At 41.8% G+C, this 116,329-nt stretch overlaps 2 protein-coding genes and 2 long non-coding RNA genes across 15 annotated transcripts; 3 read left to right on the top strand and 1 right to left on the bottom strand.

Moving 5' to 3' along the window:
• The first annotated feature begins 20,637 nt into the window (after positions 1-20,637).
• LOC117550724 (ankyrin repeat and SOCS box protein 12-like) lies at positions 20,638-40,470 on the top strand. The gene is given in 7 exon segments (XM_034223246.1): positions 20,638-20,803; positions 21,141-21,266; positions 21,268-21,334; positions 21,336-21,452; positions 21,454-21,474; positions 39,062-39,590; positions 39,673-40,470. Coding segments are annotated over 6 exon segments (936 nt in total). The 5' UTR covers positions 20,638-20,803; positions 21,141-21,210; the 3' UTR covers positions 39,819-40,470.
• Positions 40,471-40,569: 99 nt separating this feature from the next.
• LOC117550722 (rho guanine nucleotide exchange factor 9) lies at positions 40,570-112,944 on the bottom strand. 12 transcript variants are annotated; one of them, XM_034223233.1, is made up of 15 exons: positions 112,646-112,944; positions 109,773-111,434; positions 108,385-108,723; positions 106,593-106,719; positions 106,397-106,506; positions 70,468-70,647; positions 68,372-68,494; positions 67,208-67,408; positions 53,895-54,074; positions 52,836-53,068; positions 51,467-51,596; positions 50,146-50,277; positions 48,454-48,697; positions 47,684-47,752; positions 40,570-44,721 (listed from the first exon to the last, which is right to left on the bottom strand). In XM_034223233.1, exons 2-15 carry the CDS (start codon positions 111,360-111,362, stop codon positions 44,546-44,548), a joined length of 3,834 nt encoding a protein of 1,277 aa, XP_034079124.1. In that variant the 5' UTR covers positions 111,363-111,434; positions 112,646-112,944; the 3' UTR covers positions 40,570-44,545. The 12 variants fall into 12 exon arrangements, with proteins under 12 accessions (XP_034079124.1, XP_034079127.1, XP_034079125.1 ...); XM_034223236.1 differs by lacking the exon at positions 108,385-108,723; XM_034223234.1 differs by lacking the exons at positions 108,385-108,723; positions 109,773-111,434; positions 112,646-112,944 and having other exon boundaries at positions 68,372-68,461.
• On the top strand, positions 78,830-82,962 carry LOC117550727. The gene is made up of 3 exons (XR_004569693.1): positions 78,830-78,959; positions 80,140-80,285; positions 82,093-82,962. It is a non-coding gene; the product is annotated as an uncharacterized LOC117550727 (long non-coding RNA).
• Positions 83,023-84,015, top strand: LOC117550728. Its single transcript, XR_004569694.1, has 2 exons — positions 83,023-83,205; positions 83,465-84,015. It is a non-coding gene; the product is annotated as an uncharacterized LOC117550728 (long non-coding RNA).
• Positions 112,945-116,329: the final 3,385 nt, after the last annotated feature.

Here is a 116,329-nt window from a genome sequence, read left to right as displayed (position 1 = left end):
AGCAATATGACTTTGTCAGCTTTCTAATTTAATGTATTGAAGGCAAAGATATTTAACACATAGTGAGAACTGCTACTATTTATCTCTCAATATTGTCTGAAAAAACGTGGTAAAAGTTATTCTTTCAGTGAGACAACAGAGCAAGCTTCTACAGTTGCACTACGTTTTGATAACAGTTACATATTATTTTGATAATAACATATATTTCAATGTTGATGAACTTCATACTGTTCATTCATAATCTGATTGTCTTTGTAGCTCATTGTTGAAATAAAAAAAAAACATTACAATTACAAAATAATTATATCTACAGCCCCTAAACACACAAACACACCGCTTTCATAAATAACACACTTGTTCTGCAATAATGTTTTATGTTTCCTGTCATTTTTGTTAGGAAAGGACATGCCTGAAAGACATGACATTTTCTCCTTCTCTGAGGGTCAAGAAGAACATCCAAGAGGAACATTAAAAGCTGATGTTATGAGATTTTAAGACCAGTACAGGACATTCACTAAGAAACTACTTTTATTGTAAAAACAGTCAGCTGATCGAATGCAGCTATTTCCACATCTACACTCCATCAGCTGATTATTTCTATTTGCCTCACTTTATGAGCTTCACAACATGTACCTTGTTTTGCAACGTCACAAATAAATGGGGCCAATCTTCAGTCAGATGTGAATGTGTAATCTAACATTTTCAGTAAGAATAATGGACAAAAGGAGTGCAAATACAAATACAATTTATTGAAATGTGAACCAAAAGCACATATGGACAGAAGGTGTAAACCTATTAAATGTATAAGTAAACACATTTAGTCAAATAAAGTGACAGACTAGGCCTGTGCAGTTGGTATCAGCTTTGCCCAGCATGTGCTCCTTCATCAGCCCTGGTCCTCCTCGCAGAGGAAAGACCCTCAGTCCTCCTCGCAGAGGAAAGACCCTCAGTCCTCTCCAAACCAACAGACCATCACACGGAGGTTTCTCCCTGAAGTCTCTGCAGCTCTCTGGACACCATGCTGTCTCAATCCGTCCACACTGAATATGAGATTGGGAAAATGAAAATAATAAATGCTTTAGACAATAAGAAACATAAAGTTGACTTTTGAGTTGCTCAGTTTTTTTAGATTGTCAATACTATTACTGTATAACTAATATCTCAGGTTAAGAGGCACATTCAAATAAAGATTGGTCTTTAAATACATTTTATCTTTTGAATTGTTTGTCTAAAGTCAAGGATCTAGAACTGGTACTTAGTTTTAATGATATAGTCTGGTTATTATGCTGTTTGGAGGAGGCCTCACAGGTAAGAGCACTAACTAGCTACCATCACATGTACCTTAGCTTGACTTAATTGTATTAAACGTATAGTTAAGTGATATCAAAATATAAATAACTAATGTCATGCAAACATTAATATTTGCTTGATTCCAGTGTTGAATTTAGCACAATTGCATACAAACGTTAAGGGGTTTTAAGATTCTGAAGTATTATGCTAAAAACTCAATAACTTAGATTATTATTTATAGTTTCATGTCCGCTTACCTTAGAAACGTAAAATGCGACGGCAGCGTGCAGATGGGGAGCATGTTAGCTTAGCTTGGTAGCTTCAGCTAGCTCTGGAACTTTCAGCTCGGTGGCAGCAGGTCCCGCCTCGGCTCCGCCTCTTTGCCTTATTTGGAGCGGGCTGGAACAGGCGGGAGTTGAACTCTGACGTCACTGTCGAGCCGTTAGTGGCCGACTCCGCCTACTAAGGGCTTCACGGCAACTCTGCAGAATCCTATGGGTGACGTCACGGACCCTACGTCCATTTATATATACAGTCTATGGTTAGGACGCAGGAGGAGGTCGCAGCGCGGCGCAGCCGCAGCGCAGACGCTCCTGGTGCGATTAGGGGGTCAGTGTGATGATTATGACTGATTTTAGTAAGTAACGAAGTAACGCGTGTCGGGGCAATGTTAGTAACTGTAGTGTGATTACTGAATTATAAAAGTAGCGCGTTACACTACTCCGTTACCGACAAAAGTAATATTATTACAGTAACGCGTTACTTTGTAAGGCGCAGTGGCGTTTCTAGGTGTACAAAACTGGGGGGGCAGAAAGAGGTCGGGGGAGAGAGAGAGAGAGAGAGGGGGGGGACAGAGAGAGGGAGGAGAGAGAGAGGGGGGACAGAGAGGGGGGGAGGAGAGAGAGAGGGGGAGTGTCAAATTACATACTGAAGACCACAGGAGCAACACTGTGAGCGCATACATTTACGTACACAGCGTGGGGATGTCATAGTAATGCACCTTCATACATGGAGTAAAGGTCACCATCACAAAGTAATTCTTAACAATAACAACAACCGTAATGCTTTAGCATTAAAACACCATAGACTGTAATATAAGGAAAACACAGACACTCATCATCGAGGTCACAATATCAATCGATCCAGCAGAGGCAAAACACAGAAGATCAACAAAATATATGACATAAATGAACTTACCAAAGCTGAAGGCTCACTTGAAAAGAAAAGCGGCACGGCGGTCCTTCCTCTGACAGAATGTGTCTATCACTTTGGGGATGAAGTCCTGTAGTTGCTGGATCAACTGGCTTTCAATTGAAAGCATGGCCAATGCGTTAAGTCGCGGCTGTCCCATGGTATTGCGAGTGAAAGTCTTTATCCTTTTGAGGGTGGAAAAGTTCCTCTCTGACTCGGATGTCGTCATCGGAGTTGTCACTATTATTTTGACCAAAATAACAGTCTCAGCAAACGTTTCCTCCAAGTTGTTCTCGTGAATGGATTTCAACAGAGACAGGGCAGTGTTTCCAGTGTGAAGCTCACTGTGGCGGTAGAGCGTGGTCAGCTCAGACTTCAACTTCTCCTTGTTTCCCAACGCAGGCCACAGTTTCACGGCGCAGTCAAGCTCAGGTGTAGGAAATGACAGGACATGCTGTGGGAAGAATGAGCTGTCAACGAGCTTTGCAGCGATCAAATGGTCACTCTGTGAGAACCTCTGTTCCACCTGTGAGATGACTGTGTCACAAGCCTCCTTCATCACCGGCGCTGTGCTGCTGACTCGTCGGCCTGGCTCGTCTGTTCCATCATGAGCAGTGGCGGCCAATGCATCAGTTTTCTGCCTCATTTTCTGAACATTTTCCTTGAAACGGCAGAGCGCGCTGTTGATCCCAGGTGCATCGATGCTTCGTTTTTGCAGAGTGTTGTATAGAACATCCACTTCTGGCATAAGCAACGAAAAAAACTCCAGGAGCTGCATAAATGCTCGGTCCCGCAGTTTATTTGACAGGCCGTATGCCTCACTTATGGTGACCGCATCCCATCCTGGTTGTGCGCGTATATGCTTCATACACTGAAGTAGTGCATCTCGGGTCTCCCAAACCGCGTTCACAGTTCTGCTTTTAAAGTTCCATCTCACAGCCGGTGGCCGTGGGATGCGTCTCTGTGTTGCCTCTGCAAGAGCTGCAACACGTTTTGGAGCACCGGAGAAAAAAGTGGAAAAAGCAGTTAGATCTGCAAAAAACACCTTCAGGATGCTCATCCTTGCTGAACACAGTTGCTGCAGGGTCAGGTTCAGTTGGTGGGCGTAGCAGTGAACAAACTGAGCGTTTGGGTACGTCTCCTTCATCACCGTCTGTACCCCGCGCACGTTACCGCTCATGACGGCCGCCCCGTCATAGGTCTGAGCGATTAGCTTTTCTTTCAGCTTCAGGGGTTCCAGAACAGCCTTGATGCTGTTAGAGAGACCTACACCAGTTTTGTCCTTTACTTCCACAAACTCCAAAAAACGCTCTGTAACTGTGAGGTCAGGCATAATGTATCGCAGCACAATCACCATTTGCGATTTACAGGAGACATCGGTTGTCTCGTCGGCCTGAACGGCAACAAATGATGTGTTGTCCACTTGCTTGGCTATTTCCTCCCTGTACACATCATACATGCAGTCCAAGAGTTCATTCTGTATGGTGCTTGATGTCCCTTTGAAAACAAGCTGAGCTTCGTAGTGCCGTTGAAGCCTGGAATCGCCCTCACACATTGTCTCGAAAATTGACCTGAATATCCCTGGATTCAGAGAGTCCACCGACTCGTTGTGGCCCCGCAGTGCTGTCTCACATTTCCCACACAGTTTAATACAGGTGATGATCCGACCAAGCACGTACCTGTTTTCTTCCACCTTCCTATTATGAGAATCAATGCCGCGTCTGTAGGCGCTGTCAATCTGAGCTGCAACATTCACCCTTCCAAGTAATCCCAATTTTACGGCATTTTCCAAATGACTGTTGCTGCTCTCATGCTTCATTGTCCTCTCCGAAAGATGCTTTAAGTCCTTGTAACCTGTCCTCGACCAAGTACCTTGATCTTCACCAAAAAGCAGGCAAGGAAAGCAAAAGAGGGAATTCTTCTGGATGCTCGCCGTTAGCCATTTCTTTTTAGTAAACCACTCAGCGTTAAACCCACGTTTAACTTTGCCCGCAGTCTGGACCATTTGGAAATCCGGTGGATGGTGGGCACCGAGGCGCTTTACCTCCAGTTTCTCTCCGAGACTAAGTGTCTCAAATGTGTGCTCCAGTAAATGGTCAACTTCATTCATTTTCTTTCAGTTTTTTACTTCTTTTAATCGCTGGTGATGTTAGCTATATGCTGCTCTCTCGTCTCCTCTTCAAACTACACGTGACGTTTCGCAGCACTGCACACGTGAGTACTTACAGCCAATCAATTCTGAATTATGTGAGATGACGTATGGTGGGGATGGGAGCACTATGCCCCTACGGTCATTATTTTTTTGCCACACACATTAAATAGAAAAATACTCTGAGCATGCGCAGTGTAGTTTTTACAATCACCGTTCACTTAGACTGTGAGAGGGAGGGGCAGGATCGGGTTTTGTCCCACATGGCTCTAAACAGCTCAAAACGGCACTCTAGACACTAATTAGAAGAACACAGACTAAAACAGAAATGTACAGACGAATCAGATTATTAAACATGACCTTAAAATATATTTTATATGTTTTTTTATTTATTTTTAAGTATTTTTTTGTAATCATTATTTGTAATACTTTCTTCTGACACTAGGTGGGGCTGTGCCCCACCTGCCCCTAATGACCCGCCGCCACTGGTAAGGCGTTACACCCAACTCTGGTCTTGCTCGTTCTTTCGCTTCCCGTCTGATGGAAGGACCAGGAGTGGCTGGATCAAGTTAGCTACCTAGCTAGTTGCTAGCACGTTAGTTAGCATTACAGCCTTGTCATTTTTATTAGCCTTAATATGAAGTAACATTAAGTAACCCAAAATGTTAAACAGTAAGAGTAGTAGTCATATTTCGTGAACCCTTTGAAGAGTACTGTCTCCGGTGTGATCATTCTATAATACACAATTTAAGCCCGGGGGAGAAATGCTAACGCTAGCATCGGCGATCTTTTCTACTTCATGCTAATGAATGGTTGACATTAAACATTAAAAAGACCAGGCAGTTCAGAGAGAATCAAAGGAAGGCAGGCAGGCAGCTTTGCATGACATTCTTCTGGACGTGTTTCATTGTGGTGATAGTGGGTAGTCAATCGTTTTGTTGACAAGCATGGATGTATAATAAGAACAAGACAGTAGTGACGGCCATCTTGGTGACGTGTGTTGTTCTGTGAGACCAGAGATGTAGTTAATTGAGCGTTCCACACAAACAAATGTGTTACTTCACAGTTTTAAGACACATGTTTTTTTTTTGACTTGCAAAATTATCTTTTAAATTGACAAACATCATATGTGTAATTCATGGCACAATTCAAACGGGATCGAAAGATAATCTTTCTCTCTCTCCATTGACTTCAATACATAATTTTTTCGAAATAAGGTCCCATGGAGGTCCACCGGAAGGGGAGGGACTTCGCCACTCTATTGAAGTCAATGGAGAGAGAAAGATTACCTTTCGATCCCGTTTGAATTGTGCCATTCAATTGAGCCGCAAAACATATTTCATAGCTTGATAGCTTATAAAGTTGTATTTATTGTTATATCAGACAATTTGCATTTATTAGGCTATTTATTACATTATATAAAACTGTTAACCTCTAATAAGAAACAAAGAACTCTTATAAGGAGAATTAAAAATAATACACAGGCCTACTTTAAAATAAATTAAACACAGCACTTGGGGAGTCCTCTGCACATTTGAAGGGAAAACAATATAATTAAAATGGGCCCACTTTGAAATAAATAAAACATATAGCTGCACCCTAAAAACAGTTAAAGGTAGGGTAGTAGGGTAGATAAGAATGGAGAAACCAGCTCGAGTGCGCTAGAATTTGAAAATATATAACGGGAAAAAATCGGCCTCTTCCTTCAGCAGTGGCGGTTCTAGACCAATTTGACTGGGGGGGCCAGGCTGGGGCCAGTTATTTTCTGAGGGGGGCACAATAAATGCAGGACGAAAAAGACAAAGACAGTATGAAGTAATTGCACGTACACCTAAGAAAACAATGCAATACAGTTATTGGTATTTTTTTCCTTACACATTATTATATGCTAACCTTTGTGTGCTGTTTGGGTCTGTGGGATCCGTTTTCAGTGTTTACTAAAAGAAAATGTATGCAATTTAATTATTTGAACCTGCTTTATTTGGTGGTGGACCTAACCTTCTCTAGGGGGGTCCGGGGCATGTAGCCCCGGGAAGATTTTTTTTTAAATGTTGAAGTTAAATGCATCAATCTGGTGCACTTTGTACGGTGGCCGGCTGGTGCAAACGCGGAACAACGGCCCAAAACGCATTAGCAGGAAACAGCTGCAAATCCTGAAATGAAAAACAAAAAAACCTGAAAACAAATACAACAGAAAAACGCTGCATTTACAGAAATGATGCAAACTAAAAACGCTGCACGATATGCAAACTCCAAAGCACGTATAAATCCCAAAACACATACAAAAAAAAAACATTCCGGAAGTGCTCCAGGCCTTTAGGGGGCGCGCTACGTGGAACAGATTGATGTCTGACCAGACATAGAGAGAACGAACAAGAGTGATGGAAATTGGGAGGAAATAAAGTTCATTTAAGTGGAGAAGGTAAGTTTTGTTTTGTTTTACTTTTTATACATAGAGCGTCATATTTATATAGCTAGCGTTAGCGTGCCTAACTACTACACCAGCTGAGGAGAGCAGAGCTTCACGTGAAGAGAAGATAAAGTGAGGGAAGAACATTGTTAAAAGAGATGACAAATCAAGTGCAGGCAAATAAAACCGGCCATAGTGAGTACCGCGGAAAAAAGACATTTGAATTCTTAGCAGTTTGTTTATATGTATGTATTTGTGTATAGATGTTGCAACTATACAGAGCTTTAGCAATTGCCTGTAACTATGGTCATGCTAATAAAGCTATTGAATTGAATTAAGAGAGAAAGAGAAGTGACAACATGTGAAGAGGGACAAAGTAATGACAGGATAGTAGTGTGCATTAGACATGCTCAAGAACAAATATAGAGAAGACATTCAAGGAGAGAGAGAGACAAAATACAAATTCAACGGTAAACATGATGTATCTTTCTATTTATTTAGCTAACCACTATTTAGACGGTGTGTTTTTGATTGACTTGATTAAATGGATTTACTACATCAATGTATGTCTTTTCAGGCTGCCATGTTTTGTCCTTTCTGTGGCCAACATCTGGGGACAGTTCAAGTGTTCTGTGGCTCCTGTGGCAAACATGTACAGTTTTTGGCAGAAGTTGAACACAACAGTAAGTTCACTTTTTTTTATTATATCTGTTTCAAATGCAAGAAATAAGGATTCAACACACTACTCTGTTTAGAATACTAATTGGCAGATGCATACTGGGTTGGGAGCAGGGTGGGAATTTCACGACGGCCACGACGGCCATGGCCGTCGTTGCCCCGCACTTTGGCCGTGATGCCCTGTGAAAAAAAATGCAATTCACGGCCAAAGTGGCCTTGGTGCCCCTGTCAAAAGTTCCAGTGTAAACAACGCTAGTAAAGTCATATTAGTGCGCGCAGTAGGATAGTCCCGGGCGATGCCTGTGCCCTGTGGATCAGAGCGATTGCTCTGCTGTGATTGTTCCGTCAGAAATGCCTGTAGGGGCCCGACAGCCTCCTCCTCAGCCGCGGGAGCAAGACAAGCACAGGTAAGCAAGCGGACCAAGCTGTTTTGATATGATTTAACTGAAGTATGTGGTAGTATTTGAAAGGACTTAACATTTACGTGTTTATAGAAAGTACTATTGATAGGTAATTACCATTGTATTAGCCTATTTAAAGTTGACTCGTTACATTTTGTCATGAAAACTAGCGATAGCTAGCTAGTTTTGGATAGCGCTAACGTCTTCCCTTCAAGGGGTCTACACAGGGGCGGACTGGCCATCGGGAATACCGGGAGTTTCCCCGGTGGGCCGGTGCTGTGCGTGGGCCGGAGGGCCAAAACAATAAATACATTTAAAAAAAAAAAAAGTTTTGCCTAAATCCTACCGGCCCACATTTGTAAGTATACCGGCCACTCCCTTTTTTTTTTTGCTTAACTAAATCCTACCGGCCCACATTTGTAAGTGCCCACATTTGTAAGTGTTCCGGGCCGGCCACTCCCCATCAGGCCCGTAGCGGCTGTCACTGCGCAGTGAAAGATCAGGAGTGAGTTACTGATGGATAAACAAGCTCCAAAGCGTAAAGGAGGTGCACAAAAACTTAGGGATAAAAAAATGAAAGCACTTGAGGAAGGTTCAGCTAAATCAAAAAAAATTACAGACTTTTCGTTTGGTCCTGCAGCTGGTTCTAGTTGTAGTACAACCACCACCGGAGAAGCTGATGTAACGTTAGCCGACACAGCGGCCATTCCCAGTGGCAGTGAGTCCAGCAATGAAACTGACACAGCACAGCGGCATCTAGAGCCCAGTACTGATATGATGGTAAGTTAATGTTATGATTGATGCTGAAAGTGAAAATCCTCATTTGGCTAATGCTAGCTTGCTTTTTAATGTAGCAGATGAGGTAATATTAGCTAGCTAGCCTATTTCTAGCTAGCTAGGCTATTGCCTACAGTACATTGTGTGTTCACAGGGACAGCTAATGCATTAGCTAGCTAGCCTATTGCCTACAGTACATTGTGTGTTCACAGGGACAGGGTAAAATTAACACCATTCACTGACCAAATTCTGGTGAAATATGCAAGCTGCTGGTAGATTTGCTTCACTCATTGACAACGGTAATCTATTTGAACATTATAGCCACTTGACTTGGGCTGGTGAATCAATGAGACTACTATGATTGCTTATACTGTCTTTTGTTTGATTAGCTTAGACGTTAGGTTACCTTATTAATACTATAAATAATAAAGGGTCCATTATTTGTCAACCTGCAACTAAAGTTACTGTCTGGTGGAAATTAGCCTGTTACTGTCTTTAAGACTTTACTTGGTTTACATACATAATAATAACATGGTGGTAACATAATAACGTAACATACTAATCAATAATAATCATTTTTGTAGGCTGAAGATGATCCTGCTGCTGACACTGACAGAGTTAGTCAAGGCCAGGATGTCAGTGCCACCCCAGTTGATTATTTCACCAGGCCGATGTCAGGCACATTAGACCTATTCTTCCGTTTTCACCCCCAGCAGAAGGCAGACAAGGCTGTAGTGCAGAGTAGGGCTGTGCGATTATGGCAAAAATCATAATCACGATTATTTGGTCAATAATTGATATCACGATTATTTTGACGATTATTCATTGACCATTTATTGAACTTTAAAACAATAATATTTTACCAATAAACAAGATCAACAAATATGTTGGAGCGCACTTCCAAAACCATACTAAACATATATTATTAATATGATAAATAAAAATAAATTAGACCAAAATAAATGAAATCAAATATGTTGCAGTGCACTGTCACAACCTACTGAAAACTCCTTAACATATAGCCAACATTTTGGTAAACATATTCAACATATTCCACTCAGTTAAACGTTGAAGGCTGGCCAACCGTCATGGTCCAGAAGTAACAGGAAATAAATGTTGAACTACAATTTAAGACCAAATAAAAATGTTAGGCCACCATGGCAAATGCTGGTAGGGCTGCTCGTGTCATCTCTTAAAGATGTTTTGCAAGAAACACCAGCCTGTTGACATGGTCTAGTTTCAGAGATGAGCGCAGGCAGGTGACAATATTGCCACCTGTACTGAAGACCCTCAGCCACGCCCCGACACATGGGGTGACGCCGGCCAATCACAAAGCTTTGATGCGTTCAAGTGCATTTTTCTGGCACAGGAAGATTATGTTACAGGACATTAACGATAAAACAGAATATTGTTGTTCTATTTTTAGACACATCTCGCGATCGACTGGTTGGGCACCCCTGGGCTAGACCATAGGTCTGTTGTGGTAGCAAAGTAGTCAGCTGAAGCCACATCTCTCTCAACTTCCCCACGGCATTTGTCATATAGTGCAGGCAGCGCAGACCTGCTGAAATAATACCGAGACGGCATCGCGTAACGCTTGTCCAACGTGTTGACAAGTTGCTTAAAGCCCTGGTTGCTAACAGTGCTAACTGGGCACATATCTTTAGCGATGTGACATGGCTACTTGCAAATAGTGGAAATAGTTTGACCCTTCTTTTTAACGAGTTGCTGCTCTTGTTCTGACATCTTCGCTCGCGCTGAACACTCACAACACATGTCACTCCCACGTGGCCGAGTGGCTTTTAGGGAGGGGCGAAAGCGCACCCAGCAAAATAATCGTATTTAGTCAATTATGCTGTTTTCATAATCGTCGCAAGCCATAATCGTAATCGCGATTAAAATACGATTAATTGCACAGCCCTAGTGCAGAGGGCTTTTTTTTGCAAAGACGGCACAAACAGGAAATGGCTATCATACAGTGAAGCCAGAGAAGTACTCTTCTGCTCCCTTTGTATGGCTTTTGCTAATCCTAGAGATAGCAACTCCTTCATCACTGGCATGACCAACTTCACACACATACATCAGAGAGTCGAGGAGCATGAGCAGAGCCATGCTCACAGAGGTTGCGCTGAGGCATATTTCCTCAGATTCTCAAAAAACACAATTCAGGACCTTCTCATGGGACCTCAGATGTCACGTCACAGATAGGAAGTCCGCAGGAAGCGTCAAGTGTTGGAGCGCATCATAGATGTGTTGAAGCTCATTGGTCAAAGGGGTTTGAGCTACAGGGGCACGCAGGCGGAGGCATTATATACACTAGATGATGACACCATTGATCATGGTAAACTTTTTAGAGATGATTGTTTTGCTGGGAAAATATGATGTGTGTCCTCAAGGAACACCTCACTCTCTGTATAGAAAAGAGCATGCTAATACACCAGTCTGGTTAAGACAAGGTAGAGGTTCCCTTGTCACTCTCCTATCCAAAACAACCACCAACTACATCATCACCACCATCCAACGCCTAATGAAGGGCACCATCGCCACTGAAGTCCGGGAATCTGGCATGTATTCTGTCCAGATTGACACCCACACAGGACATCACAGCCCAAGATCAGTGCTCTGTTGTCATACGATATGTGACAGACATTGTTCATGAGCGACTTGTTGCTGTGATTAATGTGAGGCATCCACTGGGCAGTACTTGCACGACTTTTGTGAATGAAGTACTGGAGACCATGAAACTGGATGTGAGGCAGTGTATTGGAAATTCCACCGATGGGGCCTCCAATATGCAAGGCCAATATAAAGGCTTCTCTGCACTGCTTGCCAAAATGTCCCCCACCCATGTCCATGTATGGTGCTACGCACACGTCCTGAACCTCGTCCTGGCAGACACAACACAATGTGTATTGGCAAGTGGGTCTCTTTTTTCCCTGTTGAACAACATCGCTGTCTTCATCAGAGAGTCCTACCAGAGGATGAACATCTGGGAGAAGGAGAGCAAAGACCCAAGACACAGACGTCTCGCCCCGATTGGAGAGACACGCTGGTGGTCCAAAGACGTTGCTGTGACTAAGGTATTTGGCTCTTTTGGAAAGCCAGATAATGCCCTGTATGTTGATGTCCTTCATACCCTCTCCGCCATTCAACATGGACAGACCATCAACGCCACTGCACGGGTCAATGCACGTGGATACATCACCCAGCTTCTGAGGTATGAAACAATACTTACAGCTCAGATCTTCCTGAGAATTTTCCAGGTCACCTCACCAGTCTCAAAATACCTTCAGAAAAGTGGAATGGACATCCTGACAGCTCATCGGATGAGTGTGGCTGCAGAAACACAGCTGAAAGATATGACCAGAGAATTCGAGAAAGTCAAGATGGCAGCCGCCACATTCGTCCAGTGGGCCAACAATCAAACAGAGGAGCAGAGTGAGGAGACTGAGCTGGAGGTTGAGGCCGCTCTGCCACAGAAACGGGGTAGAAAGAAGAAAACCATGCCTGGAGAGATGTCCAAGGATGAGGCTGTGACTGATGCTGAAACATCATACAAGATTGATGTCCATAATCAAATCATGGACACAGTCACAGGAAGCATGCACCAGCGCTTCCTCAAAAATGGCACTTTGTATGCTGATTTGGCACTTCTGGACCCAAAAAGATTCAGCCAGGTAACATCTTATGCCGGTGGTTTCCCAGAGGCAGCACTCCAAGAATTAAGCAAGTGCTTGCTGCCATTTGATGACAGAGCAACGGTGGCCAAATTACAGAGTGAGCTCATCAGTCTGGCAGGACAGTGGAATAGGTTGAAGACATCTGTATTTGAGGAATACAAACAAGACAACATAGGGCTGGGCCCAGAGGATGCTGAAGATGAAGCGGAGATGGTATATAAAAAGTGCTCATCTTGAAAGGACTGCCCATTGTGTTGGTTGCTTATCCGTAATCCTTAAGCAGTAACAACCTCCTGAACAGATGCATACCACATCATTGGCTTGCATACAGGTTTCCTGCTTACCCTGTCTGTCACGACAGGTAGCATGCGAGCAAGCTTTTCAACACTAAAATTCATCAAAAACAGGCTCAGGAGCTCGCTCTCTCAACAGAACCTGAGTCCTTATGCTCATGGCTAATCAACCAGATGTTTTGAACGATGCTGGATAGTGACCAAATTATAGATGGTGTTGCAGAGAAAAGTGAGCTGCTGCAGAAACTACTAATTCAGTGAGGTAATAATACATTTACATTATTACTATGTTACTTCCCAATCTTGACACTAATAAATTAGTGATTATTGCAGACTATTAAAACAAATTAAACATGACATTTGTTCTAATGAAGGCTTCCAGGTGGATGTCAGTATCTCTTCTTATGTGTACATAACATGCATATAGTTTTGTCTCTCACCCATGGCCACCCTATTTTTTCCAGAGTGGACTGACTTCTACAACCTTGCTCCCAATGTCAAAATCAACCACTTCAAACCCAGCCTCCTCCTTTTAAAAGCAACACATGGATTAGCTCACTTATAGACCCAAAAGGGTAGAGAGGGAAGTATTGACAGGGCTTATTGTTTATAAGTATGTTGCCCTGCCCTCTAGTGTTTTTTTTGTTGTTGTGTATGTGTATACATATGTAGCGAGCCTGGGTTCAGAGGGAGGGGCTTGCATAGAGGAGGGGGGGGGGGGGGGGAAACGGGGTTCAGGGGGAGTGGCTGCACCCGTAGGATAGAAAAGGGGGAAGTGACGTCTGAACTCAGAGGTCGCACGGCTGTGGAGAAGAACGTTCATTCAGAACCCACATTCTGTTTACTGAGTTTAGGCTAGTTAGCTAGCAGGTTTATTGTTCTGGGTGCAGTCACTTTTGCCTCCACTTGCTGTTCAAATAAATATTGAAAGAAAAAGTAAATCTGTTTACAGTTCTGTTTCATATTGGTGTTGAGAGATGTATCCATAGATTTAGTCCCTAATTTTGCTCTCAAAATGCACCAGATTGATGCATTTAACTTCAACATTTTTCAACTCAAGGGCTCAGGTAATGTGATGACTATATGAATAATGGTCCAAAATAACATAAAATGCATAGGGTTTTTTGTTAAGTAACATACTTTCTTCGCCGGCCGGCCGATACATGCCGCGCATTAAGTGGGCCTGTCTGTCAATTAATCCCCGGGCCACTTTTTCCCCCAGTCCGCCCCTGGGTCTACATCTAGTGTTTGCTTCTACAAGCTAGCAGATAGCTGTCACCCGTTTCAATCTAGTATTTTTCTTGCCAAGCGGTTTTGATATAATACATGACTGACTTATGTGGTTTATGGCTGAACTTAACGTATACGTTAAAGAAACACTATTGCTATTCAGCCATTTGTAAAACGACTGGTGTTGACGTTAGTGCTACACTTTTCAGTCATGTTGATTGACCAGCAGTAATTTAACCAAACGGCCTTTGTGCCCTGTCATGTGGCCTTGTGCCCTTGAAAAAAATGTGAACGGGAAGGCAAATGGCCTTGCCCCTAAAATGACGAAATTCCAAGCCTGGTTGGGAGGGTTACTTTGTAAATGTAATCAGTTACTGATTACTGATTACATGGCTCTGAAAGTAATCCGAATACAGTTACAGTTACGTGTCTTAAAAAAGTAACGTAATCAGATTACTTTTGGATTACTTTCTTTTTCCATCACAGATGGGGTATGTTTTGGTGTACAGAAGACACAAAAAAGTAAAAGGAATGTGGTTTTGTACTGTTTTAATGGCTTATCAAGAGCACAACTGAAACACAACATCTGAAACGATGTAACAACAGATTAACTTTTGGGGATGCAGTTTGGGATGTGAGGAGTGAGGGACACGGCTTAGAACGAGCGTGTCGCCTTCTGTCCTGCCAGTGTTGGCAGGACATGAATTAAATGTCAAACTCGGACTTCATTTTAAGGACTTACGGCCAGGGGTGTAGAGCTATATTATGTTTAAGCCCGGATTGGCAAACAGGGAGAGTGTGTGCACCAGTCTGCCTTGATCTATGAATTCATGTCCGTGACTCTCACAGTATCTGCTGCCCGCAGCTGTTTTATAGAAGGAACACCTCCTTCACTTCATGAAATCTCTGCAGCACCAGGAGGCAGCGGGAGGGTTAACTCAGCCTCTGAGAAGACGAGCACGCAGTGCCTTTCACGCACCGCCTTCACCGTGTTTACCTTCAGAAATAATCATTAGTAAGGCTAAAGAAAGAGCGACCGCAGGCTGATGTGTTTTAAACCACACACACGCGATTTAAACGCAGACTTGTGTTCCTCCATGTTTCGTTGTTATTGTTTCACTGAGCGGACGCCGCGATTTTTTTTCAAACGCTTTTTTGGTCCATCTGCGGCGGTAATAGGTTTTTGTGGGCTGTGATGATTCGGCTGTATACCTTTAGTAATGAATATTAAATGTTGTGAGGAAATCTTTCCACCAATAATTCCAATAAGTAATCCAAAATGTATTCACTTCAGGTTTACGAAAGTAACTGTAATCAGATTACTCGTTTTTCAAATGTAACGCGAGCTGAATAGTTACTTGATTTTTGTATTCTGATTACGTAACGCCGTTACATGTATTCCGTTACAACCCAACCCTGTGCATACACTAGTTATCAGCATGAAGGACACATTTTTTCATTGTCTGTTTATGTGAAATATGTAGAAGCCATCATTAAATTGTAGACCAATGCATGATTAAATACACAAAACATGTGTATTATATTATACATTCATAATTGTGTATTAGTTCTATCTTTATAGAGAACATTATACATTTAGAATCAGGTTTTGAGACAGTGAGCGGCTGGGAAAGTCACACCGCCATAGGGCACAAGACAGTTGCTGACATGATGTTTCTCTTCGCATTCTCAGGCATTCCATAAGGAGGGTCAGGAACTCACGCTTGGGACCACCAGTGTCCACTCCATCCTCAGTTTGTCCCTCATCATCAGTGAACTTAACTGACATCTCATGAGAGGGGGGTCGAATGAGGCACCTTTGAAAGCCGCGGATTGCTCCATCCCACCATTGGCTCTATTCATATTGAACCTGCTGCAAGATGTATTTGTTATTTTTGCAGAGAGTTCTGCAACAATGTGTGGCCGCAGTCAGGTATTCTGTGCTGGGAAAGACAAAGTGATGTATTTTAATATTAAATGATGAAGCTAGTAATAAGATTTACAGTATAGAATAGAAAAATTAAGTGGTAATAGTAACAATTAATAATTACTATAATTGCTCCATTTTGTCTTCTGGCTCAGACTGGCTATCAATAATGATAAGTGCATACACATTTGTGTAGTTGCTGTAGTGAGAAGACAGTTGAATAATTATTTTAAAATACATAATATATGCATGACAGTCATATTTACAAAAGGATGTCGATCCTCTTCCTGTTTTTTTTTCAATACATTGGGTTTCTAAAACTGACAACAGCAACTTTGTCATACTCCCGCACAATCCTTGTAAACATTTGAAATGGATGCCAAGAAACAATATCTGATCTTTGAAAAATATTTGTGGGTGTTTTTTGTAACGTCTTCACTAAGATGTTGTGGGTGTCATTTGGAAATGTATGAAAGTATAATTGTTCTGCTTCCTGGCAATGTTACCCACTGTGATTGGAGGCTATAGCCTACAAACAAACAAATGTAAAAATAAAAGATACACACCACACAACTGTGTCACGATGCAACTGTCAACATCGTTTACCTATAGAAGTTGTTCTGACCCGGGGCAGACTGGACCTCTTCCTGGAATGGGGTTGGTGCTGCATCCTATTTTTACCGAGGAAATAAGTGCACACAAAGGTATTTATTGATTTCATGTTCACAAATTCAAACCTACATGGTATGATTATATTTTAATTAGTCTTACCCAGAGGCGGATTTAGGAATTGTTAGGAGATCCGGAGCTTAGCCCAGGAGTCGTTGGGTTGGGGGGGGGGGGGGGTGCAGGGGTACAGTGCTATTTTTTACAAGTGGGGGGTGGACCGAACATCTTTAGGGGGGTCCGTCGCCTCCTCTCGGGGGGTCCGGGGGCATGCTCCCCCGGGAAGATTTTTTTTAAATATTGAAGTTGAAAGCATCAATCTGGTGCACTTTGAGAGCAACATTAACCCTACCTTAATAACACCTTAAAGCGGACAAAAGACACTGGAGAACACTTATTCATTAACACCCTTTAATGAAGCAAACTAATGCCTTAACTCACTCAAATAGTCGTTTACTTATTAAGGTGTAACGAATGTGCGTAGAGTTTTAAAAGGATGGCGGATAGTCCTCACCTTGATTCTGGCGCATTGCTTATCGTTTTATAGATCTATTCTCATCCACCATCTTTGTTTGTGACGTAAAGAGTGTAAGAGTCACGTTTCTGAATCGGGACACTCTGAGTGGATGCAGTCACAGCCAATCGGAGTCTGATTCAGAGGGTTGCCTGTCAGTTCTGTTGTTATGTGTACTGAAACGAGAGCCGGTATAATTCCACGTGTGAAAACAAAATAAAAATTGGAATACGTTATTTTAGTGGTCTTAAAAGTAGACTGAGTTATGAAGGGTTAACGTTACATCTTAGGATAATTTTTAGTCATGTTCTGTTTTCATACTAACATATAAGGGTATACTTAGTGTGGTTACTACCATGTTTACTAGCTATAACATTAACGTTACACAGCACTCTTTTTCACTTCTTACTCAGTCAGCCAGAGTGCAGATATCACCATTAGATTCACAAACCTGAAACATCATCCATTTCTTGACTGCTGGTGATGACATTGTTGTCAGCTGCTGATACTGCTGCTGCTGCAGCTTGTGGCCTGCTTCGATGACAATAACTTTCTAATATCCATAACTGTATAGGCTATTAGCTTAAAAACTCGTCAGGCACTAGGAAGGATCACTTCTTCTTCAGGGCAGGCTACGCAGTACGCAGGCTAATGTCCCACAGTGGCTGCCTCTCTGGTGGACTCCGGTACTGCACATTACTCCCGAGACGTTATAAAAAAAAAAAAAAATGTAAAATCTTTTTTTTTTTTTAAGTGAAACATCCGGGGCTTTTCAGAAAACATCCGGGGCTTGAGCCCAAGTAGCCACCCCCTAGCGCCACCACTGGTCTTACCTGATCAGACGCTGGTTGTGGGTGCCTGAGAGGTCTGAAAGGTAACCAACAAATATTCAAACTACTGTACTGTTAAAACATTCCTGCTTCTTGTGGTACAAAATAATATCAGTGATGCAAATTAGTCGCTTTTCGGCGGCTTCCCGCTTTTTTAACGCTGATTTGGGTGACTTGTGTAATTCGTGGAGAACCGAAGAGTTTTCGTTTGGGGGGAAGGGGGGGGGGGGGGGGGTCCGTCCGACTGACGGACAACTTCTCACTTCAAAAAAGAAGAAGAAATTTAGATGGCAAAATAATAAAAAAAGCGAGTGCCTGTTTTTCCATGGCCAAGGACAGGTTCATTGAACACAACACGAGCGTAACCACAAACGTGGTATATGTCTTGTCTGAAAGGAGTGTAGACTCCAGTGCTGACGGAGAGCACCGGAACGCCGCTCCAGCTCTTCAAATATTGCAGTACCCATAAGAGCCGTACACATGCCGCAGTGTTTGCGTGGCTGTGTCTTTAGTTGTAAGCACAGGTGGCGATCTGTTGTTATTAGCATCTGGTTATGCTAGCTATGCTAACGAATTTAAAGAGCTTTTCTACAACCAGTGGAAGAGAGCTCTCTCATGAGAGGCTCAAATAACCTCAGCTCAGTGAGGTTAAGGCACACCTTGATCCTTATAGTTATTAATGAGACATTAGAGACTAAATGATTTGACTTTTCAATAATCAAAAAATCTTTAGAATATGATCACAACCAATAACAAATAATTTAAACTAGTTTATTCTTATCTTATGTTACCTATAGTTAGTATTCTTTATTTTTATTTATGCATATTTTACTAATCACTCCCCTTTCAAACAGTTTTTTGTTTCACTGTCCTATAGTACACATTGGAATGACTTCTCGATTTTTTACAACACATTAGTAGATAAAGGTGTGCTCTCTCTAGCTCTCTATCTCTCTGTCTCGGCTCGCATCACAGAGGCTGTGTGCTCCTCCGTGGCGATGAAACGGCTTGCGTAAAAATAAAAAAAAACATATTTGTAAAGTGGGGGGCTATTGAAGGCTTGCGAGATACCGGTAGCTCGTGATCGACGTGTTGGAGAACCCTGCTCTAATGGGTCCGACTAGAATGACACATAATCGTTACTTCCGCTATTCTTCATCAGCCAAGAAATTGTTTAATCATAAACCTTTTATTTTCATAGGGGTGGCCAGACAGGGAACTGGCCAACCATGCAAGAAAATATAAATAGTCCTTCAAATACTTTTATTTTATTTCCTTCTTATTTTGTCTAAGCTCAAGGGGAGCCAGAGCAGAGCTTAAAGGGGCCGCATGCGGCTTCGAGGGCTGTCGGGTTGCCCGACCCCTGGCCTAGTAAAAAATGCAGGGGGTGTGGCTAAAAGACCAGGCTTATTTTGTTAAATAGTTTTTCTTGTCGTGGGGACCGCACTTTGTACTAATTCGGGTAGAATGCCCCATATACATATGTATATATTTTTATTCTTTGGGACGGGGAGAAACAGTATTTCGATCTCCCTGTTTGAATCAAAGTCAACTTTATTGTCAATTGAGAAATTGACAATAAAGTTGACTTTGAATACATAGTCAAAAGTTTATTTGACTATGTATTAGTGACGACATAAAAGTTGCACAAAAAACTGCACAACAAAAAAGTGCGTTCTGCCTTTTTTACATCCTCATACTCAACTTTTTAAACAATGTGATGTGTTGGATAACACATCAAACCTGATGTGATACATTTCACAGTCAGTGCTGCCTTGAATGATAATATATTCTGAAATATGTAAAAAAAAGAATGTGGGATTAGTATTATACAAGGAGGGTCAAAGATGCAGTTTAATTGTAGTATTTTTAATTTGTGATGCAATTTAAATGGGCCTTTACAGAACAGGGGCATGATTGAATCATACGTGACATTCTTATTGTGTTGCCATGGCTCCTTGTGTCAGAATTCATGAAGAGGGGCATTAAAAGGCAATTGTTCTTTGCTTAGCTCTTCAAATATAAAAATAAATTGCCCTTGTGTATTATACAAATGATAGGAATCTGGACTCTTGTGCCAACTGCTGAAAGAATGTGGTGTCTCTCTCCTCTAAACATGGGACATTATAAAGACATGGAGGGGGGGGTTTGGCAGGGCAACAGCTGACTGGCTGCTCCGTCGGAAGTCACATAGCTGACACTGAAAATGGCTGCTTTGGTGTGAGAAGGGGAACAGGGTGATAACAGGGGCACATACTGGCAAACTATTGGTCTGTAGTATTGGTTATTAGGAGCTTATCCTTACACTGATAAACCCAACAATGCATTTGGGCTGTTGTGTCTTTAATATGTAATTAGGCTTCTCCATGCCTGTATACACTGACGTCTCCATTTCATTTTTGTTTTTTACTCAGGACACACTCCCAAATCACTGTCTGAGTGTCACTCCTGTTTTCTAATTATAAACCTGAGCAGGGACTCTCCAAGAATGGAAGATGGGCCAGGCCCCATCTGTGTGCCTAAATTTAGAGCCCCCACACCCCCAGAAAGTGAGCTGTGATCCCCTCTGTCAGTTAACACACACACACACACATACACAAACGCCAAACTGCGCTTTTCACAGCTCCTGTGGAAGCATCACACACTCCTCAGAGGACCTTTCTTCCCTTCTCTTGTCCACGTGACTTATTCGGAAGTTCTGAAAGTCTTTAAATTCTCAATTTTTCTCACGGTCGTTGGAAACAACATCAGCAATAAACTAATCGAGGGTAAGTGTCTCGTTGCTGCTATTGACACTGTTACTTTGTTCTACTAAACACATTCTTGTCGACCTTAGTGGCAAACTATTCAATTATTATATTTTTGTCTAAAATGCACTCATGTATGGCCTTGATTTAGATTGCATTACTGTAATTTGAGTTATATGAAGTAGCTTTTTTCATATAAACAAACTGCACTGTCCTTATACTGTGTGTTCATGAAAGACAGATGTCGAAATGTGTTATATATTGGAATGAAAATCAAGTCCAACAAAAATAACTCTAATGTCAAACGCTGTGTGTGTTTCGGGTTGTATTACCATCTTCCTATGACATTTCTGCCAGTGCAGATGGAAGGGCTCTGACTTGCACCGGCCTGGGGGTAACATTATGGTTCTGGGCCAAAGCTGTCAACATGAGTTTGATGGACATTTCCAAGATCTTCTCCCTGCTGCAGCCTAAGGAGGAGGATTGAAGACAACGAGCAGTGTCATGCCCTGCACAACGCCGTGAGCAGCGACGACAGACCGCTGCTCTCCCCAGCTCCTGTCTCAGGAGTCCTACAGGAAGTCTATCAATGCTCGGAGTGGGTGGGGGGTCCCGGTCACCCCCCTGCGTACTGCTGCTGCTCTGGGACACCTGAGGTGCTTGGAGCTGCGTGCTGGAGCACGGTGCCGAGGTGAGGGGGAGCATTCTGTTGTTTGGAGGATAGGTGAGATGGATTCTTTGAGAGTGGGTGCTGCTGGTGGGTGTAATGTTTATAAATATCCTGATTAATAACCCAAACTCACACATTTAATTTAAAAGCCTAATAATGTTCGCGGCAGATATTTTTCACCCATAAAAAATTACGAGTTAGAAACTAGATTTCTTAACCTAAAGGCAAGGCAAGGCAAGTTTATTTATATAGCACTTTTCAACACAAGGCAATTCAAAGTGCTTTACAAAAAATGAAAGACATTAAGAAAATGGCATTTAAAATCAGTCATTAAAAAGAAAAGCTAATAAAATAAACATTAAAAGAAAAAATACATGGATAAAAGTTACAGTGCAGTCTAAGATATGAATAGTTCAATTTAACATTAAAAGAAAAAGTACATGGATAAAAGTTACAGTGCAGTCCTAAGATATGAATAGTTCAATTAAAAGCAGCGACAAAAAGAAAAAGTCTTCAGCCTGGATTTAAAAGTAGTCAGAGTTGCAGCAGACCTGCAGGTTTCTGGGAGTTTGTTCCAGATATTTGGAGCATAATAACTGAATGCTGCTTCTCCATGTTTAGTTCTGACTCTGGGGACAGAAAGCTGACCAGTCCCCTGAAGACCTGAGAGATCTGGATGGTTCATAATTTAGCAGGAGGTCAGAAATGTATTTTGGGCCTAAACCATTCAGTGCTTTATAAACCAGCAGCAGTATTTTGAAATCTATTCTTTGACACACAGGAAGCCAGTGTAAAGACTTCAGAACAGGAGTGATGTGATCCACTTCTTAGTGTTAGTGAGGACTCGAGCAGCAGCGTTCTGAATCAGCTGCAGCTTCCTAATAGATTTTTTAGTGAGACCTGTGAAGACACCATTGCAGTAGTCGAGTCTACTGAAGATAAAAGCATGGACCAAGTTTTTCCAAATCCTGCTGTGACATTAGTCTTTAATCCTAGATATATTCTTTAGGTGATAGTAGGCTGATTTGTAACTGTTTTAATCTGACTGTTGAAACTCAGGTCAGAGTCCATGACTACACCTAGATTTCTGGCTTTATCTGTTGTTTTGAACATTGCAGACTGAAGCTCAGCGCTAATTTTATACGTTCTGACTTGGCTCCAAAAACCATTACCTCAGTTTTATCTTTGTTTAATTGGAGAAAGTTCTGACACATCCAGTCATTGATTTGTTCAATGCACTTACTCAGTGTTTGAATTGGAGCATAGTCTCCTGGTGAAATTGTTACGTAAATTTGTGTGTCATCTGCATAGCTATGGTAACTTATTTTGTTGTTTTTTCATTATCTGAGCCAGTGGTAGCATGTAGATGTTAAAGAGAAGAGGCCCCAAGATGGAGCCTTGAGGAACCCCACATGTCATATTTGTCAACTCAGATGTGTATTTACTAGGGCTGTCAAGTTAACGCGTTAATAACTAAAAAAAATTAACGCCACTAATTATTTTAACGCGATTAACGCATGCGTATTTTTTGTCCTCGGTCGCCCCGTAGTTTCAGAGCGCATCGAATTTAAAATACCATCTACAAGCTGATGCTGACAGCCCCGCTCCTGCCGCCCGCTTGTGGCAGACCACACTTCCACGCTCACCGGCAGGCACCGACTGGCTGTTGGGAGGACCGGGAGGGTGTGTGTATGTGTGGCCCGAGCGAGCGAGAGAGAGACCTTACGTACATTGTTGTTGTTAGCATCTGGTGCTAGCTAGCTGCGCTAACGGATATGGAGCTGTTTAAATGAAAACAGAGGAGCGACATTTGAACACAACTGCGCCGAGCACTTGACTTTATGCAGGAAGCCAGACAGTGGGACATTGTACGAAAAGTCAGCACACTCAGCACGGATAGTGCGCAACATGATTGCAGCGTCCAGGCAGCTCCCGTTAGAGCATATGCCTTGAGTTGCACATAGCTCCAACGATCCATCACACCCACACACACACACACACACACACACACACACACACACACACACACACACACACACACAGCACACACACACACACACCACACACAACACACACACACACACACACACACACACACACACACACACACCACACACACCACGCACACACACACCACACACACACACGTATTGTATTATTGTATGAGAGAGGTTCCAGGTTGAATTGAGGCGAATATTTGTAATGTTCAGAGGTTGTTGTGTTTAATATTCATGAGAATATTTGTCATTGTTCAAATGATAATAAACATTAGCATAAAACATATTTGTCCACTCATATGTTGATAAGAGTATTAAAAAATATTCCTCTAAGGTACATTTAGAACAGATAAAAAATGTGCGATTAATTTGCGATTAATCGCGATTAACTATGGACAATCATGAGATTAATCGCGATTAAATATTTTAATCGACTGACAGCCCTAGTATTTACCTATAGAAACAAAGTTGTTTCTGTCCTTTAAGTAGGATTCAAACCAATTTAGAACTGTTTCCGAAAGTCCCACCCAGTTTTCCAGTCGGTCTAGTAATATGCTGTGGTCAACAGTGTCAAACGCAGCACTGAGATCTAATAATACTAACACTGAAGTTCTGCCACTGTCTGTGTTTAAGTGGATGTCATTAAAGACCTTTACAAGAGCAGTCTCAGTGCTGTGGTTTGGACGAAAGCCTGACTGGAACACATCGAAACAGTTATTTAAATGCAAGAAATTACTCAACTGTTGAAAAACAACTTTTTCAATGATTTTACCTAGAAATGGGAGGTTTGATATGGGCCTGTAATTGTTCATTACTGAAGCATCTAGATTATTCTTTTTTAAGAGCGGTTTAATGACTGCAGTTTTCAGGGCCTGTGGAAAAATACCTGAGTGAAGAGATTTGTTTACTATATGAAGTAGATCTGAGGCCATGCAAGGCAAAACATCTTTAAAAAATCCTGTTGGAATAATATCAAGGCAGCAGGAGGAGGATTTCAGAAGTTGTATAATGTCCTCTAGGTTTTTATCATTAATCTGATGGAATTGTGTCATGGTGTTTGAATTGATGTTAAGTGGACACAGAGACAACACATTTGCTGTTCCTGATGCAGAGGCACTGACTGCTTGTCTGATTTTCTGAATTTTGTCAGTGAAAAAGGAGGCAAAATCATTGCACGCCCTGGTGGATAGAAATTCAGAGGCTACTGACACTGGGGGGTTAGTTAGTCTGTCGACGGTAGCAAACAAGGCACGTGCATTGTTTTTTGTTTTTGGTAATGATGTCAGAGAAGAACGATTGTCGTGCGTTTTTCAATTCCAAATTATAAAGGCCAAGTCTCTCTTTATAGATTTCAAAGTGAACCTGGAGATTTGTTTTTCGCCACCTGCGTTCAGCTTTTCGACATTCTCTTTTTTCTGTTTTCACGGTCATGGCCTTTCTCCATGGAGATATTTTCTTGCCAGACACTTCCTTTACCTTAGTTGGAGTAATGGCATCTATAACATTTTTTATTAAAATGATCTACTAGCTCATTTACTGAGATGTTAGCAGGGGCAAGTGTGGAAGAAAAATTCTGAGTAAACATTTCCCTAGTATTTTCAGTTAAATATCGCTTTGTGGTTACCTCTTTTGAACATTTTTGTGAACAGAAATAGAGCTCCTCAAAGAAAACACAGGAATGGTCAGAGAGTGCAACATCAGTCACCACAACCTTAGAGATATTCAGACCCTTTGAGATAATTAAGTCCAGAGTGTGCCCCTAATTGTGCGTGGGCTCCGTCACATGCTGAGTCAGTCCATAGCTATCAAGAACACAAAACAGTTATTTTGCCCCTCTGTCCTGGGGGTTGTCAACATGGATGTTAAAATCACCAACAATGACTAGACGGTCAAAGTCAATACACACTATAGACAGCAGTTCAGTAAAGTCATCAAAAAAGCTTGCACCGTATTTGGGTGGTCTAGATATTTAGGAACAGAGCTCGAGAGGAGCATTTCAGCTGAAGGGCCACATATTCAAAATAATCAAAGTTTCCATACGATGTCTTCCTGCATTGAAGGGAATCATTGAACAGAATAGCAACTCCACCCCCTTTCTTATGCATTCTTTCCTGACTCATAAAACTAAAGTTGGGAGGGGTTGATTCGATAAGAACAACTGCACTGTTATTTTGTTCAATCCAAGTTTCTGTTAAAAACATCAAATCGAGATTGTGCTCAGTGATAAAATCATTGATTAAAAATGTTTTTCCTGCCAAAGACCTGACATTTAATAAAGCTAGTTTAAGTTTGTTAAACACACTATCAGTCATGTTTTTTGTAACAAGCTGTGGCTGACATGGAATCACTGCTAAATTAGATAAACTCACACAAACGTTTGAGCGCTTCCTGTTTCTAAGATGATTCACCGCTCTTAATCTATTACCTATCAACACAGATATCGGCAAAGCTATAGGCAGGCAGGGCCCCGGCATGTCCTGGAAAGAGTTGAGAGTGCCAATACGCCCTTGAGCCTGGACCCAGCAAATATCAGTTTGCAGCGTTTAGTACACACACATCCTTATCAGGCTTCGGAGACTGCAGATGCTTTCTTGAAGGGAGGGGAGGTGGTTGACGTAGGCACGGTGATGGAGACGGGGGAGATGGTGCGGGGGTAGAGGACATGCTGCCAGGGGGGGGAGGTGGTTGACGTAGGCACGGTGATGAAGACGGGGGAGATGGTGCGCGTCTCTGTGGTGATTTTGGTGGGCGTCGTTGAGGAGCGGGGGTAAAGGACATGGTGCCAGCCCTGCGTATCGCCTTAGTTTGGTCTTTGAACTCCAGGAAGGAATCGGTGCCAACCCTCTGTATCTCCTTCATGTGTTCAATGATCCCCAGGAGGGTGGGCGAGGGTGAAAGGGTGAACGGAGTATCCTCAAAGGCGTTGACAGGGGGGGGGGGGGGGGGGAGGTGACGGGCAGTGGAGACTCCTCCATGTGTCTCATAGGTCTCCCATAATCAGAACATTCCTCAGGCGGGTGCAGTGATAATTCTTCAGGGTTTTCTGCGCGATGTGTTGTGTCTTTCTCCTGTTTTGATTCCTCTTGCCGCTTGTCCTTGGCAGAGGGAACAGATTGATAACGCAGGCAGTTGAATATGTTAAGAGATAAACAATTTCACTCCTGACTTGTTCAGACAAACTCCATTTGCCTTGAAAAGATGTCTGCGATCCCAGAAAAAGTTAAAATTGTCAATAAAATGAACAGAATGGTCAGTACAGACAGTTGAAAGCCAGGTGTTCAGTGCAAACAATCTACTGAATCTCTCCACTCCTCTTCGGACTTGCGGTAGAGGGCCACTGATGAACACCTCTGCATTTAGAGAGCTGGCATTAAAATAATATATTTTAATAGAACAATGGATCAAACGCATAATATGAAAGGAGCTCTGCAGTTTATCTAAGTCCCACCGAACCCTCTAGCGTTGTGTTCCATACCTCAGCATTATTGTACTCAGAAGCTAAAATAACCCCACTATATACTGCCTGACCAGTCCCCAGCAGGAGACGTTAAATGCAAGTAATCAGTTGTACCCTCTTGAGATGATGCCATTACATAGCCAGTATCAGGGGTTATCAGCAGTCTAGATATGGGTTAAAAGGGGGTCTGCTTATTTTACTTCTGAAAGCCTGTTTCTATGGAAGCAAACAAGAGACAGAAGTATTTGAATTTTATTAGACACCGAATTTATAGCATTGAAAATAATTACTTTGAAAATCATGTATCTGAATGTTTTTGCTCCGAATTTACCTATGTGAAATAAAAATGTAAAAATTCAAGTGAAAAAATGTCGAATGTTCAAATTCAGATCCCAAAAATTCAAGTGAAAAGAATTCGACGTCAAAAAATTCGGTGTATAAAATTCGATGTCCAAAATTGCGATGCAGCATCATCCGGGCTACTCAGACAGGATAAGCAATCAAGCCCTAATGCAATCAAACCGACTTCTGGCCTATCAGAGCACGGCTTTGTCAGTCATGTGATCACAACAACCTGGGAGAAAAATGACGGAGAACAGTGGGGCTCGCCGCTTGGGTAAGTAGTCAGTTTGTGCTCTTTATTTTTACAAGCAGTGAGGGCTCGACAGCATTTGAATCTTACATTAGCTAGCTAAATGAGTGAAGTAGCCTTGTGCCTTGCTGTTAGCAAGCTCCGTAGTTATCATTAATTGAAGTGAATCACAACGTTACCGTGTCCTTTTGTGTGTGTGTGTGTGTGTGTGTGTGTATGTGTGTGGGGGGTGACGGTTTGCAAAGTAACTTAACAATCACTTCGGTTAGATAAGTCAAGTAGACCACACTATACGAAATACTCTTACAAAAGCCCTGCATTTAAACATGTTAATATTACTTTAGTAAAAGTATGCTAGTATAATTAGGAAAGTGTTGTTAAAGTATTTAACAAGTTATACTACTATATCATTTGTTTTATTGTTATTACCGATGCAAGAGTTGACTTAACTGTTGTAGTTGGAGCTCATTTTGAACAATGAGCTAATGATTACTTTCATAATGGTTTAATGTGCTGACTATTTTCTACATTAGTAGATCAAGGTCTGGTTTGTTCAAACTCTGAAAATAGTAGGCATGCTGTCATAATTACCCAGAGTCCGAAGTGACACCTTTACAATGTTAAAGCTGTTAGATAAATGTAGTGATGTAAACACTAAAATATTCAAGATAGTGTAGTGGAAAAGAGATAATGTTTTAAAAACATGTTACTAAAACAAAATCTCTTGTTTTGGACTGACAGTAATGATTAAAGAAATAGTAGATAAATAAATACACACACATCAATCTGTTGTGGATGGAACACAACAAATGGTGCTCTTACCTGTGATGCCTCCTCCAAACATTATAACCAGACTGTATCATTCAAACTATAAGTAACAGTTCTAGCTACTTGACTTTAGACAAACAATTCAAAAGACAAAATCAACACAATTTATTGAAAGACCAATCTTTATTTTACGGTGCCTCTCCTTTTGTTTGTATTATTAAAAACTGAGCAACTCAACAGTTAACTTTATATTTCTTATTGTCCAAAGCATCTATTACACTATTTTTTTTTCTCTCATATTCACAGGATGGAGGATTAGAGACTTTGGGGGAGACCTCAGCTTTATGAACGTCCTGTCTGTTGCTTTGGCCAGAGAGGACAGAGGGTCTTTCCCTACGAGGAGGACCAGGCCTGAGGGAGGAGGACCAGGCCTGATGGAGGAGGACCTGGCCTGATGGAGGAGGACCTGGCCTGAGGGAGGAGGACCAGGCCTGAGGGAGGAGGACCAGGCCTGATGGAGGAGGACCAGGCCTGATGGAGGAGGACCTGGCCTGAGGGAGGAGGACCAGGCCTGATGGAGGAGGACCTGCACCAGCTGCAACTACAGAACTTAGCCCATGCTGGGCATAGCTGTTACCACCTGCACAGGCCTAGCCTGTCACTTTATTTGACAACATGTGTTTACTTAATCAATTAACAGGTTAACATTTAGTGTAACTTATGTATATTATTTCGTTTTTATTTAAAATAAATTGTGATGGTTCATGCTTGATCACTTTTAGTTCACATTTCAATAATTTGTATTTGCACTCCTTTTGTCTGTTATTCTTACTGAAAATGTTAAGTTACACATTCACATCTGACTGAAGATTGGCACCATTTATTTGGGTATATCCAGTCTCTGATAGTGTTACGTTATTATGAGAGTGCTCTGTTTGATTCTGAAATTGTATATATTTATATATATATTAGGGCCGGGACTTTAACGCGTTAATTAAGATTAATTAATTACACAAAAATTAACGCGTTAAAAAAATTAACGCATTTTAATCGCACTTATTTTTGCACCGTGGAACGTTTCTCACTGGATGAGTTTCAGGCGTACCGATTATACTGGAGCACCAACTAACGTTCATGACTTCAGACAACAACAAACCACAGTGAACAACAGTGGGAAATGTTGTTTTAAAAAACGGACGGATGGAAGCGTTGATAAGAGCACGGTTGTGTGCAAATTATGCAAAAAGGAATTCGCATATCACCGCAGCACATCAAGCCTCAAGTATCACCTCAATGCAAAACATATAGCAGCTAGCGTGGAAGCTAGCGTGGACGTTAGCCTCTTTTATCGCGTTCACACCAAAAAGAGCCGGTACTAAAATTAGTTAATGAGAACCTTTTTACCCCCACGAAAGTCCCTGATAGAGAGCAGAGAGCTGCTAGAGAGCAGGGACTTTCGTGCGGCTCTCTTGTGAGAAAAGAGCTATATTTCTGATTGGCTGGGCGGATTGCAAACCATGCCCCGTAAAACTCCCAAAAAGTTTTGTGAAGCCGCCATTTTATTATCCTCGCATTAGCATTATTAGCATTAGCCCAGCGCAGAAACGCAGAGAGACTAACTTATGGCAACACAAAATAAAACATGGGAGCGGTGGAGATGAGGAGGTGTCGGCGTTCTGGCGATTTACTCGGAAGGCTTCAGTAGAAGCTGCTGGGACTCCCAGCAGCTTCTACTGAAGCCAGTCCCCAACTCCGGGGACTTTGGGCGGCAGTATACGCCGTGAAGTGGTTTGCGGCCTGCCAGTAAACCCAAAGCAGAAGAAGAAGAAGTGACGTCAGCGGCTTCATTTGCCTAATCCACCCCCAGGTTCAAAAAGTTCTCATGAACTAAATTCTCATGAACCTTTGTGGGAAAAGTACTGCGGTGTGAATGCGCCTAATGGTATACTAAAATCCATGTGAAAAAAAATTACTTCTCACTGTTCTTAGGTCAAATATGTATATGCGATTAAAAATGCGATTAATTTTGATTAATTAATTACAAAGCCTCTAATTAATTAGATTAATTTTTTTAATCGAGTCCCGGCCCTAATATATATACATAGGCTATATATATATATGTGTGTGTGTGTGTGTCCGCATCTGTAGCCTGTTATTGTCTCATTATACCGCACTGTGAATGAATCAAAGAAAAATATATAAATCGTCATGAACACATCTGTCCATCAGACCTCTGTCTGATGGACAGATGTGTTCATGACGATTTATATATCGGCTGCTGTGCCTCCTGTCATCATTAATGGACGTCTCTTTAAAATGACCGCTCAGAGGAGAGGAGTTCTCCTCTCTCCTCGGTTCCCCTCCTTGGCTCCTCCGCTCGCATCTCCTGTGGGCGGGACTAAGTCTCGAGGAGGGGAATTAGTGAAATGAGAAAGGGCCTAAGTGTCTCTTAGTGAATGTCCTGTACTGCTCTTAAATCTCATCACATCAGCTTTTCCTTTCCCTCTTGGATGTTCTTCTGGACCCTCAGAGAAAGAGAAAATGGTGAAGCAGTCCTGTCTCTCAGGCCTGTCCTTTCCTAACAGACATATCAAAACAACATATTATTGCAGAGCAAGTGTGTTATTTAAGAAAGAGGTGTTTGTTTGTTTGTTCAGGGGCTATAAATATAATGATTTTTTTATTTGAATGTGTTTTTAAATCCAACAGTGTACTACAAAGATAATCAGATTATGAATAAACCGTTCTAAATACATCAACATTGAAATAAATGTAATATTAAAATAATATTTAACTGTTATCAAAACTTAGTGCAACTGTAGAAGCTTGCTCTGTTCGGTTGTCTCACTGAAAGAATCACTTTTAACATGTTTTTTTTACAGTCAATATGCAGAGACAAAGGGTCGCAGTTCTCTATGTTCAATAATATTTGCCTTAAATACATTGAAATGTGACAGTTGAACAAAAAAGTGATGTTGCTTAGTAAAATGTAAATGTAACCTTTTGCTAAGAAAGTACACTCAACATCACTGATGTGTAGGTGATCTAGTATTTAGTCATGTTTAATGGCATGTATGTCAGTATGTATTAGAGTAATTACTTTATGCATTGTTTGTAAAGTATGAAAAAGGTGTACCTTGGAATCCGTGCTGAAGTTCTCTGCTGTTAGGAGTTCAGATCTGTCTCTCATCCTCTGGTCCAGCCTGTCTGGGTCACCTTAAGGACACTTTGAACAAACAGATGTAAAGTTACATGCATGGCTTACAGAATTATTTACATGCAAACAACTTTTTATCTTCTTTTAAAAACAGGTCATAATCTTATTGTTATACTTAAGAAATTGCTGGATATCACAGTCCTTATACTGTATCAGTTTGAGTAGGTCCTTTTTATTTTGGATGAGTTTTTCACGAGTTTTTCATATACCATATTCATATGTATCACACACGTAAGGGTAAGACACAAACCTATTGAACAAATGCAATGCAATAGCTTAATTTTCACTGAAGTCACAGATAACATCATATCTAGTATTTAAACAAATCATTTCCTTGTCACTAAAGCATTGACTACGCTATTCATCGTCCTTAAATGCAGGAATTAAGTTACATGTTCCGTTTCTCAAGTGTGAGGATAATACAATTAAAAGAGGCATTGGTAATAATATTAAAAACGACAATGTTTGGGTCGTTCGTCGGATAGGCGGTTAGCTGCAATAAATAACTCCAGTTCAACAAACCATATTACTATTCTTTCACACACATACGGGTATTGGGCCGAGCGCGACACCGTACTTCCGGTCTGCGCCGTTTTACGCGAGGTGCAAGCAGCCGTACACCGTCTAGGTGTTGCTAAGCTTCCTGTACTGAATATCATAGTCTATTGCCTTAATCAATATCTAGTCAACTCTAAAATACCACATATATGCAATGGCATGATAATATTATTGTGACAAGTGGGGTATTCACCTGGTGTTTCCAGAAATTAGACGTAGATGCAGCCAAAATCGACGAAGGCCACTGTCGTTTTTCCATACATCTGCAGGCAGTCTGTAACAACCCACACAGCTCTAGTTTACGCTGGTAACGACCTAAAGCACACCCCTCAAGTCCAGAGATGTAATCCGAAGACATGCAGCGATTTCTTCGGTCGTTAATTCAGAAAAAAAACCTACTGCGCTCTGCCTGGCTAGTTAGCTAGCTGTTTATATTTGCACTTCCAGGATATTAGCACCTCCAGGAAAATGGCGCATTTATATATATTTATATGGTGCGTGTTGCATTGTGGGTAGCTCGTGACGTCACTGTGTGTGAAAGAATAGTAGAGCATAGCGAATTTAAACGAACCTTAACAATGCATACAGTAACCTAACTAGCAAACTAACTATCTAACGTACAAGGATGACCTTATTTTAGCAACCTCGCACAGAAGCCTTCTGGTATACAGTAGTATCCCACTTAATGTTTTACACTCTTGGATGCTACGCATAGCATCGTTAGCACAGATGGAGCTACGATTGTTCAAATGCTAACCCAACTCTAAATATTCATTAACGTTAGCTTAATAAAAACACCAGTAACATAACATAAAGTACGCAGGGTTGGCTTACCGAAGAAACTGCATTCATGGACGGTCTGTTTTAAACCGCAGATAAATCCTATATTTGCATGACGAATAGTCCACCAGGAGCCAACACAACAAACACGGCCGAGTTCAAGTAGTGTTCTTCTCATGAGCTGAGCCGCTGTAGCATCACGGAGCTAGCAGTGAGACAAAGGAGCTAGGAGCAGCAGTCCCGTTGTCATGAAGGGGGAATCTAACTATATACAGAATATGTTTTTGTGGATCCAGGCTAGAAACATGTTCATTTTCTGATGTTAAGTTGGACATTTTAACATAGGGTCTACGGGAATTGCTCCCATCTGCATCCATCGCCTACAGTTTGCAGCATTGGGCTTCACCGCACTGTCCCCCAGAAGTCGGTTTGATTGCATTCGGGCTCGATTGCTTATCCTGTCTGAGTAGCCCGGATGATGCTGCATCGCAATTTTTGACCTCGAATTTTATACACCGAATTTTTGGGATCTGAATTTGAACATTTTTATTTCACATAGGTAAATTCGGAGCAAAAAAAATTCAGATACATGATTTTCAAAGTAATTATTTTCAATGCTATAAATTCGGTGTCTGATAAAATTTAAATACTTCTGTCTCTTGTTTGCTTCCATATTTTTCTCCCAAAATACACTCAAATCATGAGTGGTGTTAGTTAGGTCGGTTAGGTTTAGGATAGATAATTGCAGATGTTGGAAGTAACCAAGTACATTTATACCCAAGTACTACTTAAGTAAATTTTGTAGATACTTGTACTTTACTTGAGTATTTCCATTTGATGCTACTTGCCACACTACAATTCAGAGGTAAATCTTGTACTTTAACTCCACTATATTCATTTAATACCTTTAGTTACTTTGCAGATTTGAATTAATGGGGAGAAATATAATCAACACTTAAATCAGACTTTAGTTACACCTGGGGTAAATTCACAAGCTACCCTGCAGTAAACAAACAAAGTCATTAAAACTAGCTGCACCTTTACCAGCTTTGATAATGTATCAATAATTATAATCAAAACATATCATATATATATTCCTCTGAAATGGACCAATCTGCACAATGAGTACTTTTACTTTTGGTACTTTAACTATATTTTGATGATAATATTTGTCTACTTTTACTTGAGTAATATTTTGAATGCAGGACTTTTACTGTAACAGAGTATTCCTACACTCTGGAACTTTACTTTGACTCAAGTACAAGTACTTATTTTGGATAATTGTTAGAATGGGGTTTTGGTTTGTTGCGAAGAGTGTGTAATTTGTGAGCAATGGGCCTTAGGAACAATGGGACATTTCTCAGACTATTGGGGTTTGGAAATGTGGCATTGCAGCAGCTACGAGTATGTCACAAGGACAATGTAAGCAATCTGATATCACATACATCATTTAAGAAAACTTGTTTTAAAGCAACTAAAGCCAACCTAAATAAAAGTGGATCCTGAGAAAACTCAGATATGCACCTTCTTGTCTCCTGGTGGGGGGAGTTTGCCCCTTCTAATGAATTAGAGGGGTAGCAGTGTTTCCCCTATATACAAATATATAAAATAATAATAAGTGGCGACCCTTTTTCGTTTTTGATTGTTTGTTATGTGGATTTGTAGTATTTGTGTTACTGTATGTTCAATAAAGGTGTATTTTTGCTAAATCTTGAGACATTGCCACTGTATGTACTGGCAGGGCTGATTTTTTGACATAGGCGCGCTGTAAGTGATGAAAGTGGGGGATGTTGGCTTATCAGGCGCCCCCAGCTCACAGCCAAAGTGCGAGTGAGCGTGGGAGCGAGAGAGAGAGCGCGCACCGGTACCGGCGCTGTTGTTATTAGAATCTGGTGCTAGCTGCGCTAATGGATATAAGAAGTAGATGTTTCTACAACTAGGGTGGAGGAGAGCTCTCCTGTCAGACTGAGAGGCTTAGCGAGGTAAAGGACTCTCTGAGTGTTTAGATAGTTCATTTTATTCTAAGTTATCTCAGTGGGTCTCAAACAAATATATGTTTACAAATTATGTAAACACATATTTCCAAGGCACTCCTTTATAATTATTAGGATAAATAAAAACAGGTTTGAAATCATTCCAATGTATACTATAGGACAGTAAACCAAAAATATCGTTTAAAGTTGGAGAGATACAAACATATGCATAAATTAATAAATGTTAAGGTAAAATAAGATATAAATAGAGCCAATATACGGCAGGAACCTGGAACCGTATCAAGATTCATTCACGTGATGATGTGGCTACCTCCCCTGCTACTCTACCTGGTCGGCTACCTGGTGCTGGGGATCTCCGGGACCGGTGTCGCTCCCGACGCTGAACACCCACAAGACACACCTGCGCTTGATGTGTGGCCTACCCCAGGCACCATGGCTTCCCCGGATCCAGTAAGAGTTTTTGCCATGATGACAACCCCGCTGCTCGCGGAGGACCTTCTCTCATGGACGTCTCATCTACCCGGGGTTCTGCCGCGAGGACTACGCTGTCTATGGGCCCAGGGAAATGGGAGACTTTCCCCCTATGCAGCGCGCACTTGCGACGGCAAGCCGACCAGCCCAGCGAGGAGGACCTGGCTTCTAATTCTCCTACTCCTGATGTCGGGTAACGTGAAACCGAATCCAGGCCCAGAACTGTCTCAGCTGCAAACGCCAGAGGAGTTTAGAACGAAAGACGGATTACGTCTTTTTCACCTTAATGTTCGCAGCATGATTAATAAAATGGACTCCATCAGAATATGGGCCGATTCGACTGACTCTGATATCATTGTCCTTTCTGAGACGTGGCTCAAAAAGTCGATTACAAATGATATGATAAATATAAAAGATTACAATGTCTTTAGAACAGACCGTGTGGGAAAAGGGGGCGGGGTTGCGATTTATGTTAAAAACCATTTAGACTGCACCTGCATCGAATCCCTAACAAAACCAAAATGCTTTGAACTCTCTGTAATTAAACTATCGCTCCCAAGTGGTTCAGACATTATAGTGGTCGGATGCTACCGCCCGCCCGCTGCCTCAAGCGAAGCCACGAATATACTCTCCAATCTTCTCCATAACTGGACTAAATCCGAGATGGTTTTACTCGGAGACCTAAACTGGGACTGGCAAACGGATTTACAAAACTCTTTCAAGGACACTTGTGACTCTCTCTGTTTGGTGCAACTAGTTAACTCGCCAACTCGGTTAAACCAAAAAGATTTAGAGAAGTCCACTTTGATTGATGTTATTCTTACAAACGCACCTCACCGTTTCTCCGCAGTAGGCACGTTTTGTAATGATATAAGCGACCACTGCGCAATTGCTTGTGTGAGAACCTGTAAGATCCCTAAAGGAAAGCCACGTCTCATTCACAAGAGGCGATTCAAACATTTCGATGAGCAGGCGTTTCTACATGATGTTTTTAATAGTGATTTACACATTGTTTCACTTATGACCGATGTTGAGTTGGCATGGCATTATTTTAAATCCACCTTCTTGGCTATATGTGACAAGCATGCTCCTTTTAGGACATCTAGGATAAGCGGTAAAGACAACCCCTGGTTTAATGATTATATATCCTCTCTCATTCGACAGAGAGACACTGCCTGGGCTAAAGCAAAGAAATCGAATATTCCATTAGATTGGAATCTGTATAGGACATTAAGAAACAAATGCACTAAGCTGATTAAAGACTCTAAATGTGCCTACTATCTTAATGCAATACATGACAATTTGAATAACCCTGCAAAGTTTTGGAAACTTGTTAAATCCTCCTCAGGTGCTATCACTCCAAACAGCCTTCCTGATCTCTTAAGGGTAAATCAGAGTGAAATCAAGGGCAAAATGGATATTGCAGACAGCTTTAATAATTATTTTATTTCTGCTGGCTCAATCTTTGATTCTAGCAACTCAGGGATGATTGCTGCAGAAGGAGAGCCAGGTCCTCCGCCACTTGACCCTGATCAACTGTTCACCTTTGCCCCCATCTTGACCTCTCAGGTTCACAAAGCTTTAATGAGCCTAGATGTAAAGAAATCTTCAGGCCCAGACAAGATAGAGCCGTTCTTCTTCAAAGTTGCTGCAGGTCTGATTGCAGAACCCATAACCTCTATTTTGAATCTCAGTCTTTGTGCTGGTGAATTGCCTAGCTCCTGGAAGTCGGCCATGGTTCTCCCCTTGTTAAAGGGCGGAGACCCCTCTGACCTAAATAATTATCGCCCTATTTCCAGACTGTCTGTAATGGCCAAAGTCTTTGAATCTCTTGTAAACGAACAACTGAAAAAGTTTCTAACTGACCATAATATTCTTAACGAGTCTCAGTCAGGCTTCAGATCAGGCCATAGTACTACTTCAGCGGCTATGCTAGTCTCAAATGACATAATTGAAGCACTAGACAAGAAAAAACACTGTGCAGCATTGTTTGTTGATCTGTCTAAAGCTTTTGATTCTGTGGATCATGCATTGCTACTGCAGAGGCTTGGCTGCATAGGTCTTGGCAAAATGGCTTTGAGCTGGTTTAAAAACTATCTATCTGAAAGAACTCAGTGTGTCTCAGTAGAAGATTATACCTCAGCTGCTCTTACTGTAAACAAAGGTGTTCCACAAGGTTCTATTTTGGCCCCTGTCTTATTCTCCATCTTTATAAATGAACTAGGAAATGGGATAAACCCAGCACGGTTTCATTTATACGCCGATGATACAGTTGTTTACACAGTGGCTTCCTCTTTAACCCAGGCCATAGAGCTTCTACAGGATGCTTTTAATACACTGCAACACTCCTTGCTAAGGCTAAGACTGGTCCTTAATGCAAAAAAGACCAAGTACATGACCTTCTCTCGCTCTCGAGCTAATACAGCTGTCCCTCCGATTCTGACACTGGAAGGGACATGCCTTGACAAAGTAGCATCCTACAAATATCTGGGCATATGGATTGATGAAAAGATGGCCTTTGATGTTCATATTGGGAACCTACTGAGAAAACTTAGACCTAAACTGGGCTTTTTCTTCCGTTTAAAGAAATGTTTCCCGTCTGAAGCCAGGAAGAGAATTGTGCAGAGTTCCTTTCTGTCTGTATTAGACTATGGCGATGTGATCTATATGCATGCTCCTTCCTCCCTGCTTAAAAAGCTGGATTCTGCGTACCATACTGCTATACGTTTTGTAACGGGTGCAGGCTCTCGCACCCACCACTGCACTTTGTATCAATCCCTAGGATGGTCCTCTCTGTACCAAAGAAGACAATCACACATGTTGATTTTTATCCTTAAGTCATTGCTAGGTAAGCTGCCCTTATATATCTCCAGACTTCTGTCCTTTTATACTTGCTTTTTTAATACCAGACGAGCAGCAAATGGGATGCTTTTAAATGTTCCTTTGATGCAGTCAGAGCTTGGTAAAACTGCATTCTCCCACTATGCTCCCTTTTTATGGAATACGCTGCAAGTAAAACTTTGTCGAGAGGCACTTCCTACTGTAAATGCTTTTAAAGGTATGCTACGATTAGCCCTTCATGAAACATGTAACTGTTTTACCTGATGCTATTGCTGATGTGATTATGCTTCTTGCCACTGCACAAATGGCCTTCTGTATTTATATTTGAATTGTATGTTTTTTGTTTAATGCCCTTGTTTTATGTTGAAACTTGTTGTGTGCCGTGTTGGTCAGGACTCCCTGGAAGAAGAGATCTTGTATCTCAATGGGACATTCCTGGATAAATAAAGGATAAATAAATGAACAACAAAAATAAAATAAGTTACATTTATTTGTTATTGGCTATGGTAGGTTATTGGTTATGTTCACATACTTATTTGATTATTAAAATGTAAACCAATCTTTTTCATATGGGTGTTTTAGAGTTGTACCCCCTAGATCAGGTCTCTAGTAATTGTGTGGTCAAAGTGCACCAGATTGAAGCATTTTACTCTAAAATGTTCAAAAACATCTTCCCGGGAGGAAGTTAAAAAGGAGATTCAATAATGGATTCTAGTCATTAGGTGAACAAATAAATGCTAATTAATCTCAGTGTATTCAGGTAGTGTAAATAATATACCTTGACGATCTTGAGAAGTGATAATTAGTCAATGTTATGTTCACATCCACACAAAAAAACAGAGATGCAACCTTAATGATGCATAGTGTCTCAATTTGTCAGGCATGTGTTTGTACTGTTACAATATATTGATGTACTGCTGTGTCTGAATCCAGATCGACAGCCTGGACGTGAAGGCGCAGACGCCTCTGTTCACAGCTGTCAATGGGAAACATCTGGACTGTGTGGTGGCCCTGCTGAAGGCCGGGGCCGATCCCAACGGCAGCCAGTACAACAACTGCACCCCGGCCCTGACCGCGGCCCGGGAGGGCGACCTGGACGTGCTCCGGGAGCTGCTGCGCTTCGGAGCCGAGGTGGACGTCAAGCCCAAAGCCCCTGAATGGGCCTCCAACGCCACCACCTGCAGGGGGCCCCTTTATATCTGCGCTGTTTACGGACACCTGGACTGCTTCAAACTGCTCCTTCTCCACGGGGCCAACCCCAACTACAACTGCATGGACGAGAAGATGCTGGCCAGGATAAAGCAGCCAAAAACGGTGCTGGAGGTGTGTCTGCGCTACGGCTGCGGGGGGGAGTACATCCAGCTGCTCATAGACTTTGGGGCCGACGTGTATCTGCCCACGCTCATCATTGACAAGACTACCAAGCAGAATGAGGCTCTGAATCTGCTGCTCAAAGAGAGAGGTGAGAAAGTAGTTCCAGTTTGGTTCTGTGCATTGTACAAGTGTCAAGATGTTGATCCACCTTTTTTCTGTTTCTGTTCCAGTTTGTCCCAAAACACTGATGTCGCAGACTCGGCTAGCGATAAGAGGATACCTTCCCTTTGGCAACAAGGAATGTGCCATTGACAATTTGGACGTTCCTCTGATCCTGAGGAACTACCTGAAGCACATCACATCTGAACTCCTATGATGCTCAACTTAGCATCACGATACATGGCCAGTTTTTTTTAGCTGTTTTCAACTCATGACTGGATGACTGATTTATTATCTTATTTGTAGGACATCATACTCACAGAAGATATATCATCCCAGTTCTGTAAATCTTTGTTTTTATTATATATTTTGAAGCTACGTAAGCTAAGTTTTAATATATAGTTGTGCTCTACAAATCTCATTGAAGTGAAAGAAATGACCATGCCAAAGGGCCATGTCCTTGGGAAGTGTAACACCACGGTTGACCACTAGAGACCACAGTAATACTGCTCATAGCTCATTGAGGCTCCTCATATGATTTGTTCTTGTTCCCATACTGTACAGTCTCGCTTGAGTTATTTAGACATCAAGACACACAAACACACAGAGACGGTGTCTGCATCGCAGCAGGACGTCTTAGATCTTGCCTGAAAAACACTCTTGCATCTGCTGACTTCAAAACATGGACACGGAACGATCAGCGCAGCCAACCGGGAGAATATGTTTGCATAAGTCTCATTATTCATTGATGACAGCATTTTCAGGCTTCAATTTGTGATTTTTTTCTCTTTTGTAACTTTGTAATATTCTTCTGAAAAAGTTTTTATCTTCCGTTGGTATCCCTTTTTTGTAATAAATAAATCCAGGAGTTTATGTGTCAACTGTTGGTAATGGGGACAGGAAATGATGTCACTAACAGGAAACCCAGCACAATGCTCCCACTCGCACATTGACGCCTAGACATGGAGTTCTGTAGAGGTTTTATTTTCAACAAAAGTACAGCTATATCAGATATGGATTTATTTTTTACAGCGAAGTACAACATATTCCCAGTGCTTCTGATTACATCAAAACATATAATGTACATACAGTTGACATCTCCACTCTCCCATTCACAGTTTCTGGATTGAATAGGCATTATTTTTAATTTCTACAACAAATAATCAAAACTCAAAAGGCCAGCGAGAAAGAAAATGACAAATGTTTGCATATGGTGACAAAGGATGTAGGTAGTGAGTACATTTTTCTGTGATAGGCAAAAATCCAGACCTCAAACTAGAAGGTCATTTACAATGAGGAGATTTCCAAAAGTGGGATGTCAGTCTTCGGTTTAACCTTGTTGTCATTGAACACCACATCAATAATATGGCTCATTGAAGACTGTTGTTACCTGACTATTGTGAAACAACACAGGACTGCATAACCAACCGCGAGGAGTTCCTACTGAAATGCTAAATGTGAGTGAACGCGCCTCATGGGCTGAAAGGAATGACATAAATCTGAGCAAACCTCTGATGCATCAAATTGACAGTCTGCTAAATTGTCTGTCTCGGTTTTATGACCGGAAATAGATAGGCTGTCCTCTCAGCTCTCAGCACAAGGTCAGATGATAATTATATAAGAAATAAAACCAATATATACACCCTTTTAACGGCATGGCCAAAACGGTTCTATTTAATACTGCATTCAATAAATACAAGTGCAGAATTTAATTTGTTACTGTCAAGTCAAAAGAATAATTTCTTAAGTAGAAACAAGAGCATGATATGAATTATAATGAAGTACTGTATGTGTGTGTGTTTGTGTCTACAGGATTATGTTTATTTTTAGCTCATCTCGAGAGGTTTTAATTTATTCAGCTCTTCTGCTTGACTACAAATCTATACACAAACACCCATGATCAGTGCTAACTCCTATTTTGTTCACCGTTGTCATAGAAAAATGATACCCGTTTTACCTCAGCGGTTAATGGTATTCAAATCAAAATAAAAACAAATCAAAAACAGCAGTTTGGACTACGACAGTGCATGTTGGAGTCAAATATATAACTTTAGAATGACAGTTTATAGTACCCAATATATCTGGGCGAAGAGAGCATTAGTGCCTTTAATTTCACCTATCAGCAGTTCAGGAAAGATGTCCCACTCTACTTAATAAATAAAAACCAGAAGCTACAAAGCGGTGATGTGAGCTGGAGACAGGTGGACAGAGAAAATAACTCCCTTCAGTGAGATGGTATGGGCTTCACAAATGAATGGTTCCGCGGTGTGTGGTAAACAAAACAAAATCCCCCATAGGAAGTAAAATGAAACTAAACAATCTGCTAAGAGTTGTCTAAAGTCTCATGCAAAATATTGGATGCCACGAGCATGCATTTACCTGGTACTGAGGTCTACCGCACGCTAGAACTGGAACAACATTCGTCTCCAACGCAAAATACCAATATCCAAATATATGATCTGTTTTTTTACATTATTTACAGTGTGTAAGCTGATAAAGGTAAAATAGATGATTCTTCTTTTGATTTTTAATAATGTACTTTGAAAACTAATAGACTATAATATATTTGAAATGAAACCACCGTTCAACATGTTAAATAGATGATAACGTTTCTAAATTATTTCTGTGCAATAAAATTACCGCTATGTTCGTGTGATATAATATAATAAGGTGTGTTTCAGTCAGTCAGACGTTACAGTATCTACTCATATGGGGGAAATAAAGAAAAAAAGGCCTGATCTCTTAAGTTTCTGGATCTCCTGCCACTGGGGAAAGAGGAATTCCCGGTGTGTGTGAGAGAGAAAGTACGAGAGAGAGATGCGAGTCCCACACCGAAGGGAAAATACATGACTAATTCAAATCTGCCTGTGAAACTGAATAGATAATCACTAGTGGAATGCTGGAAGGCACTGTTAGATAGCATCTCTCTTCTCCGCAGCAGAACGGGCCAGCAAGTGTGCATGATTATGTGTGTGTTGGTGGTGTGAAGTAGGGGGGGAGGGGGGGCGTAGCACAAGACCTGAGGTTATCATGGCCTGGGAACCATATCTTCTTTTTTTTTTGCAGTGCCAGACCAGGGAATAATCTTCCAAAACAATCTCACCGGGAGCCATCTCTCTACAAACACCAGCAGCCGACTCACCCGTTTCTCAACGCTTTCCTTTTACTGAAACAAAACATAAATTACACAACATACAAAGCAATTCTAAAAAGGTCTTTTTTTTTCTTCTCCAGTAGGTTATAAGGCCTATAAGAAGGCAAACAAATGACATAGAACGATATATAAACTCTTTGATATCACGTGGTAGTGAGTAGTGAAGATATATAATGATATATCACATTGCACAAGTTGTCATATATGTACTGTCCATCAGGTGGTAATAATTCAACACAAAGTATCTGAGGTTTAAAGCATGATCACCAACCGTGTGTCACTTACATTCCCCACTGTAGAAAAGAATATACCTTCATGATGTGTGTAAATAGTTGTTTCCTCAGTAGATCTATTCTAAAACCTCATGTGGCGGGATCCACAGCATTGTTTGATCAAACCAATAATCTGATCACTTAAGCTGAATGCCAGAACATTGATCAGATCGGGAAAGACGACGGTGTGGGAGCTGAGATTTTAAAGCTGCGGTCTTTAGAGAGAGATTTGCCAGAGGACGTCTGCATGCTACACTTTGAATTCACTTTTCTGCAGCGTCCTTTCTTTCAGTTGTTCATTTAGAATTGATTACGTGACCATTTCCCCTTGTGCTGGTTAAGGGATCGTTCTAATTCGTCACACTGGGGCCCATTTAGCGTCCTCACACGAGAGGAAATAAAGTGTTCCTCTGACTGGATATGTGCTTTTTACAATGTGAGAGATAGAAAAGAATTAACGGAAGGAGTCTCTTCTCTAAACATCGCCCAATGCTTTCACTTTAAGCTGTTTCAGGAGGTAGGCTGTACCCTTTCCAAACGCCCAGTGAGCTGCCAGCACAGTGCTACAAGGGGTGGTCTCTGGGGGGAGAGTGTCGGGGGGGGGGGTTTAAACACAAGGCAGGTGGAGCGTATAGTCTGCCTATCTCCCGCGCCCAGCTGTTTCATCTCTCGTCAACCCCCCCCCTGGGTGTGATGGGTTATGAATACCCTGTCAGAAGTGTTTGGTGAAAGGATGAAAATATTCTATTGATGTTCCCATCTATCGATTTGTTCCCTGACCCGTCGTATCGTGGCCGATGGCAGCCTGCCAAGAGAATGAAGCTGTTTCCTCTGAGAGCCCGTGACTCACTGAGGATGGAGCGGGGGGGCGGGAGATAGAGAGGAGAGAGCGAGGGAAACACTGAGAACGTCATACTGGGTGAAGAGAGGGCTACTATAATGCGGACAGCTAGAGAGGGGAGTAAAGGAGGGGGGGCAGACACAGTGTTGACATGGCTGCTCTGAGATCAGTGGCAGAATGGATCAGAGATGATGCCGAGCTTCCGCGGGTCCTTCGTCAGCTGTCAATTATTCAACCTCACATTCAGAAGAATGCAAACAAGCAATCTCACATAGCAGCAACATGTCAGCTTGTTCTATCACGATCTTACTACGAGGAAATGCCCCGGCTCGGCCTTCTCTCTCCAGACGATGGATTCAAAATGAATTAATATAACAATGTAAATAACTCCAGGACATTCAGATGGCGTGAGGATGCAGAATCCGAGGGGGAAAGAGTTCAGCCGGAGAAGCGTGATAACTTATAACGTTGCTAACATATATGAATTGTAACGTTTTTAAATGTTTAAATCCAAAGTCTTCAGTCCTCTTGCTGATCATATTCACAATAGTCCTTCCTTTTTCAAAAGTCTCTTGTGTGTGTTTTTTGTCGTATTTTTCTTCATGATGGGTCAGGATCATCCAGTGTGTAGTGCGTCTAAGAAAAATATCTGGTCCTTCAGAAGAGTCCGCGTATCTCTATTTCCTAAATGGAGCTAATCTACTAAAATTCTGCCAGAAAGGAGCCTGGCCTCTTTTGGATTGACTGAATTCAAAAACCTCTCCTTGTGCCATGTCCTCCGATACCTCATACTGCCCCGCGCTGAGGGGGTCCTGCGGGGGCGGGTATGAGGGGGGCGTGCACCTGTTTACACCTGAGAAGGCAGGTGCAAAAAGAAGCAAGACGGGAGTGGGGTGGGCGGGGGAGGGGACAAGGAGGCAGCGCGGGGGGCACAAAGCGAGAGAAGAAGAAAAAAGGTGGATGGCAAAAAGAGGAAACATCGTCAGTAAACGGATCAGGAAACGGACACAACAACACAACACCGAGTCATGCTAACGGAGTACAGGCACACGGACACACATTAACATTCCTGCATATTAAACCTGAGATATGATACAGAATGATCATACAGTATGATGACGGCTGAATCGGGGAATTCAGCTCTAGCGATGACACAAGGGAGACTGAAGATGCTATTCAATCAAACTGTGTGGCGGGCAAACAGGAGAACAGACAGATTCACGTTTTGATGAAACAAGGCATTTGGACAAGAGACGCTGTTCCTCCGTGTTTGTTGACAGCGCGTTTGTTTGAATAGCACCCCCTCGACACTTGAGAAACACAAGAGTAGCGAAAATAGAGCCAACAGAAAAGCTGTTAATATGCGCTTAACTACAGTCTACGACGTCATTTCGCTAGTCTACAAGCATCACAACTAGTGCTAGTGCAGTAAAAATTAGATCAATATTCGGAGATGAAATATTCAAAAGTTGCCATGGCATCTTAGGAGGGAATACAATTAGAACAGTGTCTGTATTGGGGGGTAATTTGCTTAAAATACGGAGCAGTTAGAAGGGTTTTTTGTTATATTGTATTAGATTAAACTGTGCTCCAGTGTTAATCACAACACCTCCCAATGCTGCTTTAGCAGTTGCCATGGCATCTTATTGTGCTAGCTCTAAAGGAGAACTCTAATGCATATACCTTTATCATTCTCAAACCATGTCCATACAACATGGCCCTCTTTCTCAAGATGAAATCTATAAATGAATCTGAAATTCAAGAGAGTACTTCACCTTGTGCCAGCCATGTACACATACAGCACTTAGAAAACACACAACACGTCTACAGGGGTCCTAACGTCAGAGAGAACATTCCAGCAAGGGGTTAATTCATACTTTAATGGATGGTCATGCTCATTGTGAAACTGGCAATAGTAAAATGTACACACATCTAGCCTAGCGCTCAAATGGCTAAATCTTAAAGGGGGATACCAGCAGGGGGGGGGACATGAGGGTCCTCTGTCTGAGGCTCTGTGAGTGGCTAGCATCTGGAGGAACCCGCTTGACATGTTCATCTGTTACAGAGATAGCTGGTGGCTGCTGGAGATCAAGGTGGAGTCAGACATTCTGAAGGAAGAGTGTTGATATTTGAACACCCACAAAAAAAACCTGCCTACATCCACATTAATCTGTATATCTTTTCAAAAACATGAATGCCCCCTTGTTGATGATTGGCTAAAATAAAATGTTGTGTTTCTTGTACCAATCAATCCACGTTGTTTACCATTTACAGCATCAGGGGTGTTTGTGTCTACCGGGTGTTTCTTCAGCACTGCCACAAAATGGACCGCTTTAAGACCAAACTTCTACAGCAAATGTATTACTCATTTTATTTTTGCAATATAGCAGAAGTATAACGGAAACATAGTTTGAATGAAAATAAGCCCTGGAATATTGCTATATTTATTGATATGTTTAAACAATATAATAGTAGACTAATATAAAAGGCAATTAGGGTTAGCCGCCATACTGTTTGAGTAAACAGCTATGCTAAAGTGTAGACTTCTACTGAACAATATTGAGAGATCGCTGGCGTCTCCAGTCGACTTTAATCGCGGTTTAATGAAATGTGATTTTAGGGGTTTGATTCCTACTGTCCGAAATGTGTATGTGTTGATAGAAAGGCAGCATCAGGCTTTAAACTGGTTCCAGCTTAAACTGTGTATTAAACGTAATATACTTCCCCACATTTGATCTAAATGTATATCTAGCTAAATCTAAAATCAAAGTCTTAAGAAGCTTTGAGAGTAGCATTAGTGGTGATCTTAGGCTGTGAAAGAGGCAGGGACGCATGAGAAAATGCTGACCGGGTTGAAAACCTTTTATTTAAAATGTGGTTCTGTTCCAAGCAAAAAGAAAATGTTGCCAACCCTCTTTTATTTGCATTTAACCAAAACGTAGGGCATATATTTGAAGATCTATTAAATCATATTTAAGAAACATTTAGAATTTCAGTAAAGTAAATTAAGACTTTAAAGGATGCGTGAAACTCTGCATGGGTAAATATTTTTGACTTTGAAAGTGTATTGTGTAAGAATTGCTAACTCTACCTTTGGCATTATTTTTGACCTATTTGGCTGTAAAACAAAACTTGTTAAATCTGAAAGTAAGTCAAAATAATGCGATTGCTTTGATGTTTCTTCAATCTTCAAGGCGTGATGTTGTATTATTGTCCTAGATTACACTATGTAAAGTAATTACTGTTGTAATAAAAAACAAACTATAAAACACACTTCAGAAGTAAGTATCAACCAAAAATAAGGAGGAATACAAAAAAATGTAAATCTGGATTTTAGTGATAAGCCCCGACAGCCACCATAACTCAGTAAAAGGAAAAATGCAAACAGTTTGAGGTGTGGAATTTGTTTTCGAGACAAGCGTGACACAGGACCCACATGTCAGGGATGCAGGTATCGCCCTTTAAACTCAATACTTCATGCAAATAGCCCTCTGTCTTTTCATTGATGCTTAACGTCTGCTTTACAACTCATATCGATTCTTCCTCGTGTACGGGCGACAGACATTTGACTCAAAGCGATACAAAAAAAGTGATATAGCGAGAAGACATGAATCCACGTGACTTTTCTAGCTTACTCAGTACACAGATAGTCCATTCATAAACAAAGTAGGCGTGTTTTAGAAAACGTGTAGACAGTTAAAAAAAACAAAAAACAGAGCAGGTTAAGGAGTAAAGAGTAAACAGCGATGAGAAGACAGAGCACACCAGCGAGGAAAAGAAAAGGAAAATCACCTGATATCTTCTTGTTGCCTCACCTTTCTGTTTGGTCACCTTTCTCACTGTCATGGCCGCCTGCCGCTTCTGGTACTCAGAGATCTCGAAACCTTAACCGCAAACCATTCAGACATTTACAATTCATTAGCATTCATTTTAATTGTGATTTATTAAATACATTTCTATTTTTTCACATTTCTATTGTCATTTCTTTCTATATGGCTTCCATTTTAATTTAGATGTATTGTTTAGATATTTTTATTTTTTTCACATTTTTTATTGTAATATTCTGTTGTAATGTAAAGTCATGTTTTTGTATATTTGTATACAGCTTTCATTGTAATTTAAAAGTATCATGTTAGTATTTTTTCAGATTGTATTATAATGTTTCTTCTTTACAGCTTTAAATTGATTTATTGCATATCATTTTATATTATCATTATTATTTATTTATTTTTTCTATTATTCTATATTTAAATGTGTTTTCCTATTTCTTTGTTTATGCTGTACACACCAAGGAAATATTATTTATATATAATATATTTTAATACTATTTTATTTATGAGAATAAAAGGGATGTAACAATCCATAAGAAGCTGCCTTTAACTGTAACTTAAAAATCTGCTATGAGACTTTATTTAGTTTTTCACAATAAAGTTAAAAAAAACACCTTAATAATGAATAACACATGTTGTCATGCTATGATGTGCATATAGCATGCTGTAGCTAAGTCAACATGTGCCTGAAACTCCATTCCCCCTGTGAATGAAACCTTTCCAAACAGGGCGGAGCAGGGCGGTGTGTGACTAACCGATTTTCTCGTCCTCCTGCACCATCTTCCTCTCCTCGTGGAAGGCCCTGAGCCAGCGGTTCTTCTCCTCTGGCTTCTTGGCCAGGAAGATGTGGATCTCCTCGCTGTCTTTGTTGCACAATTTGAAGGCGTTCTTCACGCTGACGTTGAAGTCGTCGTCGCGCCCGTCTGTGGCGTCCCGCACGTCGTAGCGATCCATATCGATGCGGCCCTTATAGTACAGGATGTCCCGGCGAATCAGATCCTGGGGAAGAGAGAGAGAGAGAGAGAGAGAGAGAAAGAGAGGTGTCTGTTAGTGTGTGTGCGCTGAACCTCAGAGGTGTCAACAAGCATCCTGCCCTCGGTGTCCTGAGCCTTATGCAACCCTTTCCATCTGCTGCACACACACACACACACACACACACACACACACACACACACACACACACACACACACACACACACACACACACACACACACACACACACACACACACACACACACACACACACACACACACACACACACACACACACACACACACACACACACACACACACAAATTGTGCATAACAATAAAATAAATACATTTCAAATAACATATACCATAAACTAGTAATAAGCGCCCAAGTGTGTAAGATACATTAAACGTTCAGAAATGCCCCTGTCAATGACTAACATTATCTCTTTTATCTTCAAGTTTATCCGATAAAATAAACTAGATATTTATTTTTACTTATATTCCAAAGTACCCAACTATTCCTTTCATCCTTGGTTACTATTAAAATCATTTTTGGATATTTTATTCTTTTTGGTCCAAAAAGAAATAGTGAAAAATGCAAAATTCAATCACAATTTCAAGTTAACATCTCAGAATGTTATCAAACCAAAATTGATATCTTTTGACTGATATTCACATTATTAATAAACAAGACAAAGAAGTGCAGATCCTCACATTACTGTTGAATAATCAAGCTTTACCGCAGCGCATCATCTCATAAATAACCTGAATCTACAGTACGTAGCTCTCCAGGAACAAGACGGCCACATGAAAAACATCACGTTAAATATTGCCTGAGGACCAAATACCATCCAGTCACACTATAGGGGTCGAGGAAGGTAAGGAAAAAACAAACACGGGTGTCTTTTAATAAGCATGCAGAGACAAATCTGCATCCGCATGCTGATAAGGAAGAGATGGGCGGAAAATATGGAAGGCTACATGCAACGTTTTCCAAACTCCCTCGATGTTCGACAGTGATAGAGTACGGGGGAAAAAAGACGTTTGTGTGTCTTTGAAATGATTGCTCCTCTGTGACGCACTTTTCAAGCCTCTCTTTGTGTGTTTGTGCAGCGGTGTTGGTCTGCGTTTGTGTCTCCGTGTGCACTTTTGTTGGGTGTAGCCGAGCGTGAACATCAGTCTGACAGGAGAGCACAGCCTCGGTGCATTAGAGCCCAAACTAACACAGCTCCATTTTGTAAAAGGTGCGGAGGATTTTGAACGCATTTCACTAAGGGCTGGTGCGTCTCATAGCGCATTGGAGTCGCAGCTCCAGAGTAAGTTCAGAAAAGTCTTTAAGCGTCTGCGTCAACAGCAAAGTGATATATCGACTTGTAAGAAGATAAGATGAGGCTGCGTTTGAGCTCGTCAGCTTGTTTTTAATCCATCAAGGTCTTTATAAAAAGGAAGCAAAAGAACAAAGCCAGCGTACCTTCTTACAGAGGACCAGCTGGTGATCAAAGAGGAAGAAGACTCGCTGCTGGCTGCGCCCGTACGGCTGATAGATCCATGACAGCTCCCCGGTGTAGATGAGCTCCGAGCTCCTGTCCAAGATATCGTCGCCCTAGACACACACACAATGTGTAAATGAAGGAGATACTATTCTTATAATGAATTGTCAAACCAATTTTGAACATAAGAGTAAAGACAGGTTAATATGATGGAGTACTGGTGTCCTTTAAGGTACAAATAAATACACTTGGGCTACATTTGAAGGGCAAATGTATGTTTTAGATTAAATCAAATTACAAAGAACAACTTGGTAATGGATTACAATAAGAGTGCGACGTTTGCGAGAAAAGAAACTCACACATTTACATAAACAAAACTCTCATTTTCAGGGATTATTAAATCATACATTTAGCAAGAATCTTATTTTGAAGTTTCTGAGATTAAAGTAATTATCATGTTGTAAAAAAACTGCTAAATAAACAAGTTAAGTATCTACTTCTCAGCTTATGAACACAGTTTAGTGAGTGCCTTCTGTGGCATTTTCTAGCCTGAGAAGTCATAGTTATATCATCAAGTTTAAGTTAGACCTATTTGTCTCTGAGGGGCAATTTGGACTGCTGCAGTGGCAGTAAAACAACAACAACAGACACACACGGAAACAAAGTCACAGATAAGAACAACAGGTGAAAACACACAGGACAACAATTATAATATTAGGGAAAGAAAGAAAGAAAGAACGATTCATAAGATAGAAAGGAAGAAGGAAAGAAAGGAAGATTCATAAGATAGAAAGGAAGAAGGAAAGAAAGGAAGATTCATAAAATAGAAAGGAAGGAGGGAAGGAGTAAAGAAAGAAGGAAAGAAGGAAAGAAAGAAAGAAGGAAAGAAAGGAAGAAGCAAAGACAAATAAATCAGCTTAGGCTTGAAAACGTTTTAGTGGAAGTCTAACAAAATTAACAAAAATATATTACATTTAAAAAAAAAGTCTGATAGTGAAAGTCGAGAGGACATCACAAATATTTAAAGGAGTTTTAAAGGAGAGTAAAAAGGATTGACTTTATGAATCTTAAAGGCATATAAATTAGATTAGTAATTAAACCCGTTCCCCCTCAGTAACCTTGAGATTGTGACCACATTTAGTGAGAGATATTGGGCTTCTATGTCAACTTTTCTTTCAATGCCGGGGCAATATCTGTAACCAAACAGAAGGACCAAACAGGCCAGAGCAGTTCTTGCCAATGAACAACATGAGTGGGCATTGGATGCTTTGGAAGGACTCCACAGAGAACACACAAACAAACCTCCCAGTCCAGAACGGAGGCTTGCCACTGGGCGATCTTGTCGATGTTCTCCAGTCTCCTCTTCCTCTCGTTGATCTGCTGAGTGACGTTCCGCATCACTGCCAGCGCCGCTGCCACGTATCGATAATCACTGCGGACACAGTGTACACATAATTACTCCTGGGTGCTAGAGGGGGAAAGTTATAGCTCTTGGAGTTTGGCCATCCTTTAAAGAAACCCATGTAATGTTGCAGCAGTGAGTGATATAAGGTAGCCTATTAAAGGACTTATAAAGTCAAGTAAGAGCAATACGTCAGCTGGAGCACGGTCCAACACCACACTGCTGTCTCGTTCTAATCAGCCACTTTCTCCATCCACTGTTAACTGCGACTATGCTAACTGAGCCGGATCTATCCCTCTGGCTTAGATGTGAAACGGATCCAATCCTCACTTTGGAAGATAATGTGTGTGTGACGGTGTTGTGTGTGTGCGTGACAGAGAGCAGGCCTATATCTGGCAGATTGTCTCCAGCTCCTAACAGTGGAACGCTGTGATCTGGCAGGCGGCGCTGGCACCTGTCCCTCTCTGGCTGAGAACGGAGTCGTGAATGCCCCGGAGCTGGCTGAGACGCTGAATCACTCACGCCATGTTTTGGTTGCTCCGCACGCATGAGTTTGCACATCTGGATGCCCGCGTCTTGTGCTTGTGTGCTGCGCAGTGAGTGGAGGAGTGTTGATGCATGTGCCAGCTAAAGCCCAAATTCATATTTAATTTGCAGTCTATTTATATCCGGAGTCCTACACAATAGCCATGGACTGAAATAAGAATGAGTTGATGCTCAGTATTGTAGTAAAGGTTTACGATGAAACTGAGTTTACCTGATTATATTTCACTCAAAAGCAATTATAGAAAGCTGGTCAAATAAACCCAAAACCTGCAACAGCTACATTGCCACTGGTGTTTGTTTCGTCAGTGAACTAATCCTTAAAGAGGCCCTATTATGCATGTTGGGGGTCTCCCTTTCCGGTAGTGAGTTCAAAAGGTTTTTGTGCATGTGAATGGTCTGCAAAGGCTAACATCTCAAAGTCCACACTAGAGGGGGTTTCTCTCCCACACACTTCTTGGACTCCTTTGTAGTGACATCACTAAGTAAAACTCGCTCTCCGACACATTTTACGTTATAGGCTAAGGAGCGGGACATCTGGGCTCTGGTTTTGGACAGAGGGTGCAAAGAGGTGCTGCAGCACAGGCAGTGTGAGAAAAATAAAGAGCTTTTTGAACATTAAAGCATGAAGGCATGGCCTCTTTTCTTTTCAAAACGAATGAATAACTATCCAAAAAGCAACACCTTCTGCTGATGAAATGTGAGCATGGCCAGAGAGTTCTGTACCTGTGCTCCAGCGCAGTGTATTTGAGAAGCTCAGCCAGCTGGAGTGGATATTTGCAGATTTTCTGGACAGGGGTGAGCAAAAAGCCGTCGATGGCAATGTCGATCATCTGCTGGAGGAGGCGACAGGCTTCGAAGAAGTGCTGGTACCTCCCATCCCTCATCAGTTTGCTCAGCTCCATACAGGCGTCCAAGTGGTTGTTACAGTATTCAGAATAGATCCAGAAACCATCTTGCTGTAGAGAATAAAGGGGCGAGAGACACATGATGAAAGATATGTACTGAATTCTCTTCTCAGTAAAACATGCTAGTGTCAACATGGACAGATAAGAAGCTCTGGTTGCTTGGATGTTTTTTATTATAGCAGTTTTCATGATCATGACCTAATTATCTCATTATCTTGAAATAAACAGTTTGCTGTTGACTTAATTATCAGCACAGCTGCTATCTCAAGATAATGGAATAATTAAGTTCTGATGGTGAGATAACAGGCCAAACTCAATTATTATCAATTTAAGCTTCTCTAAGCTGGACAGTGTGTGTATTTTCATCAAAGAAGTAAAGATTTATACGCCTAATATAATAAATAAACATTTGTACACTGCCAGGTGTCTCAATAACCTGTCTCATAACAATAACAATAAAAGGAGTTAGGTGGTGTGGTAAAGATTCAGACAACAACTCCCATGACTACTATAGTATAGCAGTCATGGGAGTTGTTGTCTGAATCACCATTGCCTTCTACTTGGATTCTAACTATACGTCTCCTCTCAAAAATGAGTTTTTATAGTTAAAACATAGTTAAAAACAACCATGATCAAAAAAGTTAAAATGTTGATTAAACGTCGATTTCTGATGCTTCTGCAACGCAGTGGCAAAAGAGATAAAATGCTATTAAAAGGGAGCAAATTAATTGATTACAATTATGGATATTGATTCTATAGAAACATTTGGAATAATGTCAAATAAACAACCTCAAAAAAGTGTAACAGTCGTTTTTAGACATTTCAATATGGAAAAGTTACACATCGTACTTTTCCCTCAAACACTAATTGAACTCACGTGTTCTAAAAAGCATGGCCCGATTTCAGAGAGGTGGGGGTCGTCTGTGTTGTACTGTTTTTCCAGGTCTCTAACAAAGCCCATTTGGAAGCGGTAGATGTCCTCGATGTTCCCGAAGATGACCTTCAGCTGGTCGTCATTGAACATGTCCACACGCTTCCTGCACTGGCGCAAATAGCCCTGAAACAATATGGGTTAAAGCTCTGTGAAGTTCACAACGAAGATACAGTTTAACTGCCAGTAAAGTACAATGTAGGCCATAGCTTTATACATCTCATCAGTATGTTTGTTAATTCTTTGGAATAAACACGTGAAGTCATTCCTTAAACATTATTCATGCGAGTCCAAATGGACTTTGACTCTGAAGCTTCCGTAGAGTCAGAAACAATCTTGAGTAGGTCGAACTGTGGCCTCAATTTCAGTCGGTCCAATTCTTGTGGTTAATGAAATGCCCTGAAGCTTCGGCACCTTGGGGAAAGATTTACTGTACGAGGTAGCTTTATGCTATTTTGCACTCCATCACCCAGTACCCTTTGTTTCTGAAAAACACATGCAAAGCATTTTGTGTTCTGCTTATACAATGGTAACTGTCAATAATGGAAACTAAAGTTCTGTTTTAAAAGCATGGTGCGTCTGCTATTTGAGAAAAGTAATATGTCTTTCCAAAACAATCGATGTGGGGGGATTAAAATAATGTGTATGTATCACGCCCGAGAGAGTGATATGTGATGTTGATGCAAATTTCCGTAGTGGCCAAACGGTGGTACCACAACTTCAGTGTCAGTCCGTGATACTGCTGCTATTGTTGAAATGCTGTATATTTGATTGGGTGGGTTTGGGGAACGGCCTGTTCTAAATCCATGTAAAGCACATTGTGACATGCCTGTGCCTGTTTATTCCCTCAGGCAAGAAGTGCAGAGGTGAAATTTACGCTTTACTGCAACAATTTTTAAATATTACGCTTCACTCGAAATATAGACAAAGGGCATATAGAGGATTATGGCAGTGGCGTAGCCACCATAGGGCCAGGGTGGGCCCAGGCCCACTCAGTTTACTCATTGGCCCACCCTGAGAAAGCTTTGGTGTAATTTACATTTTTTATTTTTTTATTATTTTATTATTATTATAAAAAGATGTATTCACCCATTGAGAATATCCAAGACTTCAAAGTGAAATTCAAGTGAACAAGTATCGAGTTTAATTAATGTTTTATGTGTTTTATTCTCTGAACCGAACTCATTTACGGTAAAAACTAGGGCTGTCAGTCGATTAAAATATTTAATCACGATTAATCGCATGATTGTCCATAGTTAATCGCGATTAATCGCACATTTTTGATCTGTTCTAAATGTACCTTAGAGGAATATTTTTCAAGTTTGTAATACTCTTATCAACATATGAGTGCACAATTATGCTTTATGCTAATGTTTATTATCATTTGAACAATGACAAATATTCTCATGAATATTAAACACAACAACCTCTGAACATTACAAATATTCGCCTCAATTCAACCTGGAACCTCTCTCATACAATAACACAATACAAAGTGTGTGTGTGTGTGTGTGTGTGTGTGTGTGTGTGTGTGTGTGTGTGTGTGTGTGTGTGTGTGTGTGTGTGTGTGTGTGTGTGTGTGTGTGTGTGTGTGTGTGTGTGTGTGTGTGTGATGGATCGTTGGAGCTATGTGCAACTCAAGGCATATGCTCGAACGGGAGCTGCCTGGACGCTGCTATCATGTTGCGCACTATCCGTGCTGAGTGTGCTGACTTTTCGTACAATGTCCCACTGTCTGGCTTCCTGCATAAAGTCAAGTGTTCGGCGCAGTTGTGGCGAAATGTCGCTCCTCTGTTTTCATTTAAACAGCTCCATATCCGTTAGCGCAGCTAGCTAGCACCAGATGCTAACAACAACAATGCACGTAAGGTCTCTCTCTCGCTCGCTCGGGCCACACATACACACACCCTCCCGGTCCTCCCGATGGCCAGTCGGTGCCTGCCGGTGAGCGTGGAAGTGTGGTCTGCCACAAGTGGGCGGCAGGAGCGGGGCTGTCAGCATCAGCCTGTAGATGGTATTTTAAACTCGATGCGCTCTGAAACTACGGGGCGGCCGAGGACAAAAAAATCCAGATGCGTTAATCGCGTTAAAATAATTAGTGGCGTTAATTTTTTTTTGCGTTAACTTGACAGCCCTAGTAAAAACAGATTGTTGGTTCCGGCGCGCGCCATAATAACGTGAGAGAGGCAGAGAGCTGCCTGCAAAATAAATGATGGCTCAAAGTTCACTAATGATAACTTTTTTTAAAAGCCAGACTCCAAGAAGAGCCCCCACTGCCCTCATCTAGCAGCGATCTATACGATCATTTTTCTGATAACGATGAAATAACCCCGCCTCCCTCTCCCCACGTCTCCCTCTCCCCACCTCTGCTGCTGGGCTGTCAGAAGAAAAAAAATGTTAACGGAAACTCTGCCACACGGTTCCCTCGTCCCTTGGAAGAGGCGGAGAGGTGGGTGTTTTTCATCTGCTGGTGGACAGTCCGGAGAGATATACACAGGGTTGGGTTGTAACGGAATACATGTAACGGTGTTACGTAATCAGAATACAAAAAATATCTCTTTTAAAATATAATGAAAGTTAGAAACGGAGATGGTTAGATAAAATGTGCAAGATAACGTTTATGTAGCATTTCTTTATTGTTGAAATTATGACATTCATAACGGGATAAAATCAAAGTGAATGGCCTGCTGCTGCTGAATGCATAGGGCAAGTGACTGGAAAAAGTTTTAAAAGTGATTACATCGTTTCAGATAATAATAATAATAAATAATATTAATGATGATTCATTCTATTTAGGAGCGCCTTTCAAAGCACCCAAGGACACCTTACAATTCATAACATATTCTAAGGAAAGGTTTTAAGACAGTACAAAGAATGCAGTCCAGGTGATGTTTTTTATGTGGGGTGCAGATGAGAGAGCTGTCAGAATGACACCAAGATGTTGTGTTTGTGCTCTTGATAAGCCATTAAAACAGTAAAATACGTGTCTCCTGTTCACCAAAACATACCCATCTGTTATGGAAAAAGAAAGTATTCCAAAAGTATTCCAAAATGTAATCTGCCACCGGTACCGGTGGGGATTGTTGTTAGCTTCTGATGCGCAGAAGAAAAATCTGGCCCACCCTATTTTTTACAGGCCCACCCTAAAGTACATTTCTGCCTACACTACTGGATTATGGAAAGATGATTAGATAAGCACAAAACATTTGCACTAGAAATTCCTGCCCACCCAAAGTCATGATGCAGGTGTTTAGTTTCGTTCTACAATACAACCTTTATGTAACAGATGCTGTGCTGGTGGCAACATTTTAGAAATGACTGCTTCACATGCAAAAGAGAAGTATGCAGTCTTACTTTAACAAACTTTTTGTGAATTTAATCAGCAGGAAGGCCTGATGGCATTGGGCTACTGTCCTTGACAGTAGGGATGCTCCGATCGATCGGTCACCGATCGAGATCGGCCGATACTCACTCTCTACCGATCGATCGGTGCTCTCTAAACATGCCGATTGCGAGAGCCGATCGCATGACGTAAAATACACTGAACAAAATATAAATGCAACACTTTTGTTTTTGCTCCCATTTTTCATGAGATGAACTCAAAGATCTAAAACATTTTCTATATACACAAAATAACCATTTCTCTCAAATATTGTTCACAAATCTGAAAAAAATCTGTGATAGTGAGCCCTTCTCCTTTGCCGAGATAATCCATCCCACCTCACAGGTGTGGCATATCAAGATGCTGATTAGACAGCATGATTATTGCACAGGTGTGCCTTAGGCTGGCCACAATAAAAGGCTACTCTGAAATGTTCAGTTTTATCACACAGCACAATGCCACAGATGTCGCAAGTTTTGAGGGAGCGTGCAATTGACATGCTGACAGCAGGAATGTCCACCAGAGCTGTTGCCCGTGAATTGAATGTTCATTTCTCTACCATAAGCCGTCTCCAAAGGCGTTTCAGAGAATTTGGCAGTACATCCAACCGGCCTCACAACCGCAGACCACGTGTAACCACACCAGCCCAGGACCTCCACATCCAGCATGTTCACCTCCAAGATCGTCTGAGACCAGCCACTCGGACAGCTGCTGCAACAATCGGTTTGCATAACCAAAGAATTTCTGCACAAACTGTCAGAAACCGTCTCAGGGAAGCTCATCTGCATGCTCGTCGTCCTCATCGGGGTCTCGACCTGACTCCGGTTTGTTCTCGTAACCGACTTGAGTGGGCAAATGGTCACATTCGATGGCGTCTGGCACGTTGGAGAGGTGTTCTCTTCACGGATGAATCCCGGTTTTCACTGTTCAGGGCAGATGGCAGACAGCGTGTGTGGCGTTGTGTGGGTGAGCGGTTTTCTGATGTCAATGTTGTGAATCGAGTGGCCCATGGTGGTGGTGTGGTTATGGTATGGGCAGGCGTATGTTATGGACGACGAACACAGGTGCATTTTATTGATGGCATTGTGAATGCACAGAGATACCGTGACGAGATCCTGAGGCCCATTGTTGTGCCATTCATCCACGACCATCACCTCATGTTGCAGCATGATAATGCACGGCCCCATGTTGCAAGGATCTGTACACAATTCCTGGAGGCTGAAAACATCCCAGTTCTTGCATGGCCAGCATACTCACCGGACATGTCACCCATTGAGCATGTTTGGGATGCTCTGGATCGGCGTATACGACAGCGTGTTCCAGTTCCTGCCAATATCCAGCAACTTGGCACAGCCATTGAAGAGGAGTGGACCAACATTCCACAGGCCACAATCAACAACCTGATCAACTCTATGCGAAGGAGATGTGTTGCACTGCGTGAGGCAAATGGTGGTCACACCAGATACTGACTGGTTTTCGGACCCCCCCAGACCCCCCCAATAAAGCAAAACTGCACGTTTCAGAGTGGCCTTTTATTGTGGCCAGCCTAAGGCACACCTGTGCAATAATCATGCTGTCTAATCAGCATCTTGATATGCCACACCTGTGAGGTGGGATGGATTATCTGGGCAAAGGAGAAGTGCTCACTATCACAGATTTTTTCAGATTCGTGAACAATATTTGAGAGAAATGGTTATTTTGTGTATATAGAAAATGTTTTAGATCTTTGAGTTCATCTCATGAAAAATGGGAGCAAAAACAAAAGTGTTGCATTTATATTTTTGTTCAGTGTACATGACACTTTTCTCTGTGCACGGCAAAACAAGCTCGCCAAAATGGCTTCACCGGTCTGGTATTATTTTAAGGTGTCCGAAAAAGACAGTAAAATAGCGGTATGCAACGTGTGTGAAGCAGAAATCCTGCAGCTCCGCCCGCCGGACCGGTGAGCGGAGCGAAACACACACTAAGAGTTAGACCACACAATTAGCTATTTTATCTACCTCTGGAACAAGCTAAACTAGTAATACATATATTTATTCTTCACTGTCGGGTCACTCATTACTGGATCAGTGAGCTGCATGAGATACTGATAGGCTGTCAGGAGAGAGAGAGAGGGAGAGAGGAAAAGAGAGCGCTTCCGCTAATTTCTCCCGTGTTATTATCCAAAGTGAATGTAAACTTGAATAATGTACTTCATTTGAATGTAATAATTAAGTTGATTGTTGTTTGTGGAAGCTCCAGTGAATGAGCCCCATTAACTGAGTTTTAAACATCACTTTAAATGGAAGATTTAAAGTGATGTTTAAATCTTCCATTTAGGCCCCGCCCACTCAATCGGATCGGCGATCGGCAGGGGCGCCGCCAGGGATTTTGGGCCCCATGAAAATATATCACATTGGGCCCCACCACCAGGCCCAGGCCACGCCAACCAAGCACAATTGCTGTAACCACACCTCCAGAAACCCAAACCAATCTTTCATGCTTTAAATAACTCTACCTGTACAGGTACAGGCTTTTTTGAAAGCCTGACTTTGTTAGTCGTTGAGATATCGTACACACGTAAGTACTAGCATCCCTGCTCACATTAGTGAACGAGCCAATTCTTTTGAACGGCTCTTTGGTACGAACTAGTGTTAATTTCGTCAGCTATTTTTTAATTTAGTTTTAGTCTTAGTCCTGTGTTAAATTTTCTTTTTAGTTTGAGTCATATTTAGTCACCTTCATCCTGTTTTTATTTAGTCAAGTTTTAGTCGACTAAAAGTCTGAGCATTTTAGTCTTATTTTAGTTGACTAAAACAGTAAACATTTTAGTCAAGATTTACTCGACGAAAAGTCTGAGCTTTTTAGTCATATCTTAGTCAAAGAAAACTAATTATTTTAGTCTACTTTTTGTCAATGAAAACTGTTGAGTCTTTTTTAGTCATCAGATTATATAGAACATTTCAGTCAAAGTAGTCTAGCCAAAACCAATAATTTGTCATTTTAGTATATATAAATAAATAAGATTATATCTTGTCCTTATTTGATGAAAAACACAGGTTGAATGATTAAGAATGCAGCTTTGCAGAGAGTATCAGGTCAGGTTTGTGATGTTTTTACCTGTGTTATGGCCACATTGCTTCCCTTCTGATAAAACAATGCATTCGCTTTTTTTCTCCATCGTTTCTTTCTCCCAAGCAGTGGTGGCTTTAGACTTTTTCGTTGTCAGTCATTTTGACGGACAGGATCGTAACATTTCCGTCATAATCCATTATTATCCGTCGAGTGCACAATTTATCACTCACTCGCGCTGACGGGGGGGGTATTCGGTTAACGAGAGTGCAACCACTGCTCCCAAGCAGTTGCGGCGCCAGAGATTTTCTCTAGGGGGTGCTGTGGGGTAGCTTGACGTTTCATAGAGGGTGCTCAAACATTAAGGGTTTCCCATTAATGCACCAGCGCTACAGTTGAATTTTCTACTGCAACACTCCCCACACGCACACACAGTGTACCCGCGACTGTTACAATGAAGGCTCGATAATCAGCTCACGGCATATAGGTGTAAGCAGGGGTAAAGTGCTATTTTTACAAGTGGGGGGTGGACCTCACCTCCTCTAGGGGGGTCCTCACCTCCTCTAGTGGGGTCCGGGGGCATGTTTCCCCCGGGAAGATTTTTTTAAATATTGAAGTTAAAAGCATCCATCTGGTGCGCTTTGAGAGCAACATTAAGAGATCTATGGATACATCTCTCAACATCCATATGACACAGAACTGTAAACAGATTTTCTATTTCTTTATAGATCTTTTTTAAATCACACACCCTTTTAAAACAAACCGTTTGAGACCCACTGAGATAACTAGACTAAAGTTAACTATCTAAACACTGAGAGCCCTTTACTTCACCTGAGCTGAGGTAATCTGAGACTATCCGTATGGGAGGAGAGAGTTCTCCCTCCACCTTGTTGTTGAAAAAGCTCCTTATATCCGTTAGCTTGGCTAGCTAGCACCAGATGCTAACCACAACGATCTCCGGTAGAGGCGAGCTCTCTCTCTCGCTCGCGCACGCACGCACACAAAATGGCTCGTGCCACACACACACACACACACACACACACACACACACACACACACAGAGAGCAGAGCTTGAATGAAACACAGAGACCAGAGAAGCTACTTGTAGGCTACTCACGACGCTAGGCTATTATGTGCAGAATCCCTCTCGCTTTCAGGTGGTTTTGATTGAGTGTCCACACGTGGACGTTTAAGGACTAAAAAACGATCCATCTTTCACTTTGCTGTTAGCAAATAATGTGGTGCTTGCTAACAGGACTCAAGTGTCAAAGTAATTTAGCCTATGGGTAGGTCAAAAATCGAATGGGTGCTGGCCATTGGCCTAATCATATCACCTGTGTTGGCTTTATGTGTTTGGTCAAAAATGTGTTTGTTTCACATTTGCATTGATGTAATCAATAATGTTTCTAATTTAATAAAAATAATAATAATTAAAACTGCGGTCGCACTTGTGCGCGCAGTGATGAGCGGGCCCTCGCGTCCGTGCGCCTGTCGGGGAGGGCAGCCGGTCGTCCCGGCGTCAAGCAGACGCGCGCGAGTCCTGGGAAATTAGCCGTTTCTCATTTCTATAATTTTCGCGTCCCAGACTCCCAGGTCCTCCGGCAGCGACCCGGAAACGGATGTCGGCGCGCCGTCTCGAAGGAAAACACATTTCTCTAAAGGGTCGTCGAGGATCGATTATCGAGGAGGCTGTCTGGAGGAGCCGTAACCGAGGATACACTGATTTAGAGGAGAGAGGAGTGTCTCTAGAGGAGCTATAACCGAGGGTACACTGAAGTATTTTCCTGAGACGATTTCAGCCAACAGTGATGTTTAAAAGAGGCGTGACGCATGGCTAGACTTCTGTCAACGAAGCACAGCTCTGCAAACTGTTCCCGTTGTGATTATAAGTTATTCAAGATGATCAAATGTCCATCAGACTTTCTGCCCTTTACCGTTTGTTTACTCACTAATCACATCTCCCCTGGATGTTAGGCTCTTTTTTTTTAATACAACCGCTTTCATTGTGACGCAATGTTTACAGTGAGAACATCAATAATGTAACAGGCCTACATTACACACTTTATTTGTATGCTTTAGTAGATATCTACAAGTAAACAGTAGATCTTTTTCATGAAACCATATCGTGCTTCACATAATAAAATATACAAGGGCTGTAGCCTGATCTACATGATATGCTTTAGGAGCTGTATGTGTGTGTTGTACAGTCAGTAGGTGTCTGTTGTGGAGTGTATAGGTGTCTGTTGTAATTGATTTTGCCGCCAGCAGAGCCGGTGTGTGTGTGTGGTTTTGGAGTTATGAGCATTTATTTCTAAGCCCCGCATTTAGATTAATGACAGGCATATTTATCGACTGACCATGCTCATTTTCTACGGTAATGTGTCTGACCCTCCACTGATGCTGTATACTAAGTTTGGCGTTGAAAAAGAAAACATGGAAATTTAAAGTAATATTTCACTGTTTTTAACATTATGCTAATTAAAAAAAAATGAAGTAGGTGGAGCTTTGGGGTTCAAGGACATAATATGTAGAGTAGGTCCACCCGAATAAGTGGGCAAAATTTCAGGTCATTCGGAGTTACGGTGCCACTTTGTAAAGGTTTCCAAAAATGGAAATGTAGTAGTTTGGATTAATTTGTGACATGTAAATCGTCAAAAATGGTACATTCTCCGTTAGCTTACGAGCTCCCCGTTTGAGCTAGCAACTATTTTCTTCGCAATTTAGCATCATATTGGATAGGGGCTGAACTTGTCCTGGATTGGAATTTTTACGATCATTCCCCTAGGAGGAGTTCGCAAGAATGTGCTTAAAATGCATGAAAAATGCACATTTTTGAAAATGGCTGACTTCCTGGGGGGCGGGGCTAATGGAAGGCAATTTGAAATATGTGTGCAATCATAATAGTAATGTGTATACAGCGTTTCGTGAATATCGGAAAAACTATATGCGAGCAGTTTGGAGCAATTTGCGCCATGTAAATCGTCAAAAATGGTGTATTCGCTGTTAGCTTACGACCTCCACGAGTAATTTTCCAATGATGTGCTCCTCAATTAAGTATCATATTGGATAGGGGCTAAACCTGTCCTGCATTGGAATTTTTCTGATCATTCCCCTAGGAGGAGTTCGCAAGAACATGCGTAAAATGGCTGAAAAACGCCCATTTTTCAAAATGGCCGACTTTCTGGGGGGCGGGGCTAATGGAAGGCAATTTGAAATATATGTGCAATCATAATAGCAATATGTATACAGCGTTTCGTGAATATCGGAATAACTATATCCGAGTAGTTTGGAGTAATTTGCGACATGTAAATCGTCAAAACTGGTGTATTCGCTGTTAGCTTACGACCTCCACGAGTAATTTTTCAAAAATGTGCTCCTCAATTAAGTATCATATTGGATAGGGGCTAAACCTGTCCTGCATTGGAATTTTTCTGATCATTCCCCTAGGAGGAGTTCGCAAGAATGTGCTTAAAATAAATGAAAAATGCACATTTTTGAAAATGGCCGACTTCCTGGGGGGCGGGGCTAATGGAAGGCAATTTGAAATATGTGTGCAATCATAATAGTAATGTGTATACAGCGTTTCGTGAATATCGGAAAAACTATATGCGAGCAGTTTGGAGCAATTTGCGCCATGTAAATCGTCAAAAATGGTGTATTCGCTGTTAGCTTACGACCTCCACGAGTAATTTTCCAATGATGTGCTCCTCAATTAAGTATCATATTGGATAGGGGCTAAACCTGTGCTGCATTGGAATTTTTCTGATCATTCCCCTAGGAGGAGTTCGCAAGAACATGCGTAAAATGGCTGAAAAACGCACATTTTTCAAAATGGCCGACTTTCTGGGGGGCGGGGCTAATGGAAGGCAATTTGAAATATATGTGCAATCATAATAGCAATATGTATACAGCGTTTCGTGAATATCGGAATAACTATATCCGAGTAGTTTGGAGTAATTTGCGACATGTAAATCGTCAAAACTGGTGTATTCGCTGTTAGCTTACGACCTCCACGAGTAATTTTTCAAAAATGTGCTCCTCAATTAAGTATCATATTGGATAGGAGCTAAACCTGTCCTGCATTGGAATTTTTCTGATCATTCTCCTAGGAGGAGTTTGCAAGAACGTGCGTAAAATGGCTGAAAAACGCACATTTTTCAAAATGGCCGACTTTCTGGGGGGTGGGGCTAATGGAAGGCAATTTGAAATATATGTGCAATCATAATAGAAATATGTATACAGCGTTTCGTGAATATCGGAATAACTATATCCGAGTAGTTTGGAGTAATTTGTGACATGTAAATCGTCAAAAATTGTGTATTCGCTGTTAGCTTATGACCTCCACGAGTAATTTTTCAAAAATGTGCTCCTCAATTAAGTATCGTATTGGATAGGGGCTGAACGTGTCCTGGATTGGAATTTTTTCGATCATTCCCCTAGGAGGAGTGCGCAAGAATGTGCTTAAAATGCATAAAAAACGCACATATTTCAAAATGGCCAACTTTATGGGGGGCGGGGCTAATGGAATGTATGTACAAATATGTCCGCAATTCCATGAGGAATGTCTGTGCCAAAATTCGTGAAGTTCTGAGAAACGATGTGACTACCACACAGGGCGCTAGTGAGCAGTTTTTTGGAAAATTTACGTTTTTTTTTTACATTCTCGAAAAGGTCCTGGGCTCTGACGTTTGTCCCAAGTTTTGCGTCCGAAGCTCATTTTATGCTATCGCATTTTTAAAAAAATGTATAGGCCACGCCCACATTCTGCATTTGTTGCGACACTTTAAATCTGAGTTCATAGTCACCCCGAGAGTATGTGTAAAAAAAAAGAAGAAAAGATGAGTCCATCTGCCCTTGAGTTATAAATTGGTGGTGTTTTTGGCGCCCCCTATAGTCCAAAAATGAAAATGCGTTGGTGTGCCTATTTCCCAAGACAGACTGAACCTATTTACCAAAATCTGTGATGTTTGGATACATTGTTGATGAGTTATGAGCATTTTTTTCTAAGCCCCGCCTTTTTGCGAGTACGTTTTAATTCATGGCGGAAATATTTATCGTTTGAACATGCTCATCTCCTAGGGTAATGTGTATGACCCTCCACGGATGCTGTACACTAAGTTTAGTGTAAAAAAAACTAAAATTGAAATTTAAGTGAATATTTCACTGTTTTGAACATTATGCTAATTTGGAAGAAGAAAAATGTAGGCGGACCTTAGGGTTCCAAGAGGATTATTTGTAGAGCAGGTCCACCCGGATATGTGTGCAACATTTCAGGTCATTTGGAGTTACGGTGCGACTTTGTAAATGTATTCCGAAATGGGTTTTTCATAGGTGGCGCTAGCGAGCACGTTGGACAATTTGAACTCATTGACTCCAGAATAATGTATTTTTCACCAGTCCTGGCGTCCGTGCAAAATTATACAACTTTGTCAGCGTCCTAAAGGCCTCAAAAACAGGAAACGCTGGCAGAAAAATTATAATTCCACCAATAACAATAGGTGCCTCGCACTTCGTGCTAGCGCTTCGTGCTCGGGCCCTAATAATAATTTTCGAAAAAAATAAATAAAATAAACATATTTATTGGGGGTGCTTAGGGGGGTGCTTTGGCAATCCTGGGGGGTGCTTCAACGTTATCTTTGATAATATTATTATTATCAAATAGTTATAGTAATGTTAATTATTGATGATTGATGAAAGGTTACTTAAACATTTTTTCTTACTGTTCTACAATTTTTTGGGGCCCCTGTCAGTCACGGGGCCCTTATAATCGTCCTAACTTTTCACCCCCTTACGGCGCCCCTGGCGATCGGTATCGGCCGATACTGATTCCGGCGATCGGTCCCAAAATTGTCGATCGGAGCATCCCTACTTAACAGTGTATTATATTGTTATTGATACCAGAAAAACAAGCATGAAGGTATGGAAAGGACATCGGTCATCATAACTATAGTCTATTTCACATTAAAATATACCAACAATAGTGTACATGCATATATGTATTAGGCTACAGTGAATTAATTGTATGCCATGTAAAGCTAGGCCCATATACAGTCACACAAATGCATTTAAAAAGAATTACAGAATTGTATGAGTGCACAGAATTGAGGACTTTTTAAATATATTTCAATAACAAAGTATACATTTGGATGTGTCATGTTTTGAGTTTTTTTTATAAAGAGCCTTGCTTTAACTGAAACAAATTCCAAGGCTCTCGTCTAAATCTAGCCTGTCACTACGGCATGAATCATAAAATAATGACAAATGTAATCTGGGCTGAACATCTCCAAGTGTGGCTGCTGCCATCGCTGTTTACAAGTGACAAATTGTGTCTTAATATCTTGAAAACAAGAGAAAAAATATGCCTTGAATAGAAGTGTGAATGTGGGAGTGTGAAGAATTCATACTAGAGTGTTGTGTAGCATGAAATGGGCCGCTCTTTCTCTCACACACATTTCAGTTGATTCAGCTTCTTACGTGTGTGTGTGGCCTAGCATTACTATACTTGTGGGGACCTAAATCTGTTTACACAGTCACGTGTGGGGACTCGCCTCCCTTATGGGGACAAATTGGAGGTCCCCATGAGGGGAATCATTAATTTTAGGGTGAAGACTTGGTTAGGTTTAGGGTTAGGCATGTGTTGGTTATGGTTAAGGTTAGGATAAGTCTCCAGGAAATGCATGTAAGTTCATGTAATGTCCGCTGAAGTGATGTATACATGGTATATGTGTGTGTGTGTGTGTGTGTGTGTGTGTGTGTGTGTGTGTGTGTGTGTGTGTGTGTGTGTGTGTGTGTGTGTGTGTGTGTGTGTGTGTGCACGGTTTAGTACCTCGCAGATGTCCTTGAGGTGTTTGATGTAGTGTCTCTCTGTGCTCATGATCTCGTTGATGACGTTGGCTCTCATCTGGTCCCGGTTCTGGAGGGGCGAGCCCAGACACAGGCAGTCATTGGTCGGGTCCAGGTGCCCGTTCTGCACCTCACTGGTCCCCTCGGACGGCTCCCCTCCCCCATCCTCCTGGTTCACCCACAGCTGAGTAAAAAGAAACACACATACGCACACACACACACGCAGAGAAACACAGAGCCACACACACACATGCACTTGAATAAGAAATGTGCACAGTTAAGTCTCTTAAGAGTATAAATCTAGCAAAATGAATTAATAAACACATTTAGGTATTTATATTAAAAGATCTTTTCCATATAAGTGGTATTGGTCACTCCTCGTGAGCATGAATGCACACTCACACACGAACACATATCTCACACACACAGAGCTTCATTTAGAGGGTCTCTGGTAGTTTGACCAGAGTGTCCCTCCATAAAAACGAGCGACAAACTGCAGAGTTTAAAATAAATATCTCTTTCTGCGCACAGAGATTATTTAATGCCCAACTCCGGCCCTGTGTGTGACTCAAAAAGACTCCCTCCCCACCGCATGCACGTACACTCTCATTCAATTTCCTCACATATGCATGCACCTGCGACACACACAGTACCCAACACACACGGTGCACTTCACTATCTCTCATAAAAAGGGGCCAAGTGTGCGTGGTTTCAGATGTCCAGCAGCCAACACCTGATGACACACAGTTTGCCAAGAGAACATCAAAGAACCGACGGGTAGAATGCCAAACACAGGATGAGAAATGCAGCGCCAAAGACAAGCAGAGTGACGGGTGGAGCACTGACTGCAGACGGAGAACGAGTAGCGCGGCGTTAAGACTGAGAAAAAAGTCAGAGTCAATAGTAAATGGAGAAAGTAATCAATATTTAAAAATAGAAATGTACAGGAATAATGATTCCAAAATCTAATAATGCTTTTAAACTTTACTTTTGACTCGTCAGTTCTGCCTCTGTATCGACCCCGTGGAGGATGGTGTGAAAACGTCATGTTAATGTTTGGTAATGTCGAGGGTACGTTGCGTAGACAGACTGGAGCGGGCGGGTGGGCGGGCAGGCTGGATGGGTGGATGAAGCTGGGAGAACGCACCTTTGACGTGGTGTTTTGGAACCGTGGAGTTGCTATGGGGTTGAGATAGAAAACCTGTTTTGTTTGGGGCTGAGGAGGGTGGGGTTCCACCTTGGAGAGAGAGAATGACAGAACAGAAAGATACTTTTTTTTGGTCGACAGTCAGTCAGCCTGTCTGCCCTGCCCTCTCAGGAGTGAGGATGGAAGGGTGGAGAGGTGGGGGATGGCCATGAAGTGTATCTGTGTGGGGAGAGGAGAGGGTGTGTGTCTGCTGTGGGAAGCCTCCACCTACAAACAAGGATGCTAGTTCTTCCTTCGGTGAGTAACAGAAGTAGGGAATAACATGCAGTAGCTGCGTCATCAGTGTTTAGTCCAGCTCAAATATGGCTGGGATTATATAATCACCATGTAAAGTGAGGACGTTGGATATTTAAGTGGGTTTCAAGGGTAGGAAGTTTAAAAAGGCATCAGCAGCTTTGTTTTCGCTGTCCCTGAACGCCCGATAAAAGGCACTTACTGTAGCTAGCTATTCTCTCATATCTTCAATGTTTACAAAAATAAAGCATTATTTAACAGTTTGTATATGTGTGTGGAGCAAGCACATCAATGTGCCTCATGCAGGAAGCATTAAAAGTACATATTTCATATTTTGTACAATTTGTTCTTATTGCTTAGTACCTGGGATCCATCAATGTTTTTTTTGCTATTTTCAAAAGAATATTTTAAGCACTCTTACAAAGATAAAAAAAACATCTAGCTTTCACAGTCCGGGAATCGATTCTCCAACACAAGGAATCATTATGTTTGAAAAATGTGAGGAACATTTAAAAGAAGCATGTAATCAAGTGTTATTATAATGATTGGATAATTACATTTGTAGGCTAAAGAAAATATATTGGCCCATTGATCCTAATTAAGACTATAAAATCCCTGGAGGATGATAAAGCATGTGTCCAGCTACAAAGGAAGCATTTCACTCTTTTTAAATCTTTTTAAATGTCATCATCAGTACTGACCGTCAGAAAATGTTGACTCATTTAACAGTATTTTCATTTGACTACTACTGAAATTCTTCTTTTTATACAGTATATTTGTTTTTTGTAGACATTGCTCCAATTCTCGGGCATGCACCAGAGTGTTTGCACCCGGCACCTGACCTTATTTAGTGTTCAGTGGGCGTTACCAAGGCTAATTATAAACACTTGGCCATACGCCTCCAAATTACGGTGACGTGTTATTTATCATTCAGCACACCTGGGTATGAGTAGATATGCATGTTAACAATCTAAGGTTGACTTTTTATGTATTTTCCTCCATAAAATCAAGAGAAATCTGCTGCATAAGGCTCGATGCTTGCGACCCATGTGTGTGTTTTTGTGTATATGACCTCAACTATGGTGATTTGATCTATATGAATGCACCTGCCCATTGCCTGGAAAAGTTAGATGTCGCCTATCACAGTGCCCTGAGATTTGTTACTAACTGTAAAGCACTTACTCATCACTGTACCCTGTATGCCAAGGCAGGTCTGCCTTCACTAACTGTACGGAGGCTCAGTCATTGGTACATGTTCATTTACAAAGCCATGTTGGGTAAACTACCTTTTTATATCTGCTCTCTGATCTCTCGACGAATTGAAAGTACATATTGCCTGAGATCTCATGATGTTGTTTTATTAAATGTGCCAAGTGCTAGGACTGTCTTAGGGAAGAAAGCTTTTAGTTGTGCAGCTCCACTAAATTGGATCAGTCTGCAAACATGTTTAAAACTGAGCACTTTGGTTCCCCTGCATCATTTTAAAACTCAGCTGGGTGACATGCTGTTTGATACTCATGGTACCTGTCACTGTAAATAGAGTTTGTAAACTGTACCCTGTACATTATGTTGTATGTCATCCTTATTGTTGTTCTGTTGTTTTTATGTTACATGTGTAACTAATGTCCTGCAGGTCACCCTTGAAAAAGAGATCTTTTGATCTCAAGGGGCTTCACCTGGTTAAATAAAGGCTACAAACAAACTAAAAAAAACTAAAAAAAACTTGTGTGCATATGTTTATTCCAGTGTGTGTGGGTGTGTGTTTTGTCTATGGTGTCCAGCTATGGCTGCAGCAAACTCACCCGTACGAAGCTGGCAGGGAACCATCCTTCCTCCTCGTCAATCTGGCCCCACCACCAGTCCTTGTTGGAGGCGTCCAGCACCTTGATGACGTCACCGGCCTTAAACGCCAACTCCCGGTCCGCCATGGTCACATGGTCCCATACCGCCTCAGCGTTGACGATTGAACCTCCACTTATCAACTGGAGATATGGGAGGGAAAGACAGACAATCTTACGCTTTATTCTCATAATGCGAAGCGCTGTGGGAAGACTACTGCAACAGCAGGAGGACCAATACTGATCCACGTGACCTAAAACAGCATCGAAATCAAATTTAAAAGCGATTATAATTCAGTACTCAGTCTCCTTTTGGCCTCAATTTATGTGAATCCTTGTTGTTAAGCCCACTCAGATTATTAATGGATGCAAATACACACCCTCAAAGCCAGGGGCCCAGTTGCAGTTTAGGGATTGCAAAATAGGATGACACAATAGCCAAGACACAGACCACACTACGACACAACAAGATACGACGACACAAGCCACAACGAAGAGCCATTAGTGGAGAAACAACACAGCGTTCAGAAGCACAGCACCAGTCTCCACACAGGGATGGTAATTGGCCCATTATGACATTAGAATAATTACATGTGTTAATGTAATATAAATGCAGAGGAGCAAACAAATGTGAAGGGATAATCTCCTTTCCCTCATGCTGTCACCATGGCTTGTTATTTTATCAGCGGCACAGTCTTTGACAAAACATGGAAGGGTGACTCATCAAATCTGTTCTATTGATTTTAGCATCATGAATAAATAATGTGGACATGGGAATGAATGTTTTCAACTGTGCGCATGCACTGTTATTTTTGCGAGCTTGCATTGGGAACAGTGTGTAATGTTTCCTGTCAGGTGATCAGTATTCTACGGGGGTTTCAAAGAGGCTAAAGGTGGTTCTCATTAAAGGACAAAAGATGGCGGACAATGTTCCCGAGAAGGACATCATCCATCTACCAAACAGCCTATTCATCCATCACGCCGAGGCTTTGTGGCCTTCGAGGCGTGCAAAAACACTATATGTGCACACGTGCAGCCACACTTCCCATACATTAAACCCCTGCATGCAGCTGAGGCACGGCTCCAACAGTTTGTTCCAATTGTTCTCCCCGACGTAGTGTTCATCAGCATTCTCCGGTCCGGAGCTAACCATGCGTCGAGTCCCTGGGGCTGTGGGCCGAGCAGCCAGCGCTAACCGAGCCTGACAGGAGCTGCTTAGTCTCTAGGTAAGGAGTTATCAAAGGCCTGCAGACACGGGATGTCACATGGACGGACATTATGTTAGTTCTTCACTTGTAATAAGGCTTCTGCGTATTAATATTGAGGTAGTGTTACTTTATAAGCTGAGTTTGTTTCCCCCTTCTTTTATTCTCTGCCTCGTATAAAATGAAATCCCTTGATGGTAAAACCTCTTTAAAATGCACCTCATCACTCCAGCACAAATATGCTATTCTACCTATGTGCTGATGCGGTGTGTTTTTAAGGAGGTCCACAGGAAACCGCATACTGTGTGTGTGTGTTTGTTTGTATTCAGCCGAGCCCCCCAGTGAGGATGTAAGCTCTCCGACTCAGCAGCTACGTTGCCCCTTCAACCTGTAGACAAGCCTTCTTCCCCGATAGCTTTACTGAGACGCCTGCGGGCATACGAGCCAATCAGGGGCAGAGGAGGGGGGACATAGGGAGGGACCTCCATGCCTGGAAGGGAAAGAGCGACCGTCGTCATGGCGACAGATGAGGATGCTTCACTGGTATTGACAAGATGATGGGATGAGGCAAGGACGCTTCAGGAGGCACCAGAATATGTCTACATTTAAGTGTGTGTGTGTGTGTGTGTGTGTGTGTGTGTGTGTGTGTGTGTGTGTGTGTGTGTGTGTGTGTGTGTGTGTGTGTGTGTGTGTGTGAAGCAGCTGACACACAAAGAGTGAAGGCTGAATAACTGCAACATCACTCTGCTAATTAAATATTCAAATAAAAACCTGAGTTAGTAGTCGATCCAGTAATGAGATCATTTCTATGTCAATGCTAAATTGCAGAAATGTACACAGTGGAGGCCTCTGCACGCAGGCTCTAGATCAAAGATGTCATTGAGAAGGTGGATCCAATCCCGTATGGGAGCCAGGGTAGCAATAGATCTTATAACCTATACATCAAAGCTCTCCACTCTAGAAAGAGAGGAAGATTACCGCAAAAACATGTGTCACGCTGCCATGGAAACAGCACCAATGAATAGTACTCAAAAAGATTTTAAAATCATTGGGGATTCAAGAAAAAGGATTCATATTGGAATAGTTACTGGAAGCCACAAAACAGCACCAATAGAAGAGATGAGCCTCTGCACTCGGGTCAGATTTACTTTTTGCTTCTTTACTCTGATGCCTGCTTTACCTAATCCAGCCCCATCCCCCCCCTCACATGCTTTACAGGACAACCCCATTTTCAGCCCCATTCACTCAGAGCACAATCTCTCCACTCCCCATCAATCTGCGGTAATATAGCCAACAGAGTGGCAGAGTGAAGGGGAGAGATAGAGATCCATTCACAGCCTCCCCTCATCCCTCCATCTCCCTAATGAGATCAGCACTGCCCTCTCTGATACGTAGCATCATTTCCCCCCCCCTACATGTCTGAATAAATTAGAAATTACATTACATAATCAATCTCCCCAATCCCTGCCTTAGCACTTCTTCACACCTAGCTTGATCAATGTGCAAGACACACAGAAGTCTCATTACCTGTGTGTCTAACAGCTGTAATGACCTATGTCATGATTATGGTTACGCTGCAGTTACAACATCAAAGATCAGAGGGCCAAACGTCCGCCTTTACACCGCAAAACCTGTATTTGGGTCAATGCAAATGAATGCAGAGAAATGTATCCCTATATATGGACATATGGGACAATGCTATCTGTTTCATGGAGGCCGACATGTGAGAACAGAAAGCCTATTGACTCTATTATATCATATTTGCAGTGCAACACATCAGCATTCACTGCACTGGCAGCTCCACTGCATTCCAACATCCTCCTCTATCTCTAGCCATAGCACATCTGCAGCAAGGCACCTACAGCATCCCTGAGCACGCACACACACACACACACACACACACACACACACACACACACACACACACACACACACACACCACACACACACACACACACACACACACACACACACACACACACACACACACACACACACACACACACACACACACACACACACACACACACACACACACACACACACACACACACACACACACACACACACACACACACACACACACACACACACACACACCTTACCATGTTTGTGGCAAACTGTTCAGAGAGTGTATGCATGGAGAAGTCCGGTTCATACAATCATGATAATTAAATCTCTTTTGAGAAGCGGTCGAGGGGATGGGTCCTTCGCGAGAGCTGAGCGATGTCGAGCAGCAAGGTGCCGTACTCCAGAAAAGAGGCTCCTCTTTCCGACGCACTGAGTGAGTCTCGCGCTCCGTCCTCCCTGTGTCTGCCAACCCTGTTATGTAATACACTTATACCCCGAGTCTGGGAGCCAATCAAAGACGCTCTGCCTAAAACCGGTGAGAAATACACTCGCATCCTCACACACGTTGTTGTCTCGCTCAGCTCACACCATGCGCACATTGACACTTCTGCTTGCAAAGCATTTAATGGTACTCTATTAGGAGGCACCTGCCCTGGAGGGGATTACAAATGTGTGAACGCTCGGGACGTGTGCACCACTCAGATGCAAAGAGAAGCTACAGATTAAACCCACCCAGGCTCATATACACATATACAACTTAATGAACACACATATGCACTATGTAATCAATGCAGGCCATCTGAGCCATAACCACTGCAGTGTAGAATACTCAAATATTATGATATAGTAATGTGGGGGTCCTGCATTGGACAGAAGTAATTAAAAACACACATCCACATGCCTAACCATGTGATTAAAGTATTTATTTGTATACATGGTTGCAAATCATTTCTTTCCTTCACCTAAAGTACAACATTTGCCACTAGACACACGAAAACACACATGGCACTTAGCCTCGAGTGTGTGAGTGTGAGAGCACATACGGTGTCTTTAAAAATCCCAGCCAGCCGGCCTACCATCGCTATTTATAGGACCGTCATGGACAGGCTTTTAGCATATCTATTTCTGACATTCATTCAACATTCATGACACCTGGCTTCAATCCTTTATTATGTTATGGCACAGGAAGAAAAGAGGAAATGGGTTTGTTTTTTTCATCTCCATCTGACATGTTTTTTCACTTTCTTATATAAGAAATATGCAGGTGTCATAACGTGCAAGCTTCAGGTGCCACGTTGAAATGAAGTGAACAAGTGAATATAGTGGGCTCTGAAATGGGAGCTGAGTTTAGCTGCATCTAAAATGGGGGAAACCTGGAGTGACAGAGGCCCTCCTTTATTAGGCCTAGCCCTGCAGCTGCTATTGGTTACTGCTCAGCTGAGACTACAATGATCCTCTGGAGTCTAGCATCAGCAGCAGCCTCTCACTTGCACCGCTATTTGCTACAAATATCACATTTCCTTCAGAGGAAGAAGTCACTGCTCAGCTATAAGCTGCCATATTGTGGATGTGGTGAATCACAAGAGCAAAACAAGTCCTGACGCAGCAGTAGGCTGGGATTACAAAATACACCACAGATTCATTTTTCATCTCAAATGATTATAGAATAACGTTAATCCATGCGCATTGTCCACAAAATACAACATGGAGGAAAGAGGGGTATCGACGTAGAGGAGGGGGGGACATGTTTATATGCGAGGGGATATGCATTTCCAGTCACCACAGAGAAGGATCTGTATCCGCACATCTACGACCACCACCAGACAACACTAGCTATCACAAACGGTGAGAGGACACAAGACATAACGAAGGATTGGGTAAGGGGGGTAACAGAAATACATTATGTTGTACCAACGTCATTCATTTCAACGCGTAGCCGTGATGGAGCGCCGGGTGTCCCCGCTCTCGACCAAAGCGCACCGCCTTTCTCTCCTCTCCTGTGTGAAAGTGTGGTGCGCTGCGATCCGGGCCCCAAGCGCAGATCCATTAACGAGTACCGAGGATGAACATCAACAGCACGTTCACAAGCACCAGAACCGCGATCACAGTAAACACCGCGCAAGTCTGGACATCCAAGGCCATGGCGCAGCGCTGCAGGCCGATGCTGAGATGCGCTCTCAGGTTTCTGGCAGAATTCAGCTCTCCACGGCGTCTAGACACGTAGCCTCAAAGCCACGGAGAAATCCACCATTACAGTGAGGCGAGAAATGAGAAAGAAAGATGCCACTACGCCTCCTCACAACACGCGATGTAATTCATAAAGGCACGGGAAGAGATGCATCATTCCTCACCATCATCATCGTCATCAGTCTGCACCGCGATTTCTCCCCGCTAGTCAACACCTGCCGGTGCTTCGCCTCTTCCCCTTAAACCGAGAGACTCTCAGGCCAATAGGTTCTCAAAGCAAACAAGAGAGAGGCTGTGCGCAGGCTGATCGCAGCTGCCGAGCTGCCTTCCGGTGAGTGGGGACCAGCAGAGAGACGGGCTGTGTGGCTGAGAGGCGGTCCTGTATTAATACTGAGGCTGCCGGCTTCAGCCATCACCTACAGTCGGGGGAGGGGCACAGCCAGCCCCTCACTCACTCCCCACATCGACCACTGAGGCCAGAATCATAACCTCATCCATCTCCCCCCGTCTAAAAATATCCCCGTGCCGTGGTGATTTATAATTTATCATTAACGGGCCGTGATGAGGGAGAATAAATGTCACAATAATGGATGCACGTTTCCTAAAGTGATCAACGTCTTATAATTTTATTGGCGTAATGTCAGCCTTTTCTGCCAATTTGTCTGTGGACACGCATCAATCAGATACAGTGTGTCCAGTTGATCTGATAATCAGCCACATTCACACCCTGTGGTGACAGGCAGCAGGCACTCTGATGTGCCATCTATGGGAACTAAAGAAATCTCTGCATGATCAAAAACGTATTTTATAAAAAGCACATTAAAAGTCGAGCAAATTCAGAAAATGTTATTCTTTGGGGGAGAAAAGAGACATTTGAAATAACATACTTATGTCTATTTAGTTTTAATGTATGTGACTCTTAAATTGTATTTTAATGTATTCATTATTGTTATTATTGATATAATTATCATGACTTACTAAACATTTCTTGATAATTATTGTTTGCTTTCTAAGGTGGGGGTATTGAGCACTGTGTTTTTGTGTGTTTTTTTCCATGTTTTAAATCAATAAAAAAGGGGAAGATCATCCTAGTCAACAGTTTCAGAGCTTGCTGATGAAGCTCGGGGAGTGACATCATCATTTCATATAGCTGCACTTATGGTAATACTGGTTGTTTTTTTAACCCTTGATAATGCATGTCCATCCATAATCCACACACTCCGAGTTTAACTCCCATGATGACCTTGATGTTTTGTAAATCAGTTTATTTCCCATTTAATGTAATAAAGAGAGACACTCGTATACCTTAATGGGACAAGGATCAAGTGCATTAAGCTTTTTGTGGATATATTTCAATACTAATTTTAATGGGGAATGCTAATGCGAGGACACACTCAACACAATGGATTCCAACTGGTTTGTGAGAGTATCCCGACCCCCTTATCATCGTTGAGGTGCCCTTGAGCCACATGTTCAACCTTAAGAGATGCAGCGGCTCAGTGTCCCACAGAGGACATTGTAGGTTCAGAGGAAAACCTACCTTGGAAACAAATTAAAAAGTACAAAATACACAGCACCAAACCTCAACTAGAGGGTGTGTCTATCGTAAGTCCTCTATACTAAACAAACACTAATTTGTGGAACAGGAAAATATATTCAGAAGGACTGAGGTTTGCCCAGAACTTGTGGTACATTTCATTTCCAAGCCCCCAGGAAAACTGCGGTAATCATGTGACGCACTTAACTCTGAAGGACAATATGACATTCAACAAAACTGCGCAACACTTTCCTGAGCGTCATACACATTTAAAAACAATAAAATTACCGCAACCAATATCATTTTCCCACAAGTGAAATGTAAAAGTTCCAAATAAGCTGTATAACAATTTGCCTGGTGATATGTCCATGCAGCATTAGAAGTAGCAGGTTGTTGTTAACAGTTTAGTCAGAGGGGAGGACAGAAGCTGGAGACAGCTTGACATTTGAGCAATTACAATAACTTTCAAAATCATCCCAGAGTATTTGCAAGAAAGACATATCATGTCAGTTAAAACTGCTAAAACCATTCCTACAGCTGCTATTCCATATGCTCAATATGTTTGCTCTAATTTGCACTAAAGTACGGCTACAGTAAATGAACACATTGCAGTTGCTGCTAGCGTGGTTAGCTTTTTCTTAGACACAGGGCCAACATAAACAAACTATGTTGTTTGGATGTTGAACATATAGATGGATACATAATCTGTATAAAAGAACGTTGTTACAGGGACAAATCCCATTGGTGTGTGGACTACGATTTGGAAGCTTTGAGTTGGGTGTTTTCGCCATTCTTTTTTGTGAACTTCACATGCCACGTACAATGTAAGAAAAAAAGTTTTTTCACAGAAATTTACTGTATTATTTTACAGACCTTTCTTGTTTTTCTATATTACGTGTAAATACCATAAAAATACAGTAAATTACTTTTATTTAAAATAAATAAAGGTTTTATTCTGTAAATTGGTTTGATGAGAAATTATCGTTTTTTTACAGGATAATTCCATTGTTTAATTGTCTTGAATGTTAAATTACATTTAATTCTATGTAAAAACACATAAAATACACATAATTTTACTACATGTAAAATGAAGGCAACTTTCTTTTTTTTGTTGCAGTAAAACCTTAAATGTAATGTAACAAAATGTAAAAAAATCTAAAATAACTGTATTCTGTACTGTTGTAGAATAAAAATAAATCTTATTATAAAACATCTCTAAAATGTTAAATAAATGTATACATCTTCACAAAAAATGTAATATATTGCAGAAATACCCAAAAATGATTTTGTGTAAATAAAGTAGTTTTCATAGTATACTAAAATAGTTAACTGTAAAAAAAAGTGTCAAATAAAAAAAACGTAAAATGTATGTAAAAAGCTACGGCACTTGAAATGGAATCCAGCCATACAACGGCAGACAAGACAAGCAGGATTGGAATGAGTCCACAACACTCCTGATTGGTTGATATAAACGTCATCGAAAAAACCTGCCAATGAGCACTGTCCGCGCCTTTCAATCCAATTTGAAACTTCCAAGTCAGTTTGAGCGGCTCTCCTGCGGAGCTACAGCTGTCTGTCTGCTCACGAGTTTATGGACTAATATCGGGATAGTTTTACATCTACACGTTAAATATGAGCATCGGGACGTCAACAGAGAACAGAAGACTTGAGATCTGGTGAGTCCTGCAACTGTAATGGAGTTAAACATGTATTTAGATAATTCTTAGTTTGTGAATGTTTAATTGTGTATTTAAGGTTACGTTTCTTCTTCTAGTTCAGTGAGTTTTGAGTGATGAGACATATATTTTAAGGGAATCTTTGGAATCTCAGCTTTCATATGATACGTTTGTGCAGATAGCATGAAGTAAAAAAGATCGCTTTTGCCAGTTATGTGCTAAAGTAGCGTTAGCCCCGTTAGCTGTTAGACTTGTGTTTCGTTTAGTTAAAAATGGTTAATATAGTCAGTTAGCTGAGTTTCTTCCCGTTAAGTAGGTAAGCATCATTAATAGGTTGTTACATTTTAAGAAGTCCTGAGATGCTGTTTCTTGCAAGATGTCCCACCGGCGGGACAATCGGGCTATACAGGTTAACAAGGTGGCTGCTAACGTTAGTTTACAGCTTATTGCAGTGCTGCCGCCATCCTCTCGTCTCCAACGCGGGACGATTACACATAAACGTGCAGCAGGGTGTCACAGTGTTGTCGCCAATCTTATTGTAAAGTTTCACAGCTTTTTTACTGCGGAATTCAGTTTGTTAATGTTCAGTAGCCAACAGCTATCATAGCATAAACTGCTAACCACTAACGTTTGGCTAACTTGCTAGTTAGCTCTATATATTACAAGCTAACATGACTAGCTAATGTCACACTGTGTGAACTAAAATAGTTGTTGTATTACTACATCATACATGCTTGGTCCAAATCTCTGCTAAAATGATTATTTTTAACAAAATTATCATTAAAGTATCTTTATTTTTTTGCATTTGTATCACACTTGGCATAAACTATTTTAGTTAATCAATTAGAACTGGAGAATTAAAATAATGATTTGTGGTAATCAAAAACAATGTATTTAAAGAAACACTAGGAATAACATAGGAAATAATACGGATAATGTTTTACCCATGTTGTGCCTTAGAAGTGTAGTGATACAAACATGATTTTTATTTTAAAAAGTAAGAAAGTTCAAATGAAAATTGGTGTTGATCAAAAACAGGTTAATTGAGGAATTCCTGGAGGTAATTTATTGCAAAGATATTTACAATTTAAACTAATTTGGGTCACTTTTGATGCATGTTGGTTGTATGTTGTGTAACAAAGGGTTACCATGACAGCTGTGATGTTCACTCTTTTGACAGAGCACCAGTGGACAGTGAAGACTATGGAACAGAACATGTGATGGCTTTGTGTGGAAAGCTGCTGAAGCCAGCCGGTGACTCCTCATCAGTCTCTCCTGGCAGCACCCAGCTATTCTTCCATCTTGTAGATGAAAAGACTTTGATATGTGAGTAATAACTAACTTGTCTCTAACATAATATTGAATGTCAGTGTTTCTCCTAGGTTTACTGCTGATATATTCTAGGGGGCCGATATTCCGCATTTGACCGATTATCGGTATCGGCCTTTTTTTTAATCAAATTGCCGATAAAACTTTGGCTCTGATGCGGCCGTTTCTCTGGCTGCAGTCACCACTCTGTGTACACGAGCAATGTCCCGCCCACAGCGTTATCTGATAGGCTATTACTGAAGATTTTCCGGGCGGGAGACAGCCAGAGAGGCGGGACCTTCTCAGATTACAGGCAGGTGCGAAAGAACGCAGACACAGACTGAAGCAAGCAGCAGCGCTGAGCGGCAGAGCCATACATGTGTTAAATCGAAGTTCAATAAACATCCCAATCCCCTATGCTGAAGTTGCAAAAACACCACGATCTTATGATCCAATTCTATCAGTTTCCCAGTTACAGTCAGTCAGAGTTGGGGGTGCGTGCAGCGTCTCGCAGCGGAGTAACTGTGGTGGGGGGGGCTGCGAGTGGAGCCTTGCAGTTTTTCAGGTTGATATGTGAAGCTCATTAGCTAGCCAACATGTATCTAGCAAATGTTTAGCAAAATATTAGAAGTGAGGCTACTAGACTAACGTTAGGTCTACTGTAATAGCCTCACTTTTAATAGTTTGCAAAACATTAGCTAGCACTAGTGTTTTGCAGTTGCTAGCAGCTTATTGGGATTTTATGCTAGATAGACAGATCTAATAAATTAAGCATTATTGTTAGTTAAGCAGGTCAGCCTGCAGCCCTACTTCTTGTCTCTCTCTCTAACTCATTGCAGATGACTGCACTAAAGAAAAGGGCACAGAGAGGAAACCAGTTGTAAGATGTTTAAAAGTTAATTAAACATAATATAGGCTATGTTTAAATGCATTTCAAATAAGTAGTGTTGGAGTTTGTGTTATTCGACATTTTGACACCAAGATTTTTTTTTTTACTGCAAATGTATATCGGTTCCAAATATCTGTTATCGGTCTCCTTGATTACTAATCATTGGTATCGGTATCGGCCTTGAAAAAGCCATATCGGTCGATCCCTAATATATTCTTTAAATCCTCTGGAGCAGAGAGAGGAGCTGTGGATTATTGTTATTGATTAATGCATCAGTGTTTCTTAGGGTCAAAAACACTAAACTCAACTTAAAATGAAAGCGTTAAGTTTATTTAATAAAAGAGCTCATGTTCAATGTGAAAAGTGACCGTAGATATAGATTTGTTGCAATTTGGTGCTATATGATATATATTTAAAAAAAATAATAATAATACAAAAATATATATGGGTTAGGGTTAATCCTATCCAGTGGTTAGTTTTAGGGTAAGCTCCACTGTTTTTTTATTTTAGGTATTCACTTTAAGAGAAAGGGATTTCAGAAACAAGTCGCACAAGTTTGGCTCGAGGTAAAATTAACAAAAGGTAACTGTTGTTACCCCTTCTAAACTTATGAAATAATGAGAAAATATGAATGACTCTTCATAGAGCCACGTCCACACAGCTTTAAAGTTGTAGGAAGCTGAAGCATTACATTCGTGCCAACGGCTAGTTGTCGTTTCTAAGGTATTAGAAAGTTGGTGTACTGGAAGGTTTAGCATAGGATCAATGCCCTTGGGATGCTCTCAATAACTGTTTTACAATTTTGTGTGTGTGTGTTTTGTGTAACCCTGCTTCAAAGGTCCATCATACAAGATGTAGGGGATCTATTGGCAGCTGCTGATAATAACATCCATTATTATGGTTTACTAATAGTTATCACTTCACTTCCTCCTCCAGCACCTGGACACAGCAGGAACCTACGCCAGGATCCTGTTTGTGGTCTTTAGCTCCGCCTTCAACACCATCATCCCGGCTCTGCTGCAGGACAAGCTCTCCCAGCTGCATGTGCCCGTCTCCACCTGCAGGTGGATCACATACTTCCTGTCTGACAGGAAGCAGCACGTGAGGCTGGGGAAACACCTCTCTGACTCCCGGACCATCAGCATCGGTTCCCCTCAAGGCTGCATTCTTTCCCCTCTGCTCATCTCCCTGTACACCAACAGCTGCACCTCCAGTCACCAGTCTGTCAAGCTACTGAAGTTCAGACGACACCACCCTCATCGGACTCATCTCTGGTGGGGACGAGTCTGCCTACAGGTGGGAGATGGACCATCTGGTGACCTGGTGTGGGGAAAACCACCTGGAGCTCAACGCTCTCAAGGCAGTGGAGATGGTTGTGGACTTTAGGAAGAACGCAGCCCCACCCACCCCCATCACTCTGTGTGACTCCCCAGTAACTGCTGTGGAATCTTTCCGCTTCCTGGGCATCATCATCGCCCAGGAGCTCAAACGGGAGCAGACTATCTGCTCCCTCACCAAAAAAGCACAGCCGAGGATACTCCATCACCATCTGGTACGCTGCAGCCACAGCCAAGGATAAGGGCAGGCTGCAGCGTGTCATCCGCTCTGCAGAGAAGGTGATCGGCTATAATCTGCCATCCCTCCACGACCTGCATGCCTCCAGAACCCTGAGGCGGGAAGATAGTGGCCGACCCCTCCCACCCTGGACACAAACTGTTCACCCCCCTCCCCTCCGCGCTCCATCAGGACCAGAACCTTTCTCCATCAGGACCAACACCTCTCTCCATCAGGACCAGAACCTCTCTCCTTCAGGACCAGTACCTCTCTCCATCAGGACCAACACCTCTCTCCATCAGGACCAAAACCTCTCGCCACCAGGACCAGCACCTCTCTCCATCAGGACCAACACCTCTCTCCATCAGGACCAGAACCTCTCTCCATCAGGACCAAAACCTCTCTCCACCTCAACAAGGCACGCTCCCCACCACTGACACTTTACCTCAGCCACAACGCAGACTCTATGCATTACATAATGGAGATCACAGGATGGTAAATAATGCAATGTTTAAATATTGCTTAATGCACATATTTTATATTTTATAATTTATTGCATTCTATTTCGATGTAAATTACTGCTTTATTTTATTGCTATCTTACTATATTTGTATTAGTGTTCTTAATATAGTTTGCTATCTGTGTACTTTTTTTTATTTGTATGTATGCACCACGACACCTAGTGAAATTCCTCATACGTGTGAACCTACCTGGCAATAAACCCGTTTCTGATTCTGATCTGTTTGTCCTCTAGGTTGCACTGCCACGTCTACAGTAGCGCAGAATGGACAGAGGAAACATGATTGGGCCTCATGTTTTTTGCAGCCAACATACATTATCCTACAAACTTGGGATAGGAGGGTGAGTGAACAAGTTATCCATTGGTTGGAACCTACATCCCCAATGTTAGACGTACTAAATCCTGCACACTGCTCCTTCAAATGGACAATGTGAACATATGTCGCCATTTTGTAAATCTTGTTATTTTCAGTTGAGAATGTTTCAAAGTAATCTTAAAAAAATTCTACTTACTTTTTGTTTCTACTGTTTATAAGTATGATGTTTAAATATGAAATGCTGTATTCATTAGTTGTACTATAATTCTACAAATATTTTTATATATAAGTTTTCAGAGTAATTGTTTCCTATAGAACATTTTGTGATGTCATTTTGTTGAGCCTGTTTGATTGGAAAATGTTAGAAAAAAGCTGTAAAATAACAGTATTCTAGCTGTAGAACTTTAGGTTCTGTATTTATGTTGGTGTAAGATCATACAAATCTAATAAAAAAAAAATGTAAAAAACAGTTTTTATCATCAGAACTTTATTTAAGGTATTTGAATGTAACATTTTAAGACAATGAATTTTGAAAAGAGAGGAAAGTGTTTTCCTGTAAAATCTTTAAGGACAATTCCTGTATATTAATTGCTTTTGCACTTTATTTCAGTTTTTTTACTTTAATGTTATGGTTTTTGTTTGGCAGCCTGCTGCTGCCAGTCATTTGACCGTTTTTTTTACGGGTTTTTTGCCCGTAGAAGTTTTAGTGCTGTACTTTTATTAAAGGTTATTGACTGTAAAAAGAGCAGATACACCTGTAAAATAACAGTATTTCACTGCTGAACTTTAAGTTCTGTCACTTTATTGAAGGTGTTTGACCGTAATAATTTAGGATAAAACTGTAAAATAACAGTATTTCACTGCTGAACTTTAAGTTCTGTCACTTTATTGAAGGTGTTTGACTGTAATAATTTAGGATAAAACTGTAAAATAACAGTTTTTACATGCTTAACTCTAAATTATGTCCGTAATAAACAAGGGAAGATACCTGTAAAATAACAGTGTTTCTCTGTAAAGGAAATTCATTATATATACTGTGAATTTACGTTTTTTCCCCATTATTGTAATTAGGGTATTTCACTGTAATTTGACGGTAAGTTTTTGGAAGCCCCAGCTGCCAGATTTTTACCGTTTTTTTACAGTTTGTTTTTTTACAGTGTAGGTGACGGACATGTTATATCTAACTCTCCTGAACAGAAAACATACCATAAAAAGGTAACATTTCCGAAGAGAGAAACACGAACAACACTAAACCAAACACTACTGTGATTACGTGGTTGCCACTCCATAAATCCTACCTTATTGTCCATTTGACTTTTAATGGGACCATAGGTTTCAAAACGAACATCATGATATGTAAAAGAAGACTTGGAACTAGCATCTGATTGATTATTGATGATCATAAACTTCCAAGGATGATTTAATGGCAATACATTAAGGGAGAAATAGACTTATACACTAACTGACTTCTAATAACAATGTGTGGAGTGGCCCCCTGCTGGCTATTAGAGAGAGTGCACATTTTTGGATGGATACCAGATTAGTGGGTTATGTTTCAGGATTATTTTGAGAAGCTTCTGATGATTGGACACATTGTTTTCCCGCCTTAAATCTTCTGCTGGAAACCAATCTGTGAATCAATGCAGACACAGATGATCTTTTCCACAAAGTAGCAAGCTTTGTTTCAACTTTCAAACCCTAGGTAAAGGAGGGTTTGTTATTCAAAACTATTTTTTTGGTGCAGTATTCCTTTAAGACTCTGTTCTGATTGACAGGCCAACATGGCTCAGGCTTCCATCTGATGCTCGTGTTTGCCATTGGTGTGCACGTTATTATTTTGGCTTCCAGTTGTTTCACAAACGAGTGCACCCCAGCCTGCATCTATTGTCCTGGCGTCTGCGCCTCTCATTGTCAGCAGATTATGAAGAGAGGCACAACAGCACCATGAATGAATTCATAAAGGGGAATCGGTTCAATTCCAGCCACCACCTCGTCTTCCATCCAACACACGCCCAGACACAAAAACCCTCTCCGTAATACACTGTCTTCAAATGAGAGCCTCGGGATGGGTAAAAAAACCTGAGAATAAGTTTAAAAGAATAACACAAAAGGAGTGCACTATATCAGTATTTTTAAAGCCATAAATTATTTCGAGGGCACTTTCTGCACATACATGCTGATAAAAGCAATGGCTCCTGAAAGCCAGGCTTTCAGTGGGTTGCTGTACGAGGCATCACAGCTGAGATATGACAACCGTCCTCAAACAAGATACAAGATCCTTTTTTGTCTTGCTCTGTGCTTGGTGGTGTGTGTATGAAACGCAGAGTGAGCAGATTACATAAACCTGCCCTATCTCTGTGGGCTCCCTCTCCAATCTCCCTGACATTTAGACAACAAAGGTCACATCTGAAAGTCTAAATCTGCACAGACACCACGGCTAATAAACTCATACATTATACAAAAGACGGGGAGAGAGGGGGTTTGTAAAAAAATAGGCAGATTATATCCCACCAGCAGAGGATAACATGTTAAATAAGATTACATTTACTGTATGTGAAGAACATGCAAAGATGCAGTTAATCAATACGACTTGCATCATTTTCAGATGCTACTATTGTGAGGGATTTGTACAAATAATTTGTACCGTCATCAGCCTTTTTCTTTATTCTTTGTAAAGCTTCAAATGGGTAGTATTTATAGCAGGGCCATGGTAATTGTGTTTTTTTGTCCCCTCAATGTATTAACAGCAATGCTTGAATTTGCAAATAAGGAAGCTTCCACCAAATGCTTCAGTTTACCCAATATGCCATGCCAACCAGTTAAGTTGCAGTTTACGTCCATGTCTGTTCAAAATGTCATCACTTAATAATTCTAACCTTTTAGACATGCGTGAAATTATCACAATTGGTATATAAAGTCTTGAGTAATGGCTGAAAATGTGTTTTGTAAGGTCACAGCTGCCTAGACATTTGTCCACCAAATAAAAATAAGATTTTCCTTAAGTCCCTCTTAAAATGTATTTACAACAAACACATTCAGCTATATAGAGAGATAATTGAATGGATGTATGTGTGGACAGACGGATGGACGGACAACTCACGATGCCCCTTGGTCTTGCCATCAAAATTTGGTACGTATCCTTTCATCTTGCTTTACTTTGGTTCTTCACATTTGAAATGGTATGTTCACTGTCACATCTCTTCGCCACAGCAAATTAATAGTCGGAAAAGTGAACTTTGCACTGTGGCTGTGCACTCTCTTTATCATGAAGGTCTGATATAATGTCTGTTACAGCAGCCACTGCACCAAACTGATGAGCTCACCCTTCACTCTTTCTGGGATAATGACCTTGAACCCCTTCCACAGAACCAGCTGCTTGCTGCCTGCTTGATTGGGGCATCTTTCCCCCCCGTGAGAGAACCACTCTAGTACACATTGGCAACCACAGTCCAATTACGCCAAAGGGATAACATCATCTGCAAATACCATGTCGCCAAACTGGACTCTTTCCAGACCGCGAGTGTGCCTCAATATCCTGTCCGTGAATATTACAAACACATGTGAGTACAAAGCACACCTTTCTTAAAACAAGGTTGATGTACTGTAATGCTGCCAACAAAACCCAGAGTGTAATTCAAGTATTGCCGCAGAGCACTAGCTTCAATAAGTACTCATAGTCATTAGTATCCTGTTAGGATATAGACAGGAAGTTATGCTACCTTAGTCTGTGGTCGCTTGCTACAGTATTGACATCATCAATCATTGCCACAGTGACAGCCCTATAAGGAACAATGTTTGCACCGCTCACCTTTAGATGAAGGATGGTAAAATATTCCAGCCCCTCCCTATTTTTGAGCATTAGATTAAGTCAAAAACTGCTGCAGAGTCATCCCTTTAAGTTTATTTCATGACATTGGTATTTTTCTTTGAACACTGCTGGACATCCTCTCATTATACAACCAGAGAGTAGTGTAGATAATTAATTCACCATTCTCCTTCATGTTTATTTGCTGGTCTGAGATCAGCCCTTTGGTTCTGACTGTATCTACTCTGAGGTCATTCCTTCTGGCCTTTAGCCAGCGAGCGACGTCCTTAGATAGTCTCTCCCTGAATAAGACTACACATTTCAGTGCTGGCAAAGGAATCTGTTTGTGGTCAGTAGGTATTTGGCTAATGGGAGGCGAAGCCCACCACACCCATTTCCCCTCCAGTCTGCTCCAATTCTTTTGTTCCCCTCCCGTCCCCACGACAACCACACTGATTTCCCTCTTCCTCCCAAGCCTTAAAGCCACAAAGCGGCCTAAAAATAATTTGCCGGACTTTTCCTGAACGCAGTTTTGCACCATTGTTCAGACGTCAGCTGTTTTCCGTTCGGCTCAATTTGGCTATTGGTGTAAAGGCTAGTGAGTGGGTCAGAGCATCGAGGATTTTAAGAAATGTTGCAAAACAGATGAGATAAGAGCAGTATAGGTCATGCCAAGTGGGGTGGAGAAATGAGGGTTAAAACAAAACAAAACAAGTGATATCACAACATTACGAGACAGAACAGGTTTGTGTGGAATTTTCCATTCGGTCATGACATAGCCAAGGGACGAATAAAAATGAATTATTTAATGACGACCCTGTGCAATATCTACGAATCTGCCCTGCGACTGTGTTTTTGATAGCCCCCCCCCCCCAGTGAGTCTGCTAAACATTGTCAAGTTCTAGCAAGGAAGGAGAAGACGTTAAGTCTTTGTGTAAACACTGAAAGAAATAAGAGTATATATAAAGGACAAGCTTGTAGAGGAGAATCATAAAATATGAAGCTACGTCTCACCTGTTTTCCACACTACTGGGTCGGAAACTTGGTCATTAATACTTTGATAATGATATTTTATTTGCTAAGGGGTAGTTGATAATTGTGAATTAAAGATGAAGAATAAAACAGAGAACTCTAACTTAAAAGTTTGCTTGTTGACCTTTATTTTAAATCCAAATAGTTTTGGACAACTGTTTGCTGACAGTGCACACTTGTTATGGCAAAAAGCAATAAAAAAATAGTGCAACATTTTGGGAAATACTGCCTTCTTGCAATTTTTTTGTTTAATCTGTACAATAACCGAAAGTATACAATTATCATTTTATGAGGAGTACTGTGCAGACATATTGCTTGACTATACTGAAGCTGTCACTACTTAAAACCTACGCTGATGGCCTGGCAAACACACAGTGACGCTTAAAAGCAATGTCACATCACTGCACAAATAACACAACAACAAATAAGATATGCAACTATTTTATAAGCCTTAGAGGTACCGCAGATTTCTTTATTTAGAAAGAAAAATGCTAATTATTTCCAGCATTTATGCTAAGCTACTTGTCTGGGCTTCATTATCTATTTGTTTGTCCCTCTTCTTTGACTTAACTTCATCGGGGCATGTTGAGTCCTTAACATATCCTTCAAGAGCGACAAACTGAAATCCCTACAGCCTCCTGCATTTAAGTGAAAGGGGCACTGAGTCTAAAACGCCTGTAAAACTTCCCATGGAGGGGAAACCTCACTAAACAAAACACACTATAACAAGCTCCCCAAAGACAGCATTGCAGCTTTCCACAAACCGCAACAAAAATAAAGCATTAAGGAGCACTGTTGAGACTGTTATTTATTTATGTTTCTGTTCAGCATCAGTGTCCGTGTGTACTTCATTAAAGCCCAAAGAGTGTTCATTTCAAAGCCCAGCTGTGGGCTGAGGGGTAAAATTGAATGACCTATGCTAAGATGTGGTTGGTTGCCTCAGCCAGCACTGGTGTGAGTGTACTGAGTGTGCTGGCTGGTGTCATCATTCATCAGAGCACTGTCAGACACCTGCGGACCGAAACACTGGGAGGTGGGAGCAGGAGTGTCTTCCCACCCTCGCTGAGTTTACTGACTGCTACTTTGCATGCAGCATCTGTTGGATTTTGGTCTCTTTGGAAGCATATTTAGATTTAGATTTGAACAGTTTTAGTGGTGGTAGTCACATCATCTGAGACAGCCTACTCCCATACTCTCATCTGTAGCTCGCATAAAAGGGGATTCGGGTTGGAAATGATACAGCTCCACCTGCTCTCTGCACTGAAACGATTTTACATTCTGACTGCCTCCACGCCACGAGAGTTCAAAAGCAGAGCATCGGATTGAAATGCAAAACTCTGCAGTGAAACGGTGTTTGGGTGCAGGGGTTGTTTGGGATTCTGTTTCTCAGCACCTAACTCTGTGTTGGTGGGTCAATTCCTGCCATCAAAAACGTTTCAGTCTTCATCTGAGATAGTGCAGTCCTGGAACACATTCACAAACAGCTGCACACGGGCACGGATGCAAAAAGCAGGTGTTTTCACATGCCTGGAGGGAGTAATGTGATGGAGAGAATAGTGAGGAGATGAGGTAAGGAACTAAAAGAGAAAATTATATCTGAGAGAGGCGGAGAGAGACATGGGAGTGATGGAGGGAGTGATGACGTGTGCTGAGGTCAGGAAGAAAAGATGGAGAGGGGGAACGAGGGAGAAGAACAAGGAGAGTGGGGGTTGCATAATAAGTGTATGTGATGGAGGTTTTTTTCTGACTCCGCATGTGGTGTGCCAGGGAGGTCAAATGCAGAAAGTTAAGCTAAATAATGTACACAAGAAGTGGCAGCTGCCAGAAAAATCCGGCCCATCTTTCACAGAGGCCTGCAGGACACATTCTAACTAGCAGCGCACTGTACAGGCAGTTAGCTTCTGTCTCATTATTTTAAGGAAGGGACAAAGAGACCAGGGCTGAAGCTGCGTATGCTATTCCCGGGACAACAGTCAACTAACTTATATTCACATCACAGCTGTTGTCTAGTTTTAGATTCAAATATAGTCTCTCGTAAAAAAGCACCAATATGCTATTAAAATTCATTACTGGAAGAATTGTCAGTTAAATATTTCTTATGAGCTCATAAAAAGGTTAAAAAGGACTGGATTACAGTAAATGTTACATATTAGCATTTAGCCGAGTTCTAAATGTAAAATATATTTAGATAGGGAGAGGTACTTAATTAACTTTTAAGTCAAAGTACTGTTACCTTGCTTGATTACAACAGAACATGTAACATCTTGTATGGTTACAATTATTTTTGCTTTTAAAACTGAAGTCAGAATTGTTTTCATATGTGCTGAAATGGTTATTACAAGCAACAGGTGGTTTGTGGTAAATGTAGAAGTAGTCAGAGAACCGATGATTTGGTACCTAGTCGATGCCTAAATTGTGAAAACTTGAATTATTTGTCTACAGGGTTCGAGACTCACAACGTCCTATCCTCCTGGAGATGATAGAAAAGGAGTTTGGGACGCAGTAAAGTCACAATCAACATGCTCAGGGAAGGCAACATATTCTTTCCGAAGCATTGTTAACACATCTGTGTCCAAATCGGCAGATGGGAAAGCCAGTTAAAAATATGTATTAGAAGCTGGTGAACAGAGATCCTATAATGTTGTAGAAATTGTGAAGAAGATCTATTCAGTACATTTGAGTGAAGATTGATCAAATGTTATAATGATGTGTTCAAATCTGGGTAGAAAAGCGAGCAATGCAGTTGTTTAGAGGAGATCACAAGAAGGCATTACATAGATGTTAGTGATAGAATTATGTTGAATTTAACTTTCAGCAAAAACCAGTATACAAATAATAATAAATGTTTTGAATAGAATACAAATTTGGACATTTTACTGAAAGTGGTATCTAATGTCACATTTTTTGTATGGTCACACCCCTTTTAAAACAGACAATTGATGACAAGACAAGAGCCAGAAGATACTAATATGTCAGAAAAAGCTGCAAGAAGACAACCCCTGATCAGGTCTGAATAATGTAGTGCTATGTACTGTATGTTAACACTCACCTAGTCTGCTCTTCCCTTCAATGTGACGGTTGGTAACATGTGTAGAACATTGTTAAGCTACTATGACTGCTTACCATGAATGAAATAACAATGTGCATTGCACTGCAGGATAAAAAACGCTTCATAGAATATTCATTCTGACTGAAGAAAGACCAAACAATGTTCCTTTTTAAAAAAATAAATATTTTGTGAATTGCTTCTTAGTGTATTGATTGGGCCTGCTTAAAGTATAATGGAAATCTGCCAATCAGGTTATTCTAGTTGTACTGTGCTCCGTAAAACATATTAATTGAAAAATATTGATCAACTTTCTATTTCCAATGAGTTCGACTCTACAAAGTAATGTATTGCAAAGAGTCATAGAAACGTATTAAATTCTAGGCTATTATTTTAGAGAATAGCTCAAATGAAACTTATCAGAGGAATGAACAGATAAGAAAATCCACAACTTCTCCGTTAGAGACATCTGTAACACGTTTTAGCCCGTGTCTGCTTCAAGATGGTGCTGTCAGATAATAAGGGATCACCATCTCACAGAACACGAGGTGACATTCTTCTGGGTTGACTTAATACCAGAACAAGTCTTTATCCCCAATATAATCCTAAGAAGCCATGGAAATAAACTGTAATACACAAACAGCAGAAACTGATGACTGTGGGTAAAATCAGCTAAGCACCCTGGGAACAGGTTTACAAATGATACAACTGATGCAGGATAACAAGCAGCCGAGTGCCTTAGGCCTTAAATAGTCTGAACAGAAACATCACTGCATGTTGTGACAGTGCTGCAACATTCCACCAATAAATACCCTGTCCTACAGTGGCAGTGGCGTTAGTGAGGCAGTGAGGATATAAGGGTTGACATACCGGCACTGATGAGGTATAAAACAGAATGTGCTCTGAGAAAGAACAAACCCAAATCTGTACATGCACAGGCATGCATGATCTGACAAAATGGTATAAGGCGGAAAAACTGTAAAACAGGATACACCAGTGAGGAAGAGAATTAGCACACAGCACTGTTCCTCCAGTCCTCTGGAACATGCAGCCATCTAAGATGAAAGTGGAAATGGCTTTTGCAGGGGAGCAAAAGAAACCTTCTCAAGCGCTATGTGTGGCGCAGTGGGTTGTGCATATATGTTAGGATCAGGAGGTCACAGGTTCAAACCCCACTGCAGTCAGCATGTCGGTGTGTCCCTGGGCAAGACACTTCACCCCAAATTGCTCCTGTGGGGATTGCCCACAGTATTGAGTATGTAAGTCGCTTTGGATAAAAGCGTCTAATAAGTAACATGTAATGTAATGTTGTATAAGTGAACAGGCCCTGAGCCTATCCGTCTCTCTCTTGCTCTGACACACACAAAAGCACACCACATAAGCATGGAGTCGCACGCCCATGCATACAACAACAAGAACAACACCACAAACACCTGACAGGCAGTAACCCATTCTTTGGAAGAAAACAGCCTAGGGAGGCTCTGACACAACCACCTGCTCAGATTCAGTCAGCAGCACTACTATTTATTAGAGCCCAATGCATCCTGCAAAATAGTAATAGCTGGTGGCTGCAGTAAGTCACAGCGGATACCTGCCTGTGCTTTGGCAGGGGAACAATGTTGAATGAACACTGATAAAAGATTTCAAGTCGCCTTGGGCTCAGAGCACAGACTGTACATGCATTCAGTTCTTTTTAAGGAAGACCTATTCCCATGGTTTGTGTCTGGCTCTAAAGTAAGCCCTGGGTAAAATAGATGCCACACAATCACAGCGTGTTGGACAGAGATATCACTGGCCGGTGCTAGTCATTCCTCACCAAATAATGAGGTCGTCAATGCAATGACTCATGCAGCCTGACAGATGAGTTATGAATACATCAGCATGTGAAGTGTTACTGTGTACGGGTGTGTACGTGTGTGTCAGAGTGAAGAGGGTGTATCATAGGCGCTGAGGCCTAAGAGGAATACAAAATCTTTGTCCATTTGGGAAAATTGTGTCTAAAATGCATTATAAATTATTATAGAAATCTGCTTATAGCACTTTGTTAGAATACTCATAATCCAATATAAAGCATTTTAAAATGACTTAAAAGGTCAAGGGTCATAATTATAGAATTGCTAGTCACTTCCTGACATTTTAGATTTATATTTACATTTTTAAACGTACTTAAAGTAGACAATGAACAGGGACTTTTTACCGGCTTGTCATATTTGCGTGTATTTCGTGTCACAGGTTAACTCAGTTAAACCCAAACAGAGCAGGTAAAAATAACAAAAGGAAGCTTAAAAATGTAGCTGGTTTTAAAGAACAGGTAAACACGAAAAATAGGAGCAGGCTAAAATAGTACAAAAGGAATGAAAAGCAGTAGTAACTGAATGAGGGACAAACCAGGATGGCACCAGGAACACAGGCAGCAAAGGGTTAGTTTGAAAAGAAAATGTGGGCTGTTTTTGTCAATATAGTACAGCTGAATGAAGACTGGAAAGTGGGGGGAAAAGAGGGGACGCCATGCAGCAAAGGCCCTGGAGTTATTTATAATCACACCATTACAACAGTGATCATAATGCTTTTTAAGAAAGAGGGAAAAAAAGTAAATTACACACTATGATCCTTGCAAAAACAAATGTTCAATAGTGACCAGCGACTATGAAATATTATAATGTTTGCCCCATGAGAGACAAACGTCGGTAAGCTGATTATAATGCATTATAGACAGGGGTGGACATAACTTTTTTGCCCTGGTTCTCAAAGGAGCACCTGGAGATGTTGCTTGGTGCTCATCCTTAAAATGAAATAAACTGTAACTTTTGAGGGGGTCTTGACTTTATTTGCCGGACACACGGCACTGAACACACATGCAGAGGTGAACACAGAACACACATGCAGTGGTGAACACAAGACACACATGCAGAGGTGAACACAGAACACACATGCAGTGGTGAACACAAGACAACATTAGCACGACCAGTAATCCTACAAGCTGTCATCACTACCCTCCTGACTGTTCTCCTGACTGTCTTCCTCTCTGTCAGACATGGTAGCTGATGATGTAGGCCTACTTCTTCCTCTCTGGTTGAGTCTGCGATTAGCTGCTTGCATCCACAAGTCAACAGCTGGTTTTGGGTCGAAAGTCTCTGTTTTCATCTTAGACAAGTGGATGTAATCAAATAAGTATGTGAACATAACCAATAATCTACCATAGCCAATAACAAATGAATGTAATTTATTTTATTTGTTCATTCATATCTTATTTTACCTTAACATTTATTTATTTATGCATTTTTTTTTTTTTATCTCTCCAGTTTTAAAGGATATTTTTGGTTACTGTCCGAGAGGAGGGGGGGGGAGAGAGAGAGAGAGACGAGAGAGAGAGAGAGTAGATGAGAGAGAGAGAGGAAGTATGCGAGAGCAGAAGCAGCGAGTAGAGGAGAGAGAGAGGAGAGAGAGAGAGAGATGAGAAGAAGAGAGAGGAAGGAGAGGAAGAGAGAGATGAGAGAGAGCCGCAGAGACGAGACGAGAGAGAGAGAAAGCGAGACGAGAGAGCGAAGAGAGCGAGAGAGAGAAGAGAGAGAGCGAGAGCAAGAGAGCTAGAGATAGAGGAGAAGAGAAGGAGAGAGATAGAGAGAGAGAGAGAGAGAGCGAGCGAGAGCGATCTCTCTCTCTCTCTCTCTCTTCTCTCTCTCTCTCTTCTCTCTCTCTCTCTCTCTCTCTCTCTCTCTCTCTCTCTCTCTCTCTCTCTCTCTCTCTGTACGCAAATGCACCTTTTTTCAAATGACCCGGTGCTCTTTTTTTGGCGGAGCTGCGCACGCGCACCAGTTACCTGCAGCCCTGATTATAGACATGGTCGTGATAGAAAGTGTTATTAAAACAAATTATCATAGGAGCAATGGTGCTCAGCACATGTGCATAAGAGTGTCTGTATAAGTCGTTTTTTTCCAGCACTGCCTTAATATCTGCCCAAATAGCCACTTCCTGCTGACTCATGCGTTCCTAATACATAGATGGCATTGCATAATATGATTATGACCAACAGACAGTCCTAGGATAGCCCACACTTAATCATATAAGAGTTCTCTTGAAACTCTTAATCTGTGTGAAGCCCTTAATAAAGCAGTCCCCCTTTCTGACAAGTTGACAGCGCAGCTTCGGGCACAGCATTAGCAACACACAGTCCTCTCATCTGCATAGGAATGAACAAAGACCTGCCACTGCTTGGTGTTTGTTGTACGAGGAGAGGGGAGTAGAGATGAGGAGAGGAGAGGAGAAGAGAAGAGAAGAGAGGAGAGGAGAGGAGAGGAGAGGAGAGGAGAGGAGAGGAGAGGAGAGGAGAGGAGAGGAGAGGAGAGGGAGGGCAGTGACTGGGGGAGAAATCCATTTAAATGAAAGGGAGAAGAGAGGCGTCAGCATTAGCAGTTAATCCACTGCAGTGAGAAGGCTTTCTCTCTGCCTTGCGGCCTCCAGGCTCCAGTAGTTATCCGAACAGGCGGACTGTATCACAACCAACAGATCCAATCCTCCCATGAGATCCATTCCGTATAAACAATGCATGACTTACCAGAAATAAGACACACAGATTTAACGTGAAAGCATCTTCCATCCGAGTGACTGCACTACAGCTGCGTTACCGTGTTATGTCATATTGTGCATATACAGTATATATATATATATATATATATATATATGCTACCTCTGTGGTCAAGTCATGAATCCCAGCATTTGAGCCCGCTGCAAATGAACTTCCCTCTCCATTCAAACCCACACGAGACATTCCCAGTGTTATGAGTCCACGTTCAAAACCCCAGGGGAGGGCCACCACGACACAAAAGTGCACACATAAAGGGAGCATCTCTCTCTCTCTTCCACCCTCTCTGTTCCTCTCTCTCTCCCACCCACACACTTTCTCTATTTAGCTCACACTTAAAAAGGCTGCCTAAAGATAGAAGCAAGAAGATGAACAGGAGCCAGCGAGTGTCATGGCAACAACGTGCAGTGGCGCACAAACACTATTTAGACCAGCAATAAAATAAAAAGTTGTAATCAAAGCCTAACTGCATCACCTCCTCAAAGACGCAGTTGACTAAATGTCAATACCAGGACAGAAAGCCCGGGGGCTCAGTATTTAGCAGTAGACAGAATCAGGAACATGTATTACTTACTGTACTGCAAATGTTGTGGTTAATCCTCACTGACTCCTTGCATTTTAAAGTGAGCTATACCGACAAAGCTTAAGCTCTTTCCTAAATAGATTTTATAATCTTTATTTATTTGAATAGGAAAACACTTAATGCTAAAGAAAAAGGGCTGCTAAATTTGGAAGAAATAGCTTGTAATTATTTAAATTTATATTGCAATTGGGATATGATTTGCATTTTTAGAGGGAATGATGAAATCATTATTTACATTATCATAATTTTTTTTTATTAAGGGGGATATATAATTCTCATTTTCAGTTTAATATTTGCATTTAGTGCCTCTACTGTGACATTTCACCCTCTGTCTGAAACCAGAGACCAGTCTGCTCCGATTGGTAAGATGGCCGGCCCTTTTGTGATTGGTCAACCGCTTAGAGATGTCCCGCCCCTTAGCCTATCACGTAAAATATGTTGGAACGCTAGGCACCAAAAGCGTGAGTGTTACAATGTGATGTCACTATGTTACGGAAGTAAACAAGGGACTACAATAGAGGAAGTAAACAAGGGACTACAATAGAGGAAGTAAACAAGGGACTACAAGGCTTTTCAGGCATGGGGGGGGGGGGGGAGGGAGTGTGTGGGACTGAAACTCCCTCTGGAGGGAGCTTTGGGATTTTAGACTTGGCAGACCATTTACATGCACTAAATGTATATAGCACAATACAGGAGAATTATCTGTACGAAAAAAATGATTTTAAGTCTATAGGTTTGGACCTCTCTGCAGCACCATAATACTTCATTCTTGATGATATTTAATAACATTTCAATAATTTTGCAGCCCTACTAAGAAATGTGTATGTGGATAACACTTTGCATATTGGAATCAATACAAATGTCACTAAGTATACCTAAACAATAATATCGACAGTGTTAAGCTCTATGTATTGCAGTTGTGATGTTTGACAAAGCACAAATGTTCACTACCCCGTCAGGATGTTTTAGAGAAACTCTGCGTCTCCTTCCAGTGAAATCCCCCTGAGGCCACTCACACATCAAAGCACTGAAATGCCTGGTTTCACATCCTGAGTTGTATTACTCCGACGTACTCTGAAGCCAATTTCACACAACTGACAAAGACACGTTTCACTTCTGGAAGATTCCAGCACATTGGGTATATGGAAAACGATGAAATGTAATTTCCTTTTCTTTGCATTTGTCTGCAAGTGCTCTTGTCAGATTTAAAGAAAAACATCTGAAATGTTGGGCGCCTGATTCAGGATGAGTAATGGCCTAAATGTTCGTGATGACATTAATCCTCACGGCCACCATCTTCACGGATCAGCTCCTTCATTATCTGATGAAACATTGACCGGTGCTCTGTCATCTCCATATTATCAGTGAGAGGGGATTTATCAGTATTTATTATACGTCCGCTTATCTCATCTACAGATGTTCATACAGTGTCTGCAACAGGTGAACTGACTGTCACTTTGTAACATGTACAGTAGGCTGCAGGGAGGGTTGGATAGTATGTTTACTCAAGTCAAATATCCAGGTGCATATAACAGTGCAACTCCTTCCTCTAGTTTTTCCAAACCAAAATCAGCAACATTTACAGCAATCTGACACCCTCATCAACACCCCCCACCTCCCCTGCTGGCTCCCCCCCCTTCACCTCACAGCCCCTGTCCCACTTCTCCCCTGTGACCCCCATGCAACTGTCCGACTTCATGACTGGAATCATGACTGGAAAAACTCCACCTGCACACTTGACCCAATGCCCTCCAAATGTGTTAAAGAGAGCCTCCCTGCCATCTCCCAACTCATCGCCACCATCATTAACTCCTCCCTTAGATCTGGATCAGTTCCCCCCTCCCTCAAACTGGCTGCTGTCACACCCATTCTCAAAAGACCTGGACTCACACCTGACATCATGTCCAACTTCCGGCCCATCTCAAATCTCCCCTTTCTGTCAAAAATACTTTAACGTGTCATTGCCTCACAACTTAAATCCCACCTCAGCTCCAATGACCACTTTGAGCCATTTCAATCTGGTTTCCAATCAAAACACAGCACCGAAACAGCTCTTCTCAAAATCACAAGCGACCTCCTCCTCTCCTCTGACTCCGGCAACCTGAACATCCTCCTCGACCTCACCGCATCATTCGACACCATAAACCACACCATCCTGCTGTCCCTCCTCGAATCATCACTCAACATCACTGACACTGCACTCTCCTGGCTGAAATCCTACCTCACCAACAGACATCAGTTTATCAACATCAACAACTGCACCTCCTCCACTGCTCCTCTGTCCCAAGGCGTCCCCCAGGGTTCGATGCTTGGCCCCCTCCTCTTCATCCTCTACATGCTCCCCCTTGGCAAAATAATTAGTCGCCACAACCTTCAATTTCACTGCTACGCCGATGACATCCAACTTTATATCTCAACAAAAACCATCACCCCCACAACACACTCCACTCTCACCAACTGTCTCTCAGAAATAAAAGCATGGATGCAAACAAACTATCTCCAACTGAACAGTGCCAAATCAGACATCGTCATCATCGGCCCCCCATCCCGTACCAAAGCCATCCAGAATTTCAACTTCACCATTGACAGCCACACTCTATCCCCCCCCCCCTCACATCCGCAACTTCAGAGTCATCTTCGACAGCTCAAATTCAACCACCACATCAATCAAATCACCAGGACCGCCTTTTTTCACCTCAAAAACATTGCCCGTCTCCGCCCATCACTCTCCTCCTCTGCTGCTGAAACCCTGATTCATGCATTCATCACATCACGACTCGACTACTGCAATAGCATCCTCTACGGCAGGGATCGGCAACAGGCGTACTGCGGTCCGGGTCCGGACCCAGGCGCCGACCTATGCGGACCCGGACCTATAATCAATACATTAATAGGGGATTTACATTTTTGACGGGGCAATTCTATTTTAACCGCCGCCAACAGGGGGCGATAGACACGAGTGAGCGATACAGGGAGAGAAACACAGAAGAAGAGACGAGAGAGCGGGAGACAGTGGGTGTTTCTCAATCGCGAGGATGCTGGCTTGGTAGTCGCGTACTTCCAAATCACTTCCTTCAGAAACGAAGCAAGTATGCTTCCAAGCCACGGCTTCGGAAAACGAAGAAGAATGGAACAGGCTAACAAGTGTACCACTCTTTCTAACGGTTTCAACATAAACTGTACCGAAAATAAATACCTCACGGTGTCTATCTAATTATGAACTTGCTTTACTTTCACGGAACACATTTTTGATGATAACAAACAAATGTAACAAAGTAACATATTTACCAACACATGTTCTACGCCACTACATACTTACATTTAAATGTGTGCTGCGTCGGTTCAGCAATTCTCCGCAAGGGTTTTTGAAATTGGTCCGTGCGCAAAGCATTGTGGGGATTTTAAGGACGCGAAGTCTACCAATGTGCAGCCTCGAAATTTCCCCCAAACCAAGGACGCGGCCTCGGTGGAACTCCAAGTATGCTGGAGATTGGAACAGTCCTTCGGCGGCACTCGATGACGTAGCATCCTTGAGATTGAGAAACGGCCAGTGAGAGTAGCGGGAGAGGAAAGTGAGTGAAGAGAAGAGTTAGCGATACAGTGAGACAAGACGGCGGCAGACAAGGGGATGAGACTGAGTGAAGAGCAGCGATACAGGGAGAGAAGCGGAGAGGAGAGTGAACAGGTGTGTTAGCGGCAGACAGGGAGATACACATATTTACACATGGCGCTCTCTAAGAAGAGGAAAGTGGACAGTGAGAACAGAGCTTTTAACCCTGAGATGACGGACTCAGTCATGTTCATCCTGCCCACTGGGAGCACAGAACCAGTGTGTCTCATCTGTTCAGAGACCGTGGCGCTCATTAAAAGTGCCAAAACGCCACTATGAGACAAAACACAAAGTGTTTGACCAAACATTCCCTCTCAACTCAGAATAGAAATAAGCAGTCTGAGAGCCCAATATGATCATTCCACCAGGATCCTGACTCATTCATTCACTGCCCAACAACGTGCTAATGAATGTTCCCTCAGAGTGGCTTGGATTTTGGGTCAAAACAAAAAAACATTTACTGATGGAGAGGTTGTCAAGGAGTGAGTGCAGTAGCTCAAACCTTGCTTGAGGGAAAACAAAAAGAAGAGCTTTGTGAAAAAATTAAGCAAATACCATTGCATCATCCATCAATCTGTCCTGTGCTCCTCCCTGTCAGATGAGCATGCTGAGGTGATGAACACAATGATGAAAATGATCAATTTTCTCAGGGCATCCTCTTCCTATCAGCATCGCATGCTCAGGGAATTCCTCAGAGAAGTTGATGCAAACGCTGATGATCTTTTGCTGCACAACAATGTGAGATGGCTCAGCAAAGGCAGGGTGTTGGAGCGCTTTTGGTCCATCAGAAGGGAAGTAGCAGCTTTCTTGGCAGAGATGGGAAGTCAGAAGGCAACACAGTTTTCTCTCTTTTTAGAAGATGAGAAAAAGATGGATAATGTGGCCTTTTTGGTTGACATCACTTCGCATCTGAATGAACTGAATTTGAAGCTACAGGGCAAGGACAATTCGATTTGTGAATTGATGACAGCTGTCCGCTCCTTTCAGAGGAAACTTGAAGTGTTCAAGGAAGATTTGCAGGGAGACTGTGCACACTTCCCAGCAGTGCAGGAACAGGTTCAGGGACAGATAAATGTGTCTTCTTTTGTTGACTTTGTAGATAAGCTGATTGTAAACTTCAGCAAACGTTTTGACAGCTTCAGTTTTGGACGGCAGCTCACCATGTTCATTCAGAACCCATTTCTTATTACAGATGTCAGGGAGTTCTCAAAGGAAGTCACACAGCACTTCAAGTGGGCAAATGCTGGGCCTCTCCAGATGCAACTGGTTGATCTCCAAGCAGACGTGGCCCTGAAAGAGCAATTTGGAAAAACTGACCCTGCCACTTTCTGGCTCAAAACAGTCTCTGAGACAGCTTTCCCAGGTCTGAGGAAAGTAGCTCTATATATATTCACCATGTTTGGCTCCACATACAGCTGCGAGGCAGCTTTCTCCACAATGAACATTATTAAAACAAAATATCGTTCCAGGCTAACCAATGAGAACCTGCATGTGTGTATGAGAATGGCTCTGACACCATTTCAGCCCAGATTTAAACTCCTGGCAGGACAAGCTCGAGCTCAATTCTCGCACTGAACCAAAAAAAAGCGAGTGCGGGACTGCAATATAAGAGGGAAAGAAAGAGAAACTGTTCAATTGTTATGATGTAAAGACTGATATGTTCTATAATCGTCTGAAACTGTTAAGTCATGATGTGAAACGGTTAACAAAGAAAAAGGGAAACTCAAGCTGCTGCTACACTTTATTTTATTTATCTAAACTTAAGAACTTTTAAGATGCACATATTTTCAAAAGCTATTTTATTTATTTTCTCTATTTTATTTTTAAATGCAGCCCGAGAGGAACATTAAGTGGATATGGCAAGAACATATCCACAGTATTTATTTACTGTATATCTGTATAGTTCAATGTTAATTGACAATAAATGTTGTTGTTTTTGAATTGTACTTTCTTTATTTGATTGGCAGTCAGTTGTTGATTACATGCAGACGTTGATAAAGCTACAGGCTACTTCAATATATATCACACTAATTCATAAAGCAAGTTAGACATTTTGATGTTCCGGACCTTTGCATGGGGAGATTTTCTCTAACGGAGCGTCCACACAGCAGCGTGCGTTGACGCTTGGAGGTGGGCGTATCTGAAGCTTGGGGATTTTTTTTGCGAGCAACGCGACCAACAACCAATCACATGAATCTCCTGCCCCCGACATACAAAGCAATAGCAATGTTAAAACGAAGTAAACTGGATATAAAATCCCCAAACAGGCGAAAACCTACCAGTTTCACCCACTGTCTCTGCCACCTCCCTCCATGCCTCGCTCCTCTAGTTTGTATCCCGGTAGATGAACAGAGACTGATCATACAGCACCGGGTGATTCACTACCGCTATAATGAATTTTCCCTCCATTTTTTGGAATATGAGGAAATGACCTGCGTAGTCTCCCAGCATACACGCGGTTTGATTGGCTAGCGATTGTACTGGCAGATTTGCATAAACGGGATTTCATTGGCTGACGCCTCCGTCGAGGCGTCAAAAGTTGAACATTGCTCAACTTTTGACGCCAGCTACGCCAGCAACGCTCCACGTCGCTTCCCAAAATGCAGTTCGGCTAAAAGTGACGTCACCCCATTCAAAGTGAATGGGCAGAAGCGTTGGAAGCTTCAACGCACGCCGCTGTGTGGACGAGCCGTAACTGGACCTCGTTGAATTTTAGTTGCTCTATGCTCTACGGCATACCATCCAATCCCTCAATAAACTCCAACATATCCAGAACTCTGCTGCCCGCCTCCTCACCCACACCTGCTCCCGAGACCACATCACTCCCGTCCTCCAGAACCTCCACTGGCTCCCCATCCGTCAAAGAATCGACTTCAAAGTCCTCCTCATTACTCACAAAGCCCTCAACAATCAGGCCCCCCCCTACCTCACAAACCTGCTGCACCACCACGCCCCTTCCCGCTGCCTCCGCTCATCAGAAGCCACCTCCTATCCATCCCCACCCGCATCAATCACCGGACCTGGGGGGACAGAGCCTTCTCCGTCGCTGCCCCCTCCTCTGGAACTCACTCCCCCAACCCATCAGAGACTGCACTGACCTCACCACCTTCAACAAACTCACAAAAACTCACCTCTTCAATCTGGCTTTTAATGTGTGATTGTTTTTGTATTATTTGACTTTAACTTTAACTATATATTTATTTGTTGTTCCTTTATTTTATTTTCACTATATCTGTAAAGCGTCTTTGAGCACCTGTAAAAGCGCTAACAAAATAAATCTATTATTATTATTATTATTAGGCTGCAGATAGTATGTTTACTCAAGTCAAATATCCAGGTACTTGCACTTTCCTTTCAATTCTTCCATTTTTATGCTATTTAATACTTTTCCATTCAACGTTGGAAGCAAATATCATACTTTTTACTACTTTAAATTTATTTAAAATAAATAATTTAAAAATGTTTACTTTTATGGATTAACAGTCAGCAGTTTAAAAAGTACTTCAAGTTAGCTCCAACCTTACCAGCTGCAACATTGAAATGATGGACATATATATAATCCCGTAATATAATACATATTTCATTCCGAAAATGTCTATTCTGCATAATGAATACTTTTGACTTTGGTACTGTTACACTATCTGCAAAGGCTAAAATCCCCTGCTTGAAACACCTCCATTGGACTCCTTTGTTGGCTTCTGTGACATACTAGTGGCATGATTATGGACAGTATGATCATTTGATGTTATATGTAATATATGTAATATAATATATGTAATATATGATGAGCTAATTTGTCACAATTATTCACTGATTTTAGCTCAACATTTGTATTTATTGCCATTTCACTTTCAATTGAAGGAACAGAGCTCTGCTGTCACTTCCCTGCCATGCAGCGTTCCTACTGATGTACACATCTTTACATCAGAGTAAGAGTCCTTATTCACAGTGCATCTCATTAGCACCACATATATAGGAAGATGAACTGTATTCTGACAAGTGGGTGAAATGCTTTTTGGTGTCTAAACATTTTGGCATGTGATAAGAAGTGTAAGATCTTCTAGCTAAGCAAGTGGGTGTTTGTGCGGTGAAGTGGAGTTTGGCTTAATTAGGGGGTGCTTGTGTAAGAGTGCCGCTGTCCATAGTACTAAAACGACAGGGTGGAGGGATCGATGGAGATAGTCAGAACATGTCACGTCTCAGTTTATTACTTAGCCTGCTTGTTATTCAGGGCTGTAAATAGATCTTCTGGCCTTACTGTAGTAACTGATTTCCAGTCAGCAGAGAGTTGAAAGGACAGTCAATGAGAGAGGGCAATAGACATGTAAACAGCTGATTGATTTGGTGATTCATTTAAATGCCCTGACTGTGAATTGTTAGAATTTTTAATGCCTTCTTTTTAATTTTCTCTCCCCCTGACCCCAATTGTACACTCAAATGAACTCAATACATTTATTTAAAAAGGGATATATACCGGGAATGTAGTGTAAAAGTGATTCCTCAGTCTAAAATATCTATTTATTTAAAATAACTGTACATTTTTTGTCTGGCGACCTGCAGTCACGAACTGCAGATAGCCACTGTACTAAAAAGCAAACCATTCTTTTCAAATTGGCCATATTCTTTATGTTTGAAAAAAAGATGTGGGCTGTTTTGTCAATATAGTACAGCTGAATGAAGACAGGAAAGTGGGGAAAAAAGAGGGGACGGCATGCAGCAAAGGCCCGATGCCAAGAACTCAGCCTTAGCAAATTGAAAGCTCGCTCAACCAGGTGAGCTACCTGGGCGTACCAAAACTTTTACCCAAAATACTATTGTTCTACTGTGGAAGGCAGCAGCAAAAAAAGGTTTTCGCAGGTTAGTGCTGCAGGGTGCTCGCACAGGGGAACGACAAAACCTCTAGATTACCCCCAAGCAGCTGGATGTTAGTTTAGGAAGCACTCCATTTGACAGGCAGCTGAGTTTTCTATCAGTGAAGCACACAGTTAAAACGTCAATTTGGCCGACAATCACATGCATCTAATTTGGAAAGCCAAATTCTTAATCAAAAATAATATTTACATTTTTGTTAAGTCAAATATCATCACAATACATAGAAAGGATGCACAACATGTTATCCCTGTAAGCGCTATATTTGGTAAAGGCAAAATATGTGCAAATATCATTCCATACTAAACATTGTGGTGCTGCTGAGTCGTACCAGCCTACTAATGATAATCTACACACTTAGTAATAAGTTCCTCTTTGTATTTTCTGCCTCACATGTGTCCATGCTTTAATGTTCAAAAAGCTCTTTATTCTTCTCATACTGCCTGTGCTGCAGCACCTCTTTCACCCTCTGGGTGTTTCTCAATCGCGAGTAAAGCTGCTCCAGAGCCACTAGTTCAAGCATACTATGTCAACGAGTGCCGCCGAAGTACTGTTCCAATGTCCAGCATACTTGGAATTCTACCAAGCCCGGCGTACTTCGTTTGGAAAAATTTCGAGGCTGCACATACGTAGACTCCGCGGTCTTAAAATCCCCACAATGTTTGCGCACGGACCAATTTCCCCAAATCTGTGGCGGAAAATGTAAAGCGGGGCCTCTCATATGACGCACACCTGCACACTTGCTCGCCTGTTTCATTCTTCATTTTCCGAATGCCAGGAAGTATTCTTCCCTCGCTTCTGAAGCAAGACGCTCGGAAGACATGTGCTACCAAGCAAGCGTACTCGAGATTGAGAAACGCCCTCTGTCTGAAACCAGAGCCCAGTCTGCTCTGATTGGTTAGATGGCCGGCTCTGTTGTGATTGGTCAACCACTTATAGATGTCCCACCCCTTAGCCATCACAATGTGTAGGACCACTAGCCAATAGAAACTTGATTGTTACAAAGTCATTTCATTTTGTTACAGAAGTAAACAAGGGACTCCAGGGAAGGGAAAACCATAAAAGCAAAGGCCCCTTTAATATATATTTCAATGATTAAGTAAATCATGTTTTTTTTTTTAAAGATCAGTCCCTATAATATCACAAAGCACATCACAATTGCAATATCAGTTCAAATATTTGCCTTTTTTTCTTTGCATATACGGTAGTAACACATCATGTTTGTTTGTTTTTAAATCACTCTAATGGCCTTGGAAGCGAAACAGAAAGAATGTAAAAGTAGTGGCTAGATCAATCTGTATTTATGATGTGTGTTTGACTCACTATGTTGACCTGCAGTGGTTCTGATCCGGGTCTCAGCAGCCTCCCCCTCCTGCAGCTGCCGGAGCCTCCGGACCGCAGGCGCACCGACGACGACGACGATTGACCCATGTCTGGAGGACAGACAGATGATCGATTCAACAAACACACCAATCGACAGTCTCCATATTAATGTGAAATACAAATATGCAAATGTTACCTGACTTGGGCAGGAGCAGCGCCAAGGCAGAGAGAGTGCTGGGGGGGAGCGGCAGGGAGCGGCACCGCTGGAGAGACGCCCTCAGTGGGGGCTCTAACGGGGACACACCCGGGGGGCGAGACAAGGCCTAGAGGGGACTGAGTAGTTAGGGCATCTCCTATATATTCTATACAGAGTCACTTCCATGCACACAATCACACGTGCAAGGGTGAATGCACACGTTCCCCTGCCCTTCACCTTGGAAACAAATCTTCCCTTGTCCCATTTTTTTTTGTTGCAGGTTATTAAAGCATTTCACACATCCAGCAAGGTTCTATTCTGGTGCGAAGTGTATGACCTGCAGCAATACCGAGAGAGAGACTATACATCATGCCAAGCGGGCGGTCTCTCAGGTTCAAATGAACTGACTCTGAGTTAGGGCAATGAGAGGTAGAGCTTATGGGAGCGATGAGGCAGAAAATTGGCGACAGAGAGACTGAGAAGCCACAAAGAAAGAAGGGAGAAAGAAGGGGAAGGAAAAAGAGAGGGGGAGGTGAGCTGAGGGAAAAGCAGAAATACAGGCCTCTATAAATGGGGCAGAGCGTGCATGCATTGTTGCAACTAACAGTGAGTGGGTATAAATACTGGGTGAGTCCTGGGCTGCCCTCCAGAGTGAGTTTGATTCATTATGGGCTATATTTATCAGCAAATAGGTGGAGAGTTACCCTCCAACTTTATTTTTTCATTAGGATTAACATCATATTTATGTCTTTCCTGTGGTTGAAAGTTACTAAGTACATTTACTCAAGTATTGTACTTAAGTACTTTTGACATATTTGTACATATTTGCTACGTTACTCCACTACATTCAAGATGTGAATATTGTACTTTTCACTCCACAACATTTATTTAACACTTACAGTTACTAGTCACAACAACACATATAAGCTGATATGGTACTAATAATCTACACTGTACCTTAAATTGTATATAAATTGACAAACAACAATAATAAAATGCTTTTACATGTATAAACACAGGATCATATTATAGCCATAATAATAAAATACTGGGAAAAGATCCACTCTGAATAATAAGTACTTTGACTGTTCAAACTTGAAGTACATTTAGCTGATACTACTGTACTTCTGAAACAAGTCATTGTGCAGAATGAGTACTACTGATGCTATTACCTTTTTACTTAAGTTGCATTTTTAAATCACGACTTTTACTTGTAGTGCAATATTTTAAGAACATAGAATTTGTACTTTTACTTAAGTAAATGATCTGAGTACTTCTTCCAACACTGTGTCTATCTACTGCATTTAAATACATGTGAGTTGTTTACAGTACTGCAATACTACATGGTAGTAGTTTGTCCAATGCTTGAAGGTCAACATGTCTTTATCAAATGAAAACTAGATAACATATTCAGGCTTGACAAATCATGTCCTGAACAGTGAATATGTATTATTACAATCAAATTGGAGATAAAAGGTCCCACAATTTAAGTAGACTGAAGCACCAGTTGATCTTAACAATACATATAGTTTTAACCCAGGATCAAATGTATGTTAAAGGGTTATGTTATGTTGTTATGTTACATATTTGTTTATGTTGCAAATGGAGCAGCAATGATGCAAGAAAAAGGTCAGAACTGCTATGACAATAAAGTGTTATGGTATCGCATTATACTTACACAGTTTAAATAGGAGTATAGGACTGCTTATTTGTTATTGTATGTCTATGTTTGTATATTTACTCTGAGTGATATTATGCATGAATGCCTGTGTTTGTTTACTTGTCTTCTTACTCTGTGGTGCAGCTCCGTGGACTGCATCTCCCTAGTAACACCGGTCTCTATGACGGAGCAAGGCCTGGAGCGAGCAGCCGTCCGCCTCGGCCCCGGAGAGAAGTGCATGCTGGGAGCAGGCCTGGGTCTCGGCCGGCAGAGCAAGCCGACCTCACTATAGTGGCTGTAGAGGTCTCGGTCCAGGTTGTTGAGCCCCCGCAGGTCCAGTACAGCAGAGACAGGACGAGGACGAGGGCGAGGGCGCGGGGGCTTGTGGGGTACAGAGGTCTTCTCTGTGCTGGGGCGGGCGGGGGTCTGCCTCACACTGCAGCCTGTCTGGCTGGCAATCTGCTCACACAGCTGTGATCGGCACACACACTCAGCAATTTGGCTCCGATAAAGGTGCAACAAAGCATTTTTTGTGTGGGGAATTGGGAGGAACGTCTCTATAGGTTCATCAAAATATAATTTATACTCGCCGTGATGATCCTAATTGCTATGCTTCAGTAGCTACGTATACTCGAGTGCCAAGAAGGTCCCCGAATGGCAATTCAACTTCAGAGAAGACAGGTGTAAACGTGTAAACAGGATATTACGTGTAAACAGTTGCTGAATAGGGAGGATTTTCCCGGTGCCATCATTACTCTGATATTATTGTAGGGCTGCACATTAACACCCTTCCCCAAACACTTATTCCCACAGCACCCTTGCATAATAAACCCCGATGAAAGTGTGCTGAGTATAGAGATGTCACATCTCGTTTTGTCAAGGAGTTAGGGCTAACATGTCCTGACTCGTTGGTGTGACTGGAAGGGGATGACTAATGCCTCCACTGGAGTGAGAAGGGAAGGGTGCCGCCATGAAGTGCAGACGTCACTCTGGCTCTGAGACCGCTGCACACACACACGGACAGCTTTATGGGAATTAGGGTCTTCCTGGCATGGGAAAAAGGACAAACTCTTCTACTGAGATGTTGTCCATTATTGTATTCACTGACTGTTTCCTGCTTTCTCCAACAGATGGGGCAAAAGGACAACTGTAGAGTCGCTGCCCAACTCATTGCCTCACAGGCTGCTGGTGTTTCTGACAGTTAGTAAACCACACCTAGGTCTGAGTAACAAGTCTGGTATTATTTACATTCTGGTTTGTTAATGATTTTTAAGAAGCAAAAGAATGAACGTGGTTAAAACTGTTACATAAATGATATTTACAGCATTTATGCACTAATTATATGGTGCATGCTTGTGGCGATGTTAATGATGTGGAAAAAAGCCTGAAATGGAATGTGGTTATGGCATGATTGTGAAACACATTATACATGATAATGCTGAGTAGCAACTCAAATGACTTTTAACAAATGCATTTATAAAAATGCTGGTGATTAACATTTTGTATTTAAAGACACATACCTTAAATATCTCCTCTGTGGAATCTGATGCTGGCACGCTATTGGTGGTGCTTTCTTTATCACCTTGTTGTGATTGGACACTCACTTCCTGTAACGGGTGGGAGTCAGGTGGAGCATCCCTGGAATCTGGGTCATTTCCTGTCTGTCCCTCTACCTTTTCCTCTGGACAGAGACAGTTTAATGGATCCTTTTCGACCTCTTCTTCTTCTTTAGTATGTGTAGTTGGACCTGGTTTTGGGAAATGATTCTCTACTATGGCTGTGGACCTGTGGTTTGTCTCTAAATGTGTCTCTGCACCCTCTGACCTCTGAAGGCCATTAACAGCTCGAGATCCTGAGCATGCCCTAAAGGCTCTCAGGACAACTTGAGGGGACCGTCCACCTGTCTCAGGTGCTGGATTCTCCCTTTCAAGGCTACTTGCGTGCGAGGATTTAGCGGTCGCTGGTGTTGCTGGTTGGGATTTTGGAAGCCCATCACTGTGGAGTGTCAGGGAAACACTGTGAATGTTGTCCACTGTGGGCTGTGGTGAGCTCATCGGCGTCCTCTCTCCCTCTGGAGGAGCGAAGGAGTGTGATGTGGTCCGCCACTTCCTGGCTGTCTCTGCTACACTGTTAAAAAACTTGAACAGACCACCAAAGTGCCCCTTGGTGTCAGTGGAGTGTTTCGGGGGCGGCGGTTGAAAGTCTTTGACGTTCTCAAAGTCCACAGAACCGTATTCTGAGTCCATGGTCTTGTCCCAAGAGGGAAGCTCTGAGTCAAAGCTCCTCTCTGAAAATACAGGATTGGCCTTCCCCAACAGGGAGATCCTCCTCAAGTAACTCCACACATCTTTGTTCTTCCTTCCCTGACCCTGGTGGGTGCTCGGGCTACCTTTAACGCTCAGCTCCTCGCAGCCTGCAGCAGTTTTGTTACAGTTGGTAGAGTTGTTGTGGTTTCTTTTAGTATAGCAGACTCTTTCTGGTGGTTTACAACCATTCTGAGTCACAGTCTCCCCTGTTACACTGCGCTGGTGTCTGTCTAAAGTAGCTGTGAGGTCGATGTCTTCAAACGAGCATTCAAATTCTGCTGTGTAGCCTGCATAGGAGTGCCTCTTGCCACGGTTTCTAAGAGTGCCCCTGCTGGACTGCTGTGGTGTGCCAATGTCGTGGCAGAAAGAGTCCTCATCCACAAAGGAGCTGCCAAACCTGGCAGTGGACAATTTTCCCGTCTTCCCTCGGAACACAATAGGGGATTTAAGCTTCTTGAAGGAGCGAACTTTGTCAGCAAAGGAGAGTTTAGGGATGGAAGCCTCCCCGGGCAGGATCATGGAGTGGGGTCTGCGCTCCAGCTCTGAACCCGCTCTCTTTCGGTTCAACATCTTCCAGATGCCCCCTGTAGCACGGGGCCTCCGGTTGACCTCCTGACTGTCCTTGACAGGGGTCTGAGAAGAGGCAGCCTGGGGGTCTCCCTGCCCCTCTGCAGGCCCTGGCCCAGCCTCCTCAATATAAACACTGCTGCTCTCATTCTCCACATCCAGAGAAACATTAAACACTCGGTTGACAAACCCATTAGGGTTGTTGCTCACGGGGGCAGGGTTGTCTGTCTCTTCCATCCTCTCTCATTCTACAGCGTCAGCTTTTAGCTCCGATGGATATCATGTCTCGGGCCCCTCTCCCTAAAATACCTGGAGGAACAAAACAAACATTTTTATTCAAGAGTTTTACCTCATTTCTTCATATCATGCTAATGCCAAAGTATGCTATAAATGTAAAATACAGCCTATAATATGAAATCATCTCATTGGAGGGTCATCTATATTTGATCCACGCAGGTCAACAATAATAGATAGGTAGTGCTACTTAAACACTAAAACACAGTGAGAACATCAGAGGTCTCATTCTGTGATTCTCAGACAAGGGCTTTTGTACCATGAGTCAACAAAGTCACAAACCACCCCCCATATTCCATCCACAGTAATTATTTGAGACGCAGTCCCTGTCCACCATTTAAACCAGGAGGCTGTGTTGTCATGGAAACCCTCACTACAGAGATGTGTGGTTATTTCAGGCCTGCTCCGGCTGTGACATCATCAGAGCTCAGATAAGCTCCTTCTGAGGAGGAAGATGCTCAGCAAGTGCTCAACATGTTAATTACCCCCATTTCATATTCCCTTTAATGTATGGAAGCATCTTGTGTAATTGGGGCCTCCAGCATGTGTCTTTGTTGTTACATGAGATCATCACAAAAGATGTGTTTCATTTAAAATGGCCTTTTCGCAGAATGGCACAATTTCATTAGGACACCTTTTTACTGATAAGCTTTTAATGAATACTTTCTGAAGCAGCTCAATCATTCCAAAAAAATGTAAATGTGTCAACAACAAATAAAGTCCAAATTCAATGAGCAAGTAGATATGTTAGCATAAAATACAAGATGTGACTTTTCTACAAATCTTGTGTACCATTAGCCTAATATCCATTTATTCTGATAATGTGTTCTTAAAAAGCCTACTAGGAATGACATAAGCTCCAAAAATATACTTTTTTTGTTGCAGTTTTTGACTTCCACAGTCACAAAACGTACGGTAACTACCACCTCTGTTTCCACCTAAAACTGACAACTCATAGTTAAAAGTGACAGGTTGACTTTACACTGGGTTGGGCGTCTGACAGTCGTATTTCTTGTAATAAAGGCGTCAATAAAATTAGCATTAACGTCGCAGCTGGTTGCTGAATTAAGTTTAATGACATTAGTTTAGCATTTGTTTGCTGGAGTAAACGTCGTAGTTACACTTTTCAAAACTTAAAAGACTTGTTTATCAAGTTAAACCCGCGAAAATATCCGTATATCATCTCTGCGTATCTCTTTCTCGACATTATTTAAGCCGTCACTTACCCCCAGAAAACTCTCCTCGTTTAAAAGGGAATCTTCGTTGCTGTCCGTAAAGCCAATGAAAACACTGCCTTCCACACCGGCTCAAAGTATCCGCTGTATTTCACGGGTTTAATTTATATCCATGAGTAAGGCTGGAGTTATTTTGCGGACAGCGACTCCTTCGAAGTTGTCATGAGTTCCAGTTTTTGCCTGTAAACTTCGCCAGCTATCATGAAACTGAGAGGAACTCCCGGATTTAGCGACAGAGCGGTGAACTCTTGCCCTGCAAACTCCTGCAGACGCCGACACTCTGATAAAGCTCTCACGCAGACAGAGCAATACACACACCGACACCAACACACCCTCTACACACACACACACACACACACACACACACACACACACACACACACACACACACACCACACACACACACACACAGCACACACACACACACACACACACACACACACACACACACACACACACACACACACACACACACACACACACACACACACACACACACACAACACACACACACACACACACGTACACACACACACACACACACACACACACACACACACACACACACACACACACACACACACACACACACACACACACACACACACAATAGGATACACACACAATTATCTACACACAGACACCTTTTTATATTTAATCAGAGCTAAGTTAATTGTTATAACAATAAAGTTAAATAGAAAATTATAATGGGATGTTTACTGTGCCTATCCTACTCCTATTTTGATCATTCAAAACGTTAAATGTCCTATTCAAAGTGTCACGTCTACATATAGCTAAACACTGAAAAACCTAATAAATATTAATTATTTTTAATGTGAGTCTGTTGTAATACACAACAATTTAAGTTTAAGTTAAGATTTAAAACAAATTATATATGTTTTTGTATTATATTGGAATGCTTACTGTGCTTTTGTTTATAATTATCTTAATCCTTCAGATAGCAAAATCATAGCAAAGTTAAGTGTTTTATAAACATATTAATATATATTTTAAATATGTATATTTTATTATTCTACTAATTTGGGATGTTTACTGTGTTTTTCTCCAATTGTACCATACAGAACATGAATTATCTTTATTATCTAAAATCATTAATATATGTTAATGATGTTGAAGTTATTTCCTTATCATATTTGCTCCGTGGAATTGAACACAGCACTTATGATTTGTTTAAGTATACCATCAGTGAAAACAAGTGATTGTCTGAACTCTGGTCTCAGTAGCTGATCCTCCTTTGGGATTTGCGTTGAATGTGAAAATCCTTCTATTGAAAAGGCACAATGGGGAGAGGGAGCTCAGGGAGGGAAACTGAAGGAATTCATAAAAACTAAACAGCTCCAGAGCTCCATAGCCGTGAAAGAGGAGATGGTGGAAGAAGGGGCCTAAATTTAAACATTTCCTCTTTGTCCTGTTTTTGGCCCATTGTCATCGCATGGCGTTCTCTCTTCTGCACAGGAAGGAGTGGATCTGACATCAACGCTCTCAGGCTGACAATGCCAGGAAGTCTGTCTGACTGTATGTAAATATCTCTATGTGTCCATGCTTCCCTTTGCTTGCCCGTGGAGCCTCTCTCCTCTCCGTGGCCCTCTCCCTGGAGAGGTTTTGACCACTTCAGGGTGTATTAGTAGTAGTAGCAACATGGTGATTTACACACTTACCCTAGAGGTCACCCGCAACTGTCACTTTGAATTACAGCAACCTCATTTTCAAATGACCTCTCCTCGGATTTAGCATCTTTAGCATATGGCTTTATATGTAGACCAAATGGGCACTTGTCTTCATACAGTAGCCTATATAGTAACCTAGATTTGTCTATTTCTGTTTTTATTTTATTTTTCCTCATAGTTTTGCATTGACTTTCTGTTTGTTTCCTCACTTCTTCCCCCCCTCCCTCCCTCCCTCCCTCCCCTTACTCACTCACTTCCTCAGAACCCCAAGCCGTCTTCCTGTTGTCCCCTCCCGTCACAAAAGACATCCTGGCTCGAACAGGCCAAATGTTTCAGCTCAGACCTCACTTATATAGAGACATAAAACTAACTTACTCTCATCTTTAGGAAATAAATCCAAACAGCAGTCTTTATGCCAGAAAGTATGAAAAGGAGAAAAAGACTGATGAATGGAGGGAGAAAGATTGAGATTTGTTGACGCTCTAACAGCTGTGCACATGTCTGAAATGATAGGTTTTGTTGACGTTTTGTGAACTGCGTACATTACTGTGAGTTTACTTTGTTGCCTATTCACCAGAGTGTTGAACATTTCTAAGCGAGCTCTTTGAAATGATGTCATCAGCTTCTCGTTTTTAGAACAATCGCCCTCTTCCTCCTCTTCCTATGACACGGTCCCCACTGCTGGGCTCACAAGAGATTACAGAAGACAAACACTTTCTGAGTTTAGGCCCAGCTGTAATTTTTTCACCAGTCTTTGTCAAAGCAGCTGAGTGAAAACAGGCAGCCGTGAAAAAGCCGGGCCAGACAGGGAGGGAGTGCGGGGGGGTTAGATATGTTGTGATATCAAACGAAAGGCTTACTAAAAGCCTGGGAACTGGATTCAGGAGGTGTAGCTCGTGTGGGAACAGCTGGGAGTTCAGTCACATTCTGTTTCCAGTGCAGGTGTTTGTGAAATAGAGGCCAACACACTGTGTAGCTGTGTAATATTACTAGATGTACGTAGATAGGGAGATGTTGATGACGCTGTGATTATGTAGACACAAATTATTGAAGAAGTAATCATATATTTGACTCAAGTAAAGGTAGAAATGTCATTCTAAACTTTATATAAAAACATTTATAATATAACTAAAGGGGCCCTTTTATGCTTTTGGGGGTTTTCCCTTTCCTCTAGTGTGTTATTTAGGTTTTTGTGCATGTAAAAGGTCTGCAAAGGCTAAAATCTCAAAGTTCCCTCGAGAGGGATTTTGTAACACTGCCTGAAACGCCTCCATTGGACTCCTTTGTTTACTTTCGTAACATAGTGACATCACTATGTAACACTCGTACTTTTATTGGCTTGCACTCAAACAAATTGTACGTGATTGGCCTAGGGGCGGAACATCTCTAAGCGGTTGACCAATCACAACAGAGCCGGCCAGCTAACCAATCAGAGCAGACTGGGCTCAGAGGGTGAAAAGAGGTGCTGCAGCACAGGCAGTATGAGAACAATAAAGAGCTTTTTGAGCATTAAAGCATGGAAACATGTCACAGTATAGGCACAAAATAAAATATATGAAACCTGAAAATAAGCACAATAAGGCCTCTTTAAAATTCCAAAATTAATAATTAATCAGAATTGCCCTTTTCAAAATAAAATAAATGATGTCATATTATTGGATTTTAAATATGAATGCAATAATGTTACAGCTGTTAAAGCTGGAGCTTTGTCTAAATACTTTAAGTGCAGTTGGGTTTCTAAATCTATAATAATACATTATACATGGTTAGTTGAATAAAACTGTGTAAAACTAATAATCTGATTCTGCACAGAGGAAAGAATCTTATTATGTTGTAATAAATTGAAAGTACAATATTTGCCAGAAAATGTGTTGTGAAGTAGAAGTATAAAGCACCATGAAATGAATGTGAAGTACAAGAGCCCCACAACTGTCCATGTACCAATAGATAGATACTGTAGATAGATAGATATCATTTATTTTGTTCC

This window comes from Gymnodraco acuticeps, unplaced genomic scaffold, assembly GCF_902827175.1.
Source record: "Gymnodraco acuticeps unplaced genomic scaffold, fGymAcu1.1, whole genome shotgun sequence".
NCBI classification, from domain to species: Eukaryota; Metazoa; Chordata; class Actinopteri; order Perciformes; family Bathydraconidae; genus Gymnodraco; species Gymnodraco acuticeps.
This window is presented reverse-complemented; position numbering and strand designations above follow the sequence as displayed.

Excerpts from the sequence above, each read along its gene's own strand:
- LOC117550722 (XM_034223233.1), bottom strand. The coding sequence starts at position 111,362 with ATGGAAGAGACAGACAACCCTGCCCCCGTGAGCAACAACCCTAATGGG. Across the intron at positions 54,075-67,207 it reads ACCTCAAGGACATCTGCGAG|GGCTATTTGCGCCAGTGCAG; the intron begins GTACTAAACCGT and ends ATATTGTTTCAG. Across the intron at positions 53,069-53,894 it reads GGCCATGCTTTTTAGAACAC|CAAGATGGTTTCTGGATCTA; the intron begins GTGAGTTCAATT and ends TATTCTCTACAG.